The sequence below is a fragment of the Cebus imitator genome, unplaced genomic scaffold (genome assembly GCF_001604975.1).
Source record: "Cebus imitator isolate Cc_AM_T3 unplaced genomic scaffold, Cebus_imitator-1.0 Scaffold26, whole genome shotgun sequence".
Lineage (NCBI taxonomy): Eukaryota > Metazoa > Chordata > Mammalia > Primates > Cebidae > Cebus > Cebus imitator.
In genome coordinates this window covers 6,516,631-6,657,586 of record NW_016107341.1, presented here as the reverse complement: position 1 = coordinate 6,657,586, position 140,956 = coordinate 6,516,631, and the positions used below count along the sequence as shown (strand labels likewise).

General features: G+C 36.2%; 1 protein-coding gene across 1 annotated transcript; it reads right to left on the bottom strand.

The window, feature by feature from the left end:
• Positions 1-19,448: 19,448 nt before the first annotated feature.
• On the bottom strand, positions 19,449-77,530 carry GNAT3 (G protein subunit alpha transducin 3). The gene is made up of 8 exons (XM_017523124.2): positions 77,296-77,530; positions 57,232-57,274; positions 50,801-50,942; positions 40,747-40,904; positions 36,039-36,167; positions 23,579-23,708; positions 23,243-23,396; positions 19,449-20,056 (listed from the first exon to the last, which is right to left on the bottom strand). The coding sequence occupies exons 1-8, from the start codon at positions 77,411-77,413 to the stop codon at positions 19,866-19,868; spliced, it is 1,065 nt and encodes a 354-aa protein (XP_017378613.1). The 5' UTR covers positions 77,414-77,530; the 3' UTR covers positions 19,449-19,865.
• Positions 77,531-140,956: the final 63,426 nt, after the last annotated feature.

Genomic DNA, 140,956 nt, shown 5'->3' with positions numbered 1-140,956 from the left:
TCCTTAGGCACCCTGGTGGTCCCCCGCTCCCAGGAGGTCACCATATTGATGCTGAACTTAGTGTGGACACCCGATAGGCACAGTGCACTACAGCCCAGAACTCCTGGATTCAAGAGATCCTGTAGCCTCAGCCTCCTGAATAGCTGGGACTACAGGCACACACCACCGCGCCCGGGAACATTTTTTTTCTGGAATCATTGCTTCCATCTTAGAAAACTTACAAATTTATAGCAAAAAATGAATGAGCATATAAAGAGTTGCTTTTTTCATTCTATTTACTTTGACAGGTCACTTCCTTCTTATTTAGTTCTGTTTGAGATATCAAAGACATATCACTCACAACAATGCAAAAGGTACACACTGGGCTTTAAAATTCATTAATAAGTCTTCCCCCTCCTTTGGTATAATGGCTCTTTGGATATTCGTCTTCTGTCATTCATGTATTCCTCCAGCTATGTGCTTGCTTTTCTCTTTTAATTAGCAAACTCAAAGAAGTGAGTCACAATTTTATCTCCTTTCCTATGTGTAGAATATTTTTGTTCATCCTTAATATAAAAAGTAAAAGTGATAAAGGCAAATTATAAACATGGATTGTTTCGCATCTCTCCTTGAAAAATTATTTTTAAACCCTTCTTAAATGAAAAATGTTATAAACTAATTTAACACAGATGATTTTAAAGCCAGTACACTCAACCTTTCAGTAAATAATGATAGGAATGTTATTGCACGTTACTTGAACTAGCGTACCTTTACTTGGGTTAAAATAGCACACCATGTATCTTTTTATAGTAACCTTATGGGGATGATTATAAAGTTTAGAGTACCATATATTCATGATTTTGAGCTAATATGAATTTCAATTCAAATGTTAATTTTCTTTCCTGGATTTTATGTCATTCTTATTAATTTTTACATGTAGATATGGCATGGAAAGCCATTATGCTCAGATAAGTCACACTGAAATTTATTTGATAATCATTGATAATTATGATGTTCAGGAACTCTAATGAGCACTTTGGATTCACTATTTCTTTCAGCTTTCATGGAAATCCATGAAGGAAGGTATACTCTTCCATTTTAGTTGAGCAAATTTTGCTTTTTTTAAAAAAAGTTAAATTATTTATTGGAGGTTAAGTTTTTAACTAAATGGTTATAAACTTTGATTGTTTTGCACCTCCCCTTGAAAAATTATTTTTAAACCCTTCTGAAATGAAAAGTGTTATAAACTAATTTAACACAGAGATGATTTTAAAGCCAGTACACTCAACCTTTCAGGAAATAATGATAGGAATTCACCAGGGTGAATCACCTGGTGATATTAAGTCACATACTTATTGAACAGAGGGGAAAGGAGAGACAACTTTCAACATGCTGTGAGGATGGACAGGACTTCTGAAGTCTTGGGAGAGAGGTGTGTTAGAGCAGAGCCACTAGCTTCATTGACAGAGCTCAGCGTGCATTTAACTGAAAATAAATAAACATAAAAAAAAATGTAAAAGGAAAAGTAAGAAAATAGGAATGATCATTATTTTAAATTTGGGACATAGAATAGTTGAAATGTTGAATGTTGTTTGAAATCAACACTCCCTTTAGCTTTCTCATCTAAAAAATAAAAGGTGCCACTCACTGCCACCATTATCCTCATATTTCTTAACTTAATTAAATCTTGACTATTATTTTGCCATACTGTCAGCTGCATTGCTTTGTCAAAGCTTTGTCAGTGACATCTGCATTATTAATTCCAATGGATATTTTCCAGACCTTAACTGACCTTTTTCCACATTTACTACAATAAATCGCTCTTCTTTTGAAAAGTTCTCCAATGTTGTATCATTTCACATTCCCTAGCTCGAATCTTACTTTGTTATTGCTCTTTCCTTTTCAGTTTCCTTTGCAATATCCTCCTCTTTGCCAAATAACTATTACAGTTCTTCAAGGTTATGTCCCATGCTCTTTTTGCTTTCTATTCAATATCCTTAGACAATTTCATTTGCACCAGTTTCTATAACTGTCCTCCCTTGATGATTCACAAATGTCTGTCTCCAGTCCAGATTTCTCCTCTGAGCTCCAAACCAGAATTTCCAACGGCCTGCTCAACTCTACTAGGATATATTGAAGGCCTCTCAAATTAATCATGTTCGAAACTACTCTCATATGCCCTTCTCCCTTCCTCAAACCTCATCCTTTTCTACTGTTCCCAACCATCTCTGAAACACCCACCATCCCCTACCAGATTTTATGGTAATGAATTATCAACTAGACATGTTAACTTGGCCTCCAGAATACATCATACTTCTGTCTGCTTGTCTTATTCTCCTCCCTGAATGCCCTCATTCAAGTTGTTATGTCCTTTAGAAGCATTTGAATAGTTGCCCAGTCATGTGGACAACCACACTCTTTCCCCTTTTAGTCATTTTTCCACAGCACCAAATTATCTTCTCAAATTTCAAATTTTATTATGCTATCCACTGACCTCTTGTTTTTAAAATAAAGATGACATTTCTAATGTATCTAAAAGATCCCACATAGTCTAATCTTTCCAACTTCACCTCACTCTATTCTCGCCCTTCCTCTTCGAGCTCCAGCCACCTCTGATTTTTATATGCTCTGTGATTTTTCTCACATTAGGGCCTTTGCTCACGCATTTCTTATACCCTTAAAGTGTTCTCCTCTTTGATGCCATAACTGAATTCTCATTCTCAATTCAAATTTACTTAAAGAAAATTTCCTAACCCCTCTGACTAGATCCTCATTTATATGCTATGCACATGTAGGATAATATCTATTGCTTTCATAACTTGTTGTACATTTTATATGTATTATGTTATTAATTTATATAATGGCTTTCTCCCTCCTAGCCTAGAAGTTCCATGAAGGTAGAACTCATATGTGTTTTTGCTCATCATTGCAGCCCTGTGATTTGGCACGGTGACTATTTTATTATAGGTGTGTAATGTACATTGAGTCTCTGAATGAATAATTGAATGACTTAACCTAGTCAAAGTTGGGAACATAACTTTTATCCTACAATTCAGCTTGAGATACATAGTGTATACCCTTTAGTACAGTAACTATTTTAAAAACAGACACTAGTGTGATCCACTTACATTTCCTGCAGCTGTCTAAGTTTGAATATACTAAGTTCTTTGTTCACAGGTAAACTGAAAAAATATAAGTGGCAATAAAACAACACAAATCAGCATTTTGTTTAGATGTTTAATGTTTAAAGCAATGTCTCCCCTACTGCCTAATCATGAGAATCACAAGTTCTTGAGTGTTCTTCAGAGCAATAGAATCAGGGTAGAAACCCAGTGATTCTGAATCTGTAAATTTGAGAAACAGCAGTCTAATACTGCTAATGTATTTATATTAATACTAGACATATTGATCAGAAAAAATGAGATTGCTTACACATGTCTTAAGGAAGCTATGTTCTTTTCTTTCTTACTTTCCTTTATTTCTCTTATCCATTAGTTTATATTGATTCAGTCCAAAAATCAAGTTTATTTATGATAGACTTACAACTATTCTCTTCTTATTTCCTGGTTCATAAGTACATTTTGTATTTTATCTGACCAATTTTTTGCTAAGGGCAGAGATGTGTTTGTCCTCCTATGTGATAAGGGAATTGTTACTTATGTCTTGAGTTAGGAGAGACACTGGTGAAGGTTGAATGTTGATGGTGTGGATGTACCTAATAATATGTGATTTATCCTTATTGACAATGGTGCAATTATGTCTCATACACTTCATTGCATATTGTTTTGGGAAATCTTAATCTAAACGCTAACACCTTTCTAGGTTCAGCTATGTCGGCTAGATTGTCTGGAAAGTAGCTAGGCTGAGGAAGCCATGTTAAGATTACCACAACAGCATTTTAGTGAAAAATTAGAGTGTCAAGGAAGAAATTTGCTCAGATGAATAACCTCATATTGATTTTTTTACAAAGAGACAAGTGGTTTCCTAGAGAAAGGGAGAGAGAATCTTATATTTTGTTTGTCATGTTAAAATGATGATAAATCAGATTAAGAACATTCGAATGGCTCCAGTTTTTGAACAATCAAGATTTCTGACTCTGTAGAATTTGGGTTTAAACATTACAATTTTATATTTTAAACATAGCCATCTTTATCTTTTATAACTTAAAGATAGCTATCTTTATTTCATGCTCAATTCACCACGTAGAGTCAAGATAAAAGTCAAGTCCCTGAAGACCTCCAAGGGCTTCTTACCCAGTGCTTTTTTTATTTCCATAAAGAAAATGGCAGTACAAAATCTCTTCCTGTATTATCTAAGTTCTATTTAGGAAAGAAGAGGTTTAGCTGCTTGCCAGCAGCTAAGCCTATTATCCACAAGGTGGCCTTACCAGGTTCGGGACAATACTCTTTCTCTGTGAACTGGCCTTTGTCAGTCATCAAAGCTGCCCTTTACTGTGAGAAAGTCTGTTTCCCATGTATATGATCTATCTACAGGTATATAGGTGGTCCCCCTATTTCATTGAAATTTAGTTTGGGACCACTTTATGCTGAACGGAATTGAAAATGAGGAAGTAGAAAAGTTCTTTTCCAAAAAGCACTTACAAAGTCCATGCAATAATGTTATTGATATTAACATATGTAATATTTCCCAAATCAAATTTTCTAAAATAAGAGTTGCATAAATATGAGTTCAAAAAGGAAGGAGTTCTTATACTGTATACCTTTCTTGAAGATACATAGCAGTAAAGAAATATGTTGAACTTTATTTAACCTTGTACATCAAAAACTTGCTTGAGGAAATTAATCCCTTGCAAATTACCACAGAATGGGTGGTTTATAAGGAGCAGAAGTTGATTTCTTATAGCTTTGGAGTCTGGGAAGTCCAAGATCAAGGTAGTGGCAGATTTGGTGTCTGGTAAGAGCCCACTTCCTGGCTTATAATAGGCTTCCTGCTCTCCATGTCCTCATATGGTGGAAGAGGTGAGGAATCTCCCTGGGGCCTCTTTTATGGTAGCATTAATCCCATTCACGGAGTCTTCACCCTCATGACCTAATCACCTCCTAAAGACCTCACCTCCAAATACTATCTCAGTGGGGATTTGGCTTCAGCATATGAATATCTGGGGAACACAAGCCCTCAGTCTACAGCATGTTAGATTGAGTGTTTGTTGTCTCAGTGTGAGAGAACAGACACCTCATATTGAATCTTAATCATTACATAGTAACTTTTAAGGTGCCCATTCATATTTGTTGAAAACTTGAATGAATAAATGAATAGATTAGTGGATGGGTGGATGGGTAAAGGACAGATGAACAAACTAATTAATAAAAATAATCCATAGGCCTAACACAATGAATATAATTATTAAATATAATTATGGCAAAGATGTAATAAGAGTTGCTAAAGTCAGATGTTACTGGTAAAATGAATCAATATTTGCAATAGATCCAAAAATGTTCTGTCAGATCATACTTTTAATCAATATGTTAACTTTTAGAGGATGCTTCTTCTGAATCTCTTTCCATTTTACCTCTATTTTCTTCAAATCCTTTCGCCTTCCCCAACCAGGTCAACTGAATACTACCAAACCTCTTTATATTTTGGCTGGGAGGGTAGCCCATGCCTGTAATCCCAGAACTTTGGGAGGCCAAGATGGGCAGATAACCTGGGTTCAGGAGTTTGAGACCAGCCTGGACAACACGGAGGAACCCCATCTTTACTGAAAATACAAAACATTAGCAGGGTGTGGTGGTGTGCACCTGTAATGCCAGCCACTCAGGAGGCTAAGGCATAAGAATTGCTTGAACCTGGGAAGCAGAGTTTGCAGTGAGCTGAGATCACACCACAACGCTCCAGCTTGGGCAACAGAGCGAGACTCCATCTCAAAAAAAATTAAAATTAAAAAAAAAAACCTGCAAACCTCTTTACATTTTTATCATATAACATTATAATTACATGTTAACTGCCCCTTATATTAATAATTATTAATCTCTATCATGTATCAGGCACTCTTCTAAGCATTCCACACATATTATCTCATTTCTTCCTATATTCTGCGCTGTAGCTGTTATTATTTTCCTCATTTTATAGAAGCAGATACTGAAGAGTTAAGGGCCTCACTCCAGGCTGCACAGATAATAAGTGAGGCAGCCGAGGTATCATCCCAGATGTCTAGCTGAAGACTCCTTACCTGGTGCTACTCTTCTCTATTTAGATTCTCTCCATACTGGAAAGGATATTTCTCATATTTTTTTGTCTTTAAAGCCAAGGGCTTTTCTGCTCCTGTTAACTAACATTAGCTCCTCATATACATAAGTTCTATAACAATGAATAAAATGAAACTCACATGCCTAAATTGAAACTCAGACTCTCATTGCATTACATAGTAATTATTGTTCATCATAATGATTACAAGACACTAAGAAAGGAATAAACTGTGTTGAAAATATTCTGCCTCAGAAGACAGAATAGTCTATAATACAGTTGAACTATTTATTCATTATGCTTTAAGATACCAGGGTTTAAAAGGAACAAATCCCCTTATAGTCTGAAAACACCCTATTTAGCAAAAAATCCACATTCAGCCAGATGTTAAATAAGAAATAATGTTTGAGCTCTGGATACCAATTTCATTATAGGCTGCTTACACAGCTTGCATATCTACACAGAGTTTTTACTGTCAGGATTTATACTCAGTTGTACTTCCTCGCTTCATGACATCTCCTGTTGGAATCTTAATAAAATATGGCCCTACATGAGCTACTTGATGAAGTGATTTGAACTAAAACATGTTTCCCATGCAACCCTAACATCCTTCATCAGTTGATGGTTAGCGATTAATTTCACAATTAGCATGTGGGTATTTAATATTGCAACCTCCTGTATTTGGAACACTTGTAAAATGCTATGAGCTCAGCTGGGCGTTTTGTTACCATAGATCACAAAGTAATACAAACAGACATCTTCTGGGCGTCTGCCGAGACAGAGTTTGAAGATAGGCCTCTTATGGAGTAAGATTGTATTTAGGCTTAAAAAAAAGACTTTCAAAGTGGAAACATTATTTCAGCAGGTAAACATCACAATGCTTTTTGTAGACTATTAAATGATCATCAGAAATTCAAATTGTGTACATTCGACATTCATGTTCTGCCTGTGTTTAATAAATTGCAAGCTGGTTGCAATTTGGTCTGGTCATTATGTATGGGTAAAAATTTGCCTCTTCAAACCTCTTTTAAAATAGAAAGTGATACTGTCTATATTTTTGGAATTCAAATACAACTAAGAGATAGCACAGATGGAGTATAGAAACAGAAATTTATTGATTCTGTCAGTTTTAAATTCAATTTTTCAGTAATGAAACTCCATGAATTGTGTACAAAAAAGGCACAATCCTCAATCAATTGGACTTAAATTTGTGAGCCTGAGAAGGATTAAGTAAATGGTAAGTTTTGCTAGTTAAATTTTTAAAAAACACTTCTATGACTATATTTGGCAAAAGCGTTTTAGATTTTCTGGAAGCATCAGATGATGTAGTTGACTATATTCAGCAACTTGATACTTTACAGCTAGAAGACAAAACCCTTAAAGTTGCTAGGCTTGATGAATTTATAAGTTTAAGGAAGGATAATAGAAGAAACTTGAAAATTTTACAATGACTTACCTAAGTAAGTTACACACACATGCATGGTGTGCACTCATACATACATATATCTACTAATATATATCTGTTAATGTTTTTATTAACAAAAATAATCATACTCTTCAGATACATACATCTAAAAATAGGTGCACAAGAAATTCTTATTGAACTTGATTTTTTTTACTTCTCTTAGCATGAATCCATGAATATTCATTCATAATTTTAGTATTAAAATCACAGTTGTTAAACTTCCTCCAGAGTCTATTGAATCTCAACAGAAATCTCTCGTAAATGACTAAATACATTCTTGTACATTTCATTGAGGGAAACTCTTATATAAAAATCTTTTAGGCCAGGCACGGTGGCTCATGTCTGTCTGTAATCCCAGCACTTTGGGAGGCTGAGGTGGGTGGATCACTGGAGGTCAGCAGTTTGAGAACAGCCTGGCCAAAATGGTGAAACGTCTCTACTAAAATGAAAAAATACAAAAATTAGCCAGGCATGGTGGTGCACACCTATAGTCCCAGTTACTTGTGAGGCTGAGGCAGGAGATTTGCTTGAACCTGGTAGGCAGAGGTTGCACTGGGCCTAGATCGCACCACTGCACTCCAGCCTGGGTGACAGAGTGAGGCTCTGTCTAAAGAAAAATGTATAATATATTATATGTATAGTATATATTATATAAATGTGTATATTTGTTATGTATGTATATAAATGTATATTATGTAATATATATTATACATATGTTACATGTCATATATAATATAAATGTGAGAAATTCAAAGGAAAACAAAATACATTCATATTATTAAAAGCTACAAATAAGTGTTCCCCTATTATCTACTTAAAACTGTAGACATTAGAAATTCATTAACCTATTTATTAGTTATCCAAGTTATATTGCAAGATTTGAAGTGTAAGCACTTTACAAAGCTCTGTGATAAAACTTTAATCAGATATATGCCTTGTTATCTCTTGGAATGTTACAGACAGTTGTCATTTATAGTAGATGTTGTTACTAGCTCTGATTTGGTACTAATATTTTTGTGAAAATACGTTTTAGGTTTGTAAAGTGGTTGGGTAAGCAGTTCAGAATCTGTCCTATCTTTAAAGAGGCAAAGGCTGTCCTTGGAAGGCTCAGAGATAGTAAGGGAAAAAGACTATTAAAAATAAAGTAGTATATTTAAATAGGTTACACTGTACTTATTGTAAAAATAACATTTAAAAGTTATACAGCAAAAAATTTAAGGATTTTGAAGGTTGATTCCTTTACTATTGTGTTTTGTTGCTATAAGGACAGTGTTTCATGTGTACTAATTCTGCTTTTGCAAGCAGTTAGTCTGAAAGAATGCTCCCAAACATATTTCAGGATTCATGTTTATAACAGACAGATAAATAGTTACAGACCTTTCTAATGTGCTGTGCTTTGTTATCAAAAGCCTCAAAATCCCTTGGACTTGCAAGTCTGTTCTCAGTTCAGCAATCTTACCTCAACCCTTCTGAGATACTGAGATGGATCTCTGTTTACAGAAACATCTATCAGGTGGCAAAGGCAAAGGTTGTGTTGCTTTCTTTAACATGGCTTTAGGATTCTATCATTATTTCTTTGAATAGTGAAGGGTCTGGTTTCCTCTCTAGAAACATGTATAACTCTTACACTAATGAAATTGGTAAATGGTTTTGGGATAACAGATATTGCTAACATTTATATAGCTTTATTTGGAATATAAAATAAGTGTGTAAAGCTTACCAACTGGAAATTTTACTAAATGCACTCAACATTGTTTAAAAGTCTGAATTGGGTAGAAAAAAAATGATGGCCTTTTACTCATAATACATCATTTTCTTTAGATAGTTTTATTATTTCTCCCTTTCCCACCAGGAGCATTAATACAAAACTGGAAAACTTAACACCTACATACATACAAATGTCCTGTTACACACAGAGTAACAGAGCATATGCATAAGTGTGCTTATTTAAATGTGGATTGTCTGTTTTGTGTACTACTCACAGGGATTTACTTGACTCTGTTATAGTGATAAGGCTTCTGAAGAAGGAAGTATAAGTTGGTCAGAGATCACATAGGACAGCCAGGCAGCCAAGAACTGGCAGGTGAAGGGAGCACTTCTTAAAAATGTAAAAGTCTAAAGGTTGAGTGAGTTAGCCAACAGGGAGAAGAAGAATGTTCTAGGAGAGAAGACATTTGCCATTGTATTTATAAAGATAAAAGATTGGGCTAGCAAGGTAAAAAGATGCCAGGTCATTAAGAACATTTAAACATTATGGCAGCTGGACGTTGTTCTTATAGGTATTAGAGAACCATGGAAGCATTTGAAATTGTGTCGTGTAATTGTTCTGCATTTTAGAAAGGGCATCTGGCAGTTGGGTAAAAACATTGGTAATGGCAAGAGTAGAGGCCGCCAGTTTAAGAAGGTGTTTCAGGAATCTGCAAGAGAGACGAGCAAGACAAGGGGCAGTGATGACGGAGAAAAGCAGATGATTTTCAAAATATTTAGAATGAGAATGTAGAATGAATAAAACATGTTGCATAATTTGAGATGTGAAAGAAAAGAATAGGTGCCCATGACTGTAATCCCGGCACTTCGAGAGGCCAAGGTGGGTGAATCATTGGAGCCCAGGAATTCAAGGCCAGCCTGAAACACAGTCTCTACTAAAAATACAAAAAAAATAAAAAAAAAAAAAAAAAAATAGCCAGGCATGGTGGTGCGCACCCATAGTCCCAGCTATTTGGGAGACTGAGGTGAATCACTTGAACCTGAGAAGTCGAGGCTGTCGAGGCTGCAGTGAGCACTGACTGTGCACTTGAACTCCAGCCTGGGCAACAGGAGTGAAACCATCTCAATTTTTGATAAAAAAAGAAGAAGAAGGATAAAGGCTAATCGGCTTGAATAACTGAGAGAAGGGATAACCTTGGTGGAGCTAATAAATCATGTTTTGTTTTGTTTTGGAAATGTTGAGCTTTATTTGTCTGCCTAGGTTTGTAGGGATCAAGAGACAGATCTTACAGGAAAAAATAGGAAGCCGTGAAAGACTTAAGATTTCTCAGAATGTATAGAATGAGAAGAGATAATGGTCTAGTGAATATTTTTAGTGATACTGACATTTACATGATGATCAGGGAAGCTTGAGGAGAAGAAACATGAGAGACAGGAGAAAAAACAGGAAAACATGGCATTCTGGAAGTCAAGAGTAATAAGGAAACTCTCCAGGAGAACTTGGTAAATAATCTTTGGCTCATTGGTTTATTAATTCACATTCATTCACTACATTTCTACTTTGTGTAAAGAGCAGTTGGGAAAAACCCCTATCTCGTCTCTGCTCTCAGGGAGTGTGTAATAAAATGAAGAAATAAATATAAGTTGAAAAATTACACACATAATATTTCTTAAACTTTAGTAAGTAGTAAAGAGTAAAATTATGGGCCAGATGCAATTGCTCACGCCTATAATCCCCACATTTTGGGAGTCCTAGAGGGGCAGATCACTTGAGGCCAGGAGTTTGAGACCAGCCTGGCCAATATGGCGAAACCTCATCTCTACTAAAAACACTAAAATTGGCCAGGCATGGTGGTGCACGCCTGTGGTCCCAGCTACTTGGGAGATTGAAGCGCGAGAATCACTGACTCCAGGAGGTAGAGGTTGCAATGAGCCAAGATCAGAACACTGCACTCCAACCTGAGTGACAGAGAAAGACTGTCTTAAAAAACAAAAAGAAAAGAAAAAGTAAAATTATGAAGACCTGTAGAAGTACATACAGGTGAATGAACTTCTATTCCATGAAGTTCGAGAACCCTGTCTTAAGAAGTGAACTCTAACCTAAGATTTGAAGAATGAGTAGGCACCAGTGGGGCTTGTGGAGGAGAGGGCAGTCCTGGCAGATAATCCTGCAGGTGGACTTTGATCCTGCAAAGGTCTCAACATGTGAAATCAAGGCCGCTTTCCCTGAGTAACTGCACTCCTGAAACTTTATTTCAACCTAGGAGTGATCTCAGCTTCTACTAGTTTTAAAAAGTAAAACTTAGCTATTATTTTTAGGCAACCAGCTATGCAGGGAGTGTAGATCTATATTGACAGGGATATTGAAGTTTGGAACATTTCCATTTCAGGCTGAGAGGTCACTATGGGAAATATGGACTCATCATTTATTAATTTATCAAATACTTTTTAATTCTCTTACATAGGTAAGACATTATGAGTATGAATAAATGCCGTATTATTCCTTTAAAAATCACCTTTATTATTTTCATCATGATTTTTTGGAGCTAACATATATTGGCTCATTTTATGTATTCAGATTGGTGATGTTTGGTAACTTACCAAGTTTCCATATTTTTCTTTAATAAAATTTTTATGCATTAATTCATTGTCCCTCCCTTGGATGACAAGAGATGATCTTCCAGGCTTAACAATGAAATGTTGGCCTGTGAAATCTTTACCAGGAGCAATATTAGATATCTGGTTCTTTTCCTCAGGAATAAATAACACTTTTATGCCTTCAATTTAAACCAAAAATGGAAAGGGAATCACAATTTTTAAACATAAAAGTCATATTTTAAATGTTCATTGAAAATCTTTTGCATGCCGTTCCTCTTCTGTTTTTGTTTTCTTTTAGTAACTATTAAGACAAGCTTACTCTGGTATCCGTTTTCAAAAGAAACTGCTGACTCAGAAGCTGAGTTTATGTTGGTCTGTGGTGGTTGTTTAATCTACTCTGTTTATTCATGGGTAAGAAAATGATCACCTAAGATAAACAACTGTTCAATGTCTCACAGCAGGCTGGCGCTCAAACTGGGATTTAAAATTAAGTCATTAAACATAGCCCAGGCTTCCCTACAGTGACTGTGTCACCTTTCCCAGCAGGGAAAACACAGTTCAGGAGAACTCTTTGCCACAGATTTACAGTGAAATTCCAGATTAGTGATTGCTGTTGGAATCTAAGTTTATTGAAGCCTTCTGGGAGTCCGGAGTCCAAAATATAACGGTGTAGGTACGTCCACCACTATTTTAAGGTAAAAACATCCTGGAAAAACATAGCAAAGTAGCCGGGCTGTGGCTTTAGGTTATCAAGCAGTTGTAGGGGAGAGAAACAATATCTTTTCCTCATCTGTAGCTAGGTCCAAGGCTGAAACCCCCATAACAAAAGAAAAGCTAACAAGAGAAAGGCATGTAAGTTCAGTACAAGATGTATGTGACACAGAAGTCTTCAGAAATTAAAACCCAAAGAAGCAGAGAAAGCTGTGTGTTTTAATTCTTACATTGAATGAAGGCTGGACAGTTGATATGGTTTGGCTGTGTCCCCACCCAAATCCCGTCATGAATTGTAGCCCCCATAATCCCTACTGTGTCATGGGAGGGAGCCAGAGGGAAGTAATTGAATCATGGGAGTGGGTTTTTCCCGTGCTGTTCTCCTGATAGTAAACAAGCCTCATGAGATCTGACGGTTTTATAAAGGGCAGTTCCCTGCCCACGCTCTTTTGCCTGCTACTATGGAAGACATACGTTTGCTCCTCCTTCACCTTCTCCCATGATTGTGAGGGCACCCCAGCTATGTGGAACTGTGAGTCCGTTAAACTTCTTTCCCTTATAAATTACTTAGTCTTGGGTATTTCTTCATAGCAGTATGAAAAATGGACTAGTACAACAGCCATGTGCAAGTATGATTGAATGAAAGAGGGCATGATCTAATGGTAATAAGGTGGGGGGAAGTTAGCAAGGTCTGTTCAAATTACTCTTGGTGTCCCTATGTCTTTATTTTTTTCCTTTTGGTATAGGAAGTATCACTTTGGAATAAGGGCTTTCTGACCTACTTTAAAGGAAGGTCAGAGAATTCTTTTATGACCTGCTTCTGGGGAATGGTGAGAGAAAGTCAGAGAGACCTTCCTATTTAAGCTGTCTTCTCAAATGCCAAAGTGCTACATTTTGGGGTACATGTACTGAACCCTGTCACAGTGTTCCTTTTATGTTTAAAAAAGAACACAATTGTGAAAATGAAATAAGCATTTGTGTCTGTTTTTGATATACTTTTTTTTTTTTAAAGACAGGATCTCACTCTGTTGCCTAGTCTGCAGTGCAGTGGCGTGATCATAGCTTACTGCAACCTCAAACTCCTGGGCTCAAGCTATGCTCCTGCCTCAGCCTCCCAAGTAGCTAGAGACAACAGTCGCATTCCAACATGCTCTGCTAAGTTTTTGTATTTTTAATAGAGATAGTGTCTTGCTATGCTGCCTAGGCTGGTCTTGAACTCCTGGGCCTAGGCAATATTCCCACCTCAGCCTCACAAAGTTCTGGGATTACAAGTGTGTGCCATTGCACCTGGCCTTTGTATGTTTTTATTATAAAATTCTCTACCTTTTGTTTCCAAAAGTGTAGATGATTATGCTATTCTGCCACATGTATCATTGAAGTGGACACCATATGTGAGAATAAAAATGTAAGTGATTATTTCTTGAATAGAGGCAAAGCATTTGTGGCTTCAGGTGGAGTATCAAATTCACAGGCCTCTGATTTCCATGGAAATAAGATTGTTTCTTTTGCTGGTAAATTATCTCACCTACCTTGTGCTTTATATAGATTTATGTTTGTATACCAATATTTTAAGTGTAATAAAATATTCAGACTTTTAATGAATAAGGTAATTGTAGTCCAGATCATCTTTTTCTTTGGCATTTGGGATGGAGTGGTTTATATGATGAACTTTCTAATGCTAACTCTAAGTGAATCATCTACTTCTTTTCTCCCAGCTAAGGCTTTTAATGTATTAAATATAAATATTCTCCATCAATTTTGATATTATACTGTAATTAATACTTGATCATTTTTGTTTTTCAGAGGAGAAAACTCACAACAGTGTACTTTGAAAAAAAAAAGTTATTTTCAATCACATATGTGTGCTTGGTTTTGTTCCAATCTGACCACTTTAGAAAATATAAATGCCTTTCACATAAAATACTGGCTTTGCCTGTCTCTCAGATATTATTTCTTGTCTGAAAGGTGTAATAATTAGAAGGCCATTACTCTCCCTCATGAAGTAAATTAGGGTCTTTTTATTTCCTTTTTCTTTCATTTGGATCTATTTATTACTGAACTAGTTTGACAAATGTGGCTTAAAATAAAGATGGTGCTATTATTAATGAAAAATGTGTGGCTGCAGCAGTGGTGATAAAGAAAAATGTCACAGAGCACTTATTTTCTTCTTGATTTGGTGAAGTGATCGTTGGGAAAAAGTTGTAATAAACAGAATAATGGAATGGTTAATGTTTTAGCAGAATGGGATTTTACTATGATTTGCTAAAAAGATATACATGAATATGCAATCAATTGATTAGAACTCACAAAACACAGTAGTTGTCAGGCATCAAATTATATTTCTCTTACTAGTCACTGTGAGCAAATCAAGATTTTAAACACAATACAGATCAATTGAAAAACATACTTTACAAAATTAATAGTTACTTAGATTAAAACAGCAATTTGAAAATGACCAAAAAAGTAACAAGACCATGAAAAGAACTATGTGTCTGTGTAACACTCTGCAAATTTGGAGCAGTTTCAGTAGCTTCGTTAATTATAAACTTGACTAAAATGTTACATATTATGATTTTCAGAATGTTATACTACTGAGTTAAAAGCAAAAAATGTAGTATGATTCATAACAAGATTTTATTATTTGTTTCATTAAAGTTATTGGTCATCTAGATGTATTGTTTTTAATAGTCGTAGGGAAAAAGCTGTGATGTAAGTGTGCCCCCATGTGGCTATAGATTGGTTGTAAGAACGTCAGAAGGCATTAATGGAAATAGGGCTTCAATTGGTTATATTAATATTATCTTGTTAATATTTACTTCATCCCAAGCAGAGAGTTGTTTTCTTATTTTAAAGGTGTTCTAAGATAGAGGATTCTCAGTTTCTTCCATAATTCTTACAAACATTTTATTTTTAGTACTCATACAGTTTAACTAATGTGTCTACTTCTAATTCTGAGGTGTATAATATAGTAAAGACACATAAATCATCATAAAAGATGTATTTTTTCTCATGTCTAAAGTGTTTGGTTGAGTCAAGCCTAAGTCATTCTCTGCAAGTGTTTAAAAACACATTTTGTAATTGAATAGGATGTTGTATCTGGTAGGAAATTTGTATTAGGACAGGCTTATGGCCTGAGAAAATAGTTTGCCTATTTATGTGATATTTTAATAAGACTAATATTAAGTCTATTATTAAGAGTATTATTTGTTCATAATTTTTTTTAACCAATAGGATATTGGATATTCATAGTAAATGTTGGCGATTCCACAGAATTTGAAACCCCTTTTCCATACAGCATCTTTGTGGAGTTCTTTGCTTCCACACTGTCTGTGTGTGTGTGTGTGTGTGTGTGTGTGTGTGTGTGTGTGTATTATTATTTCTTCTTTTTAAGACAGAGTCTCACTCTGTTGCCCAGCCTGGAGTGCAGCGGCACAATCTCAGCTCACTGCAACCTCCGCCTCCTGGCTTTAAATGTTTCTCCTGCCTTAGCCTCCTGAGTAGCTGGAATTACAGGTGTGCGTCACTATGCCCAGCTAAATTTTGTATGTTTAGAGAAGATGGGATTTCACCATGTTGGCCAGGCTGGTCTGGAGCTCCTGACCTCAGGTGATCTACCCGCCTCCACCTCCCAGAGTGCTGGGATTACAGGCGTGAACCTCCGCTCCCAGCCACGGCCATAATATTTTGACACAGGAGTATATCTTTATTCAACTCTCTAGTCACTAGTCCCAGGATCTAAAGTGTAACCTATTGGCCAGTTGATGCTTCTAGAAAATTGCTGTGAGGATTGGTTGTTAATGACCCTATTGTATCTAAGACCACATCTTGTTTCTGAAGTAGTGCAGTGTGTTAGCATTATAATCATGTTTGACCGAGTTTGAGTGGCATTCTTTTTTTGCTGTTTGAGCATGTGACTGACCAGCAGTTGCCACTCAAGGTCGCTGACTACACAGGTAGAAGCCTGAGCTTCAGCTTGAAATGGATGTTTACATTTTAACCAAAATTACGGGTCTCAGAGTAAATGCAAATTTTTTCATATTTTATTTTGTTATTTTAAAAAATTAGTCCAAATGCTGTGCTTCTACTCTAACTTTTTATATTAAACTTTTAAAAGTGAAATCTGAAATAATTAAATTTCAAAGGTTACAATCACTAAAGAATTAATACAAACACATATTTAATTTTTTTCTTTACTAAAAATTCTCTTTCCTTAATTTGAAATCATGTTTAGCATGGCAATATTTGTGAGGATAAAAAAAACTTCTTTAAGTAAAAACATAATTTTGGGAGGAGTTTTCTTTTTTAAAATAATTCAAGATAACTTTCATTTTCATTTTTGTTATTTAACGTACTGTTTAATGTTCTCAGAGAACAATCTTTCGGAAATAAATATTGATGCCTGTCACTTTGCATAGGTCAAAATGAATTAGGCACTTTTGAAAGGCAAATTGGCTGGGCGCGGTGGCTCAAGCCTGTAATCCCAGCACTTTGGGAGGCCGAGGCGGGTGGATCACGAGGTCAAGAGATCGAGACCATCCTGGTCAACATGGTGAAACCCCGTCTCTACTAAAAATACAAAAAATTAGCTGGGCATGGTGGCGCGTGCCTGTAATCCCAGCTACTCAGGAGGCTGAGGCAGGAGAATTGCCTGAACCCAGGAGACGGAGGTTGCAGTGAGCCGAGATTGGGCCATTGCACTCCAGCCTGGGTAACAAGAGTGAAACTCCGTCTCAAAAAAAAAAAAAAAGAAAAAAAAAGAAAGGCAAATTGAACCATTTGTGACCCCACCCTTTCCACCTACATTGTCTAAAAAATGAATCTTAAACTTAAGTCAGTAACATTTCAAATGATACATTTTCCCTTATGGATGTCTCTCTTCACACTTATGGAAGAAAACAGGTTAAAGTAGAGTGGGAAGGGAGGAAAGACAAAGCAATGGATGTAATATAGGATTTGTAATATTTATTTAAAATCTTGAATGGAACGTTTCCTAGCAAAATGTTGAATGGTTGTCGTACAAATAGTTGTTCTCAGCCAGAAAACTTTATGGAATGCCTCAACTAAATGATTGCTCATGCTTTCTTTCCTGTGTGCTTGATATCTTGAAATTTCAAATTAATTTTTTAATATAATTTTTAAAATTTGACTATTTATTGATAATCACTTTGTGTTTGGGGGCAAAAAGCTGCAGGCACTTTAGTGAAGATTATTTATTGAGTTATGATTATCTTTATGTGTTTAGAAGTAAAACATGTCATAGATAAATTAAGTAACAACACTGAGAGATAGAGTTACCTAAATCCACCTAAATGAAGATTGGCAAATTGTTTATGTTCCCTACAACTCACCTAACTTATAAAACCTTAATTAAATATTTTTAAAAGAGTCATTATAAATCTAATATGCTGACCTAATATTGTGAGTGTGTACCACTTTCCAGAAGTATAGAAGGATAAATGATATTCAGACATGATTTTTTTTTTTTCCTTTTTCTTTTTTGAGACAGACTCTTGCTGTATCACCAGGCTGGAGTGCAGTGGTGCAATCTTGGCTCACTGCAACCTCTGCCTCCCTGGTTCAAGCAATTCTCCTGCCTCAGCCTTCCAAGTAGCTGGGACTGCAGTTGCCCACCACCATGCCCAGCTAATTTTTGTATTTTTAGTAGAGACGGTGTTTCACCATGTTGACCAACTTGGTCTCAATCTTCTGATCTCGTGATCTGCCTGCCTCGGTCTCTCAAAGTGTTGAGATTACAGGCGTGAGCCACCACACCTGGCCAAGACATGCTTTAAAAGTATGCTTGCAAATAGTAGACAATTTTAAAAAGGAAAAAAAATCACCTTTATTCTTCATAATTTACATGATTTCATTTATAAAGCACCAACTTGGTTTTTTAAAAAGTAGACGTTGACCATTCCAAGAAAATATGATGGAATGGACCATACACCAATGGAGGAGCTCAACATTTATCTTCTAAAAATCTGCTTGTTTTTCCTTCCCACTTCTTATTCACAAAACACAAAATGTACTAGTGCTAAAACATTAAATTATTTTTCTCTCTTGAAGTCTAGAGTTATCATTCCCAAAGCCCATGTGGTCATCAGTTGTCATAATGTTCCATGCCAATCTGGAATAAAATGTGGGGAATGGGCATTCCATTAAAAACGATTATTCACTTATAAAGCCTTACATTACGTATTTGACCATACAATTCCCCCTCTCTTCAACCAGAGTAGTATAAAAAAATAAATTACTGAAATTTTTAACTCCAAGAGAAATTCAACATTAATGATTTTTTTAAAGAAAACAATGTAGGAGACAAAATTGAATATATTTATTTTGCAAATGTAATTTCCCATTAACAAAGAAATATATAGAGAATGTTTCATTTGCAGCTGCCTAACAGAGGGGTAATTGACTAGTAAATGCCTCATGCTCTTTTAAAATTGTCTTTCTAGGCCAGTAGCAGTGGCTCATGCCTGTAATTCCAGGGCTTTGGGAGGCCCAGAAGAGAGGATCACTTGAGGCCAGGCGTTCTGGGCATGGTGGCATGCACCTGTAGACCTAGCTACTCAGGGGGTTGTGGCAACAGGATCACCTGAGTTGGGGAGTTCGAGGCCATAGTCAGCTACAACTGTGCCACTGTGCTCCAATCTGGGCAATGCAATGAGACCCTGTCTCTTAAAAAAAAAAAAAAAAAAATGAAGTCTCCAAGAGCCCATCCTCCACCATGAGATGAAGCCCAAATCCCCAAAAAAAAAAAAAAAAAAAGCCTCTGCAGTACTGGCATAGTTACATTATCAACAAAAATGAATGCTTCTCAAAATCTGGCCAATGGAAATAATATTGTTTCATATTTTTTCATTATCCTATGAATAAAGATAGTTCACAAGCAGAAGTTTATTTCCAAAAAAAAATTCAGTGTCATTGATATGTACTGGAACCGCTACCAAAATATATCAGTTTTTAGATATAAGGACATCAAAGTCACTCCCACTCCCCATGACCCAAAGAAATTTAAACTTATCCGGATACAGATGATAATACATAAATATTTTTGTGAGAAAAACTTTTTGCTTTACAATGCTACTTATATGTGTAGATAAGTTAATGTCTATTCAAACTAAACACATCACACAGCACCTTTTCTTTTATATCTTGAGAAGCATATATTAGCAAGAGTGGGAGAGAAAATGGTTGATTAGAAAAGCCCACAGTCTTTCAGATTCTCTTTGATGATTATATCTGTAACTGCATCAAACACAAACTTGACATTTTGGGTATCAGTAGCACAGGTCATGTGGGAATAAATTTCCTTATCTTCTTTTTTTAAATTCAGGTCTAGAAACTGGTTCTTGATGTAGTTTCCTGCATCTTCAAATGTATTTGGCCCTTGTTAAACAAAATATTTTAAGAGGTAAAGATTAATCGTATGTTAAAAAGAATAGGCTATAAATAATATCAGTAAGTTTTAGGATTTTACTTTGATATACTAAGTATTGCAAAATCATAAAGGCAAGGATCAGTTGTGAGGGTGGTGGGAACTATGCTTACCCGGTTGGGAGCTCCCAGTGGCTACAAGGTAAACTCTGCATCAGAAAGCTCACAGTACAGTAGAAATGCCAAAATATTAATAAAAAATGAGTGAGTGTTACAAGCCTACATAAACATCAAATACCATGTGTGTGTTTGTGGGTATGGGTGTGAATGTTTATACAAGCTAAAAGAGAAAAAGAATGGAAAAGCGAGATGACTGGGGTGCAGAGGAGGTGGTATTTGGGCTGGACGTTGAGAGGTAGCTGCAACAGAGAAAAGTAAGTGAAAGCAAATAGTGAAAGTGAGAATTATACCACTAGACTTGAGGGAAGGGAAGGGAAGGGAAACAGATTGAGCTTTGAAGAATCAAGTCAGATAGAAATGAAAGATTTTTGTAGAGGAATTGTAGGAAATCAAGTAGAATAGATGCTATGGGCTAGATTTTAGACTATGTTACTTACAAAACAAAGGCATTAGGATGAGACATAAAAGGCTATACAGAGGTAGTCTTGACTGATGTGTTGTAAGCACTCACACAATGAAGGCCCTGCTTGAGAAAGTTTAGTCCAATAGCAGGAAGCACAATGAATCAGTTGAGACAAGGCAGAAATATAATAAGTAGGCTAAAAAATACAGGACAACTGAAAATGATCTGTTGATGGCTTTATAACAGAATATGCTTTGTGGGTACTTGACACGGGATGGAGCAGTAGCATAAAGATTTTCTAAAGAAATAAGTCTTTGTTTCCTACTTTATTGTTACTAGAAGCAAAACTCCATAAGGGACAAGCTTTAAAGCCATATAACCTGGCTAAAATCCAAAACACTGGCAGTACCAAATGCTGGTAAGGGTATGGAATTACAGGAGTTAATTGCTTGTGCAAAATGGTACCGTCACTTTGCAAGGCAATTTGGCAGTTTCTTACAAAGCTAAAGATAGTCTTACCGTACAATCTAGCAATCACAATTTTAGGCATTTACCTAGAAACTTATGTCTACACAGAAGACTGCACATGGATGTTTACAGCATGTTTTTCCATAATTGTCAAAAATTGGGAGCAACCAAGATGTCCTTCTGTAGCTGAAAGGATAAACTGTGGTTCATTTAAGGAATAGAATATTAATTTAGAAATAAAAAAAATTAGCTATCAATCCATAAAAAGACATGGAGGAAATTTAAAAATACATATTGCTAAGTGAAAGAAGACAGTAAGAAAATGCTACATGTCATATAATTTCAGTTATATTGCATTCTGGGAAAGGCAAAAACATAGAAACAGTAAAAAGATCAGTGGTTGCCAGGGGTGTGGGGAGGGAGGAGGCATGAATGGGGGACACAGGGGATTTTTAGGGCAGTGAAGCTGTTCTGTATAATACCGTAATGGTGGATACATGACCTGCCTTTGTCAAAACACATAGAACTATGCGACATAAAGAGTGAACCCTAATTAAATGATGGACTTGGCAGGGTGCAGCAGTTCACACCTATAATTCCAGCTATGCCTGTAATCCTGAGGAGGGTGGATCACCTGAGGTCAGGAGTTCAAGATCAGCCTGACCAACATGGTGAAACCCCGTCTCTACTAAAAATACAAAAATCAGCTGGTTGTGGTGGCGCAGGCCTGTAATCCCAGCTATTCAGGAGGCTGAGACAGGAGAATAGCTTGAACTTAGTAGGTCAAGGCTGCAGTGAGCCGAGGTTGTGCCACTGTACTCCAGCCTAGGCGACAAAATNAAAGTACATGGGAACTCTTTGTACTTTCTGTTGAAACATTTCATTATAAACTAAAAACTGCTCTAAGATATAAATCCTATTATATATATAAAATATAAAACCTTTAATTATGAGTTTATATTTAATTAGTAATATTCAATATATGTGAATATTATTTGTTAAATGCAAAATATATTTAGTCACACGATAAATGTGTGAATATATTATAGATATTTATAATTACAGAAAAAAGATACAAGCCCTGATTGTAGATTGCCCAACATAAGTATCTGTTTTGACAGAATGCCTTGCTCCTAGTAACATCTGGGTAACCTTACATACCTAAGTGGTGAAACTGGATTTGTATTTTTGTTTAAATCATAAATATTGCTGGGTGAAATGGCTCACACTTGTAATCCCAGCACTTTGGGAGGCCAAGGTGGCCAGATCACTTGAGGTCAGGAGTTCGAAACCAGCCTGGCAAACACAGTGAAACCCCACTGCAACTGAAAATACAAAAATTAACTGGGTGTAGTGGTATGTGCCAGTGGTTGCAGCTACTTGGGAGGAGACAGTAGAATCGTTTGAACCTGGGAGGCAAAGGCTGCAGCCTGGGCGACAGAGGGAGGCTCCATCTCAAAAAAGTAAAATAAATATTTTTTTCTTATGTAATTTTATTACCAACAGAGCATCCAACTATTTATAAAAAAAAAAAAAAAAAAAAAAAAAAAAAAAAAAAAAAAAAAAAAAAAAAACAAAAAAAAAAAAAAAACCGAAAAATTTCTTTCTGAAAGAGAAACAGTCCTCCTGTGTGGAATGTCTCAATTACAATCTCTGACAGGATCAACACTAAAATCCAAGATCCAAGAAAATCAGAAAAAAATGAAGATGTCATTATTCATTCCCAAATTCATTCATGCTATGTCTCGAGAAAGAACTCAGACATTGAAGAGCCTTTGAGATCTACTATAGCATTAGAAGAGTTCAGTAGGAAATACATCAAAAATGCGCGTTTGGAATAAGATTTGCATTGCTGTTATAATTTTGAAGACAGTTCAGTTTGCAATGTCATTTGACACATTCTATGGAGTAGCAACCCCGGTCCATCTAACCCCTTTGGGTTTATTTCACACGGCTTGGCTTTAATGTGGATAATGTAGAGAGGGTTCTTCTTTATTTGTCAGATTATTTTTCAGTTTGGATCTTAAACATGACTCAAAAATGATCATAAGCCTCATCCTTGTAAGTATTAAATGCCATGATCCAGATAGGAAATATATGTTTATACAGAAATTTATTACTATGGAACTAAAAGAAAAGAATCTTACCAGTGTATTCTGGAAAGCAGATACTAAGATGCACCTTGGTTACTTTTTCTTGAAAGATATCTTTTTTGTTGAGGAACAGGACAATGGAGGTTGTTGAAAAATACTTGTGATTACAGATACTGTTGAACAGGTGAAGGCTTTCATGCATTCTATTCTGTTAGGTATCAGAAATGAGAATGGGTAGGATTATTATCTGCAAAATGTGAATATTGGGCATCATGAACAAGGATCTAGAACTAACATCAATCTTTGGAAAACCCTCATGAGTTGGGCAATGTGATAGTGTTTCTGAAAAGCACAAAGATTATTTTTAACCCTGGCTTTGTTTAGACTTACCACTTCTTCATCTTCCACGAGAACCATGTCATAGGCACTAAGCGCAGCACAGAATATGATGCACGTAACTCCTTCAAAGCAGTGAATCCACTTCTTTCTCTCAGATCTCTGTCCACCTACATCAAACATCCTTTAAGAAAACATCAAATGGATAATAAATCTTATCAGTATCTTCCAAAATGTGCCTTGAGGTTAACATTTAGAGTTATAAATGGGTGATCCCATATCTTCAAAAGGTATTTCTTTGACTTTTCTTGATTATAAAATAAAATTTGTTTGGTCAAATGCCTGTTCAAGGACTATAGAGAGAAAATATACTTTTAAAATTGTCCCCACGCAAACTAGAGTGAAATAATTTACACACTTTGAGAAACTAGGAAATGTAAGAGAGTTTAGAGTTTTAGTAAAACATTCATTAGCCATAGCAGATTTTGATTAAAATTTAGACCTATTCTTTTGAATGAAAAGAAACTGCAAGAAGATTGGAAGTTACTGTAGTTCTGATGCTATGGTTCTTGCCTATTTTTTTTTTAGATTTTCCTACATTCATTTGTTTACTCAAACAGTTATTGTTTGCATTCCATGTACTAGACACTGTGCTAGGTCTACTGGCACAGAGATGAAAAGATATGGTCCCTATCTTCAAAGGACCTTCTGTCTTATACAGAAAAAACAAGTAAGTTACAATAATATTATGTAAAAAATATAATATGCAGGGAAAATGTGAGCATACAGGAAGATTTACATCAGCCTGAGGGATCATGACACTTAGAAAAGGTGTTTGAAAACTCAGCCTTTCTTCTACTTTTGTATTTTGGTAAAAGAGATCATTGTGGACAGAGGACTCAATTTTAAGAACTAGGAGTTAGGCGGCAAAAATTTAGGTTTATATCAAAGAAACTGCTTAATGTTTGCCACCTCAGGGCTTTTGCACTGTCTCTTTCCTTTTCCTGTGATGAAGATTTCTTTCTTCCTTACATGACTGCTTTTTTTTTGAACTCTGAAGTCAGCATCAATAAAAAAAGTCTCCTGGAGCATCCATGTAAATTGCACCTCTCTCTATACTCCATTTATCTTCTATAATGTCATTTTCTTTCCTTTTCTTTCCTTTATGGTAATCATCACAATCAATAATTCCAGGTCTAGTTATTTAGTTTTTATATGTGTAATATCTATCATCTCCCTAATACCATAACAGCCTCATGAGGTCAGGAACATTTTCTGTATTAGTAACTGCTGTATTCCTAGTTCCTGGCACCATGGCCAACGTCTGACAGGCACACAAAAAGTATTTGTTAAATAGATGAATAGATTCCATGTTAAGTGAGTAGAGAGGCAGGAAACACAGCAAACATGCTATGTTGTCTCATACCTTGGCAACTTACCCATGTTTATAAAAAGCATGTAAGCAAGTAATTTATAGTTTTGGGAACATAAAGAGTAAGATAAAAACATTGAGCTATATGGCCTAACAAATATCCATTTATTCACTCATTCATCCTTTATTCCACAAATATTTACTAAGTACTTATTATATGCCAGGCACCAAGGATTCAGAAGAAGCTTTTAAACTGATGGTGGTGGTAGTGATTGGTGTGTGTGTTTAAAATAGACTTTAGATATCCATATAGAATATCTGTTATGTATTCAGATATCCTATATAGATACCTGAAAGAGACTTTAGATATCCATATAGGAATCTGATATGGATTCAGATATGCTATGTAGATACCTGGAAATAGACTTAATATGAAATATCTACATGAAAATAGACTTCAGATATCGATATAGGAAGTGTAGGGAGTGGGTTGTAATTTGAAATGAAGTGATCAGAAACTGTAGAAGATGACAGATTTGTAAAAACCTAAGGAGATGAGGGGTTGAGGCAACTGGATATCTGCAGCAAACAATATTGTAGGCACAGGTAACAGAGGAAACAGCAAGAGCAGAGGACTTCAGCTGTGAACTGCACATGATCAGCCAGCAGTGGATTTACTGGTCCATTCATGTTACATGAGAAATACAGATTTCATATTGCAGACAATAGAGGACTATGGATGATTTTTAGATAGGGAATTGACATTTTTTGTCTGTCTGTTGTTGTGACAGATCACTTTGATCTGAGTCCAAAAGATAGACTTAATGAGGACGAGATTAGAAGCAAAGAAATAAATTATGGGGCCATCATAATAGTTTAAACCCAAGGTATTAAGTACCAAAAAGCATCCAAGTTTTACAGACTTCAAGGGTAATAGTTTTACTTGGAGTAATAAATGTCAGCCGGTCTGCTTATTGAAAATAATCAAAAGTATAGTATATTATACCTCATATTTCACACATAAACCAAGTAAAGATATATAGAACTAATATTCCTCAAATAATGTACCAATGCAAAATCACTCCATTAAGTAGTAGATTAAAAGAGAAGATTCTCACAATATTGAAGATAATGGTTAAGAGTTCAGTAGTTAATGGTGTGAAAATTGAAATTTGGTGTTTATAAAGAATATTATATGTGATACTAATTACCAAATTATAGTTTCAGGCTTGCAAAATAAATGGAGGAAGGGGACCAAATTTTGGCTTTAAGGTTATATTATGTGAAAATTAACCAGTACATTTAATTTTTAAAAAATTAAACAACATTCTCATGGAAACAAGGATTATAAATATGCATTCATACATTTAAATTGTTCAGCAACTGTTTTGTTGATCCATAAAAACAACCTTAGTTTTTTTCAGACTTCGTGAACTGGAGTTTTATCTATTTCTTTGATGAAATTACTTTTAAAGTATAAATTACATTTAAACTATAAAATGTGATGGAAATGGATATAGTTGAGATCATGACTTTCATGTTCTCCTTAGTTTTCCACATCACCAGTTGTAATGGATTAATCTTAATTTAACACACCTAATAAGAGTTTACTATTTGCTGGGCATATAAACACCTTACAGTGATTAACTCATTTAAACCTCTTCAGGAACCGACAAGGTAGGTACATTTAGTATTCTTATTTTTTCAGATAAGCCCTTAAGCAAATTGGCTGAGACTTATTATTTCAACTAATATTTGTTGAGGCTGCTATGTACCTGGCCCCATGATAGGTTCCATAGGTTCCATGGGTATGATAGTTATGCCCTGAAAGTTGTTAACTTGCTAAGTATAAGTCTTTTACTTACAACCGGTGCACAACTAGCGCTGGTGCCTGCAGTTAGCTTTCAAACCCTCACTGGTGGACTGAAATTATCTTCCCTGTGGAGTTTATCCGTCTCCTCCGAGGCCAGGCAGTACTTTTGTGTTGTCAAACAGGTCACTGAGCAAAAGTTTTGATCTCCCTTCTTCTGGGAGGTTTTGTTCTTTTCTTTTGATGAAGATAATCCTCTATCACCTTTCAGATGTACATATATGCTCCATGCGGTCATATATGAATATATTGCGGATCATTTGTTGGCAAAGAAACGTGATGCTGTGATTGAACAATGATGTTAACTTGTGGATTTTGGCCACCTGAAGGTGGAGTGTACACTACCAGGTTTAAACTCCTGGTGGACTTTTCACACTGAAACCACCCTTCTTAACCCCACCCACTGGATTTTTCATTAGTCAGGATTTCTGTAGTCCTAATTTCTTTCACTCTTAATCCCCACCTCAGGGGAAAAATCCCCTTTCCGCTGCTTAACGGAAAACCAGTCATGGAGCCAGGAGAAAGGCTAATGGAATGTTTGTGCTAACGCAGCCCAATGTGCAATTGCCACGGCAGTGACGGCAGTGCTGTAGGAATCCAACTGTGGGATACCTCAGGTAAGCCTTCTCCACTCAGCAGAACTTGCGTTAGTCCTGTCAACCTTTGTAATTTCTTTTTCTCTGCTTTTATGCCAAATTACGCCATTTTCTTTCTGATTGATATTTTATTCTTTTAGCCACATTTTCAATTCCATTATATATTCAGTTAGATTCTATTCACATCTTAAAAGTCTGGGACACTCATCTTTTTAAGGTGACTTCGCAATTGCTCAGATTTCCTGCATAGTGACCAAGTATTTTACCTCAGAGAAAACCGTCTTATTTCTCTCATGTTAATAGTTTCATTTTTTGTTTTTGGTGTGTGTGTGGTTAATGATAAAAATAATAACAGGAATTGTTAAGATATGGGAATTCTAACTTGTGGGTTCTATGGGGGACATAAACTTCCCAGGACGAGGGGAAAAAAGGAACCTTGCATGCTTCCTACATATTTATTTTCTACAACATAATGTTCTCAAATGGGTTTTTCCCAAATCTGAAACATCTGAAGAATCTCTGAGATGAATATCAGAGTAACAGCAAACTCACTGGCTATGTCTTAACTTTCTCTGCTGATTCAGCTTCTTTGCAGCCTACTAACAATGTGTTAACAGGTGTAAGACATAGCTATTCTCCTCGTCTGATAAATACGTACAACTGTGATAAATGACAATTACGGGAGTAATACTTTACAGTTGAATAAAAGTCATGTTGGAATTGTGTGCTCTCCTTGAAAAATGAATTTAAATCCATGGTTCTATTTGTTCCTCATAACAATTCTTTGAAGGTAAAATAGTATTTACCCATTTCTTTACCAAAGTGAAGAAACTGGCCTTTGAGAAGCTAAGGTGGTTTGTTCCTAAACTTACAGCTAGTAAATGATAGAACTTATGTAATGTGATCCTTAGTCCTGTGCTCTTTCAGCATATCATGCAGCTTCTAATAAACATGTTTTAATTGGTTTAGCTTTCTCCCAAGGAAGAGAGGACAAAGATTGCTCAGTCTTAGCATTCTGTTTATATCAATAAAATAGATTCTGAAAGTCTATCTTAGGTTGAATGCTTATAATCTTCTCATTTTATGACTCATTTGATAAACAATATGTGTGTGTGTGTGAAGATTGACGTAGGAGCCATAGGTCCAGGGAGCATTGAACATTTCTCTAATGCCATCTGCTATTATTGAACTGAAATGCTCATTAGCAAATCAGACCAATGGTCAGAGTTTTGTTTCTGTATTGATTCTCTTGGAAACTATTTTAGCTCTAAGAATAAGTTACATCTGTTTTGCTAATATTGTAGTCATTTACTTTTCATGCATCTCTTTTCAGTTTTAGCTTTTCCCCTAAATTTTAATTTAGTCCTTATTTTATGGAGTTGTAAAGTATTACTACCCATGAAAACAATGTGGAGATCCCCAAAGTGAAGTAATTCCTTTTATTTGAGGCTGAAGAAATATTCTCCCTTATACATAAAAATCAAAACAAAACAAATAGCTTTATTGTGACCATTCTGTGAGAGACAAAATTAAATTCAGTGAAAACATGTATATTTGCTGCCTGGAGTTTTGAATTGGTCAAATATAATAGATTATTAATGAGGGAAATGGACATGCTTGAATACTCTTAATTCCCCAAAGAGTTAAAGTAACTGGAGCCTTACTGATGTTACAAGGAACTTACAGGCCTCATTTGGGATTTTGTGTGGGTTTCCTTGGTCTTGTTTAGTGTTTTTAAGGAGGGATAATATGTATTTTGTTGTTAAGTCTGACATTTGTTGGAATTCTTAGTTAAAAAAATTTAAATAACTAAAATTTATGATGTAACTAAAAATTGACAGGCCAGCCTTTTTTTTGAATGGAGTCATGCTCTGTCACCCAAGCTAGAGCAGTGGCACGATCTTGGCTTATTGCAACCTCTGCCTCCTGGGTTCAAGCTAGTCTCCTGCCTCAGCCTCCTGAGTAGCTGGGATTTCAGGCGCCCACACCACGCCCTGCTAATTTTTGTATTTTTAGTAGAGACAGGGTTTCAGTATCTTGGCCAAATAGTCTTGAACTCCTGACCTCGCAATCCACCCGCCTCAGAGTCCCAAAGTACAGGGATTACAGGCCTGAGCCTGGCACCCGGTCTTAGGCCAGGCTTTTAAGTGACAGCTGAACACTGATTATTAGTTAAATTGTCCAAGGCATTAATATAGGGCAAACCACCAGAGTTTTATGGCTTTATATTAAACAGTTGAGCAAAGTAAACCATTGTGTTTTATAGTTCTAGTAAGTAGTTGGCAAAGCTTTGAGCTTTATGGTTTATGTTAAACAGTTGGCTAATAGTGGATCACATGAGATTATTCATATTTCATATCAGAATAGATTATTATAAAATAATATTCCTCTTATAATTCTTGTAAAATTATTATATAATCTAGGGTAGCTAAAAATCAACAAGGCTGCTGCAGCTAATTTATTTGTTAGATGTCTTTGCTTGTTCTTTAAGCCTGTACTTATCTCTGAAAAATCAGTTTCTGACATTCTCTACTATGTATTTGATTACACAAAAATAAAATCCAATCTGAGTAGGAATTTAAAAATATTCTAGTGAATGGAATTTATTCAACATGTTAGTATCTATCACAGTTGTTAGAATTTCTCATGATGGCTACATAGGAGACCAGGTGGCTTTATGTCTTTACTACACAGCCATAGAAAATGGTGTCACCAATCGTTCCCTTGTGTCTGGTCCTAAAGATAGAGAAGGGTAGATACTTGCAGACAGGATGGATATGCACAGACGTCTTACTAAATCTCTTAAATCCTCAGGATTAAAAAGGAGAATCAAAAGGATTTATAGCTATAAGGAAGCCAGGGTCTCCAAATCATTGGAATCATAATACCACTATATACTTTCTATTGAATGTATGCATTTGAAACTCCAGATGCCCACTAGATAACTCTCTGATTATTTAATAATGTAATTCATAAAGCCATTAAAATAAATTCTGTCGCTAGAATCAATTAGACAATTGTATTTTATAACTTATTATTTTGGTAATACTAATCATAGACATGCTTGAAACAAATATATAGTATACTTGGGTTATTGCTCTATGAGATCTTATAGAGAGACTAGCAAAGCTAAATTGAGATGTAGCTGCTGGTTGGACAACCAGAGTCATTCCTAATCTGAGATGATGCATATACCACACAAATGACCACAATGTATATAATTCAACGTCATATCTCAGGAAAACTATAGTTTCTTTTATATCATAGATCTGCTCAAACATTCTATAAACAGTTATGGCCATTTATGAACTCTAAAGCTCTGTGTTGTAATAGTTGCTAACCTTTTTTCCTTAGCTCCCATATAGTTTTAAGTCCTTTGAATTCTGTTTGCCATCATGGAAAAATTAGGGAGGAAGTTTTTTTTTTTTTTCTCTATATTTGTTTGCTAAATCCCTGTAAATCTATTTGTAAGTTATTTGTTCTGAGGAATTATTCTGTTACAATAGAAGGGCTCACATTTGCACTGTATTTTTTTCACTTACATAGTACTTTAATGCCTATAAAGATAATTTATCAGTTTGACCGTTGCAGTTCTGGTTTGATAAGAACTCTACAGTAATTTCCATTGAATTACATGATACACAATAATGATACAGTACATTGGCAGAAATAATTTTTCATTTTGGTGTTTCTATTTAAAATTCTAGAGTTCTCTAATTTAAAATGTAAATTGAGCCCTTGGTTTTAAATAGTCATAGGATGACTTATGCAATGTGAATACAAATCAATGCTAATGTAATATATTTTAATACCTGGGCACCTGCTGAAATAAAGTTGGAAGGTACGTTATTTTTATACTTCCTATTTTGAAATACTACAGAATTGCGTACTTACTCCAAAACCCTGTGCACTTTTGGCCTATCCTATTTAGCACATGAAAGAAAAGCTATTTAACAGTGAGAAGTTATTAAAGGATTAATATATCTTAATTGATCACCCTCCTATAAGACTTAAGATAGTGCTTCACAAAATCAACCACGAAACTACAAAAGGATGGAGGAAAATTTAAAACTGCATTTAAATGATTTTAAATTGCTCTTCAAGAAAAATATATTTTAAACTATTTTTTAACAAAATTTAAATATTTTCCAAATTTTATTGTTTAAATAGACTTGTTTTTAGAAAAATTCCTTCTATTGGAGTAAGGAGGTACTGTGTCTTCCATTCTCTTCCTCATTGAAAATGCCTTTAATAACATTGTCTTGAGTCAGAGGAAAAGCAAAGGCTCTTAAGAAAACAAAAAAGCTTGAAACCTGTTTTGGTATACAGCAAGGACGTGGTAGTTACACAGTAAAGAGAATGTTCTTTTCTTTTTTCAAGACGGAGTCTTGCTCTGTCACCTAGGCTGGAGTGCAGTGGCGCAAACTTGGCTCACTACAACCTCTGCCTTTTGGGTTCGAGTGATTCTCCTGCCTCAGCCCCCTGTGTAACTGGGATTACTGGGGCATGCCACCATGCCTGGCTAATTTTTGTATTTTTAGTAGAGATGGGGTTTCACCATGCTGGCCAGGCTGGTCTGAACTCCTGACTTCAAGTGATCCACCCTCCTTAGCCTCTCAAAGTGCTGGGATTACAGGTGTGAGCTACAGTGCCAGGCCAAGAGAAAGTTATATCAAAATAATTTCTAGCTGGGCTTCACAATCCAATTCACAAACCCCTTACATTTTAGCACTGATACTGTAATAGAGAATTAGCAAAACTTTCCTCATTGCTTCATAAGGATCAACAATATGTGAAGGCAGGATAGATCACCTTCTTATATGACTTAAGTAGTGCTTCACAAAATCAACCACAAAACTACAAAGGGACAGAGGAAAATGCCTATGTACTGAAGGGGGTCTGGACGCTTAATCTGGAGTCCTATTGTAAGAAAAATGTATTTTAAAATAATATTTTATTTAAAAAATTAAGGCAAATGTTATATTCTACTCTGTGATGGTTAATACCGAGTGTCAACTAGATTGGACTGAAGGATACAAAGTATTGTTCCTGGGTGTGTCTGTGAGGGTGTCCCCAAAGGAGATTAACATTTGAGTCAGTGGACTGGGAAAGGCAGCCCCACCCTGAGTTAGGGTGGGCATGATCTAATCAGCTGCAAGTGCAGCTAGAATATAAGCAAGCAGAAAAATGTAAAATGAGAAACTGGCCTAGCCTCCCAGCCTACATCTTTCTATCTCTGGGTGGGCGGCTAAGGTGATGGCAGTGCCAGTTGAGGGGCGCTGAGGCAGGAGAAAGATGTAGGCTGGGAGCCTAGGCCAGTTTCTCTTTGCTGCTTGCTTATGTTCTAGCTGTGCTGGCAGCTGATTAGATCACACCACCCAGATTAAGGCTGGGTCTGCCTTTCTCAGCCCACTGACTCAAATGTTAATCTCCTTTGCTTACGTCCTCACAGACACACCCAGGATCAGTACTTTGTATCCTTCAGGCCAATAAGTTGATAGTATTAACCATTACATACTCATAATTTAAGTTTCAAAGCTTTACGATAGTTTATACTACTTGGTTCAGAGTGAAATAGATGTTCCATAAAATGACCATGATTTTCTGAGGGTTTGTGCATTTATTGGCAGTTGTCTTGTACCCTGGTTTTAAAAGCACTGACTTATAAGGGACCACAGGATCCTCCCACTTAAAGGTATTTCCCCAAAAGGCTGTCTTTAACCCTCCGGCCTTCTCTCTGAAAGGGATTATAAATGACCAACAACATAAAAAAAACACACACACTCTACAGAAAAAAAATGGTTTTCATCCCAATTTATCTAACAACCCTTAGTGCCATACAGTGTAAGGAGTGTGGTCTTTGAAGACAGAAAGATGTGCGCTTTAATTCCATCCCCAGCGTGTCTGTGAAAGACCGTGGGGGAAAGCTTTCATCTCAGTTTCTGAGGCTATCCAGTTAGCTTCAGGATAACCAAGATTGCTTATCCTGAGTATGGATAGCAATACTCAGCTCATGATGCTGCTGTGCAAGTGTAAAGACTGTGTATGCAGAGTGCCTGGCAGAGTGCATTTACTCATTCAGCCAAAATTACCTGCTTTCTTACTCTGCTAGCCACTGTGATAAGCACTGACGTGGGGCTATAAACAGACATGGCCCCTGGCCTCCAGGAGCTCAGGGGCATATGAGATAGAAACAGAAACAAAAAGAGCATACTAATAAAGAAGCAAGGCAATCTCATATATTAGTAATTAAGCAGTGTGATGCATCAATGTTGCAGTGGAGATGGATCACCCTGGCTTGGCTAATGAGGGCTATTTATTTGCATTTCTCCTCAACTCTGCATTTAGTGATGTCTCCTTTGTTGACTGAAATTGGCTGTAGTGGGGTTATCTGCACCAGAAAAATCATCCAGGGCTACAAGTCAGCCAGCCCTCCATTGCCTTACTGCCCTAGAAAGCCTGCTGTTAAACATTTACCAGCATGCTGCAGGGTGTATGTGACAGGGATAAGCCTGGATGGTACATAGATAAGACGGTTGCGCCTCCATGAGGAGACACATTTGGTATGAGAACTTAGTGATAAGAGGAGAAGTTTCTTGCAGATTCAGGGGCAGAGCACTTTAGGCAAATAAACTAGCAAATGCAAAGACTTGAAATGTTAAAGAACTGATATATAAACAATAATTTTTGAGAGTCATAATTTTTGAGACAATACCAAATTGGTTGGTGTTGTAGGGAGTGACTGGGATCTTGAGCTTTTAGGTATTCAACAGGTAACATTAATTGTCAAAACTGGCTTTTGGTCCAGACAATCTAGGACCCAGAGAGTTCTACTTGCTTATGTAAGGTAAGCTACATCAAATTATAACTCTCTGCTTAGGACTTTACTTCATCTAATCTTTACAACAAACTTATTAGGCAAGTAAAGAAAAGGTTACCTGTGTTTCTTAACTCCTACTGCTAATTATTAGACAGCCCAGAATTGGAACTTTGGTCTGGGCAGCCTCAAGGCCCACGTTCAGTTCTAGTCTGTTTCAGTGAGACATTTCGAGAAGAGAAAGGAGAGTCGGACAGAAAAGGGACAGTGTCAAAAATGCTTTCACTGGGGTGGGAGGGGCAGAGGAGGAGAAACAGCTGGACTCAGGGTCCCAAAGGAAAACCCAGAAACTGGATCAAAGATGAGGAGTCTGAAGAAAGAAGTTGCCAAAAAGAACTATACAATAGTGAAACCAGGACTGATGACAAACTTCTCCTACACTTGCCAAGAGAGGATGTTGATCCCAATCTGTACAGTCCCTTTACCCTGGTTTAATCTTTGGCTCATCTTTCAGAAAATTAACTATTTGTGGGCCTAAAATTTAGGTGTGAATTTTGAAGAGTTTTTTTTTTCATATTAGTTGAAAATATATTTTGACTTAGATATAACACATACTTTCAAAAGTTTGAGGCTTTTATCTCACCAAAATAAATTTATGATGTAAATTACCATTTTCTTTTCTTTTTTTTTTTTTTTTTTTTTTTTTTTTTTTTTTTGAGACAGAGTCTTGCTCTGTCGCCAGGCACCAGGCTGGAGTACAGTGGCTCTGTCTCGGCTCACTGCAACCTCCACCTTCTGGGTTAAAGCAATTCTCCTGCCTTAGCCTCTCTAATAGCTGGGACTACAGGTGCATGCCACCACACCCAGCTGATTTTTATATTTTTTAGTAGAGACGGGGTTTTACCATGTTGGCCAGGATGGTCTCAATCTCTTGACTTCGTGATCTGCCCGCCTCAGCCTCCCAAAGTGCTGGGATTATAGGCATGAGGCACCGAACCCAGCTGATTAATTACCATTTTCTTACCTTTTTCTCACAAGTGGATATGAATAATTCATGCCACTTTATCTCCAGTCTTTTATTCTTTAAGATTATCCTCATTATTGGATGAATAAATAATCTTCTTAGTTATATTTTTATTTTTTTATTACTAAACAACACAGCTAGAACCTGCTATTAATGTTTAATATTCCATATTGTCCACAATCCATACAAAAAGTATTTAAATATTAATGGATATTTTATAACATTATAGTATGGGTTTCCATTTTTTTGGTATAGTAAATGAGTGATTTTGCAGTAGAATTTCTAGGAAGCTCTTGATAATGTAACAGCAATGAAAATAATGATTTGCTTTCATACTCAAAACATGGCTATAAAATATGCTTTGTTGTTGCAGTAAATAGCATCATATTCAAATAATTCTCTTAGTAATTTGCATTTTTTAAAATTAGGAAAACAGATGTAACAGGAATATTTCAAGCAAATAGGAAAATAGAAAGTCAAAGGAAATAGGATTCCTGGCACCCATTTCTTGTATGTTATTTAAATATATTTTCTTCTTTTTTTTTTTTTCTGCAAAGTACAGTGACAGATTTAAAAATGAAGAAAGTAAAATCTAACCCCACCTGCTCAAGCCATAAGCATTTTAGCCTGGAAGGAGGGATGAGGCTCAAGATGAGAGGTGGGGTGAGAGGCTATAGGAGGGCAGTAAAGGACAGTGGTTCTGAAGGTAAACAAGAGCTAGCGAGTACATCCAAGGATTATTGAACCTGAACATGGGCTAGAGCTTTTCTCCACGAGGAAATAGTGAGGCTGATGCATACTTCTGTCCACAGTTAGAAAAGACATTTGATCATACCTGAAATGCAAGTCTTTAAAGGAGAATTGAGTTTCAATGATTCCAGTCGTTTTCACTCGAGAATGAAGAACATCTTGTTCATTTGGCACATACCCAGATGCTGTTATTCTATCCAAATCATTAAGGTAGCTAACAAAGACAAAACAAAATTATATATGTGTATATAATATGTGTGTGTGTGTGTGTGTGTGTGTGTGTGTGTGTGTGTGTGTAAACTTTGCATTTGAAGAGACCAGGATTCAGTACAAATGAATTTTTAGTGTAGGTTTACTAAAAATGATAAATTCTAGACTGGTGCTTTCCAAACTCTGCTCATCAGAATTAAAAGTTGGGTTGCCAGCCGTGGTGGCTCACGCCTGTCATCCAAGCACTTTGGAGGCCAAGGTGGCTGGATCACCTGAGGTCGGGAGTTCAGGACCAGCCTGACCAACATGGTGAAACCCTGTCTTAAAAACAAAACAAAACAAAACAAAAGTTGGGTAGCTGGAATGCTCCAGAACTGCAGAGGGCTGAATGCGACACACAGCTGAACCCCCAGTGTCCTCCCCTAAAGGCACCTAAATCAACACTGGCTTCAACTGTATTTTATAAGGTTTATGTGATACATTTGCCTGCATATGGATAGGAGTATGAAATAAAATTTCTTTGTAGGGCCTGGATCATTACAAAACTAAAAGCTGCTTTATAGTGCTAGTTGCTAGATTATCCTCAAAATTCTATAGTTTGAATTTAGGCATTTGGGTTTTATGAGAGTGATTGGTTTTAATGTCCTTATTTGAAGGTTGCTTGTTATTTTTGCATGCATTTGCCTCATCAGGACTCAGCCATTTCCATTAAATGCTGTTGCAACATCTAGTTAAAACAATAAGAGAAGTACAGTTTGTCTCTCTTCTTGGTCTATGCTGGAAGTGACTCATGAATTTGCAGACCCACCCTGACCTGGCTCTCGTGGAGAGAGAAGGCTGAACTCACCCCCTGTCCCCACTCCCACCTCCTCTTCCATCAGTGCATGGTTGTATCTTTACCCCTTCCAGAAAGCTATGTTAGAAATTCCTAGTATTATCAGGCTGAATGTTGTGTTTTTTCTTGTCACAGGATCTAGGTGTGGTGATGAACAGGAATAAGTCTAATTAAACTGTGTATGCTATAACTGTTCATTAGTCTGTTAAATTAGAGGAAAAAAACACCTGCTTTCAGCTTCCTAATCCTTGAAACCAGGTGTCCTTATACTAAAACAAAGTATTTTATTGCTGTAAAAATAATTTGAAAACCACTGGTCTAGACTTGTGATACTAAGGCTTTAGTGGTTTAGCAATATCACTATTTCTGTAAAAATTTTAAATACAAATAGTAAGAGCATGGAAATGCTTTTATGATGAATTTCACCATTACACTGAATCGCCTTATAGAAAGATAAGACTGGAGTGCTTCCATCGAGGCAGAATTTGTGAGGTAGAATCCAGCTAAATGTTTGTCAGTGTTAAAAATTGTTTGTTCAATGATTAAGTTGAGAAGCTGTTATGCCTTAGCACCTAGCACAAAGATTTTAAAAAACAAAAATTTATTAAAAAAAATTCATTGTTAATATAGGTAATTTATTTTTGGAGGGTCTTTTTCCTTTTAAGCTGAAACAAATTAAGAGTAGACAAGGGTCCCAAATGGATTTCAGCCAAAAGTAAAATCACACCTCAAGGAACACATAACATATATAATATGAAAATGTATCACTATTGTTTTAGTCTAAAAAAGTTTAAGTTTTCTTTTTAAAAAAAGAATGACACATCAAGATGTAAATGTATTGGAAAAAGTCCTGCCAGAATTTGCTAATGTATTTATTTTCTATTTTGGCAAGCAAATCCCTTTGCAAAATTTTTATTAACTAAGCCTACGTATGTGGTAGGTACATTGTTGGTTAGTTCATGCAAGAGTAAAAAGAAAACAACAAAAAAAAAACAAAAGCATACCTGCCAAAATAAAGATTAAATTCATTTCATGATAGCTAAGTGAAACCTTGGTAAGGACACATTTATTTGCATGTATAAATGATTTCAAGCAAAGCAGAAGTATTAGCAAACTGACAAATTTGCATTTGAAATGCTTGTTTAAATAAACAAAGAAGTAGGTGTTAAAGCTTATGATCTAAAGCTTAGACCAAATAGAGACCCTTAATATATACGACTCTAATCATTTAAAAGTACTCAGTTCTTTTCCAGTCATTTAAACTAGTATTTTTCCTGGTGAAGTCCATGGTAATTCTTAAAGCAGGTGGAATTTAAAAGCACACTAGATGGCTGCAATTAGTTAACAGTCAACTAAAATGTTTTCTCTGATTGTCCCTGCCATACCCCTCTTCTTTCACTTTGCTAGAACTGATGAGGTTGTTATGTTGCCAACTATGATATTCTTTCCCCTTATTCTGATTATATTCACTTTTTGTTAGTCTTAACTTGAAGGCTCTCTAGATTTGAGAAAGCAAGAAATATCTTACTGTCACCAAAAAAATAAAAAAATAAAAAAGTGTTAGAGACCTTGCTCTATATAAGGTATATGAAATAGACACATATTGTAGTACCAATCTCATTTTATGTATTGTTTTACAATGTAATTCAGTGTTTGAAAAAAAAAAATTCTGCTCTTAATTTCTGGAAGAAAGCAATGACCATTCAGCTACCTTTCTCAGCAAGCTTTCCTTTTAAAGACACCTAAGAGCAGAAAAAAAATTAACACTTTATTTAATTATTTATTTATTTAGGTTTATGTATGAAATTTCTCTGAGACACAGGGAAAATCAGCTTTTCTGTTATTATATTGCACCTGCAATGATCTGGGTAGTCAAAAACTATTACAATATGGGCAACATTTCCAAAATAAATGCAAATTGATAGTGTTTAATTGTTTTTAACTTGAAGAACAGATTTTAAAAATTTGCAATGGCTCTATGAGGGAGTAGCTACTCCTGGTATGAAACATACTTTAAGTATTTAAATTAAGGGAAAAGCTAAAATTAAAGACTAGAAAGTACAATAAACTGTCACTTATTTGCCCATTTTTACTATGTGGTTTGTACAAGACTAAATATATTAATGAGCGCCCACTTTAATCTATCTTTCTCTCTGGCTCTCTCCCCAGAGCTTTACTAAGCAAGATTTTATGGGAATATTCCACAATTCAGCTTATTACTCATTGTGACTTCACTTACCAATGAATAGTACAGAAAAGCAATGTTTTACTACACTTCAGAGACCCCTTTTACTATTAAAATGTGGTAGGTGCTGAGACACTTATGAAAAGTTATTCAACTTAATACAATCACAAAACAAGCCTCATTCTCTCCTTCATCAGAGAGCTAGGAGCAACTCTTTCCTCCAAAAGCAATGTGCCCTTTGAAATTGAGGTCTAAAATAAAGATGAATGAATAATTACAGAAGATTTTTCCCCTAGAATTTATATAGCTTATTTTCTCTCCATAATCATTTTGTCCATCAGTGATTAAAAATCTGAAGGGTCATGCAAGCTTCGTTGTTCTGTCCTTAACTGATCTTTTCCATTTGCTTCACTTTTATGTTACTGTTTTGTTTTTGTTTAATTAAATAATGCTAGCAGGTTCTGTTGGGGGGATGATTCATCAAAAGAACTATATTTACACTTTTTCACACATGTATGAACAGAAATAGAAAATAAGTAATTAGATTGTTTCATATATGCACACATCTTGCAGGCATATAGTGGCAGGCTATGTTAGGAACCACTTGCTAAAAGAATTGTTTTTGGTGGGTTTTTTGTTTTTTGTTTTTTTTTTTGGTGACAGGATCTTGCTCTGTTGGCGCAGCTGGAGTGCAGTGGTGCGATCTCTGCTCACTGCAGCCTTGACCTCCTGGGCTCAAGCAATTCTCCATCTCAGCTTCCCAAGTAGCTGGGACAACAGGCAAGTGCCACCATAGCTTGCTAATTTTTGTATTTTTTCGTGGCAACTTGGCTTTGCCCAGGCTGTTCTCAAATTCTTGAGCTCAAGCAATCTGCCTGCCCTGGCCTCCCAAAGTGCTGGGATTATGGGCATGAGCCTCTGTGCCTCACACTAAAAGAAAATTTTATATCACTTTGACAATGAAATTATAAATAGTGTCACAAGCTCCTAATTTCTTTATGGTTAATTAGAGCTAATGGGTGATATAAGCAGTGAAATTTATACAATTTTTTCAGACTCCAAATGAATCCCCTGGTATACAAGTGTTTTAGAAATTAATTCATTAATTTCTTCTAGAATTTTGTATCATGGTCATCAACCCAATGAGCCAAGGCATGTGTCATTAATAAAATTAATCTAGGAGATGATTTCACTAATATGAATAGAGATGAAGTGAATAGCCCGAAACCTCAGTGTACACGTCACCAGTCTGTGTTAATGTGGAATGCTATGCATAATGGTGAAGTCTTTTTAAATCAAGAGAAGATATTTGCAACATATGTATCTTCTCAGGCAGAGTTTCAAACTTAGTTATTTAAAATGTTCCCCTGGTTATATATTTTTACATCTCATTATGTCACCTTGTTCATTTTTATTTCTCTTCAATTCCTTTTTATTTTACTATAATAAAATGTAACACCATTTACTTTCCTCATTTGCATTTACAAATACAAAGCAAGTAGAATTATAATTCTTAATTTTAAATGTTTTGCCTCCAATTCCCCTTAAAGTGAATTCACTTACTAAGCTGCCGAGTCATTGAGCTGATACTCAGATGCCCTTTCAAAGCAGGCCTGAATCCCTGGATCTCTCCACAGTCGTTTTATTACCTCAGCCAGTTGAGGCGTCATGCCACCATCTTCCAGGGAACTTGCCATTGCATAAAGTTGTCGTTGGTCCTCCTAGAACAGTGTTTTAGTTAGAATAAGAATGGATTATTTGGAATCACATGTTCTGTTTTTCTAATAGAATATTTTAATGAGATGATTTTAATCTTATTCCTTTAGCTAATAATTCCACCAAACATCTTTTCAAACTATATTGAGATAAATAGAACTAAAGTTTCTCATGGCTGAGTGATGTCCAAAAGAGTTCTCCTTGCAAAAACTATAAAATATTATGTGAAGCCATTAGCATATTTTGGAATTTATCGCTGACTTCTGAATATGATATCAAGAATGATAATAATAGTTTGCCATACTCATATTGAGTTTATAGAAGGTCTACAGGTTATACTAAGGTAAAAGAAAAATTAACCTGATCTAATCTGGTATTTTCTTTTTTTAATCATTTGCCATGAATTTTTCTAGAAAAATAAAAATAAAAATTAGAGTAGGCTGGACATGGTGGCTCATGCCTATAATCCCAGCACTTTGGGAGGCTCAGGTGGGTGGGTCACTTAAATCCAGGAGTTTGAGACCAGCCTAGGCAACATGGCAAAATTCTTCTTTACAAAAAAATTAGGGATGATAGTGCTTGTCTGTAGTCTCAGCTACTTGGGAGGCTAAGGTGGGAGAATTGCTTGATTCTGGGAGGCAGAGGTTGCAGTGAGCAGAGATTGCACCACTGCACTCCAGCCTAGGTGACAGAACCAGACCCTGTCAAAAAAAAAAAAAAAAAAAAAGTAAACATGGGAAATAAATTCATTATTCTAAAATTGTATTTTTTCAAAAAATTAGTATATAGTATTTTTTTGTCATCGGTACCCCTTCATAATCATATAAAGAAAGAATGTCAAACATTTAGGTCCACATAATATTTTGGAACATCCCTGTAGGTACTGTTGATTGCATGCCTTTGGAATGAATCAGTAGGCCAGAGGTGAGAATTTTTTATGCAAAGCAAGGAATTATGGTCTTAGTCCTGTTGGGATGAGATTTGGAGGTTACCAGGGAAGGCGGAAATAGAAGTTTATTGAGTAAATACTAAAGTCTGCAATTTATTTAAACTAATAATCAAAACAGCTTTATGACAAATTTTTTTTAAAGAGTTTGAGTTTGAGAATAATTAAATTGATTGTGGTAATAGTCCAGGTAAATGGAGAAATCTGAGCTCAACCTTGTCAGCTTCCAAATCCAATATCCTTTTCAGCTCAGAATCCTTCTAGTGCATATTATTACAATTTACAAAACTGCACATATACTATCTCACATAATCCTCACCACTGTGAGATAGACACTTTATTCTCCCCATTTTACATGTGAGGAATCTGAAACTCTGAGTTTTAGAAACCAGTAAACCAGTAAAAACCATAAGCATCAGAAGAGGAGTAAAACGCAAGCACATTTTGTGCCGTGTCAGGCTGTTACTGTTAAAGGAAAGGGGTCCCGTTCCAGATCCCAAGAGATGATTCTTGGATCTCACACAAGAAAGAATTCAGGGCAAATCCAGAGAGTAAAGTGAACGCGAGCTTATTCAGGAAGCAAAGGAGTAAAAGAATGGCGACTCCATATACAGAGCAGCCCTGAGGGCTGCCGGTTGCTCATTTTTATGGCTATTTCTTGATGTTATGCCAAACAGGGGGTGGATTGTTCATGCCTCCCCTTGTTAGAGCATATAGGGTAATTTCCTGATGTTCATGGCCTTTGTAAACTGTCATGGTGCTGGTAGGAGTATAGCAGTGAGAATGAGCAGAGGTCACTCTCATGGCTCTCTTGGTTTTGACAGGTTTGAGCCAGCTTCTTTACTGCAACCTGTTTATCAGCAAAGTTGTTACAATTTGTATCTTGTACTGACCTCCCATCTCACCCTGTAACTTAGAATGTCTTAACTCTCTGGGAATGCAGCCCAGTGGGTCTCAGTCTCATTTTCCTCAGCTCCTATTTAAGATGAAGTTGCTCTAGTTCAAATGCCTCTGACACTACCAATGAAGTATGTTCAATAAGAACTTGCTGCTTTTCTGATACAATTCAGCTTATTATTGTTTTGAATTGGCTACAGTTTTTTCTACTATTTTATCAAAAATTTGCTCTTTGTACAAAAAATAAGGGCATGTCACTAGCTTAAAAGATAGACACTGTTAAGGCAAAAACAAAACAAAACAAAACAAAAAAAACTTAATCCGTCTTTCTTCACAATCAGATTTTATTGTTAAAAACTAAAATGATCAGATGATCACTGGTTCAAGTATTCAATGTGTAAATCAAAAACAAGTTTCTAAGTCCCTCAAGCAACAGAATTCTAAGCCCCCAACCAATAGAAATCCCTCTAGGCCAAGGGAATTCCAAAGTAAACCTGAAAAACTAGTTCAGGCCATGATAGGAAGGGTGGGGTCAGACATGCCTCATTATGCTCTCCTCCCTTTGGAATTCAGACACAACTCACCAGCATTAACATTAAAACAGAGATTTTAGCCAGTGGCTCACACTTGTAATCCCAGCACTTTGAGAAGCTGAGCTGGGCGGATCACCAGGTCAAGAGATCGAGACCATCCTGCCCAACATGGTGAAACCCCATCTCTACTAAAAATACAAAAACAAACAAACAAATAAAAAAAAAACACCAGAGATCTTAGGACTGATAAAAACAGACTAGAGCAATAAGATTCCAAATTCCAACCTGACTCTAGTATAGAGTAGGCACTGAAAGAAATTATTTTATCCCCAAATATGTATTTTTTGACATATATTGAAATGGCCCTGAAAACCTGTCTTTTGTGGGGGAAATTTACATTGTGTAAAGAATCCCCTTCCCTTTTCAAGTCCTTTTCTGATCATGCTGAGATTAGCTGAGAGTCTAGCACTTTTTAAAGGTGAAAATAGGAAATACTTGCCATCTATTGCCTCCAAGGGTGCAATATGAGACTTTATCTACATAATAAGAACCTTGGTCTCCACAGCCTCTTATCTTAACCCAGAGACTCCTTTCTATTCATTCTAGGCCTTTATACAATAACTTAACTCTTTCAACCAATTAGCAATCAGAAAATGTTTGAAAATGTTTGAATTTCAACAAAATGTTGAAAATGTATGACTGGAAGGTCCTGCTTCAAGTTGTCCTGCGTTGCGTTTCTGGACCTTGCATGTATTGACTGATATCTTCCTGTAACTTTTGTCCCCATAGAATGTATAAAATCAAGTAATAACTACTTTGGGCATATGTTCTCAGGTCCTTCTGAAGCTGTGCCATGGGCCATGGTACTCACATTTGGCTCAAAAATAAATCTCTTCCAGTATTTTGCGAAGTTTGGCTTTTTTTGTCAACAAATGGCCAAATCAACGCTCCACCTGATTTTCTAGCATCGACACAGGATAGATTTTTACAACCTCATTTCTCTATTAAATGGATGTGAAAGAACTGCAAGTCCAGCGAAATATGCTCTGGTCACTTTTGCTAGCATCATCCTATTTGTTCCTTCCACTATTAAAGTGCTATTTAGAATGAATGATGCAATGAAACAACCACTACACAGTTTTATCCCTAAGGAGAAAAAGTTATACATCTTGTCAGCATATCTCTATAAACCAAATAAATATACTGTTTCATTTCTTTAAAAATATTCCATTTATCATTTAAATAGACTTTATTTGTAGAGGTATCATGAATATAGTTTTACTTTAGACACTTAGATGTTACAAAGTCTTCCTTGACCACTTCAGTCCTATAACCTCCCACAAAGGCAAATTATCCTATCTGGTCGGTTTTTGTGTCTCTAGACCTTTTACTTTTTAAATTTGTGCATGCATAGGTGGAGCCCATAGTGATAATTTTCAATCCAGGCTGCACATTATAAGCATATGGGGTACCCTTAAATATACTGATAGCAAAACTGTCACCCAAACAAAATGAATCAGAATCTCTGCATGTCAGGCCCTGCAAAGATATTTTTTAAAAGCTTCAAGGTGGCGTAACTGTTCTTAAGAATCTCTGGCAATACACAGTTGTTATTTTTTTTTAACTATAAATAATACTTTATTGAACATAGTATATTTCAGTTATTGATGTTTTTCTGTGATTATTGAAAAGCTAATGTAATTTAAAGAATTAAAAACTTTAAATTTTTAGAAGTAAAAAAATTTTTTAAATTTAAAATTCTTTAATGTTTTTAAGAGATTGAGCCTACTCATCAAATGTGATTTTTTTAAAAATATATAACACCAAAATGTATAGATAATATGAAAAGTTACCTTCCTTATAGTAGCCTAACTGATTGAACAATTAACGTCTACTATTTTATTGCCATATTTTAAAAACTCTAGTAATTTCTCACCAAACTCAAAACTGAAAATAAAACCCAAATCCTTTATCCCTTACTGTGACTCACAAAGCTGTACGTGTTTTGACCCCCTATTTCCCTCCCTCTTTCTCCCTTTCTCTCCCTGCCCCTGAGATTCAAGATGCGCCTAACAACTTGCTGCTCCTTGAATTCACGAAGCCCCCATTTCAGCTCATAGGGGTTGTTCCCTCCATGTCCTTTCTGCGGTTTACTTCCTTTTTCACTCAAGTCTCTTCCCAGTACCACCTCCTCAATAAAGCCTTCTTTGATCACCCTTTCTGCCACACTTTTCAAATATCACCCTGTGAATTGGAGTGGCATCCCAAAGAAGTTTTATTTCCCATGAGGTATTTGGAAAAGCTTGGGAATTATGGTGGTCCTGGAATGGCTCATTCTCTCTCTCTGTCTCTCTCTTTTTAAAAGAATATTTTTTATTTATTCAATTTTTATTTTACTTTAAGTTCTGGGATACATGTGCAGAATGTGCCGGTTTGTTACATAGGTATATACGTGTATTCGTGGTTTGCTGCACCTGTCAGCCCGTTGTCATTCTCTTAAGATTGTGTAACTTTGGGAATACATTGTATAGAAAATAAAATATATATTTTCCCTACAGATTACTCAAACCTTCATCATTAATATGAGGGATCCCAGGTGGTCTTAGAACTTTGTGGAACTCATTCCGAACCCTAGCATCATATTTCCAAAGATCATGAAAATAAATCCAGAGGAAGGAAGGCTATATAGTGTAGCTAGAAATGCTGAGAAATGCTAAGTTAAAAATGCCACGTTTTGTTTCTACTGGGTTTTCAGAATCTTTGAGTATTAATATCGGTTGAAAATTTCCAACTTGTTATTGTATGCATATACACCAAACAGATTTGATCACAGAACTTTAATTGTAGAACATCTTGAGGAAGCAGGGCTTTTTGGTTCATATTGTAGAGTTTACTTTGTAGGGTTCTATGTCCAAAATGGTTACAACAGCACTCAAATCATGTAGTAAAAGTGTTACAATTTTCAGCATTCTTTTATGTCAGTTGAGTGGATTCTATATGCTCTAAAATAGGATATAATATTTAAAAGGATAAGTAGAAACTTACTAAATATCTTCATAATTTCTCCTTTCCTGTTTCTTAAGTTTAACCCTCTTTTCAAGTTCTATGCTTATGAAATTACAAGCCTATCAAATACTAAACCACAGCCTATAAGAACAAGCCCCATTTAGCTGCTTCTCCTCTAAATACAGATCCCATCTCGCTCCTACTCCTTGGCTATAGGTCCTGAAAATATTGTCTTTAACTGTCCTAATAGCCTGATCTCATTTCTCCACACACTCCGCTGGAGTGTGAGTCCACTGGTCTTCTGAAACCTCTCTCGCTATATTCCCAATGGCCCCATATTTCTAAATCCAATAGGTTCTATTTAATAGTCTCCTTTCTTTACCTGGCAAGATCTTTCAATGTGGATAGCTCCCTTTGGAACACTTCTCTTGAATTCTGTGATTTCATATGCTTCTGATTTTCCTTTTACTCTTCTATCCTCTCCCCTGAAGTTTCCTTTTCCTAACAAATGAGCAGAAAATATTGTTTGTTTTTTTTAACACTCTTCCCTAGACTCCGTTATCCCTGATACCCCTCTCTTCTTAATCTAAGGGCTTCACCTGTTCCATTCTACTTTCTTAGTATGAATTCTATGCCATAGTGTAATGGCATGCCACTAACACCTAGATTTAGATCTCTAGACAAAGTATCCATTTTGGGCTTCAAATGCACATTTGTAATTGCTTACATATGTATATATCCCATGGAACTTACAAACGCATTTCCAAAACCAGATTAATTAGTTCTTTCCATCCTCATTTAATGTTAGTGTTCCTCTTCTTAGTAATATTTTCTATAAGCAAGGATCCAGCTCCATATTTAGCGGCACTGCCCTTTTGAAATAGCACATTATTTGTAGTTATTTGTTAAACACCTAGCTCTCCTCTCCTGATGACAATATTATTCCATCTCAGTTACTGCTGAGCCCTCTCTACAATCCCAGTATCCAACTTAATGTCTACCACATAAATAATAGTTTAATAAAAAATAATTCTTTTCAAATGAAGTTGGATGTGTAGATTTTAATACATAAATTTTAATGATCCTATATTCAAAATAAGTATTGAAAAATAAAAATACCTAATGTTTACTGGAAACATATTCTATAATACCCTATATTATAGTGGATTTCTTTTCTTTCTTTCTTTCTTTCCTTCTTCTTTCCTTCTTTCCTTCTTTCTTTCCTTCTTTCTCTCTTTTTCTTTCCATCTTTCTTTCTTTCCTTCTTTCTCTCTTTTTCTTTCCATCTTTCTTTCTTTTCTTTTTCTCTTTCTTTTCTTTTCTTTTCTTTTCTTTTCTTTTCTTTTCTTTTCTTTTCTTTTCTTTCCTTCCTTCCTTCCTTCCTTCCTTCCTTCCTTCCTTCCTTCCTTCCTTCCTTTCTTTCTTTCTTTCTTTCTTTCCTTCTTTCTTTCTCTTTTCTTTTCTTTCTTTTCTTTTCTTTTTTCTTTTCTTTTCTTCTTTTCTTGGAGTCTCACTCTGTTGCCCAGGCTGGAGTGCAATGGTGCGATCTCAGTTTACCACAACCTCCGCCTTCCGGGTTCAAGCGATTCTCCAGCCACAGCCTCCTGAGTAGCTGGGATTATAGGCACGCATCACTATGCCTGGCAAATTTTTGTATTTTTAGTTGACATGGGGTTTCACCATGTTGATCAGTCTGGTCTCAAACTCCTGACCTCATGATTCATCTACCTCAGTCACCCAAAGTGCTGGGATTACAGGTGTGAGCCACTGCGCCCAGCCTATAGTGGATTTCTTATGTTTTTGCTTCCTCCTTTAAAGGTCATGGTAACTCAAGGAGGAAAGCCATAATATCCTGTGGAAGCAGACACTAAAGTTTAGAGAGGTTAACTTGTCTAAACTTACAGACCCAGTTACTAATAAAGCTCATGTAATTTTTCTATCAGAACTTTCTCCCTTTGGTAATCTGTGTGATCATGTGGAAATGGTTATGTAAAAGGTTATGCACTTGTATAAATAAACAGAGAGCTAATCAGAACTCTGAAAGTCACATGTTGGTAGTGGTCAGCAATCAATCTGTTAAATAAACAATTTTAAACAGGTAGAGAGTATATTAATCTCAAAATCAAATACTAGAATGCAGTTGAAACTGCTTGAGTTAATATCAGTTGAAATCAAAATAGGAACTATGTTGTCCCTGACAACTATGATGTTCTGAGAGCTGAGGACATAGTTACTCCTGAGAAGTTATGACAGTGGCTAAGTACTGCTTACATTGCTCTATTTACACCATTCAATGTACTATTTGAATAAACTGTACTTTTATTTTCTAATTAGCATGATGGCAGCAATGTGTACAGTACATTGTTTTCATTTCCCTATATGTCAAATCATTAAGACTTTTCTGATCTCATGTTTGTTTGTTTGTTTGTTTGTTTTCCCAATACAGGGTCTTGCTCTGTTGCACAGGCTGGAGTACAAGTGGCACCATCACAGTTCACTGCAACCTCGACCTCCCAGGCTCAAGGGAGCCTCACACCTCAGCCTCCCAAGCAGCTGGGAATACAGGTATATGCCACCATGCCTAGCTAATTTTCTTCTTCTTCTTCCTTTTTTTTTTTTTTTGGATAGACACAGGATTAGTTATATTGTTCAGACTGGCCTGAAACTCCTGGACTGAAGTGATCCTCTTGCCTCAGCCTCCCAAAGCATTGAGATTATAGGCATGAGCCACCACATCCAGTCACATCTCAGGTCTTTAGTGATTAGAGTATCACTATTTTACAAACTCTGGGCCATATGAAGGACACATAATATTTAAATATGTAGTAATAGGCAAGGTTGTCATTTCCAACTTGTCTGGTACAAATACACTGAATATCATATTGTATCTACAAATTTAAACATCATTAAATCATTCTCAAAGGAATTCAGAAGGTATATCTATTTTAGTAACTATTATTGCCTAAGAGAAAAAAGTAAAATAAGTATTTGTAATCATTAAATCCTTTAATAGCGAAAAGCCACCATCATGGAATCCAGAAGTGGATTTTTGCCATAAACTCTAGCTACTTAATGTAAACCAACTAATCTTCTTTGAGCCTTTTCTTTTTTCTTTTAAATTAAGGTGGTTATACTATGTTGTTTCTTAAGAGCCAATTTAAAATCCTACGTTCTTAGGAAAAGCCAAGGTCAGATCCATAATTGAACTACACTTAAATAAGAACATTATCACTAAGACACAGAGATAAAGAATAAAAGGATCTTGGAGTTCAGCTCCTCCAAGTTCCCCTTTTACACATGAGAGGGAAACTGTAGCCAGAGAAATAGATTGGAGCAAACTGGGGAGAAAGCTAGAAATGGGAATTAGTAAAATACCTGACTCCTTGCTTTATAAACTATCTGCCAGAAGGCCATACTTAGCATTTCCTTGTTCTTTGAAGAAAAGTGACAGGAGGAAAGGGGGATTTACCCCTTCCTTTAATGTTAAGCGCATGGAAAAGCCTTTGTTATTGTTGTTGTTTTCATTGTAATGATTTCCAGTGGTCATTTACCACGTCCAGTGGCCATTTACCAGGTCCACTAAACTGGGCGAGGGAGTTCAAATGACTCCTCTTCCTTCATCCTTACTATACTTTTGCTCTCTATTTTTATTGTTCCTATAGCAAGGTTTCCAGGAATTACATTGGTAGGAATTCAACTGGCATCCTCTGGAGGTAACCAGATGCCCAGCTGCTCCTGGAGGAGACATATGGAAATGGGTGAGTTCTTCTTGTGGATTCTACTCAGTTACTCTTTTTTTGGGTGGGGTCAACTATGGTTCTTTGGATAATACTGTAAGTTTCATTTGCCAAGTAATTTTATGTGTTTGGATATAAACTTTCAAAATAAATGGATTTCAAATATATTTTAATGTAAAATTATTATATAGCAAAATATAAAGTAGGGAGAAGATAAAATTATTTTGTTTCTACCTTACAAATAGAACTATGAGTACTTTGAATATACTTAATATACAAATATTTGCTTACTCCTACAATTTGAATTCATTTTTAAAAAAAACTTAGCATTATAAAATAAGCATTTCCCTGTTGTCACAGACTTTGTAATCATCATCAAACATTAATCATAATTGTTGTGTTATTATTAAGCAACAGCTAGTCTCTTTGAAATGACTCATAACTACAAAAATTAATCTAGAGATATTGCAAATTGTGTTTATGCCATAACCCTTTTGTATTTAGCAAGCATAAGCAATACTTTTATTTGTTATAGTGTATTATTTGATATTAAGCTTAATCCTCAGAAAAACAACTAATGTTGAATAATATATTATTCAGTAAAAAGTTTCACTTCAAGGAAAATAAGAAATCTTACACTAAATGGAATTAATGCTTCAAAATTCATATTTCATATTTTAAAATGTTGGATATAGATTAATACTATGAACTTATCAAGTCCTATTATTTTATGGCCCAACCTCTATTGCAGGACTTACAGCTGTCTTTATTTGCATACTTACTGCACTTCTGGGATTTACATAATCAATCCCAAGGGTAGTCATGGCTTTCACAATAGCTAGGATGGATTGCAATGTATTACTGTAAATTACTGCTTTGAACTCCAGGCATTCTTGCTCACTGTAACCATTCTTATGGATGATCCTATAATTTAAACATGAAAAGTTTTGTGAGTTGAATAATTGCTTGTAACACTAAAGGACATCAAAATAAATTTCTTGAATAAAATTATAGTATATATTCATTAAAAAGGAATTTTGACCATATGTATATGCTAAATCTGAACAGTTTCATGCCTTTGGACTTCTATTATCATTGTCATTTATACAATATTTTCTTTCTCGGCTACCCATGATAAATATAAAAGTACATAGGATTTGTTATTTAAAAATACTTTTTAAAAACGGGAAATCATAAACATTATACTTTGAAAGCTCTTTTTTTTTTTTTAAGAGAAAAATTTCTAGATTCCCAGGACAAAGATATATACAGAGTTCTGAAAGTTGACCTTGTGTTTACAACCTGATGTCTAGAGGAAGTGAAGTCATTTAGATCATTCATGTCTTTTCCTATCATTCTGGAAAAATAGGAGTGCCTGCTTTCTATTTACAGCATTAACAAAGGCATTTTTTTAGTACAGGTAATTGCCCTCTGTTAAATCTCTTGACAGTTCTCCATCTGTGTACGTGCCACTGAGTTATAAAAGTTGAAACGCTCGACATTTTATTTGGCTGAACTCTTCTCTACCTTCCACTCATTCAGTCAAAATCAAGATTTTACTAGTAGTTTTGGAATAATCACTTAAAATAGATTCGCCTATCAAAAGCTAAAATCATTACATGTGCCAGTTATGTATTTTTGCATTTTTATTGCAGAATATGTTTTTGTTCCTTTTTGTTTTTTCTTATTGTTTTGAAGTGCTTTGTATTAATTAGGCATCTTTTTGGATGTCATCCTACTAAAGATTTATATTGTGTCTACACGTATAAAGGCTTTAGCACGGGAGGAAGAACACAAACGCATCTTTAATGTCTTTGAAGTTATTAGAACCTTCATATTCAAGAAATCTGAACTGAAAGGAGTAAAGGCAGGGCCTATGCTTATTATATGTTTTTTTTTATATTTGATTACCAATCATTTCTGAATTTCTACTTTAAACATGATTATGTTTGTCCTGCTGCCTTAAACCATTAAGTCACTAAAATAAGTAAATAAATAAACAGACAAAGGCTGTAGAAAATGCAGTAAAATATCTTTATGGATAGATCAGGAATAAGCTTATTAAAGAAATCCCAGTTTTCTGTCAAATTGAACTTGGAAAATTATATTAATTATTAAATTAAAATGGCAACTGTGAGTAAACATGGACATTGGTTTTCTTCATGAAACAAGTTCTGACTGTTATCAGAAGATGAGGAGGGATTTATCACAAAGCAAAATAATAAAAACAGATGTAAAGATGTCCAGCTGAAGTGGGACTTTAAACAAACATCATTTTTTCCATGAGCTGCATATGTAAATTTCTGTGAGATAGAGCACTCCAACTCCAAAGATGCTTCCTAGGTCTTTGAAATTAATAGGCTTTTACTGGGTATTTTCTGTGACATACTATGTTATGTGTTAAAGAATATCCTTCTTTCCAAAACCATAGACTGGAGCTCCACTGTATAATATGTTAGTCACTGGCTGATTAATTAAAATTAAATAAAATTAAAATTTTAGTTTCTCTTTTTTTTTTTTTTTTTTTGAGACGGAGTTTCGCTCTTGTTACCCAGGCTGGAGTGCAATGGCGCGATCTCGGCTCACCACAACCTCCGCCTCCTGGGTTCAGGCAATTCTCCTGCCTCAGCCTCCCGAGTAGCTGGGATTACAGGCACGCGCCACCATGCCCAGCTGATTTTTTGCATTTTTAGTAGAGACGGGGTTTCACCATGTTGACCAGGATGGTCTCGATCTCTTGACCTTGTGATCCACCCTCCTCAGCCTCCCAAATTGCTGGGATTACAGGCGTGAGCCACCGCGCCCGGCAAAATTTTAGTTTCTCAATCACACTGTCAGCATTACAAGTGGCTATTAAAGCCACGTGTGGCTAGCAGTTGCCATATTTCAAGGCAAGCTAGAGAACTTTCCTATCACCACACAAAGTTCTGTTGAAGAGTAGTGGTTATAAGAAGGCAGAGCATATAAAGAGATTTGTGAACATTATGATAATGGTAGTAAGACGCTATAGAAAAGAAAACGTGATAAACTCTATTAGAAGTGGTTATAAAGATCAAAGAAGACATCCTGGAAGCAGTGATAATCAGCTGATTGTTCAAGGAGAGTTATTCCTAGATGGTCAAAAGGAGAGAGAATCATGCTAGGCAGAAAGATCAGTATGAGCCAATAGATGCTTACAATTATCAAACATTCAATATGTGCCAAGCACTGTTGTATGTGCCTCATCTGTCTTCTTAGTAATTACGATCTACATTTTATAAATAAGAAATGTCAGCAATACCCCCAACTTATTCAGTTGTTGTGTGTTACAGCTGGGCCACAAACACAATCTGATTTCAGCCCATGATCTTAGTCCCAAAGCTCAGCCTTCTATAATGTGCTAGTCTACAGACTTATAAAAGGTCAGCATTAGTGAAGCAGGAAGTAGGAGGGAAGAAATTGCAGGACAGTAGAATAAAAACATCAGCAAGAATTGGACTCCAGTGTCTTGTGTGCCAGGACAAGGAAATTGATCTTGATAACACGGGTGAAGAGTTGAATTCAAGGAGATACAATCAGCTTTAAATGAATCAGTTCATGGCAGTGTAGATAATGCGATGACGCGAAGGGAAGGGAGGTAGAAGCTCCTTAGGAAGATACTGAAATAAACTAGGTCAGAAATGATGAAGTTTTGAAGTAAAGCAGTGGAGATCATTGGCGTGTTGGAGACAAATTATGTAGATGTGGCATGACTTAGTGAAGGGGTGAAGGGTTAGCATAACTACACTGAGATTTATTGCATTGTAGGCTGGTGTTGTTGTAATTAATGCTAGGGCAATAGAGGCCAGATGAGAGATAAATTTGTTTATTCTGATTTGGACCTAGCCAGATAATATAGCAGTAGATGTATCTGCCTCCCTAGTTTAGACAAAATGTGTGAGTTTGAAAGAAATATTCTGAAACAGTCTGCTTGAAGATTCTAGTGAAAATCATAGAAATCCAGTAGTTTTCATTTCATGAAGGTACAGAGTAAGAGAAGTACTAGTGTCTCCTGGCACATCAGATACACGAACATTTTAAATGTAGTCAGAGATAGAGTTAGAAGAATAAAGGAGATAGAGTTAGACAAACTGGGAAAGAGTTCTAGAAGCTGAAGAAAAGTTTTCATAGGGAGATGTGATATCATGTGGAATTAATGTAAGGACTTAAGAAGACTTCATATAAAATGGCTATTCAGAGATGATATAAGAAATAATCTTTGTAAGGGCAACTTCCACAACTTACCAGAGGCAAATGTGTGATGCAAATAAGTAAAGAGAGCTAACTTTGATTATTCTTTGCAGAAATTCTACTGAGAAAAGGAAAGATAAGGCAGAATGAGAAGACTTGCTCTTTTTGCATTATAAAGGAAAGAAGTGCTCATTGTAGAAAATGTGAAAAGCCTAACAATATTAAAAGCAAAGGTGCTTTAAACTGTAAATTCCACTATTGAGAGAAAAATTGTATCTATTCGATCATACTTGAGATTAAGATGTTCATGCACCAGGTGCAGTGGCTCACAGCTATAATCCCAGCACTTTGGGAGGCTGAGGCAGGTGGATCACTTGAAGTCAGGAGTTTGAGACCACCCTGGCCAACATGGTGAAACCCCATCTCTACTAAAAATACAAAAATCAAACAAAAAAAAATTAGCTGGGCATAATGGCAGGCTCCTGTAATCCCAGCTACTTGGTAGGCTGAGGCAGGAGAATTGCTTGAATCTGAGAGGTGGAAGTTGCAGTGAGCCAAGATTGTGCCATTGTACTGCAGTCCGGGTGACACAGCAAGACCATTTCTCAAATAAATAAAATAAAAAATAAAATGTTCATGCAATTTTGTATCCTGGTTTTTTAGTTAACATAGCGTTTTCTCATATTAAAACCTTCTCATGTACTTGAGATTAATACATGATTTGTAATAGCTATATAATATGGCAATTGAAGAATGAATAGTCCTATAACTTTGCAACCTAATTGTTTATGTTTCATTTTAATTTGTGGTACTTTATTCTATCCCAAATTTCATTATCTTAAATAAGGATATAAGTCTTTATACAGGCTTTTATATTTTATATTTTTAAATTACTTTATTTTCACACTTTTGCATATTTTGATATTTTATTTTTGAGAATTATCAGAAGCATATTTAGAAGATCAATAATTGCAATTTTCCCAGCTTACTATGTATATTAAAATTATTTTTATAAATTTTCAGTAACATATAATTTTATAAGTAACAATTAAAAATACCCAGTTCTCAAAACCTCATTCTTAGTAGGTAATATTATTTTTAAATTATTGTTTGTCAATTTACTGCAATGAAAAATTACCTCATTGATTGATTTTTAACTTTATAATTAATGAGGTTATCCTAAAATACATTATCTATTGAATTTTGTCATTTGTGAACTCTCTGTTCATAGCCTATCCCCATTTATGTGTATTGGGATGCTTATTGTTTTACTTAGCAATCTATGGAACTTTGTATATTAGTCACCAATTATTTATCTATCATATTTATTATAATTTTTTTCAGTTTTCTAATTTTAGTTTAATTTTTTTATGGTTTACTATATTTAAAAGTTTTAATTTTTACATAGCCAAATAATGGGTCTTTTTTTTTTTTTTTTAACTTAAGCTGACAGAGAATGGAGAAATGAAAAAAGATAAGAGAGGTTCAAGCATGGTCATAGCCTGGGAGACAAGATCAGGCAGACACTGTGATAATGTTATAAATGAATGCCAGATGACTTAGTTGTAAGGATGGACCTGAAATCTCAAAAATAGTACAATCCCAGGGAAGAGGATAAAGGAGCTCTATTCTTCAGAGACAGTAGGAAAGATCAAACGTTTGGTTGCAGATAAGTGAAGCTTAAATATTGGTTGATATGAAACTTACATGATATTATTACATAAAAGAAAAACAGTGGCTTAGACTGAAACCAGTTCCATTATTGACTGGCAGATATAAAGTATGTCCCTCATAAAGTATGTCCCAAAGAACAAGATCCTTTAATACATAACTTAAAAATATACTCAAAAATGGTCCTCCTCTTCTTCATCCTGCTTTTTCCTCCTCCTCTTCTTCCCTCCTCCTCCTCTTCCCTCCTCTTCTTCCCTCCTCCTCCTCTTCCCTCCTCCTCCTCTTCCCTCCTCCTCCTCTTCCCTCCTCCTCTTCTTCCATCCTCCTCCTCTTCCCTCCTCCTCCTCTTCCATCCTCCTCTTCTTCCCTCCTCCTCCTCCCCTTCCATCCTCCTCTTCTTCCCTCCTCCTCCTCCTCTTCTTCCCTTCTCCTCCACCTCTTCCCTCCTCCTCTTCTTCCCTCCTCCTCCTCTTCCCTCCTCCTCCTCTTCCCTCCTCCTCCTCTTCCCTCCTCCTCCTCTTCCATCCTCCTCTTCTTCCCTTCTCCTCCACCTCTTCCCTCCTCCTCTTCTTCCCTCCTCCTCCTCTTCCATCCTCCTCCTCTTCCCTTCGCCTCCTCTTCCCTTCTCCTTCCCTTTCTTCCTTCTCCTTCTGCTGCTATTACTGATGCTTCTGTTTCTTCTTCTTTTACTTCTTTTTAGCAACAATTATCCTTTAAAATTCTCTAGCAGTAACAGAGCCAGGAGGTTTCACCTATTTACCTTTGCTTATCAGTTACCATTTTGTTCAGGTGGACATTGCATTCTTGAATTATGGCATTTTTGTTTTTATTATTTTCATATTAAGGAATTCAGGTCTAGTTATTTCATTTTAAAAAGGAAAAAGAGAAAGGAAATGCAAAAATACCTCAAAATTCATGATAGTGATTAAGCATTTCATTCTCAGCTAGGCAAGATGCCAATGAGATTAAAAATAATGTTTTCTCAAAGATTCAAATGGATCATTGATTGACATATTTTTAAATATTTACAGTTGATGCTCACATTATAAAGCCCTTGATATTCCCAGATTAATATAACTAAAATATAATGCTTTAAACATTTGTCTTGTTGAGAGGCACATTTTTTAAAAATGGAAATTATAATATTATTCATCTGCAACATTTTCTGCTAAAGAATACAAGGTATATTTGCACAGGAACTACGACCACTCTGCTGTGACTCATGATTTAGAAAAGACTGTCAATCAGCATTTACAAAAGCATGTATTTTAAGAATGGTCAAATACATGGACAGACATCAAATATTAAACATTTGAGACAGTTATGTACCTACTTCATTTGTTTAACAATAGTACTTTTCCCAGATTCTCCCGCTCCTGCAACATAAAAAGAGGAATATTATTAACTGATATACCAAATTTGTATAGATATTAAAAGCTAGCTATCACTTTTCATGGAGAATCTTTAAATTTTTTTTTTGTAGGCTTAGGGGGTACAAGTGGAGTTTTGTTACATGCATGTACTGTGTAGTGGTGAAGTCTGGTCTTTTAATGTACCTATCATCTGAATGTTGTACATTGTACCCAACAGGTAATTTTTCATTCCTCACCCCCTCCCAAGCTCCTACTTTTACAAGTCTCCGGTGTCTATTATTCTACTCTGTATGGCCATGTGTATGCATTGTTTAGTTCCCACTTATAAGTGAGAACATGTCGTATTTGACTTTCTGCTTCTGAACTATTTTAATTAAGATAGTGGTCTCCAGTTTCATCCATTTGCTGCCAAAGACATGATTTTGTTCTTTTTCATCGCTGAGTAGTATTCCATGGTGTGTGTGTGTGTGTGTGTGTGTGTGTGTGTGTGTGTGTGTGTGTATCACATTTTCATTGTCCAATTTTCTGTTGATGGACACTTAGGTTGATTCCATGACTTTCTATTATAAATATTGCTGCAATAAACATACAAGCTCAAGTGTCTTTTAATAATAATATGGGATGGGCATGGTGGATCATGCTTGTAATCTCAGCACTTTGGGAGGCCAAAGCATGTGGATCACCTGAGGTCAGGAGTTTGAGACCAGCCTGACCAACATGGAGAAACCCTGTCTCTACTGAAAATACAAAATTAGCTGGGTGTGGTGGTGCATGCCTGTAATCCCAGTGATTAGGGAGGCTGAGGCAGGAGAATCACTTGAACCAAGGAGGCGGAGGTTGGATGAGCTGAGATCATGCCATTGTACTCCAGCCTGGGCAACAAGAGTGAAACTCCATCTCAAAAAATAATAATAACAATACATTTTCCTTTGAGTAGATATCCAGTAGTGGGATTGCCGGATCAAATGGTTGTCCTATTTTTAACCCTGAGAAATATCCATACTGCTTTTCCATAGAGGTTGTACTAACTTACATGCCACCAACAGGGCATAAGCATTCCGTTTTCTCCACATCCCTGCTAGTACCTGTTGTTTTGTGACTTTTTAATAATGGCCATTTTGACTTTGTGTAATGTGATCTCTTACTGCAGTTTTAATTTACATTTCTCTGATGATTAGTCGTGGTGAACATATTCTTATGTGATTGTTAGCCATTGGTATGTCTTCTTTGAAAAATGTCTGTTCATGTTTTTTGCCCACTTTTTGAGGGGTTGTTTGCTTTTTTCTCATTGAGATTGAATTCCTTGTAGATTCTGGATATTAGTCCTTTGTTCGATGATGCATAGCTTGCAAGTGTTTTCTCATTCTGTAGGTTGTCTGTTTACTCTGTTGATTATTTATGTGCAGAGCTTTTTAGTTTATCCCATTTGCCTATTTTTGTTTGTTACATTTGCTTTTGAAGTCTTAGTCACAAATTATTTGCCTAGGCCAATATCCAGAAGAGTTTTTCTTCTAGGGTTTTTACCATTTCCGGACTTAAGTCTTTAATCCATCTTGAGCTAATTTTTGTACGTGGTGAGAGATATAGGTCCAGTTTCATTTTTCTGTATATGGCTAATATATTTTATGGAAAATCTTTAACAGATACCTCTCTTAGTGTATCTTCTAAAGCAAACATTATATACTGTCAAGGAAAAAATATATTACTGCATTTGAATATAATTTGGGAAGCTTTTATCTCCTGGCTTTGCAGCCCCCCAAAAAATCGTCCTCAACTCCATAGTCTCTAGATTACTCTCATTCTCCCAGAATGCCTTCTTATATACACTATTGATTGAATAGCAAGAAAAAATACCCAACAACTAGGTAATAACCTCTGATTTTTCGGAACAGTACAAAGCCTATTGTCTTTGGAGGATGGAAACTTGTCTCCAGCATCCCATTTACCTTGGTATATAGATAGTACAATTGCTTCTGTTTTAACAAAGGAATGTTGCTAATAACACTAACTAATTCTAAGGAGCCTGCAGGTAAGAATCAATATGGGAGTATTTAAAAATGGGTTATACATATCTGGGAAGGAGCAGGGCCTGGGCAAAGGAGGAGCTGGCAGTAATATTATAGAGAAACGTGTTGCATTTATCTGTAACAGCTATTTTAGTTGATGATATACAATATAACACTTTATTTTGGTATCTCGTCAACTTTGCAAACATCATGTGCAGGAATACAAAATGCACATTATAAAAGATAAAACACAAATCTCTGGTGAAAAATCAGCGGTTGCTTTGTGCTATGCCTCAAGTTGTTTTCAGGACATTGCTTGAGTCTACTTTGTTATTAAGGTATTTTTTTTTTAATTTTTAAAAATTTTTTGGAAATGAAAACTACAAAGTACTGAAGTAAAGTGTAATGATCTAGGCTTGAGTGTTTTTTCTGTCCCTGTATGTGTGCGTGAGTGCATTTGTGTGCGTGCGTGCGTGTGTGCGTAATATCTTCAGTAAGTCTTTTAACTCCTTAATTTCCTCACCTATCAACTAAGAACATCTACTTCACAAGATTATTAGAATACTTTAGACATCATAAGCATGAAATTGTTTGCAAACTACAGTGCAAAATCAAACAAAAAACAATGTTAATTGAGAATACAAGCATCCAAAACACTTTGCCCTTTTTCATGAAGAGAAATCTAATGTTATCGTAGATACACTACATGTATTCAGCAAATGATGCTTTTTTCTACGTGAAAAAAGAATACTGACCCACATCACAATATACTAAAAATTAATTTGAAATGGCTTATAAACTTATATATAAAAACTAAAACCATGAAAGTTCTACAGAAATAAATAGTTGAAATATCTTTGCAACCTTGAATTCACCAAAATTCTTTTAGATAATGTATAAAACACTGAACCAACAAAACGTAAAAATATAACAAATTGGACTTGATCAAAATAAAATGAAAAAGGACAAGCCACTGATGAGGAGAAAACATAAATAACATGTGTTTATCAGACACAGGCTAGGGACCCAGTGCATAAATGCAGTGGTGCTTGGGAGGATTAATATAGAGATATTTCAAATGATTAATAGTGCAGGAATATGGATGGGTGCAGTGGCTCACACCTGTAATCCCAGCACTTCGGGAGGCTGAGGCTGGTGGATCATGAGGTCAGAAGATCAGGACCACTCTTGTCAACATGGTGAAAGCTTGTCTCTATAAAAATACAAAAAATTAGCTGGGTGTGGTGGCATGTGCCTGTAATCTCAGCTATTGGGAGGCTGACTCAGGAGAATTGCTTGAATAAGAGAGTCAGAGGTTGCAGTGAGTCAAGATTGTGCCAGTGCAATCCAGCCTGGGTGACAGAGCAAAACTATGTCTATAAATAAATAAATAAATAAAATGTAAAAAAGAGTACAGAAATGCCATATGAAAACACTAAAAATAACTATGGCTCTTGAGAATTAAAAAGAGAATTTGATGAAAATTACTGCAATATGTAAGGTATGGAAAGAATTAAAACAAATATTAAAAATTTGACTTATCTATGAACCTTAGACATGTGGGGATGTGGGGGAGGAGTAAATTCAGGCAACTTGTTGAAGTTTGAAAGTTCTGGATTTACAGGCAGGAGAAAAGTGGATTCACCAAAAGTGGATAAGGTCTGATAATAAAAGTTAGTTCATAACAGTTTTCGATAAAATAAGTTATAAATATCTAAAGTGTTATTGTAGGAAAATGCAGCATGTTATAATTGATATGAAATCATATCTTTAGAATGTGTCCTCAGGCTACAACTAAAATTTACCAGCAGAAATATGATCTTGACCTACATGGACCAAGGAAGGGCCTAATCTAAAATAATGGTTTTTGAGAACTAATTTTTATGTCTCTAGAAGAAGCAAAGGTCTTCATGTATTACTGGCAGTTCCAAAAATTAGGTCACAGGACATCTTTGATGTCTCAATGTATCTGTTAATTTTGGACAGATTTCAAATTAACACAATTAAGGCAATTTTGAGATTTCCCAGGAAAATCCCAAATTCAGTAAACTGGTAGGTATAGACATATCCTTGACTACTCATTGTAGTCAACAGCCTCGTTTTACTAAAACTAGCAAAATTTTATGTCGGCCAAAGTTGTATCACTTTTGGTAACCCCAAGTCCCCACATTTCTTTGTTGTTTTGGTATTTGTTTTTTGAGATGGAGTCTCACTCTGTCACCCATGCTGGAGTGCAGTGGCAGAATCTCGGCTCATTGCAACCTCCACCTCCTGGGTTCAAGCAATTCTCCTGCCTCAGCCTCCTGAGCAGCTGGGATTGGCATGCACCACCACGCCCAGCTAATTTTTGTGTTTTTAGTAGAGATGGGGTTTCATCATGTTGCCCAGGCTGGTCTTAAACTTTTGGCCTCAAGTGATCTGCCCGCCTCAGGCTCCCAAAGTGCTGGGATTACAGGTGTGAGCCACCCCACATGACCCAAACTATTTAAATTTCTAACTCAACTCTTGCCCACTCGGTCTTCATTTCCCTATTCTACCATTACTTTTTCTAAACTCTTTTCTTCTTCTACATGCTTACAAATATCCTTTACAATGTTTTGTATATCATTTAGAACATCTTTCATCACTGCAAGATTAATTTCACATTGCGAAGAATCTTTATTTCATTCACTGATTTAGCCAAAGCACCTAGAACAGTGCCTAACTCAGTAGTAGAATCTTAAAAAAAAACAAATGAATTCTTTGACTCATGCTTCAGAAATGAGATTTTGTCCTTTGCACTACATATCATTTTTTTTCTCACTGAAACATTTCTTTTCTTAAGCCTTGATTAACAGATATAGCTACATCTAAATTTAATTCTATTCAGGACAATTTTTTTTTTTTGGCCATAGCATACATTTATATACATATGTAAATATATCTAGTTTCTGCAGTTGTCTGAAACAGCTGTCCACCTTATGTGATAGTGAGGAAATAGGAGTGGTAAAGCTATGGGAAATAATGTTTCATTGCCTGGTGAGGATATATAGATTCTTTCCCTTGGGTGAACCTTGAGAAGACGTGTCTCCATGATTTTATGCTAGTCGGCTCTCCACCATAGGTAGTGAAATATGACAATAAAGTTGATAGATGCAAAAATCAAAGTAACTTGCTAAAATGTCTTTACATAATCAAACACAAAGTGACAGATTGGTCATAACAATCTCATTTAATAGAAGGCTGCGATGCCCAAGAATGAAACAGTTGAGAATAAAATAAAACCACCTTGCCCATTTTCAGAAGACAAATGACTCTATCATTTTGCATGAATGAGAGTTATTTGTTTGTGAGAGGAGCAATAGTAAATCAATGAAGTTTGTGCAATAGTCTGGTTTACTGGCTTTAAATAATTCACTATTTTGCTGTAGGAAGTGCATCACTTTGAAAAAAAAAAAAAGTCATCTAATACTATGAAACTGTATTGGATAGGTTTTGTTTCACAATCTCTAACAACAGAACTGAATATTAGAAATTGTAGCATCCTGTATAGATGACAGAATATCTCATTTCTCACTGCCTTAAATTACAGAGCAATGGGGATGTCGAAGAAAAGTCAATGGGCTCAATAGGAACTCCAGTACTTGCTTATGCTGGTATATTTAATGTTGTATTTTGTTCAACCAGAGTCTTCAACTAGACATGAGAAAAAAGTCTCATTTCTGAATGCCAATTAAATTTACATAAATGATGATATAATATCTACAATTTCTACAATGAAGTGAAAATAATTTGGACCACTTTCATATAAATGAATTATCTACTTTGAGATATCGAGCCTAATGAGAAAAAGTGTGTCAGTGATTTTTCAGAATTGTACCAGCATAAGTATTATAGATAAATGTTTTATCAATTAAAAACCACCTTCAGACAGATTTAAAAATCATAACCAAATTTTATTTTATTCACTCTGTATTATTGACTAGTTGGAAATTTATCATAAATTTGTGGAAAAAGTGACTTTTAGACTATGTCAGAGTTAGTGTACATTCACAATGGTCTTCTGTACTTCATAAATATGGCCATTTGGTAATCATACTGATGACACTAAGTTGTCACATTTCCAAAAGTATTTCTAAGGCTCCAGGGTGTGTAACTGTATAACAATTCTTTGTAACTTAGCTGGTAATTCATGCTGTGTTTAAGGTAAACAGAGTAGTCAATCACTTTTTTTAAAATTGCATGTACTTCTAAATGAAACTACATATTGAAAGTTAATATTTTCCCTTGAAAGTCTTTAAAAAGGTATCTGTGCTATCCTTGCTCTATGTGGTGACTTCAGTCTTCCATGTAAATGTCCAGTATAGTCAACTACAGCATTAACAGGAGGATTCCTAAAGAAAAGCCTATCTACTTAAAACCTCATTTATTGCTTGGAACTCTATTGCAAAGTTATTTCAAAAATAAATTATTGACCCCTATTCTCACAATGATTCTAGGTCATAGTTCACAATAACTATTTCAGTCTTGTAAGATTAGATGATCTTACAGAGCCAAATTTAGACATTATAACAATGTGTTTACATATGCTGATGGCGTCCTGAAATAATCTCTTCCTTCCAAATTGTGGTCATCACTAATATTAGTTTCTGGGTCAAGGAGTACCAAGAGAATTTTAACAAGATATGCATTTTTTCTTTGAAATAGTTAATGTTTCAAATAATTAAATATTTACATATATACTTAATTCATACTTAGATATTCATAAATTAATTTTTAATAACAATAAGGAATCTTCTTCCACATTTTTAAATGTGAAAATATTAAAAACAATTTTAAACCTACCCAATATCTATACCTGTAACTGAACTTCGATTGAGGACACACAAGGCTTAATTGCTCATTTGGGATAACTTGTTCAAACAAGCCAAATGAGATTACAACATTCTGCCTTGAAATCACACATAAGATTTTTTTTTTTTTGTAGGTGTTCTTAAAAATCACATAATTGTACAGTAGAAAGAAACCTTAGAAATCAACCAGCTATGCACATCTCTTCAGTCTATCCTTGAGATAAATGAATCTAATAGAGATTATGATAATCATCCGAAGTTTCAGATCTGTCTTAAAGAAACTACATATTCTGACTCTTACTAAAGCTATGTCATATCACTTTCTTTTTAAGTAGGCACTGATAAATAGCAAAATGGTTTCAACACTTTAGAAATTATTTTAAATATATTTATTGTAAATTAATATGAGAGCAGTGTACTTTTTTTGTTTTGAGACAGAATCCAGCTCTGTTGCCCAGGCTGGAATGCAGTAGCATGTTCATGGCTCACTGCAGCCTTGGCCTCCTGGGATCAAGCAATCCTCCTGTCTCAGTCTCCCAAAGTGCTGGAATTACAAGCATGAGCCACTGCACTTGGCCTTGAAAGCAGTGTATTTCCATAGACATATTGGTATTGCTGTGTCAGCTTGTCATTCATAGGTAGACTGTTGGCTTAAAAGATTTTTAAGGTAGTCTCTTTTGAACCAACTTAATTTTGTTCTACTTAATATTTTCCTTTTCATGGAGGAACACCAAAATTCTCTGTCCTGTCCACATGACAGCTCCTCACACAGCTGGATTCATGGTAGGAAAAGGGGATGGGCATAGTCATGTTTTGGAGCTAAATATGAGCTTGAACTCATCTCTGACTGTGACTAAGTGTCTTGATCAAATTCAGTCTCTCTGAAAATCAGTTTCCTCCATTATAAAATTGGGTTAAGACATAGGAGGATTAGATTACAAATATAAATTACCTAGAACATAATCTAGGTATAGTGAATATAGTGAATTCTAAGTACTTTCTATTATTCGAAGAATGTGCTCATATCCATTGAAAGAAATACTCCAAGTATATGATCCACTCCTTTACTCCTTTCTTGTGGAACATGATTTTTAGAGTATTTATCTTCTGAACCACACCCCTTACAAGAGCCAATGTCTTTCTGAAATGTGGTACTGAAAATTATGCTGTAGATATCAGATTTACGAACAATAAGGACATTCTGCCAGCTAGACCTGCCTCACTTCTGGTGCTTGTTCATAAATAAGTAATTTTTTAAATAGAGATCACGATTAGTTTGCTTCCTTTCTTTCTTTCTTTTTTTTCTTTCTTTTTTTTTTTTTTTTTTTTTTTTTTTTTTTTTTTTTTTTAAAGTTTTTCTACTTTTTTCACATCTGCTCTTACCAAACAGACTCTCTCACAAACCACATGTATGTAATTGATTTTGAACCTCAATAAAGATATTTATTAAATTCCGTTTTCCTTATTTGCAGCAAGCATTTCTGCTAGTTAGGTCATTTAGAATTCTGACTTTGTTTTGTCACTGTATCCTTCCAAACTGAATCTCAAGTTTGAAATGCCTACTCTATCCACCTTCACCCAAATCCCTGATAGGATTATTGAAGAGAACGAGGTCAAGGGCAGGAAACTATGTCATTCTTTAGAGTCTGTTCTGTTAACAGGAAACCCGTTAATCAGCACAAGTCCTTGTTCACTATCTGTAGTCAACAATGCTAAATGTTTCCCGATAGGTATGATGATTATTGAAGGTTTTTGTACCTACAGTTTATCTGGCTAAGGAAATTCTCTTCTATTTCTACTTTAATTGGTGTTTTTAAAATCAGGAATTGAGAAAAGAATTTTATTTAATTATTTTTTGGCTTCTGACATTGTTATGATTTTTCTTTTAATTTGATCTTGTAGTAAGTAATGTTTTGATGTTCTAATAGTATTTCAAACATACATTCTTGGGATAATCCCTCTTCCCCCCAAACTCCCTCCAACCTTTTTCCTTTTTGCATTTTATATATTGCTGGCATCAGTTTGCTAATATTTTGCTTTTGGTTTTATATTTATGTCTGTGAGGATGATTGACCTGCCATTGTCTTTGTCAAATTTTGTTGTCAAGGTTGTTAAATAATAAATTGAAAACAATTTCCTAAAAATGTTTATGTAATTTTGAAATGTTCTGCCCATGGGCTGTTTGATAGAATTTCCTTATAAAGCACTATGAATACATTTGCAGATAAATTTGTATATTTTTGTTTGCGAAAAAATAACACATTTGTTTATTTTTCCCACTTTTTATTTTGATAATTAATTTAAAATCCTATAGTGGTTCAAGAATATAGTACTATAGAAGCCTACATTTTGTACCCTTCACCTTTATGAATTAATGCTTTGTCCTGTTTCCTTTCTCTCTAATATATATGTATAAATTTACATATGCATATGTAAACATATTTTTATGTTTTGCTGAATCTTTATGAGACATTTCACCCACAAATATTTCAAAATGCGTCTTCTAACAATAAGGCAATTTTTCTACAAGCTGAAATACTATTTCCATGCATAAGAAAATTTATATTAATTCAAAATATTATCTAATACTATATACTCCATATTCAAATTTATCTGATTGGTCCCAAAAATGTTTCCCCTACTTTTTTTTATTATATTCATGATCTAGTCAAGTTTCACACTCTGTTTTGTGATTATGCTATTTAAACTCTTTTAATTTATAACACTTCCCTTGTAATATTTTTGTTATTTTGTTTTGTTGACCTTGGCATTTTTCTAAAGTCTAAGATAATTTTCAAAATATAATATCCAATTATCTGTATTCTCTGATAACTAGATTCAATGTAAATATTTTATATGAATACTATATAAATAATATTGTGGATTTTCAGTGTGTCATATCAGTAAACATATGATGTCACATACACTTATATAAGTACCTATTTTCTGTGATATAGAAAAAATAAGCATTGTGAATCTGTAAAATTCCTCATCAGCCAAACACTAAGCGTATTTCATTTATGAGAAAAAATATTGTGGCTAGGTACTATCTTTTCTTTTTAATAATCTTTTATTTAGGTATTCTAACTTCCAATTTTATACCTATTTTTAAATTATTTGATAATATTTATAGTAGGCACTAATATAAATATACCAATACTGTACTGTATACTTAAAAATTTGCTAAGAGGGTAGATCTTATGTTAAGTGTTCTTATCATATGATAATAATAGTAAACAACTTTTATAGGTGACAGAGAAGTTTACTGTGTGGATTGTGATTATCTCTAATCTTATCAAGTTACCTTAAATATATATAGCTTATGCATTAAGCTATACATTAAATATGTATAGCTTTTGCATATCTTTTTTTTTTTGAGACAGAGTCTTGCTATGTGACCAGGCACCATGCTGGAATGCAGTGGCGCGATCTTGGCTCACTGCAGTCTCCTCCTCCTGGGTTCAAGCAATTCTCCTGCCTCAGCCTCCCGCATAAGCTGGGACTACAGGCGTGCGCCACCACGCCCAGCTAATTTCTGTATTTTTTAGGAGAGATGGGGTTTCAACATGGTCTCGATCTCTTGACCTTGTGATCTGCCCGCCTGGGCCTCTCAAAGTGCTGGGATTACAGGCGTGAGCCACTGCGTCCGGCCTCAGCTTTTGTGTATCAATCATACCTCAATAAAGTGGTTTAAAAATGTTATATGAGCTTTCTTGGATTTTGAGAAGCATTTTAAGAGATATTTCCTTTTTCCTCTCTTATTAATATACCTTTTAGCCTAAAAAATGATAACACTAAAATACAGAATTACATGATTTTTCCCACACAGGTCTGTTGTACATAGATATTTGTCTAAGTGTTAATTAATTGTGGAAATAGTCATGTATACTATTTTTAGTATGAATACAATTGCAACAGTGATTTTACAAAAGATATTAGGAAACCAAACTATATTCTTAAGGTATCATTTTCTTCTTATTTATATAATGAGAGTAATATCTATTTCATAGCATTTTCTTGTAGATTAAATCAATAATAGAAACAATGAATAAAGACAAAAATATGAGATTTATGCCAATAGAGATAGAATTAAAACTAAATCTTGTGACAGCATTGACCTTCGGACAATGGAGAGGGGCTAGTCATAAAGAAAAGGGCTAAGGAGGATTGAACTATCAAGTGGATATAATGGGAAAGAACATAACAAGGCACCTCATGGAAAACAAACAGGCCTTGGTTAATGACATGGTTTGCCAATACTCACTGGATATGTGGAAAAAGGAAAATATAAAATAAGAAAATGGAGGATTGAATTTATCAAGCATGTAGTTCTTATTAGAGTTATCCCTCCTAATTTTCAGACTCACATGTTGATCTCATAGATATCTCCATTTGGTACTGTTAAAAAAACACCAAAAATGTAGGTTTGAATTTCCCAAATTATGACCCCTTTCCTTTTTCTCCAGTCTCATATTTGTCCTGCATTTCACATACTTGTGAATAACATAATCAACCATACCAAATTCCACCCCTAATCACTCCTCTTATTTACCATCCATGTGCAGTCAGCCACCAAGTTCTGTCACTTTGTCTCCTGACATCCCTCAAATCTTATTTTCAAACTTGTAATTCCTGCATTAATTCAGAACTGCATCAACTATTTGCATATTAGTAACAATTTTCTAATTGTCTTACCTGATCTTTGAACCATAGTATTGCCAGGGTAGTCTTTGTTTTTTTTTAAAAAAACCAAGTATTATCATTTTGATTACTTACTTAAAAACCTATCAATATCTTCCTATTGACTGCAGATACAAAATAAACTTCCTATGTAATAACATATAAATGACTTTCTTCTAGCTTATGTCCACATGCAAAGGTATATGTATGTTCTAGCCACTATGAACAAATCACAAGAATATTTTAGATTCTGATTCTGTCATTCTTCCATTCATCATGCATGCATCCTTTCCTGTGTCATAATTAAAGAGCAAAAGCAAAAGCAGATATGTTCTCTGGTCTCATAGAAATTAGAATGCAGACACTAACTTAAAACTGACACGTAAAAATAAAAGACTTCGCTTGGCTGTAAATGAACATTTGATATTAGGAAACCAAACTGTATTCTTAAGGTGTCACTTTCTTCTTATCTATATCATGAAAGTAATATCTATTTCATAGGATTTTCTTATAGATTAAAGCAATAACAGAAGCAATGGATAAAGACAAAAATATGAGATTTATTCCAATAGAGACAGAACTAAAATTAAATCTTGTGACAACATTGACCTTTGGACAAGGGAGAGGGACTAGTCATAAAGAAAGGGGCTAAGGAGGATTGAAATATCAAGTGGATATAATGGGAAAGAATATAACAAGGCATCTCATGGAAAACATAAAGATAAACAGGCAGCAAGTAAACTTGGGAAATTATCCCAAAGCGAGATCAGGTCGCTGACAGATACAAAAAATTTTGTAAATATGGATCAACAAATTGGGCAAAAGAAAGAATTTTAGAGTCATATCAGTTAAGTCCTGGTATGAGGTCCTCAAAAGAGAGTATAGACTAAAACTCATAAAGTTTCAGGTACAAACTGTGGGAAATAAATTCACTTATGTCTGGAAAGAAAAAGCAAGCTTCAATGAAGACAGGAATACAGGGATATAAAAAATGAGGACTGTTTCATTCAGACTTAGTTTAAAAGATGAGAGATTTAAGTTACTGTTGAGGGGTAGAGGCTCAAGCCTGTAATTCCAGCACTTTGGGAGACCGAGACAGGCAGATCTCTTGAGCCCAGTAATTTGAGACCAGCCTGAGCAACATGGTGAAACTCTGCCTCTACATAAAATACAAAAATTAGCCAGGTGTGGTTGCGCGTGCCTATAGTACCAGTTACTGTGGACTCTGAGGTGGGAGGATCACCCGAGCCCAGGAGGTTGTGGCTGCAGTGAGATGTAATTGCAACACTGCACTCCAGCCTGAGTGACAAGACCCTGTCTTAAAAAAAAAAAAAAAAGGAAAAAGTTACTGAGATGTGAATTTTGTGAATTGGCCATTATCAGTGCTCTGTGACAGATAATTTTTTAGTAGAGAAGAGCACATATACAATTTACATTGCAATTAATGAAAGAGACTACAGAATATAAGAAAATAGAAGCAGTGAGCACAGCATCCTTTGAGAAGTATTTCAATATAAAAACATTTGAAAAGGTATCTTTATAAGGTGAATTCAAGGGTGCATTGAAGTAAAAAAAAGATTTTTAGGCTGAAAAAAAGAAACAACTGTATCTGCCATGAAGAAAGAGCCAGTAGAGAATTTTAAGATGACAAAGTGAAAAGTTATTGATGGAACAAAATTTTTGAGACATGAAAGGTGATAGAATTTATAGCACAAATGCTGAAACTAATCTGAAATGAAAATGGAATACTGCTTCTTTAACACTAGTGAAAATATGAGAATACATGAATGTTTAGTGAGATTTGCAGATGATGATTGAAATTGTTTTGTTGTATATTAGTGGTCATCAAGGGTGAGGTGGAGGGGAGATTGGGGATGAAAATGGTGTTGGAAATATGTGACCAGCTGCCTTTGGAGGATTTTAGAAGAAAATGAAGAATAAGTAAAATAATTATTGGCCCAGCTAAATTTAAAACATTGTATGTGTCAGCCAGATGACTGAAAATTATATATTGTTTTATTCTACAACATCTGGGAATGAAGGAAATTTAGAATTTACAGAGGGATCAGGGTTAGATCAGCACTAAGAGCTGAACAAGCTGTTCAACAGCACTACTTCAAGAAAATCAGTTGGTGGAAGTGTATTACAACAACGGTAAATGGAGAACTTTGAGGGATTATCCAGGGTTGAGGGTTTGAATATTAATTAAGGTAGAAGATTAAGGAGGTGAAATATTCCTGAATTTTAGGAGGAGCACAGCTGAAGTGGCTGTCCCTGGTAAAAAGGAAGTAGATTAAATCAGACAACTAATTCACTAAATATGGAAAAGTACGAGATAATAGAGTATAAAATTTCAGTTAGGGAGTGAAATTTCTAGATACCTTAAAAAAAATTCTAACTAGTTAATCTATTCTATTGGAGTGTAAAACACTGAGGCAGGAAGGAAACCCATGACTTCCGCTTTTTTATTAGCAGTGGATCTTGTAATAAATAGAATGGATGTTTAAATATCTTATTCAAGTTTCACCTTGAATCCTACTTCTTTAGGTTCAAATTCCATATTGATGTATTTGCACACCATTATTTGGAGGAAAATTATTAAAAGTTATGGCAAAAACCGCAATTACTTTTGCACCAACCTAATAAATTAGGGGTATGGATTCTGAACTTGAGTCTAATACCTTAAATGGAGGTATTTATTTTATTTTATATAAAACAGATCATGGAGTCCTTACACTATGAAATGTTTCACTACCTTTCCTTTCTAACAATGTGGAAAAGTAAATAAGTTTTGTTAACTGCTCATGTTACTTACATAAATATTTTTAAAGGTACAAAGTTTGTCTTGAGTCAATAATTCAGGCTTGAATGAAAATATGTGAATATAAATATGTTCTGTGATATTACTAGAGAGCTTGTTAAACTATAGTTAGCAAGAGTCATTGTCAGCAAGACAGAATTTTCAATCTCCTTACAAATACTATCATTTGGCTAAGGGTAGAATGTTTTGCTACATGGTTTTCTGCTTTTATGTGAGTGCCTTATGAGCCTGTTTTTAAGAAGTGCTAATCAATAGAGATGAATACATCTGAAACAATCAGTCAAATATACGCAAACTATTTGTTTGAGTGCTTTTGCTTGTTAGAAAAGAGGGACATTATCGAAAGCTATTTGATGCTACCATGGGCCATTCTTATAGCTAAGTGAAACATTGTAAATATTTGGCAACTATTTAATAAATTGTAAATATGCAGAACTTTCAAATTGTTGTAGTGGAAACAGTCCATTGCATTTTGGAGAAAAATTGAAACTCTCCAAGTAGGTCTTTTCTGCCTAAAGTTTTCTTTCCACTTCACTGAGAAGCAGTTTTAAACATTTGCATTAAGAATATTCATACATCCCAAAGACTGGATACCTCTGCAAACATAAAATAAATAAATAAATAATTTAAGTTGGCACAGAAAATAATATTATTTGTTGTGTATAACGTGGTGTTTTGAAATATATATACATTTTGAAATAGTTAAATCTAGCTAATTAACATATGCATTACCCTGCATAGCTATTTTTGCGGTGAGAACACTTATCCACTCTCAGCATTTTTCAAGAATGCAATATAATGTCATTAACTGTAACCATTATGCCATACAAAAATAAATTATTTTATAATGTTTATAAATACATTCAAAATAAAAATGTACTCTTGTTGGAGGAAGGAAAAACTGGTTTTAATTTAAATAAACAAAACAAAACAAAAAGTTGAAAATATCATTGGGAATACGTTTTACATGTTAAGAAGATTCTTCTTTTATTACCAGTGATCAGAAGGAGACTTACTGGTTAATTCTAATGTAATTATTCCAAAGAATGTGTTTATCTGCTCCTATCCATAGACAGGCATGGGCTATGTTAGTGTAATAAAATTAAGAGTTGATGAACTTGTAATCTAATCAGTAACTCAGAAACTACTCTAGTTTCCTGGAATCACTCATATCTAGGGATAATTAAAAAAAAAAAAAAGACCAATTAAAAAGCACACATAGAATAAAAATAGTCACTTAAATGTAACCCAAGTCTTGAGTCCTCACTTCTCTTAGTTACATGTAAAAGAAAGACAAACTAAGAATAATGACACACATTTATTGAGTTTTAATTTTTTTAGATTTGGGAATCTATTATGCCAAAGAATAAACCACATTTGTCTAGATCTTTACAAGTTACAAAACACTTGGCATCCATTATTTCTCTGAGTTTATGTGACTAGCCTATGGTCACTCTGGGAAGTATAAAAACATTATACTTGATGAATATATTAATAAATCAATTTCTAACTCAGATGGTTTAAAAATACATTCTGTTCTAGCAATAAATTGTATTTTCCTCATTCTGCTCTGTGGTTAAACCTATTTAGCTTATTCTGATGTTTAAGTTTTATTTTACCAATTATTTTGTACCAAGCCTTTAGATAGCGTCAAAATCATTATAATTCTCCTGCTACATACCTTCCAAAATATCTATTTGTTGAATAAGTGAAACCATTTGAAAAGTTTGAAAATGTTAACTATAATAACTATATTACATTTGAAAATAGATAGTTTTTGATCTCTAGACTCCATCCCTATTCATGTTTCTAAAAGCCAGATAGGTGGAATAATATTTTAAAACAGTAAAGCTCAGAGGACATCATTAAAATAACAATAGTGTGGTGCTTACAATGTAGCACAAAGAAAAATTAGAAATAAAAGATTTTAAAATGAAAGAAAAGAACATCTATGATAAATTTTCCACGGTATTGTTGGAAATCACTAGCTGAAAGTGAAAAATTGTAGAATAAATGTTAATTATTTATAGCAGAGGGTGTTTTGAATATGAAGAAAAAGGAAGGCTAGCTGTTTCCCTATACTTTCCATGGTGTTTTAAATCTAACCAGCCCATGTGATGAAAATTTGCAAAAACACAAAGGAACCTGATGCAGCAAAATAAACTCAGACTGAAATTTGATGCAATAAGCATGAAGAGAAGAGAAAAGAAAAATGGAAACATGATACATATTGAGTTTACAATTAAATAATAGGTATTATTTTGAATAAAATACCTTTGAATGAAACATTTATAAATTAAACTTTCAAAGTGAATTTAGATAAAAATGAGAATATTCATTAGAATTTGTTTTTCTTTTTAAAATGTGCTCTTTCTGGAATATCTTTGCAAGTGAATTTTTTTAAAAGCATATGACATTATTGTCTTGATTGCAGTTATCTAATGTGCTCAGCAAGGTATGAGTCATCACCAGTGTTTCCTAAAAGCCTACTTTTTGTTAAAATAAAACACAGATTTGGCATCTGTTCTGTAATTTTACTGAAGGTCTGAAAGGTGTAATAAAAAGGCATCTGTCTGCAAGATGATCCTTTAATTTGTAAAGTAGCACTTTGATAGCTCTTCAGATTCAGTGAAATCTTGTGTTCGATAATACCAAACGGTTACACTTGCTTTACAGTACATGTTAAATTTGGAAAGTTGTTGTTACGAGTTTAAGCTTCTAGAAATTCATGAGATGAAGATCAACATACAGAAAAAAAAATCTGTCAAAAGTGGTTTTAGATTTCTTATTTTTGTAAATGTAGTTACTGACTCAGGTCTGGTCACTACTAAGGTTAAACTGATTAGCCCCATGTGATATGAGCTCATTGTCAAACTTAAAACTGTTGTTCAGATCACACTGATGAATGGGAGCACCATTTCAGTGATGGGAAAATTAAATAGATTTCACTGGTGGGGAGATTTGAGGTGGGAGAGTGGAAAGCTTTGGTTTAGTTCAACTGAACACTTTTATAATGTCTTAATGAGGTCAACTTGAATATAAAAATTAAAGTTTTGAGAATTTGAATTCAATCCAAAAACATGAGAATGAAGTAGAGTTACATGACTGTTAGGAATTTGATAACTGTGTCATCATACATAGAATTCAGATGAAATCCAGAATGGAAACTTAGTCAATTGTTTGTAATATAATTGAAATATGAACAACTTAAGAGAGTTTAATTTATTTTGTATAAATAAAATGTGACAAAGGAGTTTAGGGCACATTCTGTTGGAACCCAATAAATCCAAGTATTTTACTTAGTAATTATGAAACTAAATGTATAAAATTGTGATCACCTTGGGAAAGTAAAACATGTAATAGTCCCACTAATTATTCTTTTATACTTCTGGTACAGATGTTGCTCTTTCTTCTTGATTTAACTGCCACTTAAGTCTGAAAATAATTGATATAATTTATTTTTCATTTGATAGCATTGCATACAATAAGTTGGGCCTCAGTCAATGGCTTTGTGGAGTTGTGAAATTTACTAATTCTGGAAGCCCATATTTATCAGTAGTCTGTTGATTTTCAGTTCCAAATTAAAAAAAAAAAAAATTCCTTTTGACCATTGTTACATCAAACCGTTTTGATTCGGTTTTCAATAATGTATTTTCAGTCATCTATACGTATTCTTTTTAAACATTTTTATTTTTTTAATTGACAACATTGTATGCCTCTATTGTGTACAACACGGTATGTTGAAGCACAAACACACTGTAGAATGGTTAAATCTTGCTAATTAACAAATGTATTACTTCACAGTTATCATTTTTGTGGTAAATGCACATAACACCCACTCTCTTTACATTTTTCAAGAATACAATATATCATAATTAACTATAGTCATCTTGTTGTACAATAGATCTCTTGAAATTTATTCCTCCTATGTAACTGTGATTTTTTTTTTGTCTTTAACCAACAACTCCATTTCCCCTTGTTTCCCCCAACCACCCTAGCCCCTAGAAACCACCACTCTACCTTGTTATTTTCCATTACAACTGAATCTCCAGTTGACTGGCTGCTCTGATATGCTTATCTCAAGAGTCATTGCTTTTGGCATGTTTAATAAGTTTTTATCTTAATCTCAATTGTGATATTAGCTCTTTCTTTTTTTTGGCTTTCCATTTGTAGTTTTACAAAATAGGAGAATATATAAAAAACAGATAATTGGTATATTGAAAACATGCATCTATTGAAATGTTATTTAAATATGGGGATTTTAAATACATTTTATCATTCTTATGCCATCGATCTTAGCACAAGAGGAATATAAAAATTCATTTGTAGGAATGCTTGTCTTTCTCTTTCACCTTGCATTTGCTTCTCCTATGTCAATATTACTTTCAGTCTGATCAGAAACTAACAGAATTTTCTGATGTGTTAGGAAGCTTATATTTCCCGGTGTCATAAGCACTTAACCCACATCTTTCTAAGTCACCAACAGCTGGATGGTTATTGACAATTGCCATGGGCCTGTGTGCAGACACAGAGCCTGTGTGTAAGGGGCAAGAACCTTTCCTTTCCTTTAAGGAGCAAGAGCTGGGAATCCCACAGTTGGCTTCTGAAACACTCTTGCTATTGGGAGCAAATTAGACACAATGAAGGAATGCTTAAATAAATTTAAGAATTTAATTCGTTTTACATTATTAAGTATTTAAATATTTAAATACTTAAAATATGAGGAAATTTGTAATGTGAAATATGCACAATTCTGAAATAAAATGAAGTCCTTTTATGTATAACCAAAATCAGGGAGAATGTACAACTTCCTATAATTCAATCAGAATTAAGCGCTTATTGTGTATTCTTCTTTATAGAGGTCATTATTTTATTTCATAACCATATTTCTGTTTCAGTGACAACTGCATGTGAAATGTTTATGCCTCATATAAAATGTTTTATGCTTTATAGAAAAAAATCTGCATACAGGTTATTTTTATTTTTTCAATTAATTGAACACTATTGAACTTAGAGTCAAGGTAAAACAGTGTGTTGAGTTTTGAGGAAAGGAAAAAAATAAAAGAGACATAAATCCTGACCTGAATGAATATGTAATTGCACTAAAAGGATTTAGATAGAGTATTTTTCAAGCATACAAGCAATGTCACAGGCAGTAATAAGGAGCCTAAGTAATAGTGTCAATATAATTTAAAGTACCTTATCATTACTCTCTAAATAACTTGACTAATTGATTTTAACAACGTAAGTAAATAAATAACATTAACTTCAACATCAAACAGCTCAACATATTTCTGTTTAAACAAAATAATATAACTCTTTATAACTTTTAATTAAAGATTGCTTTCAGCATTAAAAAGCTGACATTCAGAAAATAATTAGAATGTAATAAAATGATAAATATATCTGATTTTTCTTTTAATAATAGTAAATCATATTATTGACAGAGAAATTAGCTGATAAATATTTACCTCTTTGCTAACAAAAAAAAACCATGTAATAAAATACTAAATAGAAAAATTATTAAATATTGATAAAGTGCAAATAAAGTCTGCTGAAGTTTCCAAATACATTTTCATAATAAATTTCCCACATAATACACTCAAAATTAAAGTTTGAGAAAAGTAAATGTATGCCAATTGAAAAAAAGTCAGGTTTTTGAGAGCAAAAGGGAAAATAAATTACCTAATAGGAGCAGCTTTACAGTTCTTGCGTCTCGCTCAGCATCCTCCTGAAGCTTTTTCTCCAGTTCTTTTGATCTTTTGGCTGACTCCTTGCTCTCTGAACTAATTCCACTTCCCATCTTGTGGTAGTAGATACTTGTTGGTTTATTTGTTCAAACTTCAAATGTTGAGCACAGCTGTGGTTTGGACATAGGATGCAAGAGCAATGCTCTCCTGAAGTACCCAGCAGTCCATTCCCTAGGGCTCTAAGATTCTGCTTTGACTAAGAAGATGCTTTCTCATCTGTCAGCTGATCAAGTGGTAAAACCATACCACCCTCATGGAGGCTAAAGAGGAAGTTCATTATACTTTCAAATTAAATGACTGATTTGGGCACATCTTCGAAAACATGCTTATCTGCCTTAAAGAATAGTATAAAATAATGTAGAAAGTTATCAGAGCCTATACACTAGAGATGATCTACAATAAGCAATTCAAACAGAATCTTTCTCAGTACAGGGCAATTTTTATTACTGTGATTAAAAGTTATTACTAATCAGCGATGCTTACATCCCATCTTCAGATATTTGGCTCATTGATTTCTTTATAGTCAGTCCTATATCACAATCAGAATATATACATTAAGTTATCCAACTTTTATGGTCTCCTATGCTTAGATCATTGTTTAAAGCTACTGAGCATCTATTAGCATGTCAGTGAACAAAAAATATTGTTTTCAACAATGGATACAAATACATATAGTTTTTATATCTGTACATAATATATTGCTACAAATAAAGAATTCAACACAATTTTCTTAAGTTATTGATTTTAGTCTCATAGGATCCATCTCTATAAACTGAGCTTTTACCACCTCTGAGGAAGTCAATCCATCAACACTAATTGAGGGCCCACTTGGTGTAGACACCGAACTGTGTTCAATTTAGGCAGCGCATTAACTCTTTAGGGCCATTAAACAACAGCTGCTGTGCTGGAGGGACTTTTATTGATTTTGTGCCAAGGGAATAAAAACCAATGTTCTTTGAAACAGCAGGTAATTTGATTTTTTCGACAAACTAAAAACAGCAATCACACCCAAATATGTTCCATATCTTTCAACTATTCCAACAGATACCATGCACTTCTTGAAAATCTTCAGGATTGAGGGCAGAGATGATATGGCACAATTTTTTATTTATATGAAGCATAAAACGCTTTGTAGGTAGTCAATCAGTGTTTTCCTTATAAATCAAGTTGGTTGCCTGTGGCAGCAGATAAGTCTTTCAATGTGCGTTTTGGGATTTGTGAATGTGTTTAACCAGAAAATGCTCGAATACAGTCTATCCATCCACCTGTCGGTGCTGCTCTTCTTGTGGGATCATGTGCAAAGTTTGAACAGGTGGGTTTTTACATATTCATACAACAAGAAAATAGGCTGTCAGATTAAATACATATTCCTGCTTTGTTTACTTTTTCCACATTAAAAATATGAGGCTGAAGATACATAAACATAGTCAAAACTTCCTGAGTTCCATTCCTCCAAAGCCATATTATGATAGTATAAAGATGTAGGTAGGCAAGGATTTGTGCAAATGATGTGGTATTGCTTTTACAATGCAAAGGGCCTGTCTCAAAGGAAGGAGATTTGCACTGCCTACTGCTCACCTGTGAACACAAAGTCCAAGCTGAAAGCAGTGTTTAGCACATTTAATCTCCTTTTGCCTATTGCTTTTATATAGAAATTGAATATAATAATAAACAGAATTCTTGCATGTTCTGAAGCAGCAATGAACTGACAGGCTACATCATATAATTTGCATTCAAGTATAAATATACCTCATAGCTTTTTGGCAGAGATGTACCCTGGTTTTAAGAACATATGTGTTTTACTAAGGCTTCCTCATTGGATCACTAACTAAAACTGGCCAACTCTTTCAGGAGTAGAAGTATGTATTTTCTGCACTGTATAAAATTATGAACTTCTGCTTTTCTGTTATAACCAGTAATGTTCATCAACTTTCTGAAATTGTCATGTTATTTTTTTCATCAGTGATTAAAGTATTCTTGACATGAAATTCTAGGTATGTCTGTATAACAGAGAGGGAGAGCTAGAGAGAAAAGACTCCTTTCTCAGCCTTCTCGCCTGGGTACCTGGGACACAGCATCATTAATAAGTTGGGCTTAATACAGCTATTAGTTCATATTGCTTCACTTAGGCAGATAGCTTTCTGTACGTAAAGAAATGAGGAAAAATCAAAATAGAGAACTCCACTAGAGTGGTGATATCTTACTAGCTTGAATGGTCTACATGATATATGGCGCAGCCCTAATCCAAAATTATTTCTTGCCAACAAATTGACAGAGGCCTGGAGGCCTTTTCTTTCTAGTGCTTAGTGACACTATGGTCAGGATTTCTTTTCTAAAAGTTTAGAGTGACTAAAAAAAAAATCAGTAAAAAGCCCAATTTTAGTTTTAACTAGTGTCAGGATGTACAATTGTAGCTATTAGTCCAACAGTCACACATTTGTTTCCTCAGTCTTAAAAATAACAGCAGCATGCATCTTTTCAATCATTAAACCCTGTTCCATGGTGACAGAAAACTGATAGAAGAGGACAACAGAAAAAAAGAACTAAAGTCCATGCTGTGACCATAAATTTTGTTTGTTCTTGAAAACAAGAAACGTGAAGCTAGCCAAAACACCAACATCATGTTAGAGTTGTATGCACATATACGTGTGTGCACACACACACACGCGCACACACACACACACACACACACACACACACGTGAGGTTGGTACAAAAGTAACTGTGGTTTTTGCCATTTTAAAAGTAATTACAAAGACTGCAATTGCTTTTGCACTAACTTAATATATGTTCCAGCTAGAAGAAATGATTGTCCTGTATACACACACTTGCACACACAGACACACATGAAAATGTGCATGCACAAGCCCATGCACACACACAAAGAGCAAGAGATTGTGTTGGAGTGCTGTGGTCTTTTAGAAAAATGTTTGTATAATGTTTATAAACAATGTTTAAGGACATTGCTTCTTTATTGCATCACAGTAAAATTGATTTGAGAACAAATACGGAGAGTGAACCACAATTAAGCTCCAAAAGTCACTGAAATACCACAAGCATGGACGATGAGAATAAATTTTCTCTTGCTATTTTTGGTTAGGATCTCTGTGGCATCTTCAGAAAGGAATAGTAGCCTTTAAAAAGTTTAAGTAATCACCATTTTACATTGATGATTGAACATATAGCTTGAGGTGACATGCAATTATTTGCTACCTGCTTTTAATAACCAGATTTCAATCTATGTTTTTGGAGATGACTCTTTTGCCAATATTACCTGTGTTTCTACAGTCATCAAGCTGAATTTCTCGTGGAGATGTTACATGTGCCTCGCTTCAATGAGTCGGGGATGTTACAGCTTAGGGATTTCTCATTGGCTCAGCTCCTGCTGGAAATTGCCAAAACAGGCTGTGATCTGTGTTACTCTTTATTTTGTTTCCAATCTTATAGGAGGTGTTGATTTCAGGCATTGTATCCCTAGGTGGTTTGAGTCATGGCTGCCTTAGCAATGACTTTTATCCCTGTATATTCCCATGAAAGTTGAGGCAAACCATCTCTCCTTTGCTAATGGTACTCAAATGTGCACTTCAGGGAGCTCCAAGCATAGTATTTCATCCAGAGAGTTCATGCCTTTTGGGGTTTCCCAAGAGCAGCCTTTTGACCTTGAGGGAATAAAGCAAACCTTACTCTTTCAAGTTAGTACATTCAGATGGTGCAATAAGTTTACATTGCCAAATTCAACAGGTTTTATGTATTAATAGGTAACACAAATGCGTGCTTTTATTCATTGAAGTTGATTTCTACCTTTCCACATGTTTTTATGAATTAGGACAGAATTTTATATATGATTACTTGATGAGAGTCACAATTGTTTCTAGGGTGCTTTTTCCTGTGTCGAATTCTGTCTCTTTTAAGAGTTTTAAAATATTGTTCTTTAACACATTTCCGTTACTAACTCCCATAATCATATTTCTCAGCAATTTCAGCCCTGATGATTGCAATAGCCTCTCACTTAGGTTTCTTTATTCTGGGCTCCACTCTAGCCCAGTCCAATCTGTCTGATTGTGCCAGGCTAAATTCCCTCAAAGGCAAGTTTAATTATTACTCTTTTCTGGCTAGAAAAAATAAATTTTTCTGTATTTGCTATTTCCTCCTGTTTTGCTTCTGATGCCATGTACTCAATAATATAGTTAGCACTATCTAACTGTCCAAGTGTATTTCCCAAGCACAGGCTGACCTCAAGGATATTGCAGATTCTGTTTCAGATCACTGCTATAAAGTGAATATCACAGTAAAGTGAGTCACACAAATGTTTTAGTTTCCCAGGGCATACAGAAATTATGTTTATATTATATTGTAGTCTATTAAGTATGCAATAGCTCTGTGTCTAAAAAGCAATATGCATACCTTAACAAAAAAATACTTTATTGTTAAAAATGCTAATAATCATCTGAGCCTTTAGCAATTTATAATCTTTTATATATCACTGTATATATTAAAGAAATAAATGTTTACAGATAAACACAATATATTAAACATCAAGAGGTATAATTTAATTGGCCATTGAATATGGTTTCAATACTTTTTAAAATTAAAGTATAGGAATATTGATTACATGGAAAACAACACAACCCTGATTTTTATATAAAACCTAATGACTTCAAGAAAATAGTTACTACTTTTTGTTGTCCTTGTTCTGTAACTTCTTAGGAGTATTTATATAGTAGTATATAAATAGTAATCTCTTTGTACATCTTCATCAGAGCTCTGGGTGACCAGGTGCATTGTCAATTTCAGTATTTCAAAAAGAATCTTCTCTTTTGAGCAATAAATCTCTATACTAGTCTTAGAATATTCAATAAACCAGGCTATAAACAAATGTGCTGTCATCCAAACTTTGTTTTTCCATTTATAGAACACAGACAGAGCAGTTTCAGTTTTAAGGACCCTAGGATTTTTGGAATTAGCATTGGCTTCAACTTAAAGTCACCAGCTCCATTAGCCCCAAACAAGAGTGTCAGCCTGTCCTTTGAAGCTCTGAAGCCAGACACTAACTTCCCTCTCTAGCTCTGAAAGTCCTAGGTGGCATCTTGTTGTAATAGGACTACTTAATGACCTTGAAAATCTGTGTTTAGTGTAGCCACCTTCATCAATGATCTTAGCTAGATCTTCTGGAAATTTGCCACAGTTTCTATATCAGCACTTGTTTCACTTTGCACTTTAATCTTATGGAAATGGCTTCTTTTCTTCAATATCATGAACTAACCTCTGCTAGCTTCTAACTTTTCTTCTGCGGCTTCCTCACCTCTTTCAGCCTTCATAGAACTGAAGAGAGTTAGAGCCTTACTCTGGATTAGGCTTTGTCTTAAGGGAATGTTGTGGTCGGTTTGATCTTTTACCCATAGCCACTCAAGCTTTCTCCATATCAGCAATAAGCCTGTTTCACTTTCTTATCATTTGTGTGTTCACTGGAGCGGCACTTTTAATTTCTTTCAAGAACTTTTTCTTCATATTTACAACTTGACTAACTCTTCCAAGAGGCCTAGCTTTCAGATTATCATCTCATCTTTCGACGTGCCTTCTTCACTAAGCTTAATCATTTCCAGATTTTGATTTAAAGTGAGAAACACGTGAGTCTTCCTTTCACTTGAGCACCCACAGGCCATTGTAAATGACCTAATTTCAACATTGCTTTGTGTCATGCGGAAGGAGAGGGAGAGAGAGGGGAACAGCCAGTTGGTGGAGCAGTCAGAACACACACATTTATTACGTTTGTTGTCTTATATGGACACAGTTCGTGGTGCCCCAAACGACGACTAGAGTAATATCAAAGAGCACTGATCACAGAGCACCATAATAGATATAACAATAACTGTAGGTTTGAAATGTTGAGACAGTTACTAAAATGTGATACACAGACACAAAGTAAGTACATGCTGTTGAAAAAATGGTGCTGATAGACTTGCTCAAAGCAGGGCTGCCAGAATCCATTCATTGGTTAAAAAAAAAGTCATATTTGCAAAGCGCAATAAGCGAAGAATAATAAAATGAGTTACGCCTGTACTTCTCATAACATTCTCTATAATAGGTGGGCTTTTACTCGTTCCTAACTAGGAGTCCCATTTTAGTTTTCACTCATTCTTCTTTTCCTTACTAGGAATATCTTGCTCTTCCACAGATGACTTTTTTTTGCATAGTGCTCATTCATTAAGAATGAACCTACCATTACACTTCACATCTACTAACTTCCATTGGGTGATCTTTTATTTTTTCTTTGCATTTCCTTTTTAGACAGGGTCTTGCTCTGTCACCCAGGCTATAGTGCTGGTACAATCACAGCTCACTTATAGCCTTGACCTCCTAGGTTCACGTGAACGTCTTACCCCAGCCTCCCAAGTAGCTGGGACTACAGGCATATTCCACCATACTTGGCTAATTTTTAAATTTTTTATTATCATTTTGTGAGACAAGGTACTGCTCTGTCACCCAGGCTGGAGTACAGTGACACAATCACAGCTCACTGCAGCCTTGACTTCCCAGGCTCCAGTGATCCTCCCACCTCAGCCTCCCAAGTAGGTGGAACCACAGGTGTGTACCACAATGCCTGGCTACTTTTTGTGTATGTTTGGTAGAGATGGGTTTTTGCCATATTGCCCAGTCTGTTCTCAAACTCCTGAGCTCAAGCAACCCACCCACCTCAGCCTCCCAAAGTGCTGGGATTATAGGCATAAGCCACCACACTCTACTTAATTTTAAAATTTTTTTGTAGAGACATGGTCTCACTGTATTGCCCAGGCTGGTCTCAAACTCCTGGGATCCTACTGTCTTGGCCTCCCAAAATACTGGTATTATAGGTGTGAGCCACTGGGCCCAGCCTGGGTGATTCTTGACTTTTCAAATTTATAGAGGAATCTGCTGCAATTGGTTTGTCCTTCCTCATTAACCAGACAGTACACTTTCCAGTGACCATGCTCTCTAGTTTTTCCTCTTTGGTTTGTGGGCTCTAAGCTGGTAGTACATAAAATAAGATTTTGTTTATTGAAATCGTTGGTGAATGAGGGGAGATCAATAGATATATAATATTAAAGAACTCTAGTCTGTATTAAAATGGCATAATTCTCCTTCCTAAATGATTTCAAGTATGAAATTTTAGTCCTGGAATTTCAGGAATCTGTTTACCTAACAATAATCTCTTATTAGGTGTCAGGAATGAGAGTTTCATTAGTAAACAGTAAACAAAATAGACACATGCTTTCATAGAGCTTAGTTTCTAGTATTTGTGTACCTGTGTATGTACATGTCTGTGTGGTTAGAGTTTACACAGACAATAAGATGGTGACAATTGCCAAGAAAAAGCAAACCAACAGAGAATGGAGGAAAAGAGCATAGGGATGGAAGGGAAGATGAAAGATTAGAATATCATATAATGTGTTCAGAGAAAAGGCTCACTAAAAAATAATTGTATTAGAGTACATTCTCTGAAAATAGACTGTAAGATTAAAAATGCATACAGGAATTTTATTAGAACGTGTTCTTTGACACCACCCTTATAAGTGAGTGAGGGGAGCAATACTGGAAGAGGAAGAAGTTGGATACACAGCAGCTGCAACAGAAAACTCAGTCAATCTTGTGGGGAGCTCCGAAGCTGATAGTGGTACAGATTTATACTAAAAAGAGACAAGACTAGATTGTTGTATCTCTTTCAAGAAACAGAAATTGAATGTGTATTTGCCCTGGAGAGAGGGTAAGACTGATCCTTTTCTCTAAGGGTCATTTCTGAGCAAGGCCTAAACTGTGACCTGTTAGCCAGGAGAGTTATTTATGGGGTCTGTTAGGGGGGTGGCTAGGGGAAGGACAGTCGGGGGTGGGGAGGTTGGGGAGAGCTAACATGGGGAGAAATGCCAGACATAGGTGACCGGGGGATGGAGGCAGCAAACTACCTTGCCACGTATGTACCTATGCAACAATCCTACATGATCTGCACACATACCCCAGAACCTAAAGTACAACTTAAAAAAAAAAAAGAGAAGGAAAAAAAAGACTGCCATAATTTACAGTTTAATAGGGCCCTTATTGTGTACCTGATGGAAGGATTGCCCTTCTGGAAACCAAAACTAGACCCCACAAAGTCTAATTCTGTACACACAGGAAGCACAGATTCCCCACATGGGACACTCAGAAAGAGGGTAAGTGAGGTCACTTCTACTTTCATTCCATAATTCTCAGGTGTGTCCCTTGTGACCATAGGGACACAAGCACTGTATCATTTTTTTAAAATACATCTAGAATGTATATTGTATTCTGAGGATGACTGTCATTTCCAAGCTGACAGATTCTGGGTGGTGCCACACGAAGCAGGACAAGTAGATTCCATGGTTATAGGTTCACTGTTACGTCTCCTTTTCTATAAATGAGTCCATTGGTCCAATGCAATGTTATATGGCATTCTGGCTTAGTATATCAAATAGTCCGTAAACCCCAGGAGAGTGTTAAAACCAGTCAAAGTGGATGTCTGTCTCTTCCAGGGTCTGTCCAATGCAGGCAACTGGATGACACATGATTGGTCTTCTGAAGGGATTATGCTGCATACGGAAGTCAGTTAATTTTTGTTGCTGGGCAGTAATTATGTCAGCCTTGGTGAGTGGGAGGTCATGCTGTCAGGTTCATGCAGAGCCTCCACCCTGCCACCATGGGTACTCCATTCCTAAGCCCGTTAGCCTAGCACTAGGGATCTTTGTGTCTGCCTACTGGTTACTCTGAGCCTCTTTCATGCTGGATGCTCATTACTGGGTGTTAACATGACATACGAACCTTCAGTAGGTTCATTCACTGTCTTCCTCAGACCTCTTTGTCCCTTGCCTTCTAGTCATTTCATTTCTAGGACCCAGAACATCCAGCCAATTCATTCTCAGCTATCCATACGTACATTTTTATATTGTATTCTTTTTTTAATTCTTTTTTTTTTTTTTTCTTTTAAGACGGGGTCTCGCTGTGTCCCCTGGCCTGGAGTGCAGTGACACAATCACAGCTACTGCAGCCTCAAACTCCCGGGCTCAAGCTACCCGCCTGTCTTGGCCTCCCAAGTAGCTAGGACTAAAGGTGTGCATCATCACACTCGGCTAATTTGTAAATTTTTTGTTAGAGATGGTGTCTTGCTCTGTTCCTCAGGCTGGTCTTGAATTCTTGGCCACAGTGATCCTCCTGCCTTGGTTTCCCAAAGTGCTAGAATTACAGGCATGAGCCGGCACCCAGGCCCATTTTGTTTTAAGAGTAATTGATCTTTTCACACAAAGTGGATAACCAGATGTATTTACCACAGATCCACTCATTGAAAAGATTTCTTTTTCACAGGTGACTTTCAGTTACACCCAAAGAAGACAAATGACACAGCAGCTGTTTCTTTATGGTTTGTACTTGTCTATCCAGCTGAGCCACTTGTGAGCTTAGCTTGGCCTTTTTCCTCCTTCATTACCTGGCTATAAATGCCAGCTAAGGGAAAAGCATTGATGACTATGCCACTTGATTGTTCAGATTGCTTGTGCCATCTGGCCATGCTTGGGCCAAATCCCAGGTATAATACTAGCACTGAACAATGGATTTCTATTAAGCACAAGCAAGTTTATGATTTGGTGCATCTTATGAAACCCATCTCATGATGAGTAGCTCTGATCAGATGGTCACCTGATGTCCTATTTTTCAACAGTTCAATTCCACCAAAGCTCAGTAGCATGAAAATAGCCGCTTTCAAATGCTATATATTTCTGCTATAGATGGCATTACTTTGCTCCCTATGGGTCTGTTTTATGATTCTCCAGTAGAGTTTTCAATTAATTCTACAAGGTACCTTTTCGCACTGTAGATAACAATCATACAATGGTTTTCAACTGCAGGTGATTTTTTCTTCCAGAGCTCATTTATGAATGTCTGGAGACCATTTTGGTTGGCACAAATGGGAAAAGGGGTTGCTATCAGCATCTAGTGACATCTGCTCAATATCCTACAATGCACAGGACACCACTCCACCCCCTTGCCCCTGTGCCACATACAGCAAAGAATTATCTAACCCGAAATATCAATAGTACTGAGGTTAAGAAACCCAGCTCTACAACTGTAAGTCTATTGGGACATAGTCGCTCACATAGCAGAACTTCTCATATGACTTCCTAAACTTGCTGAAATCCCTTTGTTGTTCTGGAAGCCTTTTGCGTCACTATCAATAAGGCAGAGCTGGAATAGGCTGTCTTTATAACCCAAGGAAACTTACCAGTGTTATATAATTAGGTATAAGAGTTAATAATTTGTCATGTATGTCAGAGAACGTTCTTGGCGTGTTTCAGCCTACTGGACTCCTAGAAACTCTGCTGATCTGACAAGGCCTTGAATATCTGCAAGGCTTTTGATCATCTTCGAGAGTTCACGGGTCTTACCAAGGCTTCCAAATATACTTGCCACTTCTTGCTCATCTTGTCTAACATAATGTTGTCAATACAGTGGATCCATACGATGTGCTGAGGAATGTTAAGGCACTTCAGGACTCTTCGGAATATTTATGACAGAGTATGAGAACGTTAATACAAATCAGGACAAGTTCATAAATGCTTACAGTTGTTTATCTCACATGAATACAAACTATTTCTGTTTCTAGTTCCAGATAGAAATGGAAAAGAAAGCTTTTTCACTAAATCAGTGGCCACATACTATGTACTTGAAGTTTTGTTAATTTGGTCTAGCAAAGATACCACAATGGGCAAAGCAGTCACAATTAAGGTTACACTTAGCTCCACTTGTAGCAGAACTTTGTCGTCTGCCAGGATCCATTCTCCTAAATTAAATGAGATATGATGAGGTCTGCTATTCCTGAGTCCTTCATATATTTATGCTGACAACAATGTGTGCCATTTCCTCTAGGGTGCAACACAGGTTTCATTTATTTTACTGGATGGCACATCAGTCTGCTCAAGTTGCCATAACAAAATGCCACACACCGAGTGACTTAAAGAGCAGAAAGTTCGTTTTTTCTCACAGGTCTGGAAACTAAAAGCCAGAGACAAAGGTACTGGTGGGGTACCTCTCCTCCTGATGTGTAGATGGCTTCCATTTTATAGACTGGCCACCCTTAGCCTTCTAATGATTACTCTTCTGATGGTTTAAATGTAGCAATACACATAAAAGCTGCTCATTTATTTTGGCTCTGAGAACACCGATCAATTCTACTGATCATTTCCACAGGTCTCTACACGTCAGGATCTCCTGGCTGCTGCTCTGACCTTGACTCTCATTACCACATTATATTTACGTCAGTTCTCATAATTAAATGCCAGCGCCTGGCCTCTATTGTTTGGGGATCTTATTATCTCCGTGCTTTGAAAGGATGCTTAGGTGTTGAGAAACACTTTCACCAAGCAGTATAGCTTCAAGCACACTTTAAAAATTCTTTTTTCTCTTTCCTCCTTTCCCCCAGTCTTAAGATGTAACCTTGAAACAAACTATAAAAAATAGGCTTCCTTCGTCTTAAAATATAACCTTGAAATGTACCATGAAGCTGCACTCCCTTCCCTTTTCCACATACGCCCCTTTATCTCATGCACATTTACCTAACTGCATGTGTATTAAACTTACACAATGCACACATCTAACTATATATTTAAGAAATTCCCAGGACTAATTTAAAGCAAACCAGGCATGAAGGCCCGGCTGCAGAATTCTCCTCCATGTAAAGATTGCCTCAGGTTAGATAATCGACAGCTCGGCTGCTGTCGAGATGATGCCAGGCCACACTCCAGGTGGGCAATAACCCAAAATAGGCATTGGAACAAAATATACAGCACCTACACCCTACACAACTCCTGCACACCTCCCATATCAAGCTTCCCCTTTCATAATCCCTGTCCTCAGCCCAAACTTTGGGAATGGTTTATTTAAGATAGGAGCCTTCACCGTTTTCCCACTACTAGCTGGAGAATAAAATCACTTTCCTTCCACTGCACTTCCTTCTTGTTCCTTGGCTTTGCAAGTGGCAGGCAGTGGAAGATGCATTCAGTTACAAGACGAGATCTGTTACTGTTTTTTTTTCTATTATCAACTCTGGCTGAAATCCCTCTCACTAGTGGATTCCTTTTAAATTTTAGTACACGTAAAGCTTTCTGGCAACTTGCTGAAGTCTGATTGATTTTCCAGCCTTATGTATTAATATTATTCTTTCTAACATGTCAACTCCGAGGCTTTGCTGCCTTCTTCTGCCATTTATCATAGGACAACACTATATTCAGGCTTCCAAGAGTCATCCTAGGAAACATTGATGCTATCGCTCAGGGCGTTGAATCTGACACAAGAAAGGGCTTCCCTCTGATATGTCTTCTTTATGCAGCTTTATGTGCTACCTTCCTTTAATTCAGCACTCTTAGAATCCAGCCTCTCCCTCTCTTTCCAAAATTTCACATTGTCTACCTTCTGTAGCTCTTGTGGCATATGGTGGTACATGGTCTGTTTCTTCTGTTAGCAGGCCCAGAGCTTCCCTGGCTAGGTATGGTATAAGTAGCTTATTATTAACCTGTTCTCCAGAAGGAGGAGAAAACATAGATCCCCACTAAGGTTTAAGGTGCATGTTATCTCATTAGACAAGGGCCTCGGCATTGGCTTCATGCAAGAGAGATTGCTAGCCTTTATAAAGGAAGAATGCCACTTCTTACAGCCCAAAAGGACCAGGGAAATTTAAGAATTCAAGATCTTTTGATGACTCAACCCAGGCATCCTTATTCTAAATCTCAAAGTCCTACTCCTTCCCAGTGAAGACTTTGATCTGGTTGTAGTAGATATAACAAGCTTGAAAATTCAGTCTTCTCTGGAACTTGCTAATCTTTCTTGTTAAGTCTTGCACCTAATTATCATATTTTCAAGCCTCTTCTGCAGGGCAGGAGATAAACGTTTGTTTTTAATGCAGCCAAAAAGGCCCTCTGGCTTTTATACTTTGCATTAAATTAGTGACTAACCACCCTTGGCCTTCCATTGTCTTTCTCTAGTGAATTGATAGTTCTCCACAACAGCCATCCATGCTACAGTTCTTATAATTTCCACTTTCCCTACACCTCTCAAACTCTGAAATTTGCCCCATCATTGCCTCTTACTTAGATCCCGTTTTAGGTCACTATCAATGAAAGTTTTAAAAAATTGCTCTGCGGCTCCAAATCAGGAACTACAAGTAACACACCAGCTGTCTGAAGGGTGGGGTTGGGGCTGGGTAATCTGGTTTCATTATCTCCTTTTAGAGTCCCGCATCCTAGGATGGCACCTGGTACCAACTGTCTTATATTAGGTTTCCTGGAGACAGAGCCTGAGACAGATACTTGCATGAAGAGGGTGAGTGCTAAGATACACCATCAGCAGATATATCTGTATGGAATGAAAAAGGTGGGCAGCAGAAACAGTTGAACTACAGTGGAGGTGCAACAGAGGCCTCTGCTGATTCTAAAGAATGTCTGTAGCTGGAAAGACTCTTCAGAGATAAAACTGAAAGGAGCGTGAACCCTCATGCTGTCATTATCTGAGTCACTGGATGTGGCTGCGCTTAGGTTGGAGTTGTAGCCTTGGTCAGGGAAGTCATTTCGGTTAAGGACAATTTCTGGAGAGGAACTCAGCTGCCAGAACTTCCAGTAACTGTGAGAATAAGTGTCTTAGTCATGAAAGGAGTACTGGTGATAAAGCAGAATATTAACTCCAGTAATATTTGGGCAAATACATTAAACAAATTAGGAAATAACACAGACATCAGGAGAAAGACAAATCTGAGCCAAGAAAATAATAAGTGCAAAGCCTGTGAGGCAGGCACTTACCTAGTGTGTTTGGTGAACTGCAAGGGAATCTGGGTGGCTGGGGTGGAGTGGGTGTAGGAAGAGTAGCATATGAGGAGGGTAGAGGCCGGCTGCAGTGGCTCACACCTGGGATTCCATCACTTGGGGAGGCCGATGTGGGTGGATCACTTGGTCAGGAGTTTGAGATCAACCTGGCCAACATGGTGAAACCTCATTTCTACTAAAAATTAAAAAAAAAAAAACAATTAGCTGGGTGTGGTGGTAGGTGCCTATAATCCCAGATGTTTGGAAGGCTGAGGCAGGAGAATCTCTTGAACCGGGAGGTGAAGGTTGCAGTGAGCTGAGATCATGCCACTGCATTCCAGCCTGAGCAACAGAGCAAGACTCCATCTCAAAAGAAAAGAAAAGAAAAGAAATAAATAAATAAAGTGCGGAACGTGGAGCACTGAGCCCAGGGTGGGTTGTCCAGATTGCTGAGGGCCTCTTAGATTAGGTCAGGACTATGGCTTTTCTCTGTGAGAGACTGAAAAACATTGCAGAGTCTTGAGGAGGGGAGCAAACTGATATGAATGTGTTGAAGATATACTTAAGTGATTTGGGCAGAAGTAGAAAAATTAATTAGAAGAATTTTGCAATAATCCAGGTGAAGGCAACATGATATAGGCTAGATGATCACAATGTTAAGAAACAGTGAGATCTTTGACAAATTTGACAGGTAGAACTGGCAGGATTTGCTAAAAGATCTGATATGGGGTTTGAGCAAAAGGGAAGAACCTGAGTAACTGTAAGAAAGAATGGGCTATGTATTGGGGTGGAAGGAGGCTGGAAAGCAGCAAGATGATGGAGTGGGACTTCTAGTGCTCATCCCTCTGCAGAGTCATCAGTTTCAATAACTATCCATGGAGGAAAATGCCTCCACAAAAGCTAGAGAAAGCAGGAAGAAGATTACAGCACCTGGGTTTAACACAGAAACAAGAAAAAGCACATCAAAGAGAGTAGGAAGCAGTTTTATATCACCCATCACCACCCCTCCCCTAACCCCAGGCTGCACAGAGTAGAGAGAGATGACCTCCGCATGGGAGAAGAGGAAAGAAAGCAAAAAGGCTTTGCTTTGGACCCCCAAATCAGGCTCATCTCAGTAAAATTCAGCACTGGCCAGTTCCCCACCGCCATCCAGGCTGTTACCCACAGAGCAAGCCTCCAGGCCCATCTGATCACCAGGCTGATCCCGTTAGCCCCAGTACCAGGCCAGTACTGGCAGTCCTGGTCAGCCTGCTACACAGTTTCCAGGCCTCCCTACCATCAGGTCAGTCCCTGTAGCCTCAAGCTCCAGGCCCACCTCAGCCTCCATACCAACCCAGAATAAAGTCAGCTCACATAGTGCCAGGTTTCAGGCCCGCTTCAGGGCCAGGTTGGCACCTCTGGTCTCAGTCACCAGGCCAGCACTCACAGACATAGGCTCCAGGCCTGCCCAGTGCCAGACCAGCTTCTGTATCCCCGCTCTCCAGGCTAGCCCCTGTGGCCCCACATCCCAGCAAACCTAGAGTTTAGGCCTGTTCCTGTAGGTATTAGCACTGAGCTGGCTCCCAGGAAGTTGGACTCTAGGATTATCCCTGTGGACCCAGGTTTCAGGCCACCCTCACAACCCCAGACCCAGGCATGCTATCACAAACCTAGCCTCCAAGCCAGTGCCCACACAGCCACTTTCCAATCTGGCTCTCACAGATCTGGCTCCAGACAGGTCCCCAAGGCCCTGGACTCCAAGCTGGCACTCATGATCTCAGGCCCCAGACTGTCCCCTATGAACTCAGACTGTATACCTGCCTTAGCACCAGGCTGGCCTCATGTTCCATTGGATACAATGTCCAGGCCTGCTCCAGTAGACCAAGGATCTGGCCCACACCACTAGATTCTAGGGTCAGGCCAGCCCCCATGGACTGAGCCTCCATGACCACCCCTACAGAGCCAGGCTCCAAGCCCGCCCCTGTGGATTCAGGCTCGTATCTCATCCTGGTGCCAGGTCAGCCCCTGTAATCCAGGCTTCAGGCCAATCCGCATAGAACCTGGCAGGCCCACTCATCTGCTGAACCAGTCAATAGGCCAGTCTGCCTAAGCGTTCCAGCAGCAAGCCTGACCACAGACTATACTACACGACTTGCTCAGAATCTCTGGATGGGTTCACTGGTGAAGGATTTTCCCAGACAAAGCCAGTCTGCAAAGACTAAAAATGTCTCTACTTCTTCAAATGTGCAGACACCAATGCATAGCCACAAGGATCAAGAAAAATCAGGAAAACATGGCACAAAGGAACAAAAGAAATCACCAGTAACTAACGCTAAACACGTGGATATTTATGAACTGCCTTAAAGAAATTCAAAACAATTGAGATGGTAAAGACTGTGTAGCAAGCAGATTTGGAGGAAAAAATTTGCTGTGGCTTGAGTGTGTCCCCCAAAAGTTTATGTATTGGAAACTTAATCCTTCTGCCTTCAAATGAGTTCTCTCTGGCTCCCTTGCTCTTATTCTTTCACATGATGCCCTCTGCCACGTTATGATGCAGCAAGAAGGCTCTCACCAGATGTTGATGCCAAGCTCTTGGAATTTCCAGTTGGAGAATAATGAACTAAATAAACATATTTTCTTTATAAATTGCTTGGTTTGTGGTATTCAGTTATGGCAAGAGAAAATGGACTAAGAAAATCAAGACCTCAATTTTAAATATAATATGTTTGAAATAATTATTAGCCAAATTAAGTGTTCAAGCAGGCCATCTCACGTAGGAGACTAGAGTTCAGAATCATGGCTAGAATGTAATTTGGGAGCCATCAGCAATTGATGGCCTTTGAAGCTACGAAAATAGCTGAGATCCTCAAGAGATTATTTAACCTAGAAAATAAAAGAATTCCAAAGACTGTGTCCAAGATAACTTAAAGGAGCTTAAGAAGTTCTAGCTAATATGAAAATTAAAAATCCAGGAGAATATATGGGTCTCCTAGAAGCCAAGCAACAATAAGATTTTAAGAGAAGGGAGTGATTCGCTCTGTCAAATACTAGTGATTGATCAATTAAAAAGTATATTAAAAATTAATTATTGAATCCAGCCAGGCCTATAACTAACATTTTCAGCTAGAGTATCATTTGAGGAACATGTACTACATATCTAAATATTTATTAATCAAACAAACAAACTATTAATGAAATATTTTTTCCTCTAATTTAGAAAAAGTAACTTCATAATGCTGTGAAAAGCCATGTTGAAATTTAGCACGCTTTGGCTTTTAGAGTTCTATACTGAAGTGTGAAACTGCAAAGATCCTGGCCCATTCTTCCCTTATAGGAATTGCCAACAGCAGCTGTTTGCTAACTTGCTTGTGTAAGAGTTCCATCACGGCAAAACACAGAATTGTTAAGAGAAGGGGGATTTTGGCTTACTATTTGAGCTGGAATAGCAATCTTTTCCCACTCTCAGGAATCCTGGTTCTTAGACCTTCAGACTTGGTCTAGAATCTACACCATTGGCTTTTTGGCTCTGATGCCTACAAACTACATCACTGGCTTTTCTGGGTTTCTACCATGCAGGCAACAGATTGTAGGCCTTCTTAGTCTCCAGAATGGAGTGACTCAATACCCAACAATAAATCTGTGTAACAGTTTATTGCAATTTATTTAAATTTTGTATGTATCTATTTATCACCCATACTAATTGATAAACTGTAGAGTTTGGAACCAGAAAAATCTGAATTGTACTCGCGGTTACATCATTAGTTATAAGTGGCTAGTGAATACTTGCACCATGCTATAGTTCAAATGTGTTCCTGCCTGAATTCAGGTTTGGCCAATGGGATAGTATTAAGAGTCAGGCCCTTTATGAGGTTGATATGGTTTGGCTCAGTGTCCCCACCCAAATCTCATCCTGTAGCTCCCATAATTCCCACATGTTGTGGGAGGGACCTGGTGGGAGATAACTGAATCATGGGGGTGGTTCTTTCTCATGCTGTTCTTGTGATTGTTGATGGGTCTCACGAGGTCTGATGGTTTTAAAAATGGGAGTCTCCCTGAATAAGCTCTCTCTTTGCTTGTCGTCATCCACATAAGATGTGACTTGTTCTTCCCTGTCTTCCACCATGATTGTGAGGCCTTCCAAGCCATGTAGCGCTGTGAGTCCAGTCAAACTTCTTTCTTTTGTAAATTACCAAGTCTCAGGTATGTCTTTATCAGCAGTGTGAACATGGACTAATATAGCAAATTGGTATGAGTAGAATGAACATTGCTGAAAACATACCCAAAAATGTGGAAGCAACTTTGGAACTCGGTAACAGGCAGAGGTTGGAAGAGTTTGCAGGGCTCAGGAAAAGACAGGAAAATGTAGGAAAGTTTGGAATTTCCTAGAGACTTGTTGAATGGCTTACCCAAAATGCAGATGGAGGTGAGAAGTTTGTTGGGAACTGGAGCAAAGGTAACTCTTGTTTTGTCTTAGCAAAGAGGCTAGTGACATTTTGCCACTGCCCTAGAAACTTGTGGAACTTTGAACTTGAGAGGAATGATTTAGAGTATCTGATAGAAGAAGTTTCTAAGCAGCAATGCACTCAAGAGGTGGTTTGGGTGCTGCTAAAGGCATTCAGTTCTATAAGGGGAGCAGAGGATTAATGTTTGGAAAATCTGTAGCCTGACAATGCAGTAGAAAAGAAAATTTCATTTTCTGAGGAAAAATCCAAGCTGGCTGCAGAAATTTGCATAAGCAATGAAGAGCCAAATGTTAATCCCCAGGACAATAGGGAAAAGGTCTCCAGGGCATGTCAGAGGTCTTCTCATTAGCCCCTCCTATCATAGGTCTGGAGGCCTAGGAAAAAGCTGTGGTTTTGGGGGCTGCACTCAAGGTCTCCATGCTGGGGGCCGCCTAGGGACTTGGTGTCCTGTGTTCCAGCTGTAATCTTGTGAAAATTTTCATTTTCCTTCATTATAAAATGAGAGAGTTACAAGGCTCTTTTGAAAATTAGAATCTCCTAGTATGGTTCCTGGAAAACCAATATAGAGCAGCATTTATGATTTTTCTAGTTGAAGAAAACTGCATGTTCTGAGATCTGGAGGCAGGAATTTCCACAGACACAGGTGAGATTGAGAGACAGTATAGTGAATTACCATGAACAGATCAGTTTGGTTTGAGAATTGTGTGTGCAGAAGAGCAATGTAAGACAAATACGTATTTAAACAATGGATTCAAATAGGAGTTTTGTTGGCATCTAATTCCAAGGTAAGGGATTATGGCATAGGTTGGAAGGAGCTAATAGATATTTTTGAGTAAGGGAGTGGCCAAGTAGAAGCAGCATTTTAAGAATAGAAATATACCAGTGCCATACTACATAAGTTGACAGAAAAGAAAATAGAAGTAAAGAACTAAGCAAGGATCCTATTACAGGTCAGGTGTGGTGGCTCACACATGTAATCCCAGTACTTTGGGAGGCTGAGGTGGGCAGATCACGAGGTCAGGAAATCAAGACCAACCTGGCCAACATGGTGAAACCCCATCTCTATTAAAAGACAAAAATTAACCCGGCCTGGTGGCTCATGCCCATAGTCCCAGCTACTTGGGAGGCTGAGGCAGGGGAATTGCTTGAACCCAGGAGGCAGACGTTGCAGTGAGCTGAGATTGTGCCACTGCACTCCAGCCTGGGTGACAGAGTGAGACTCCATCTTAAAAAAAAAAATCCTATTACAATATTTAAAACATTAGAAAATAAAGATGAGAATTAGGGTACTGAACTGAACATGGGAAAGTAATTTAAAAATATATAAATAGCAGAAATATTATCAAGAAAAAGATAATAATAGATGCTTGATGGGAAAACAACATGGAATGAAAATTTGGTGCTGTGAAAGGAACACTATTTTTAAAGTCAGAGAATCTTGGGCTCAAATTCTGTCTTCCCTAGTTTCGTGGCTTTCATGATATACTCGGCTCACCTGTAAAACAAAAATAATCAGGCCAGTGAATTTGCTGTAGTAATGTAATATAATAAAATAGTAAGGCATATTTTTTTTTGTTCTAAATTGGGATAGTGTTAATATAAATGAACAAGATTGGGGGTAAAGGAAAACACATTTGAAATACAAAATAATAAGACTAATTTGTTTGTTTGATTTGATGTGATGGCAGGATCTCCATAAGAAAACATATAATAGGCATTTAAAAATTCATGACTAATACTCAAGGGAGAAACCTTTATTTTATTTTAAAAACAAAGGATGTTTTAGAAGTATGGGGAGAGAATTTGGGGCTGGAATGACACCAAATTGTGAGGTATATGAATATGTAATGCTTTGTCTTCAAGTTCAGACCATGATGAACTCTATTTAGATCGTGGTAATAGTTTTTCTAGCCAGCTGCTGTCACTTTTCCCATTCAGTCTCTATAATATGGCTAAGGAGATTTTCTTATGCCCCATTTAAAAACCTCCACGGTTTTGGAGGTTAACATTCTCATCTCTCTGCTATATGAACCTAATAGACCCTTCTCATCCTATGTCTTATCTCATTTCCATTATGTTCTTTTCTGTTCCAGGCAAAATCTCCCAGGACTTTTGAATTATTTATTAAAACATATTCTTTGTCCTAAAATGTGAAATGCCATCATAAATCTCATGCATTTTCAGAATTTCACAGTGTCTTTATTTTAAAATTGAAAATTTGTGCTGGGTAAAATAGAACATTCCTTCTAGGTGTACAGGGATCTAGCAGTCAGTTAAATTTATATTGTGTGATTTGATGACTCAAACAATTTGAGTCAATAGAACATTCCTTCTAGGTGTATACAGATCTAGCAGTCAATTAAATTTATACTGTGTTATTTGTTGATTCAAACAATTTGAATCAGATGCAAAATAGGTAACAATCAGACTGACCTTCCTTTGTTTTAGTTTCAAGAAGTAGTGCAAACCCAACCTTTTCCTATGATGGGCAATAATGAACCATTGGGTGAATGTAGAGAAAGTCTTTGTTATCCTCCATGGTGTTTGCTTAGGACATTGCTGCATAATAATTGACTTACTTTTATTTTACCTGAAGCTAATCCCTTTTAAGAGAGAGTTACTCTAATGTGAAGTGAGCAAAATCATTATTTGCACCATGCTTCCTTACAAGAGTTTATTTCTTCTCCTCTCTCGACACATTCTTTCTTAAAACTCAGCGGCCTCCAAGAACTTCCTTTTTTTTCTTCTTCTTCTTTTTTTTTTTTTTTCCTGAGACAGATTTTCACTCCTATCGCCCAGCCTGGAGTGCAATGGCACAATCTTGGCTCACTGCAACCTCCACCTCCTGGGTTCGAGCCATTTTCCTGCCTCAGCCTACGGAGTAGCTGGGATTACAGGTGGCTGCCACCACACCCACCTAATTTTTTTGTATTTTTAGTAGAGACAGGGTTTCATCATGTTGGCCAGGCTGGTCTTGAACTCCTGACCTCAGGTGATCCACCTGCCCCAGCCTCCAAAATTGCTGGGATTACAGATGTGAACCACTGCACCTGGCAGAACTTCCCATTTTCAAAATACATTTCATCCAAACTCTTCCACTAAATATGACACCATAACTCAGACCTATTCTACCCATAGAAGACGGAAGTTATCAAAGCTTTCTTAGTAAGCAACATGAGGTGATAGAAAGTCAAACAGAACTTGCTGGGCTTAGGTTTTCTTATCTTCACATGACGATTTCAAAATCTATTGTCACAAGTGAGTGAACTGGCACATGGCAGTTGATCAAAATTGTATTCTTCCTTGTCCTGTTTCAAAAAGACTTGTTCTGATAGCATCTGCCTAAATAATTAATGAAGATTACATCTCCAACACAGTTCTTTATTTTGAGTAGCCTAATGACAGGTTTATTAGACTTTCCCATCGGTATCCTGTTATGGATGCTGTGCCCAGCCATCCAAGACTGGACTTACTCCCCTAGTTGCTAGAATGCTAATAGCAGAGAGCTGTCATTTCTCTCCAGAAATTTCTCTCAGCTAAAAGTGTCTACCTTACCCATGGTCACACACTTCTATGAGAAATAGCCTACATCCAATGACTGGTGCCTCAAATTTGGATAAATCTGAAGGTCCAGGGATGGGCCTTCAGATTTATCCAAATTTCAGAGCTCCCTGTAGAGTTGGCTGAGATTTTGTTACTACTGCACTGTAGCCCATTTGTAGCTCCTCTGTGCATAATTCTGCTACTGTCATTTTCCCAATAGGTGTTGACCTGTTAGCCTATTTTAGAGTCAGCTTCCCAGAGAACCATATCAGAAACATACATTAAGCCAAGTATGTCCAAAGCAGACAACCACCACCGTCATCACTACCACCTCCAGCGAACCTGTTCACACGTCATTTATGGGTTAAATAGTACTATCTTTGACTCAATTGCCCGGTGTATCCTATTCACTCTCACTTCATTCCTACATTCAAGAAAACAGTCTTGCGATTTTGAACTCTACAATTTCTCTCTAACCTATGGCTCATTCCCGTTCATATTTCTACTGCTTTTGTTCAGACATAGTTCATCCCTGACTTACTATAATAACATATTAACTGGTTTCATATTTTTCTTATAGTTCCTGTTCAATATGTTTCAAATATATTACTACAGATTCACATAGATTATTTAGCACACAGTGATTTCACTGAGGCTCACATGAACACACTTGTGATTTGCAATCATTTTGAGGACAGATTATTAGATTGTCTGTTCAAAGGATCACCATTTCCTCCACACACACAAAAATTAAGGTATTGAGAAATATAAACTTTTAAATTACCTTAGAGAAGTTTCCCAATGAATGTTGTACTTCCAGAAACCAAAGTCATTTGTGTTGTTATTATTCTTTCCAGTGCAGTGATTAGGTTGAAGATCACTTTCTAAAAGCAGGTCTTGTTAAAAATTAGAGCAGAAGACCGTGAGGACTTAGTCGCATGTAAAGGATATAGAAAGGAGGACACCAAATTGGAGAAATTGGGAAGAAGAATAAACTGGTGTCACAACTGACAACAGTGAATGTCCAGTTTACTGAGAAGTGGCCTTCCTACCACTCATTTTCTTCTGAAACTAATTGATCTTATTTAGTGTTACATTCTTCTCATCATCTTCCTTCACTATGATACTCCTTGAGTGTCCTTGGAGAAAAATACATCTATGGTTTTGCTTGCGTTGAATGTTTTCCAAGTAACTCCCAAGTGAAGACTAACATAAGTTAACTGCACGTGTTCAGACACATGCCCTGGGGGAGACACACACAGACATACACATATACACAGTCATTCAGTCACGCTGCCAGATTGAAAGCTTGCTTGACTTGGCTATTCAATTCAACCAGCAGGGCAGTTATTGGCCTCATAGTATGTATTGCATTATCCTGTTCTTGCATAACTTCTAGTCTCTTTTCAGGGCGCTGTCCCAGAGCTTCTTGTAGGGCTGACTGAGAACTTGTTAGAATTCTCCGTAAGTATGCTGCTGTGACACTATTAGGAAATTCTAATACCATACTCCCTGTCTAGTCACACTAAGCACCTTCGCCTCACAGACAGACGTTTTCCTCTGCGCTACAGGATACTGCACAAACTGTTCCTATGCCTCGTACTTCCTTGCTGCCTTAAATTCCTCCAATTTGGACAGCTCTTTCTAATCTTTCAAGTGGCAACTTTGACATCTTATTCTCTTAAAGTAAAAATGTAAAACCCTCTCTACTACCCTAGACTATTTCAAATATTCTCTTAGGTTTTCCCCTAAAACTCTTGGCTTACCTTGCTAATAACATTCATTAATACATAAAACTGAGTAATTTAATTTTCAACTCTTCAAACTTAGGCTCCAAAAGGACTAGAATGTTAAATATTATTCACCATTGTAGTGGTGAGTCTTGACATAATCCCCGACATATCAGAGGAAATTCAAAATTTGTTAATGAGTGATTGTTTTCTGTGTTGGAATGAGTATTCTTTTTGCTCTCTTGAAAAAATAAAATTGTTGCTTTGAATGTGGTTAAACATAGTTCTAAGATATGAACATTATGTTTTTGGAATGTTTTTCTCTTGAAATTATGGATTTAATAGAATCGTATGGCTCTGCATCTGTCAAAATAAAACAAGCCATACTTGCATTAACAAACAATGCCAAAACTCAGTGACTTGAAATAATGATTTAGTTCTTGCTCACTGGTATAGTCTAAACACTTATTTACCCCAAAATTTATATGTTGAAACCTAATCCCCAAAGCCAAGAGTTGGAGTTGGAAACTTGGGACGTATTTAGGTCATGAGGGTGGAGTCTTCATGAATGGCCTAGTGCCCTTACAAAAGAGGCTCCAGGGTGATTCTTTGCCCTTATTACCAGGTGAAGATACAACAAGAAGGGATCTTTTAAGAGGAATTGGCCTTACCAGACACCAAATCTACCAGTGCCTTGATCTTGGGGTCCCCAGCTTTGAGAACTGTGAGGATTAAATGTTTGTTGTTTATGAATCTATCAGTTTTTGGTGTTTGCTATAGCAACTAGAATGGATTAAGACACATTATATGTGAATACAATTACATGGAGAGTATTCATAGAATGAGGAGCACAGAATGCTGATGATAGAGTTTTGGGGAATATTTAAAAAGGGAATTAAAAATTATCTGTATTTAATGTAATTACATGATAATATTTATGTCAGTTTCTGCTGCACAGAAATGCATTTATATACAGTTATGTGAACAAAAGTAAATAATAGGGTGTTTCAGAATTTTAGATTTCCAAGCTATTACCATTAATGCAATTTTTCTATAAAACTAAGTAATTTCTATTTTGCATTAGTTAACTCTTTTCTCGAAAGAAGTGATTATTTAAATTTTCAGTGATCATCTAGAATAAACTCGTATGAAAGGATATTGTCTTTTTATGTGTATGCATTAGTGAAAATGGAAGTCTTTCTCACAGGAGACTTTGATGACAGTTTGTAAATTGTTTGCAAGTTACTATATTTCTTTCAGGTTTTATTTTTTTAGATTAATCCCAGTCAAATTCTATGACCTCATTTTTAAAAAATATTTTGTTGTTACCAGTTATTCCAGGTACTTGTGGAATTGTTGTCTTCCTAACTGATATGCTAGTATTCTCTAGATTATTTTTCACAAGTGCAGAGAAAGTCTTACTTTCCATATTTTATTGCTAATGCTTTTTACTACTGAGAATGCAGCTTATGGCATGGTGTTAAATGACAATATAAATCACCTCCCACTATTGCTTAATTTTTTTTCAGTTCAGTTATTGACTTTCTTCTTCTGTAGGTGATATTCCCAAAATAGGACTGATTCTGCTAATGAGCAGAATAGGCAGATTGATACATGTCTGATACAATTTAAGTGATTTCAGATATTTCCACACATTCATCCCAGTGTCTCACATTCCCACGCTAGCTATACTTTTTAAAAATTAGCTACTTTGGCATTTTTATAAAGTTAACTCATTAAATAAATTTGTTTACTTGGTTTCTCTATGTTGTTGGCTTGTCTATGTTGTCCCCCGTTTTCACTTTTCATTTCTCAGAATTTTAAAGAACAGTGTCAAATTGTTGAGCAATTTTAAAACTGTAAATAGAAAGGAAAGGAAGAGAGAGGCTTCAGTCCCAGGCCAAAAACTATTAGCACAGCTGAATTCAATCACTGTTTTTCTTGTTCCATAGGAATTACTACTCAAGGGACAATCAGAAAGGGTCAAGGAAAGCTATTTTTTCTTCCCACGACTTGAAAATGCATCTTCTTTCCTATGAAGAAAAGGATGTGGTGTATGTATGTGTGTGTGTGTGTGTGTGTGTGTGTGTGTGTGTGTATGATAAAAGGTAAATGGTGGTAAAGTCACTCTATTCCATTAAAATTATTGTCACACTGCTTGGGCAAGATTATATGTCTCCTGCATTGACCTGAGGACTACCCAAGTAGAGTGATTCTATTTTTTAAAACCTGGCACACCACGGCCTTCAGTAAGTCTTATGACTAATGGATGGATATATGAATTGATGAGAATACTTGAAACATTATATAATTGTTAAAGAGATTTCTAAAAGCAAATCACAGAAAATCTGTTTCTTTGAGTGGTTTTAAAGATTTAAAATTGATTTCCCAATAAATGGGTGGTTCAAAATATTCAGATAAATTCACAAGATTGTTGTGAGTAATCAAGAAGGCAATAATTAATAAAATTAAACAATAAGCAACAAAAATAAATAATTTTAAAGTAATAAATTATTTAATGTAGGTTAACTAAGTATTTCTCTGGGAAGGACACAAGGTGCTCAATGAATGAACGACCCTTAAAAAAAGTGTTTTCCAAGATCCTCTCTACAAATAAGCCATGATATACCAATTATAAAGGACAGATAATCTGCTGACCAATTACATCAAGCGAATCACATACACATCAATCCAAGTAGGTCATGATGACGCCACCAAAAATCTTATGTGGGGAAATTAATCACACTTTATGGGAGACGTTTTTGTATAAAGGTTAATATTAGGTTTTCTTTTTTTGAAGGGACATCACAGTAGCTTTAAAATTATATGACTAACGAGTCTCCCACTGAATCCACATTGGATCTGCCATATTATTTAATTTGTTTTTATTCCTCTGTTCAACTACTTCATTAACATGACTGTAGCTAGTCTTAACTGTCCTCAATTCATCAACTCTGGAGCCCCTAAACATGGTTGAAATTATCTTTGTAAGCAAATGCAAAAAAAATTTATGAACATGCTCCTTAGCTTTTCTTCAAAAACATAAAAAATCCCTCACCCTCCAGACTAGTGTTAGATCTCTAAGAGAAAAATGCAAAGGAATCACATGAAAGATAATATTTAATTAAAATTTCAAGGTTTTGTTTAGGAATCCAAAGTATTCTAAAACAAGCTAATTCACTCTCAGTGATTTAGTCATTCTCATATAAATAGTTGTAGGCAGATGTGAATAAAAATGATTATATTTTTGTTAACATTTGCTTGAAATTTTTGCAGAGAAATCCCAAGTTGTTCATTTATATACTTTTGAATACTCCTTGCAGTAAATTTTCTTGCATTTTATTCACTTATTAGGCAATGGGCATGCAGAGCACAATAATTGGGCATTATTGGACTGATAGGAATCTGTAAAACATTTTCTTCCTTGATGAAATATGTAATTTGCCTATAGCCTGATTTCCTTAAGGCTTTTGCCTATTGACTCATCTTTGACAACCAGCCAAAAAGAACTTCAAGACAAATACAAAGAGTCACTGTCAGCTTTTTCCGCACTCTTGGGAAAGCCTTTCTAGGTAAAAAGTTATTCTTGATTTTGTTTAGCTAAAAATCCCAGCTAAAATCCATAGAAAAATGTATGGAATGGAAAATTTTGAGGTTTTGAGTTATAAGTTTTTTGAAACCCATTATATCTTTCTAAGGCTATAATTTCTGTTAGACCTGCCCTTTCTGTGCTTCCTTTTCCCTCCCACTGGATTCCAAGAGTCTTTTTTTTTTCTTTTCTTCTTCTCAAATAACAAACCATGGAAGCCAGGCCACTTACTTGGAAGATCCTTCTGAACAGAAAATATGTTTAATTTTAATTTAATTTTTTTTTGATGCAAAGGTCTTGCTTTGTCACCCAGGCTGGATTGCAGTGACACACTCACAGCTCACTGCAGCCTAGACCTCCTGGGCTCAAGTGATCCTTTGACCTCAACCTCCCTAGTACCTGAGACTACAGGGTTGCACCACCATGGCCGGCTAATTTTTGTATTTTTTGTAGAGACAGGGTTATGCCATGTTGCCCAGGATGATCACGAACTCATGGGCTCAAGCGATCCACCTGCCTCAGCCTCTCTAACTGCTGGGATTAAAACAGTGAGCCACCATGCCCATCCTGACATGGTCTTTAAAAATAGTTAAAATACTTTTAAAATCTTTATCACTTCTAGAGTCTCTAAGGCGATCCTTAAAACATATTTGTTGGCTATCTGACTGCATTCCTAACTAAAGGTCAATATCAGTGAGAAAATAAATGAATGAATGAGCATATTTATTGCTACAGATAATTTCCTATCTTGCCTCTCTTATATTCTTGCCACTTATTTTAAGAAAACAGTCACAGTAATTAGCCATTTGCTTATTCTTCACTGTATTTTACATTTTTTAAAATTATTCTTAACAGTGTTTTAATTTATAACTTAAGAATTCTTGATTTAAATGCCTTAAATTGAAGACTAGGTTAAAAAATAAATAAAACTGTTACCAAAATACTGGGGATTTGGTCTAGGTCCTGCTGCTCACCACACAGAAAGCCAATCACTGAGACAATGAGTATTGCCAGGGAAGAAGGCTTTAACTGGGTGCTGTGGCTGAGGAGATGGGAGGTCAGTCTCAAATCCATCTCCCTCACTGACTAAAATCAGAGGTTTATATAGCAGGGAAGACATGAAACCATATGGGGGGAAATGAAAATTAAAGATGGGCTAGGCAGAGAAGTTGGTCAACTGACAGCAGGTGGTGCAATCATGTTGGGTGAAAAGTTTGGCATCTCTTTGTCTAGAAGCATTGATCTGGTAAGTTTCAGCCCTGTGGTATAATGTGGGAGGCCTGATGGCCAGTTTCCTGAGACAGTAACTCAGGTAAGACAAATGTATCTCTCAAGTTTTAAGACTGGGAAGATTAATTTCTATGTTTATTCAAAAAAGCCATAAATATCAGTTCTATGGAACAGTTAGTCTCATTTCAAAACTAGTATGCTCCATAAATATTTGAAACCAACGTTGTTTTCTTTTTCTCTCTTTTTTTTCTTCTTTCCTTTGTGCTTTGGAACTATTAAGCTGAAAGAAAACACAATTTATTTAAGTCAAGGAAGTATTTTTCATAGAGAGTAGAGCACAGTTTCTTATGATTCTTCATTTGCTCCTATAAGGCTTTCACGAAGGAACATCCAGAAATTGTAAACCTTAAACAATTGAGCGATGCCTTAATTTGCTTTCTGTCTTATATAAGGTCTATAAATTCAGTTATAAGAAGAAAGAATTAAATACTAGGTAATTGATACAGTTTGGCTCTGTGTCCCCACTCAGATCTCATCTTGTAGCTCTCACAATTCCTACATGTTGTGGGAGGGACCTGTTGGGAGGTGATTGAATCGTGGGGGCCAGTCTTCCGCATGCTATTCGTGTGATAGTGAACGGGTCTCATGAGATCTGATGGTGGTTTTAAAAACAGGAGTTTCTCTGCACAAGCTCTCTCTTCACCTGCTGCCGTCCACTTAAGATGTGACTTGGTCCTCCTTGCTTTCCACCGCAATTGTGAGGCCTCCCCAGCCATGTGGAACTGTAAGTCCAATAAACCTCTTTCTTTTGTAAAGTGCTCAGTTTCATCACATGTATGTCTTTATCAGTACAATGAAAATGGACTAATACAGTAAATTGGTGCTAGTAGAATCAGGCATTGCTGAAAAGACACTCAAAAATATGGAAGCAACATTGGAACTGGGTAACAGGCAGAGGCTGAAACAGTTTGGAGGGCTCAGAAGAAGACAGAAAAGTGTGGGAAAATTTGGAACTTCCTAGAGACTTGGCAAATGGCTTTGACAAAAATGCTGTAGTGATATGAACAATAATGTACAAGCTGAGGTGCTCTCAGATGGCGATGAGGAACTTTTTGGGAACTGGAGCAAAGGCGACTCTTGTTATGTCTTAGCAAAGAGACTGGTGGCATTTTGCCGCTGCCCTAGAGATCTCTGGAACTTTTAACTTGAGAGAGATGATTTAGGGAATCTGGTGGAAAAAATTTCTAAGCAACAAAATATTCAAGGGGTGATTTGGCTTCTATTAAAGTCATTCAGTTTCAAAAGGGAAATACAGCATAAAAGTTTGGAGAATTTGCAGCCTGATAGTGCAACAGAAAAGAAAATCTCATCTTCTGAGGAGAAATTCAAGCCAGTTGCAAAAATTTGCATAAGTAATGAGAAGCCAAATATTAATCCCGAAGACAATGGGGAAAATGTCTGTGTGCTATGTGCAGCCTAGGAACTTGGTGCTCTGCATCCCAGCTGCTCCAGCTATGGCTGAAAGAGGCCAATGTAGAGCTTGGGCTGTGACTTCAAATGGTGCAAGCCTCAAGCCTTGGCAGCTTGTGCATGGTGTTGAACCTGTGAGTGTACAGAAGTCAAGAATTGAGGTTTGGCAAACTCTGCCTAAATTTCAGAAGATCCAGGGAAATGGGTAAATGCCCAGGCAGAAGTTTGATGTAGGGGCAGGGTCCTCATGGAGAACTTCTGCTAAGGCAGTGAAGAAGGGGAATGTGGAGTGGGAGGCCCCACACAGAGTCCTTACTGGGACACTGCCTAGTGGAGCTGTGAGAAGAGGGCCACCATCCTCCTGACTCTAGGATGGTAGATCCACTGACAGTTTGCCACATGGGCCTGCAAAATCCACAGACACTCCATGTCAGCTCATGAAGGCAGCTGGGAGGAAGGCTATACCATGCAAAGCAAAGGGTCAGAACTTCCCAAGACTATGGGATCCTATCTCTGACATCAGCGTGACCTGGATGTGAGACATGGAGTCAAAGAGATCATTTTGGAGCTTTAAGATTTGACTGCCCTGCTGGATTTCACACTTACATGAGGCCTGTAGTACCTTTGTTTTGTGCAATTTCTCTTTTTTGGAATTTACCCAATGCCTATGCCCCCATTATATCTATCTGGGAAGTAACTAAGTTGCTTTTGATTTTAAAGGCTCATAGGCTGAAGAGACTTGCCTTGTCTCATATGAAACTTTGGACTGCAGACTTTTGAATTAATGCTGAAATGAGTTGAGACTTTGGGGGACTGTTGGGAAGGCATGATTGATTTTGAAATGTGATGATACGAGATTTGGGAGAGGCCAGGGGTGGAATGGTATGGTTTAGCTCTGTGTCCACATCCAAATCTCATCTTGTAGCTCCCATAATTCCCAGGTGTTATGGGAGGGACCCAGTGAGAGATGATTAAATCATGGAGGTGGGTCTTTCTCCTGCTGTTCTTGTGATAGTGATTGGGTCTCATGAGATCTGACAGTTTTAAAAATGGTAGTTTCTCTACACAGACTCTCTCTTTGCCTCATCCACGTAGTATGTGACTTGGTCCTCCTTGCCTTCCGCAATGATTGTGTGGCCTCCTCAGCAGTGTAGAACTGTAAGTCCAGTAAACCTTTCCTTTGTAAATTGCCCAGTCTCAGATATGTCTTTATCAGCAGTGCGAAAATGGGCTTATATAGTAAGTACATTTGTCAGGATTATTTACTGTATGATTCCATTTTCTGGATTCATGCAGTGAATACTCATACATATTTACTGTATGAGTCCACAAATTTTAAGATATGAAATCTAGAGGATATAATGTTAAGTGAAATAAGCTAGGCACAAAAAGACAAATACTACATTATCTCACTCATATGTAGAATATGAAAAAGATTATATCATAGAAGCAGAGGGTAGAATGGTGTTACCAGGGGCTCGGGCAGTTGAGGGAAGGGTTCTGGGGAGATGTTGGTCAAAGGATATAAAAGTCAGCTATACAGGAGGAATAAGTTCAAGAGCTTTATTGTGATACTATTATGTATTACAATATGATGATTACTAATATATTGAATTCTTGAAAAATGCTGAGAGAGTAGATGTTGAGTTCTCACTACAAAAATTATAACTATGTGAATGAATGCATATGATAATTAACTAGATTTAGTCATTTCACAATGTACACCACTTTGAAACATGTTGTACATGATACTACATACAATTTTATCTGACAATCTGTAAAAATTGACAAAAATAATAAAAGAAGTAATAAAATAGAACTGTAAGAACTATACTATAAGGTGAATGAACAAAATGCAAATAAAGATATTGTGAAGTAAGGTGTTAAAAATAAATGGTATAAATGTCTGAGAAAAGCCTGGAGGTTTGATGAAATATGCAGAAAATTAGAAGCTTAAAATTTTATGTGTAGAGATATTTAGAGATTATGTAAAAGTACCTATAAACATTTTTATGTCATGGATCAAAAATCTGGATATTTTTCTCAAATAAATCAGCAAATTTAGGGCCCAGACAAACTAGAATCTAGGTTTTCCTACTTCAAGTATAGTGGACGATCACTTTAAAAAGATCTTTTAGGCCATTAATATAAGCTTTCTGACTACAAAGATTTTGCCACCTTCATTGTGGTATCTCTAGAGTCTATAGCTAAACCTGACCCCTCTATTGGGCACTCAACTAATGTTAGTGAGATACATGAATGGGCACTAAATACATTGATTCATTAAGACCTAATTTTTGAAGGGTCTGTGATAAAGCTCACATGTTAAATAATTAAGGTCCAGAGTATGAAAGCCCTAAAATATGTGATGTTATTTTCTTTAAATACTCATGAAATTTTAGTAGCTAGATTGAAACATATGTTAACTACTGATATTTGAATATGTGACCTATGAAAATGACAGTTTCTTGCTTCAATTTAGAAATTACTGATATAACTTTAATAACAAATAATTCTAAGAATAGAAGGCAATAATAATGCTATATCATATTAGGAAAATAATCTATAAACTATCCTATTGATCTCTGATAATGGCCAAAGGGTCCTTTTGTTTGATTAGGCTGGGTAGTTTAGCATATGAATCATCCCGAGACCTTGTTAAAATAGAGATTTCTGATTCCCTACCAATTGAGATTCTGGCCTAGAAAATCAAGTCTAACTCCTTGGCCTGGCATTCAGGCCCCTGATGTCAAGTGTTAGCTTTTCTGTCCAGCACCATCTTTTCACCAGCCCGTTCTGTCCCCTTCTCTCCCAATCATACATTTTTGCATTCTTAAGTCTCCTAATTCTATCTGAAATGTGGCACCAGTTTGTCAAATTAATAAACTATCAGCCCTTTCTTCGTAAATGTATTTATTTATTTATTATCCATCTCCCCGACTAGCTAGTAAAACCCTCTGTGTCGGTATCATTGCACTGGCATTAACCAAGACCCTGATACACTTTCCTGGTAAATAGAATGGGATCAATAATTATTTTTAATATGCATAATTGAATGTCATCTGTCCACTTATATAAACATGAAACAGAAATGCATATTCTGTGCAAAGGAACTGCAGAGAGTAGATTTGTTTGTTCTACAAGGATGAGGGGTAGTTTTAGGAAAGGTGTTATTGAATTGGTAATAAGTCAGGTTTGAGTTTATGACTGAAGGCTAGGGATTTTGTCCAGAAGCAAGAACTCACTGAGGTTCTTAGTTTTAGTTCTTTCTCTCATTCTTACTCTCAAAATGGTACATGTTGTAAACATTTTTTTCAGTAACGTCTCAACTATTATTGTTTGTTACTATCTGCCCCTTATCATTGTACAAATCTCATTTTTTTTTCCTTAAGTGGTAGTTCTGTCTGTTCACTTGTTCCTTTAACACAACTAGTTTACTGTGATGCGTGTTCTTCTCCTTCATAAATTCCTATTAGTTGTCCATAATTATCCTGGAATCTGTGCTCAGTATAAGAGGGAGTTGTCTTTTGGAAGCATCCCAGAACTTTTGACTTAACAATTTATAGCATTTACTTAGTGACACAAAAGAAAACAAACAAAAGCACATTTTTTAATACCCCCAGCAACTTTCCCCATTAACATCTAATTTTAGATTGTTTCAGTTCCTGCTATGGGAGGTCTTGAAGGCTACCAGTTCACACAGGGTTTTCACATTTACAGGACAAGGCAAGGAGAACATATGGGACCAAAGTTCTGTTTTTCATATTCTCCATTTTAACATTTCCCTTAAAATTTAATCAACATGAAAGGAAATAAACACTTTTTGTCTTCTTTGTTCAATGGGAGTGATACCCTCCTCCATTTCCCCCGTGATAGTCAGGTTCCAGATAGCTTCCTTTAACGGCAAAACTTAAATCGAGTTGGCTCCTACGAGCAACTTGGCAAGCAGTTTTTACCAAGCAGAGGGCAACCGTTTCTAAGATAGAGCCAAATGGCTAAACAATTCTTTAAGGCTAATCATAGGATTCACAACTGAACTTTGGAATAAAACAGCTGTGTCAAAGAACTATTTGACATTTCCTCTGCAATGTAACCCTGAAGAAAAAATTACACAGAGAAGACTGGAATTCACAGAGCATTTTATAGCTGTCAAAAACTGGGATTTGCACTTCAGAATATTTTCTGAATAATTATGAGCATATTAAATTGGAAAGAGAAGGGAACAGAGAATTGTAAGAAACTCACTGATTTTTCTGAGCTGTTTCTCCTGTTTCCAGGGAGAATAAGAAAGAACGACTTCTGAAAATCTATAAATCTCAGAAGTTTACTCATTTTCTTAATTTGTTAAAAAAAAACAAAAATTATTAAATATCTATTGCTCTATTTTGGTTATGTGTGAAATTGAATTGCCTAGATGTTTATTCCCTATAGTGTTTACCCTTAATGGTTCTACATTTTACTGACATCAAAATTAAACACAAAGGTTTATATCTTTTTAAGGCTTTCTTAAGCTACTGTGCAAATTTATATAGAAGAAATGAGACACTAAAGCATTTTTAGTGAATCTGGTGCTCAGAATCAAGCAACACATGATTACCGTTGAAGAGGATGGCCTCATCCCTCCACAGAACAGCTGACAGAAAAGTATTTCATTTCACTGCTGGATGCATCACATGAATTTTGTAAAAGTAAAACCAGGCAGAAGGTATAATTTGTAGGCAAAGTCCCACAAATCGGGGAGAGATTTTTTTTTAAAAAGCTCCTTTGAGTATTAATTTTCATCTTTGGTGGTATAGAAATATTTACTTATAGATGTAAAGAGACCATTCTGTATCTTTAATGAACAACTGAACAACTTGTAAACATGTAATTACTGGGATAAAAATCAAGAGGAAAAGTCACCCTGCTACGTCCTGCCTTTCAGTCAGGAATATAGACAGACCTTCTGTTTCTTTTCCTGTTCTCTTAAGAATTAGCCTTCATCCCACTGGCCCAGAGATAACTTTTCCAAATAATAAGTTTTTCCAGCAAGAATAATTAAGTAGCAATTTCTCCTATAAAGGCTGAGTTGCTATGGAAATAGGGGCTACTGGATTGATATTTCTGAAGACACTACTCTAAAATGCTTACTTTCAATAGTTTAATGCTTTAAATTTGCTAAGTCTATCAGTACATATAATTTATATTTATAATGTATAAGACATCCAGAAATCAGTATGGTTCTATAATATAGTGAGATGTCTGTTTTTCCTGCTTTTACAAACTCTGGGTAACAAATTCTTCAATGATTTCATCAGGTCAAGCTGACTAACTTGAGACTAATTGAAGGAGTCAATTATTTTTTCAGGGTGACCGAGCACTTTGTTTGAGATAAGCATTTTGTAGAACTTAGGAACCGTTTTCATGCATACCAAAGTACAAAAATAAAGTTCTAATTCGACTTCAAGTACTCCTTCCATCATAACTTTTGTGTATGAGACCAAATGTACCCTTAATATAACTTAGTAATTCATCTAAACCCTCCTTTCCTTATGCATCCTTGTCTCTTTGGTTCAGCCAGTTTCCACATCTCCAATAAAAACTTTTTGTTTTGCTCAATTTACCAAATGTTATGACCTTCAATTCTCTGCATATGACTCAGGGTCCTATGAGATGCACATGTTTAAACATGTGCTCTGTGTGGCTTTGGAATTTGAGGATGTATAAATGTTGATTCCACTTGGCTGAAAACTCAGATTCAAATCTCAATAGGTAGTTTTTTGGATAAAAATGTAATCTGCTAGGGAATAATGCTAACTGCCAAATTCAATAATTTGTGAAAATTTTTCATTTTTCTTTCCAATTTTTTCACTTGTTTCTCATGTTGAAAAATATTTTCTGATAGTGTCATATTTTTGCTTTTGCTGTTAATTACTAATGTTTTTATTTAGCTTCATTAATTATTTTTTTCTTTTTATTTATTTCTATGTCAATAGCTTTAGGGGTACAAGTGGTTTTGGTTACATGGGTTAAATGTATAGTGCTGCAGTTTGCAATTTTAGTGCATCCCTCACTTAAATAATGTACATTATACCCAATATATCTCATATATATATATATGTGTATATATATATATATATATATATATATATATATATATAATTGCACTTTAGGTTCTGGGGTACGTGTGCAGAACATGCAGGATTGTTGCACAGGTACCTACATGGCAATGTGGTTTGCTGCCTCCATCCCCCCGTCACCTATATCTGGCATTTCTCCCCATGTTATCCTCCCCAACCTCCCTACCCACCGCTGTCCCTCCCCTGTCCCCACTGCAACAGACCCCAGTGTGTAATGCTCCCCTCCCTGTGTCCATGTGTTCTTGTTATTCAACACCTGCCTATGAGTAAGAAAAAGTGGTGTTTCATTTTTTGTTCTTGTGTCAATTTGCTGAGAATGATGGTTTTCAGATTCATCCTTGTTCCTACAAAGGACACAAACTCATTGTTTTTTATGGCTGCATAGTATTCCATGGTGTACATGTGCCACATTTTCCTTGTCCAGTCTATCATCGATGGGCATTTGAGTTGGTTCCAGGTCTTTTCTATTGTAAACAGTGCCACAATGAACATACGTGTGCATGTCTATTTATAATAGAACAATTTATAATCCTTTGGCTATATACCAAGTAATGGGACTGCTGGGTCAAATGGAATTTCTATTTCTAGGTCCTTGAGGAATCACCACACTGTCTTCCACAATGGTTGAACTAATTTACACTCCCACCAACAGTGTAAAAGTGTTCCTATTTCTCCACATCCTCTCTAGCATCTGTTGTCTCCAGATTTTTTTTTTTTTTTTTTTTTTGAGAGTTTCACTCATGTTACCCAGGCTGGAGTGCAATGGCACAATCTCGGCTCACCGCAACCTCTGCCTCCTGGGTTCAGGCAATTCTCCTGCCTCAGCCTCCTGAGTAGCTGGGATTACAGGCATGCACCACCATGCCCAGCTAATTTTTTGTATTTTTAGTAGAGACGGGGCTTCACCATGTTGACCAGGATGGTCTCAATCTCTTGACCTCGTGATCCACCTGCCTCGGCCTCCCAAAGTGCTGGGATTACAGGCTTGAGCCACTGTGCCAGGCCCAGATTTTTTAATGATCGCCATTCTAACTGGTGTAAGATGGTATCTCAATGTAGTTTTGATTTGCATTTCTCTAATGACCAGTGATGATGATCATTTTTTCATATGGTTATTGGCCTCATAAATGTCTTCTTTTCAAAAGTGTCTGTTCATATACTTTGTCCACTTTTGAATGGGCTTGTTTTTTTCTTGTACATCTGTTTTAGTTCTTTGTAGATTCCGGATATAAGTCCTTTGTCAGATGGGTAGATTGAAATATTTTTTCCCATTCTGTTGGTTGCCAATTCACTCTAATGATTGTTTCTTTTGCTGTGCAGAAGCTCTGGAGTTTAATTAGAACCCACTTGTCTATTTTGGCTTCTGTTTTCAATGCTTTTGGTGTTTTAGTCATGAAATCCTTGCCTATGTCTATGTCCTGAATGGTTTTGCCTAGGTTTTCTTCTAGGGTTTTTATGGTGTTAGGTCTTATGTTTAAGTCTTTAATCCATCTGGAGTTAATTTAAGTGTAAGGTGTCAGGAAAGGGTCCAGTTTCTGCTTTCTGCACATGGCTAGCCAGTTTCCCAACATCATTCATTAAACAGGGAATCCTTTCCCCATTGCTTGTTTTCATCAGGTTTGTCAAAGATCACATTGTTGTAGATCCCCAGAACCAAAGACAAAAACCACATGATTATCTAAATAGATGAAGAAAGAGAAGGCCTTCAACAAAATTCAACAGCCCTTTATACCAAAAACTCTCAATAAATTAGGTATCAATGAAATGTATCTCAAAATAATAAAAGCTATTTATGACAAACCCACAGCCAATATCATACTGAATGGGCAAAAACTGGAAGCATTCCCTGTGAAATCTGGCACTAGACAAGGATGCCCTCTCTGACCACTCCTATTCAATATAGTATTGGAAGTTCTAGCCAGAGCAAACAGGCAATAAAAAAAAAATAAAGGGTATTCAAATAGGAAAGGAGAAAGTCAAATTGTCTCTATTTGCAGATGACATGATTGTATATTTAGAATACCCCATTGTCTCAGCCCAAAATCTCCTAAAACTAATAAGCAACTTCAGCAAAGTCTCAGGATACAAACTCAATGTGCAGAAATCACAAGCATTCCTATACACCAATAAAAGACTTAGAGCCAAATCAAGAACGAACTGCCATTCACAATTGTTACAAAGAGAATGAAATACCTAGGAATACAACTAACAAAGGATATAAAGAACCTCTTCAAGGAGAACTACAAACCACTGTTCAAGGAAATAAGAGAGGACACAAACAGACGAAAAAACATTCCATGCTCAAGGTTAGGAAGAATCAATATTGTGAAAATGGCCATAGTGCCCAAAGTAATTTATAGATTCAAAGCTATCCCCATCAAGCTACCTATGACCCTCTTCATGGAACTGGAAAAAACCACTTTAAACTTCACATGGAAGCAAAAGAGAGCCTGCATAGCCAAGTCAATTCTAAGCAAAAAGAACAAAGCTGGAGACATCACACTACCTGACTTCAAACTATGCTACATGGCTGCAGTAATCAAAGCAGCATGGTACTGGTACCATAATAGACCAATGGAACAGAACAGAGGCCTCAGAGACAACACCAATATATCATTTTTAATCTTCATCCTTCTCCCACCTTTCTACCTTTTGAGTCTGCAATGTCCACTACACTACTTTGTATGCCTTTGTGTACCCCTAGCTTAGCTCCCGCTTATAAGCGAAAAACTACAGTATTTGGTTTTCCATTCCTGAGTTATTTCACTTAGGATAATGACCTCCAGTTCCATTTACATTGCTGCAAAAGACATGATTTTATTTTTATTTTATGTCTAAATAATATTCCACTGTGTATATATACCACATTTTCTTTATTCATTCATCAGTTGATGGGCACTTAGATTACTTCTATATCTTTGCAATTGTGCATTGGCCTTTGATAATATTTGCATGCAGGTGTCTTTTTGATATAATGACTTCTTTTCCTTTGAGTAGATACCCAGTAGTAGGATTGCTGGACCAAATGGTAGACTATATGGTTTGGCTCTGTGTCCCCACCCAAATCTCATCTCAAATTGTAATCCCCACATGTCAAGGGAGGGACCTGGTGATGGTGATTGGATCATGGTGGGTGGTTTCCTCCATGCTGTTCTCCTGATAGAGTTCTCATGAGATCTGATGGTTTAAAAGTGTGGCACTTCCTTTCTCTCTCTCTCTCTTGCTGCCATGTAAGAGGTGCCTTGCTTCCCCTTTGCCTTCTGCCATGATTGTAAGTTTCCTGAGTCTTCCCCAGTTATGTAGAACTGTGAGTCAATTAAACCTCTCTCCTTTATAAATTACCCCATCTCAGGTATTTCTTTATAGCAGTGTGAAAACAGACTAATACGATGGATCTCCTTTTAGTTCTTTGAGAAATCACCATGCTGTTTTCCATGGAGATTATATTATTTTACATTCACAATAGCAGTGGATAACTGTTCCCTTTTGACCACACATATGCCAACATCTATTGTTTTTGACTTTTTAATAATGGCCATTCTGGCTGGGTTAAGGTGGTATCTCATATTGGTTTTAATGTGCATTCCCTGATGATTAGTGATGTTGAGTATTTTTTCACGTTTGTTCACCATTTGAAATTCTTCTTTTGAGAACTGTCTATTCATATATTTGGCCACTTTTTAATTAAACTTTTTGCTTTTTTCTTGCTAATTTCTTTGAGTTCCTTGCAGATACTGGATATTGGTCCTATGTCAGATGCATAGTTTAGAAATATTGTCTCCTGTCGTGTGGGTTGTCTGTTTACTCTGATGATTATTCATTTTGTTGTGCAGAGGCTTTTTAGTTTAATTAGGTCCCATTTATTTATTTATTTTTGGTTTTGTTGCATTTGCTTTTGAGGTCTCAGTCATAAATCATTTGCCTAGTCTAATGTCCAGAAGAGTTTTTTTCTAGGTTTTCTTCTAGAATTTTTATGGTTTCAGGTATTAGATTTAAGTTTTTCTCCATCGATTTGATTTCTGTATTTGGTGAGAAATAGGGATCCAGTTTCATTCTTCTACATGTGACTATCCAGTTTTCCCAATACCTTTATAGACTAAAATGTCCTTTCTCCAATTTATGTTTCCATATGACTTGTTGATGATTGGTTAGTTCTAAGTATTTGGCTTTATTTCTGTGTTTTCTATTCTGCTTCATTGGTCTATGTCTCTACTTTTACTCAAGTACTATAGTATTTTGGTAACTATAGCCTTGTAGTATAATTTGAAGTCAGGTTCTGTGATGCCTCCAGATTTCTTCTTTTTGCTTAGAATTGCTTTGGCTATTGCAGCTCTTTGTTGGTTCCATATTAATTTTAAGGCCGTTTTATCTAATTGTGTGAAAAATGATGTTGGTATTTTGTACTTTGATAGGAATTGCACTGAACATGTAGATTGCTTTAGGTGGTCTGATCATTTTTAATGATATTAAATGAATTTTAATGATATTAAATGATATTTAATATCATTTTAATGATATTAAATGATATTTAATATCATTTTAATGATATTAAATGATTTAATGAAATGTACCCCATGCTCATGAATTAGAAGAATTAATGATATCAATTCTTCTAATTCATGAGCATGGGGTACATTTCTATTTGTTTTTGCCATCTATGATTTCTTTCAGCTGTGTTTAGTAGTTCTCCTTATAGAGATTTATTACCTCCTTGGTTAAGTATATTCCTAGTTATCTTTTGTAGCTATTGTAAAAATGATTGAGTTCTTGATTTGATTCTCAGTTTGGTCGTTATTCGTGTATAGCAGTGCTACTGACTTGTGTCCTTTTATTTTGTTACAATAGACTACAGAATTCATTTATCAAATACAGGAGTCTTTTGGAGGAGTTTTCAGGGTTTTCTAGGTATATAATCATATCAGCAGTAAACAGTTTAAGACTTCCTCTTTTCCAATTTGAATGCCTTTTATTTCTTTCTCTTGCCTCATTTCTCTGCCTAGAACTTCCAGTACCATGTTGAATAGAAGTCGTTAAAGTGGGCATCCTTGTCTTATTTCAGTTCTTAGAAGGAACGCTTTCAACTTTTCCCCATTCAGTGTGATATTGGCTGTAGTTTTGGCATATATGGCTCTTATCATTTTGAGGTTTATAATTTGTATTCCTAGTTTTTGAGGATTTTTATCATAAAGGGATACTGGATTTCATTGAATGCTTTTTCTACATCTATGAAGCTTGTCATATAGATTCTCTTTTTAATTCTGTTTATGTGATGAATCACATTTATTGATTTGTTTATGTTGAACTATTCCTTGCATCTCTGGGATGATAGCCACTTGATTGTGATGATTCTTTTTAATGTGCTATTGGATTTAGTTTGCTAGTATTTTGTTGAGGACTTTTGTATCTATGTTCATGAGAGATATTCGTCTGTTGTTTTCTTTTTTTGTTATGTAATTTCCTGGCTTTGGTATCATGGTGATACTGGCTTCATAGAATGAGTTAGGGAGGACTTCCTTTTTCTCAATGGTTTCGAATAGTTTCAGTAGGATTGGTATCAACTCTTCTTTGAACGTCTGGTAGAAATCAACTGTGAATCTGGCTTTTTATTGGTTGCTAAGTGTTATATCACTGATGGAATCTCACTGTTTGTTATTGCTCTGTTCAGAATTTTTGTTTCTTCCTGCGTTAAACTAGGAGGGCCATATGTGTCCAGGAATTTATTTATTTTCTCTAGATTTTCTAGTTTCTGTGCACAGAGATGTTTATAGTATTTTCAAATGATCTTTTGTATTCCTGTGCTGTCTGTTGCAATGTGTCCATTTTCATTTCTAATTGAGCTTATTTGAATCTTCTCTCTTGGTTAATCTACTTAATGGTCTTTTGATTTTGTTTCTTTATTTTTTCGAAGAACCAACTCTTTGTTTCATTATCTTTGTATATTTTTTCTTTCAATTTCATTATGTTTTGCAATGATCTTTGTTATTTCGTTTCTTCTGCTCTTTTGGATTTGATTTCTTCTAGTTTCTCTAGTTGTTGAGATGTGATATTAGTTGTCAATTTGTGATCATTCAGACTTTTTGACATTAGGATTTAGCACTCTAAACTTTTCTCTTAGTGCTGCTTTTGCTGTATTCCAGAGGTTTTGATAATTTGTGTCACTGTTATCATTCTTTCAAATAAATTTTCAATTTCTATCTTTATTTCATTGTTAACCCAATAATCATTCAAGAGCAGATTGTTTAATTCCATGTATTTGTATAGTTTTGAGGATTCTTTTTGAAATTGATTTCTAGTTTTATTTCACTGTGGTCTGAGAAGATACTTGGTATGGTTTCAATTTTTAAAAATTTATTGAAACTTGTGTTGTGGTGTGTCCTATGGTGTATCTTGGAGAATGTTCCATGTGCTGATGAGACAAATGTATACTCTTCTGTTCTTGGGCAGAATGTTCTGTATATATCTGTTCTGTATATCTCTATTAGGTTTATTTGTTCTAGAGTGAAGTTTAAATCCAGTGTATCTTTGTTGACTTTCTATCTTGATGACCTGTCTAGTGATGTCACTGGAGTGTTTAAGACCTCACTATTTTGTTTTTAGTTTGACAAAGTCTTTTTACATTTTATTTGAAAGAATAAAAGACCAGGAATATTAAAAGTATTACTGAAGAAGATCAAGGTAGAGAGATATACCCACACAAATCAAGATCTGATTAAAAATGTTTCATGGAATAAACATATTTTATTTTTGCTTTAATTTTATTTATCTGGTTATAATTGCAATTGAGTATAACTATCAATTATTCAGAATTCCTCTTTAGTGAATTACCTTATTGCTACCTTTTGCCCTTTTTTCTGCCTTCCCTAAATGTATATCATTCCTGTCTCCCTGTTTTTTCTTCTTTTTTATTATAATATTCAGATGTATTTTCATTTTTTCGAACACAAGAAATCCATGATATTTTTTAAGTTTTATTTTAAGTGTAGGGGGTACAGGTTTGTTACATAGGTAAACTTGTGTCATGGAGGTTTGTTGAACAGATTATTTAATTACCCAGGTATTAAGCCTAGTACTCATGAGTTATTTTACCTGGTCCTCTCCCTCCCCCCAACCTTCACTCTTCGATAGGCCCCATGTGTGTTTTTCCCCTCTGTGTGTCAATGTTTTCTCATCATTTTATTCTTTTGTGTGTGTGTGTGGCAATTGTGAATGGGAATTTGTTCCTGATATGCCTTTCAACTTGACTGTTGTTGGTGTATAGAAATGTTAGTGATTTTTGCACATTGATTTTGTATCCTGAGATTTTTCTGAAGTTGCTTACCAGCTTAAGAAGCTTTTGGGCTGATACTATGGGTTTTTCTAGATATAGGATTATGTCATCGGCAAACAGGGATAATTTGACTTCCCTCTTCCTTTTTGGATCCCCTTTATTTTTTTCTTTTGCCTGATTGCCCTGGCCAGAGCTTCCAATACTATGTTGAATAGGAGTGGTGAGAGAGGACATCTTTGTCTTGTGACAGTTTTCAAGGGGAATGCTTCCAGTTTTTGACCATTCAGCATAATGCTGGCTGTGGCCTTGTCATATATTGTTCTTATTATTTGGAGGTATGTTTCTTTACTTCCAAGTTTATTGAGAGTTTTTAACATGAATAACTGTTGACTTTTTATAAAAAGTCCTTTCCACATGTATTGAGACAACCAGGTAGCTTTTGTCTTCAGTTCTGTTTCTGTGATGAATCACATTCATTGATTTGTATATGTTGAACCAACAACCTTGCATCCCAGGGATAAAGCCTACTTACTTGTGATAGATAGGCTTTTTGACGTGTGGCTGGATTCAGTTTGAAGCATTTTGTTGAGCACTTTTGCATTGATGTTCATCAAGGATATTGGCCTGAAGTTTTCCTTCTTTGTTGTATCTCTGCCATCTCTTGGCTTAAGGATGATGCTGGCCTCACAGAATGAGTTAGGGAAAACTCCCTCCTCCTCAATTTTTTGGAATAGTTTCAGTAGGAATGGTACCACCTCTTCTTTGTACATCTGAATTTATCAGCTGTGAATCTGTATGGTCCTCAGCTTTTTTTGGTTGGTAGGTTATTTATTCATAGCTCTTTATTTTTCTATTCAGGGATTCAGTTTCCTTCTGGTTCAGTCTTAGGAACGTGGATATGTCCAGGAATTTATCTGTTTCTTCTAAATTTTCTAGTTTATATGCATAGAAGTGTTCCTAATATTCTCTGATGGTTGTTTGTATTTCCATGGGATCAGTGCTAATAATATCCCTTTTGTTGTTTCTGATTGTGTTTATTTAAATCTTTATTTTTTTCATTTATTAGTCTAGTTAGCAGTCTATTTTATTAATTTTTGGAAAACAGAAAAAACAACTCCTGGATTCATTGATGTTTTGAATTTTTTTTGTTGTTTGTCTCTATCTCCTTCTGTTCAGCTCTGATTTTAGTTATTTCTTGTCATCTGCGAGCTTTGAGATTTGCTTGTTCTTGGATCTCTAGTTCTTTTAGTTGTGATGTTAGATTGTTAACCTGATATCTTTCTAACTTTTTGAAGTGGGCATTTAGTGCTATGAATTTCCCTCTTAACACTGCCTTAGCTGTGTCCCAGAGAATCTGGTATGTGGGATCTTTGCTCTCATTTGTTTCAAAGAACTTTTCGATTTCTGCCTTAATTTCATTATTTACCTAAAAGTCATTTAGAATTAATCTGGTGTGGTGGCACTTGCCTGTAATCCCAGCTACTCAGGAGACAGAGTCAGGAGAATTGCTTGAACCCAGGGGGAGGAGGTTACAGTGAGCCAAGATTGCACCATTGCACTCCAGCCTGGACAACAGAGCAAGACCCTGTCTCAAAACAACACAAACAAACAAAAACAAAAGTCATTCAGAAACAGGTCATTTAATTTTCATGTAATTATATGGTTTAGAGTGAATTTCTTATCTTGATTTCTAATTTGATTGTGCTGTCCAGGAGACTATTTGTCATGATTTCAGTTCTTTTGCATTTGCTGAGGAATGCTTTACTTCTGATGATGTGATTGATTTTAGAGTATGTGCCATTGGCAATGAGAAGTGTATCTATTCTGTTGTTTTGGGGTAGTGAATTCTGTGTAAATTCTTAGTTCCATTTGATCTAGAGCTGAGTTCAGGTCCTGAATATCTTTGTTAACTTTCTCTCTCAGTGATCTGTCTAATATTGTCAGTGGGGTATTAAAGTCTCCTACTATAATTATGTGGAAGTTGAAGTCTTTTTGATGGTCTCTAAGAACTTGCTTTGTGTATCTGGGTGTCCCTGTGTGGGTGCACACATACTTAGGATGGTTAGAGTTTCCTGTTTAATTGGGCCCTTTACCATTATGTAATGACCTTCGTTGTCTTTTTTTTTTTGTCTTTTTTGTTGTTGTTTTTTGTTTGTTTAAATTCTGTTTTGTTAGGAACTAGGATTGCAATCCTGCTTTTTTCTGTTTTTCATTTGCTTGGTAGATTTTTCTCCATCCCTTTATTTTGAACCTATGTGTATCATTGCAAGTGAGATGGGTCTCTTGAAGACATCATACCAATGGGTCTTGGTTCTTTATTCAGCTTGCCACTTTGTGTCTTTTAGTTGGGACATATGGTCCATTTACATTTAAGGTTATTATTGATATGTATGGATTTAGACCTGTCATCACGATGTTAGCTGGTTATTTTGCAGACTTGTTTATGTCATCGCTTTATATTGTCACTAGTCTTTGTACTTCACTGTGTTTTTATAGTGGTTGGTAAAGGTCTTTCTTTTCCATATTTAGTGCTTCCTTCAGGAGCTATTGCAAGGCAGGCCTGGTGGTGACGAATTCCGTCAGCATTTGCTTCTCTGAAAAGGATCTTATTTCTTTTTCACTTATGAAGCTTAGTTGGACCACATAAGAAATTCTGGATTGGAATTTCTTTTCTTTAAGAATGTTGAATATTAGCCCCCAATTTCTTCTGGCTTGTAGGGTTATGGCTGAGAGGTCTGCTGTTAGTCTGACAGGTGATCTGTTAGTCTGTAGGTGACCTGGCCTTTCTCTCTTGCTGTCTTTTAACATTTTTTCTTCATTTTGACCCTTAAGAATTTGATGATTACGTATATTGGGCATTATCTTCTTGTGGAGTGTCTTACTGGGGATCTCTGCATTTCCTGAATTTGAATGTTGACCTTTCTAGCTATGTTGGGGAAGTTCTCATGGGTGATATCCCAAAATATGTTTTTCAAGTTTGTTCTGTTCTCCCCATCTCTTTCAGGTACACCAATCAGTCATAGACTTAGCTTTGTTCATTCCTCAGTTTTGTTCATTCCTTTTCACTCTTTTTTCCCTGTTCTTGTTTGCCTATTGTATTTCAGGACAGTCTTCAAGCTCTGAGATTCTTTCCTCCTCTTGTTCTATTCTGCTATTAATACTTCTGATTGAATTATGAAATTCTTGTAGTGTGTTTTTCAGCTCTATCAGGCTGATTATTTTTTTTCTCTATACTGGCTATTTGTCTGTCAGCTCCTGCAGTGTTTAATCATATCTTCCACTTTCTTGTACTGGGTTATGGTATACTCCGGTAGCCCAGTAAACTTTGTTCCTATCCACATTCTGAATTCTACTGCTGTCATTTCAGCCATCTCAGCCTCAGCCTAGTTTTGAACCCTTGCTGGAGAGGTGATGGAGTCATTTGGATGAAAGAAGGCACTCTGGCTTTATTAGATTTTAGCATTCTTGTACTGATTCTTTCTCTTCTCTGTGGGCTTATGTAACTTCAAACTTTGAGATTGCTGACCTTTGGATGGTTTTTTATTTCTTTTATCATATCCGATGATCTTAAGGGCTTGATTGTGATATAAGGTAGATTCAGCTATATGGCTTCATTTCTGGGGATTTTAGGGAGTGCACTTTCAGCTCCCAACTTCTGGACTGCGTGCTGTAACTCTGGGGGAATTGTACTGAGCCCTGAATTTGTTCTCTGGCTCCTTGAGGTTTGAAGTCTACTACACCAGGGAAACCAAGGTGCAACAGCTACAATTAAGTGCCAGTGGGTGTAGGGGTGCCTGCCTCCCTGTGGGAATTCATCACATTGGCAGACACAAGGCAGTTGGAGGGGGAGTGGGTAGTGCCCCTGATGGAGACTGTGTATGCTGTTGCACAGGATGTGGTGTGGGTTTGGGATGGGGTGCTGGCCACCTATGTGGGAGGTGGCCAGCACCCCATCCCACATACTGGTGGGGCAATTAAAGCAACACCTGCCTGTGCAGACAAGTGCCGGCAAAGTGATATGGGGAAATGTCATGGGCACAGGGGACGCTGCAGTATGGGGAGAAAGTGTGAGGGCTGGTGCATGGCCTTAGTGCTTGCCTTGCTGGAACTCTTCACTGGTTGGGCATGGTCCACCAGCACAGAAGCTATGGTATGGGCCCCCAGGGCACCCAAGACTTCCCTGTAAGCAGGTGTGGCCAGGCTGGGACCCCAAAAGAGGCCAGCAGACTAAGGAGTTCTCAGGTTGGACCAGCCTTATCTGATGTACAAGACTGCCCTGCAGAGATCAGGTTTGATAATTCCCCAAGGATTAATGTCTTTTATGGAACAAGTTGAGCCTAGAAAAATGACCATCCTTGGCCATTTCTCCACTACAGACTCTCCTGCACCAAACCCTCTGTGCACAACTTGAGCTGGCCTGCTGGTCTGTCACTTTATTTGTCTCCTGGGGGCTCAACCCCAGAAAGATGCGAGTCAACAATCGCTCAGTATAATTAGTCCTGGTTTGTGCTGTGGGCCTAAGCCAGGGGTTCCCTGTCTGGTGACAAGAATTGGGGGGTGTGGGACCCTATTGTGGGAGATGGATTTGCCTTATCTCCTTGGGTCGACTGCAGCCTGTTGGAGGTGTGGATAAGGTACTTAGGGTCTTTGCTCCTTTGTTAGTCCAAGGGTAGCAAGGATCTCTCCACTGCAGAGGCAGTGGCAGATAGGCTTTCACTTGCCCATAAAGGCTCTGTCCAGGGAGTTGCTGAGCTGCTACTGGCTCAATCACTCTGGCAGGGAGTGACTGGAGGCCCAGACCTAGAGGATCTACCTAGTGAGGAGACAGGGGAATGAGTACCCATGTAACAGTCTGGTCACTTTTCCTCAGGGCTGCTGTGCTATGCTGGGGGTCCACTCTAGAGCCTAGTCACCTCAGATTTTCTAGTACCTGGAGATTCACCAGTGAAGACTGTAAAACAGGAAAGATAGCAGCCTGCCCCTTCCTCTGGGAGCTCTGTCCCAGGGAATTTTTTGGTGGGGGTGGATGGAGGCCCCGATTCGGAGATCCCACCTAGTAGGGAGGAATGGGATTGCAGACCCACTTAATGAAGCAGTATGGCCATGCTTTTATAGAGTAGCTGTGCTGTGCTGGGGGATCCCTTTTGCCTTCAGTTGATTTGGACTCTCCAAACCCCAAAGGCCATAATGGCTAAGGCACCCCAGCAGCAGAGATTTGTGGTCTGCCCCAGCCCCTGGGAGGTCAGTCCTAGAGAAGTGCAATGTTGTTACCAATGGCTGCCTGGAATTCCAAGCCACTGAGTCTTATCCTGTTACATGCTGTGGAAGCAGAGCCTGCAAACCATCACTGCTCAGCTCCTTGGATTCATCCTCTTTCCTAGGGGTATGTATGGGGTTCGAATCTCAGACTTTGACAAAGTTGCAGCTAATTTTACTGGGATGCCTGGAAAGCCAGAGTATCTAAAGCTCCTGGGTCTCCATGCATGCATGAGTGGCTGCTTTGCTGAGACAGGTAGCTCTGTGTGTCAAACCAAAGGCCCTGGTGGGGTGGGTTCATGAGGAGGTCCCCTGACCTGAGGGTTGCAAAGATCCATGGGAGAAGCATGGGTTTCCAGGATTGCACACTCATTTCCTGCTTCTCTGGGCAGAGGAGCTTCTCTTTGGCTCCCTGGGTGGGCCTTCACCCGGCCTTGTTTTTCTCCATTCTCCTTGGGCTGAAATGTTTCCTTGATAAGTTTCAATGTAAGTACCTAGATGTTTCAGTTGAAGGTGCTGTATTTACTCACCCCTTCCATTCTTCTCCATGAGAACCACACACAGTAACTACTTCTGGTCAGACTACCCTTCATGGCCACTCTCCCTCAACCCCACTATTATTATGTTGCTGTCTATCTCTTTTCTTAGGTCTAGTAGTAATTGTTTTATGAATCTGAGAACTCCACAGTTAGATGAATATATATTTAGGATTATTATTTCTTCTTGTTGGATTGATCCTTTTATCATTATATAATGACATTCTTTGTCTCTTTTTTACTGTTATTGTGTTGAAGTCTGTTTTATCTGACATAAAAATAGTGACTCCTGCTCACTTTTGGTTTTCATTTATATAGGATATCTTTTTCCATCCCCTTACCATGAGTCTATAAGAATCCTTACCTGCTGATGTGTCTTTTGAAGTCAGGAGATATTTGGTTTGTGATTTTTAAAATCCATTCTGCCAATCTGTATCTTTGAAGTGGAACATTTAAACCATTTAATATTGAGATGTGAAGTACTATTCTAGTCATCATGTTAATTGTTCCCTAGCAACTTTGTTTCCTTCATTATGTTATTGTTTTACAGGCCCTATGAATTTTATGTGTTCAAGAGGTTTTGATCCATATTGACCTTTTGTTTCAAGATTTAGAATTCCTTTTAACATTTCTTGTTGGGCTGGTCTGGTAGTGACAAATTCTTTCAGCATTTGCTTTTCTGAGAAGTGATTTATGCTTCTTTACAAAACTTTATTTTGCTGGATATGAAATTTTTGGCTTACAGTTATTCTCTATAAGGAGGGTAAAAATAGGACCCCAATCCCTTCTGGCTTGTAAGGCTTCTGCTGAGAAGTCTGCTGTTAATCTGATAGGTTGTCCTTTATAGGTTATAATTTTGTCACTGCTCTTAAAATTATTTATTTCACATTGACTTTAGATAGCCTGATGACTATATGCCTTGGTGATGACCTCTTTACAGCGTATCTCTTAGGAGTACTTTCAGCTTCTTGTATTTGGGTATCTAAATCTCCAGCAAGGGAAATTTTTGTCAATTATTTTCTCAAATAAAATTTTCAAACTTTTTGCTTTATCTTCTCCCTCAGGAATACCAATGATTCTTAGGTTTGGAAATTTTATATAATCACATATTTCTTGGAGACTTTGTTCATTTCTTCTGATTCTCTTTTCATTATTTTTATCTGATTGGGTTAATTCAAAAGCCTACTCTTTGACCTCTTAATTTTTTTTCTTCTATTTAATCTAATCTACCGTTAAAACTTTCCAGTGAATTTTGTCATTCCTTAAATGTGTCTCTCACTTCCAGAAGTTCTGATTGGTTTTTCCTTAAAACATCTATCTATCTGTTTAGAAAATGTTTTGTTTATATCTTGAATTTAAAAAAAAATTTCCTTATGTTGGTTTTTACTTTTCTTTTGTATCTCCTTGAATAACTTATTAATCAACCTTTTGAATTCTTTATCTGGTATTTCAAGATTTCATCTTGGTTTGGATCCATTGTTGGAGAGCTAGTGTTACCTTTTGGAGATGTTATAATACTGTTTTTTCATGTTGCCAGAATTATTTTTCTTGTTCCTTCTCATTTGGGTAAACCATTTCTTTCTAATTATTTTTGAATTTATTTTTCATTAGAGTGTGAGAGCTGGTGGTTTCTTCCTTTACATCATACTATCTGCACACATGCACAGAGCCCCACATTGAGGGAAGACCCAGGACTATGCTTTTCCATTTTAAATCAATTTCCACCGTCTTGGCAGCCTGCTTTCAGGGAGTCTGAAGTACTGTCATCTCTCTGCCTTTCCAAAAGTCTTCAGTGGCATTCAGAGACTTAACTATCCAACTGACAGGCCTGAGGCTATGATTATAAAGTTGTTGCTGTCAGTGCAAGCCACCACTATCTGCTCTTGTGGTTCTTTTAACTTCTATTCCTTCTGTAATGGGTCTCCCCTTATTAGTGGGAACCCAGGTCTTTGTCATCTTACCAGCCTCATGTCTCCTTCCTAGAAGCTGGAGATCATTCCCACAATTCTCACTGTTAAAAATAGTCCATTCTTTTTCAATTTTTCTCCAGGTCATTAGCATCATTTTTTCAATAATGTTAGCTTTTACAAAAGACAGCGAGAGTGGTTGGTCTCAAGCAGCTTTTGGTTTTGTCCCCTAAAAATGAATATTTTTGACAAGGAAATTCAAAGGCCTTAGTATCTACTTGGAAGAGGGATAAAAGGAGATACACAAGGGAGAGATACAAATGAATGTCTCAGAAAATTCTGTATCTAAAAAATTTGGAGTTTCATGTAGAAAAGGAAAAGAGAGAATATCCTGTTCTGTGACTTAGTGGGGGACCAGGCCAGGCATGTGACAGGATTTTAGGTCTGTGATGATAGCACAGAGAGTTCTGAGTTCTTACATCACTGTGCCTGATGCCAGAGGGAAAATGTTAGAAAATCAGCCAAAGTGATTTACAAGGTGAAAGTATTACAATGTGTCTGAGTCTAAGGATTAAAGCTAGTGCTCTTAAGAGAAAAATTTGAGTCTAAGAACCAAGTAAAACAATGTTAGTATATTAACAGAATGGTATAGTTGGTTGGAACAAAAAAGTTCCAAAGATATATGTTAGCGCTGATGAAGGCGGCAATCCCATTTTTCATTTTTATTATGAAAAAAATTTTTTAAAGCCCAAGGAGAAGGGAGCCTACTGTATATTTGTGTCTTGATTTCATAGGGTTCAGAAAAGCAATTGACCCCATTTCGTTGCAATGTAGGCCCCTGATACCAGGTATTGTAGTGGCCATTAAACATGTAGGTGTTAATGGACTTGTGAGTCCCTAGATGGGAAAGAGTAATGAAGATCTGACTGGTAGATACCCATCTCTAGGCTTGCTGTCTTGTGTGAGCCTAATACTGGACCCTACAATCAACTCCCAGAAGAAATACTCACAAGTGTTTAGTTTGAATGGTATTCATTGGATTAAATAAAATATTCTAAATGAGGTGCTCTATGTAAAGCCTTCATACCTGGTGCAAATAAGTAATCAATATTCTTATATTAAGCATAAGAATGCATTAGAGAATGTGCAAAGCAGCTGTCCAAGACCTTGTTCGGAGAAAATAAGTTCAGGAACTTTAGTTCATTGAAAGTGATTTTTCTGGTACAGAATCTAATACCTAGAAAGAATTATGGAGAAAAATTATAAAGCCTGGCACTAAAAACCGGAGTACCAAGGTAAAAGCAACATTGGCAGCAAGGCCTATTATAGAGACAGCATAATTGCTCCCTGATCCAGAACATGAGACACTCCTGTGACCTAGAGGTATGAGCCAGGCCAGTCCCGCATCTTGGAAATGTCTGCACCTCTGATGAAATAAGTGGTCCCACCTACAAATGCTAGGGGGACATGGTGTGTGAGAACCTAGAGAACCAGTCTAGTCACATACAGTTTTTTCAAAGAGGATAGAGAGTATCACTTGGATCCTAAGAGTGCTGATATGCCATTTTAAAAATAGGTTTGTCTTACACCAAAATATCCAAAAGGAATGTAATTTTACTTCTAATCAGAAAAACTTGACAGTAAAGAGAAACACACATGTACTCATATACACAATGGCAGCTATGCTTCTGATAATAAAGTCCTTAAAAACTTTTTTTAAATTGAATTTTTAATGTGGTTAACTGAAATAATTCTCAAATTCTCAAAAAAACGTTATTACAAATTATCTCCCCAGACAGTTACATTTATCTTGCACTAAAGTTGCTTGATCGAAATGTTGGGGTATATATAGAGGGCTACATTAAAATGAGGAAGGAACAACCCCATCTTCTAGAGTATTTTAACTTTGACATGACATAGCCACATTTGTTCATTTATACAGGTGTGGAATCATAGATTGTCGTCTAGCAAAATAGACAACATTTTCATTTGTCCATTGATTCTAGAAATACTTATGTAGCACATTTTTTATTCCGGGCATGGAGAGTACAAGAATTAAAATTTATATTTTTGGCCCTTAAGAAGTTAACAGTCTGGTGGAAAAAAACGGCCACAAAGAGAGAGCAGCATTAATACAAAATAGCATGACAACTGCAGGAAGAGAGATACGCACAGGAAGCACTCAGGATGGGAAGATCCCAGCTTTAGGGCTCCAGGAAGACACCTTTTAGGAGGTAACACTTGAGTCTAGAAGAGTGAGTAGGACCAAAGCTGGGAAACTAAAGACTACTTAGCACATCAAAGCATCGTTTATAGAAAACAGCAAAATAGCAAGCATATTTCTATTGTTTTTTCAATATTAATATTACTAAACTAAAATCTCTTCACACAAGAAATATTCATTGGTGGTTATTACATGCAATAAACCATGCTAAATGACATTTTAAGTATTCTAAATTAAAACTGAAACCATATAAATTATTGCTTGGAAAACAGAGAATCTCTAAGAGGTGAATGCAACAATAAAATTGATGCTCTCTCTCTCTCTCTCTATATATATATATATAATTATACAGTTACTAGAATTACAGAATATTTAACATTGAAAAGAACATAGCAGAAGAAGCAATGAAATGTATGTATTTTGCCATCGTGTTTACTTATCTCAGTTAACCACTTAAAAAATTCAGTTTTTATTTTGAGAATTTGCCATTGTGTTCACTTATCTCAGTTAACCACATTAAAAAATTTCATTTAAAAGCTAACAATTGAGATGATATACAACACAATCTAAAGAGTTTGAAAGAGCCTCATTGAATAATGAAGTTTATGATGGCTTTAGCCAAAAAAAATAAACCTACAGGCAACAATAAAATAATTTTCAAGTTCTTCCAAATAAATAGGAGAATACCTCAGCCACCTATGAAGAACATCTTAAAACCTCATGGTTCTGTTAAAATAGAAAACATTCCAATATGTGTGAGTCTTCAGATAATAAGGGTTAAAATAATTAAAATATAACTGATATGCAACTCTCAAAAGATAACTGAATGTCTTAGTTAATAGCAAGTAAGTAAGATCAAGTTTAAACTATACAAAATTAATTTACCCCTTCAAATCAAGGATATGTAATTTGTAATATACTATTGAGAACTATGAAGCAAATATACAATTTTTACTGAAAGTAGTTCTCCTACCCCTGTTCCTGCCTTGGCTCCATTCCCACTCATAGAGAACTTAAAAAAGTTTTCCTGGATTTGGGCCTGGGCTGCAACAGGCTTTACATATTAGACAACCCTAGGAAACCTGAATACAGAGTGTAGAGTGACATTGTGTCTTCTGTGTGACTGTTTTCCTTCTCTGCATTATAACTCCAGCTCTGTACTTTCCTGCTTTGAAATCTTAGGTTCCCAGCTTCTTCCCACACAGTTCTCTTTGATCACTTTTTTTTTTTTGCCATCAACACCTGATCCTAGACCCTTTTGTCATCCTTTGAATTGAGCAGCACAGTGCTATAATAATTTAAAACGTGGCTCTAGCTATGAAATAAAGAGAGCCCTTTCTTCAAATAAAACAGAGCCTTAACATACTAACATCCCTGTGACCCATGATTAAGTTTTGCCTACCATACAAATTAAATAAACAATGTAGGTGTATCTTTTCAAAAGAAAGACAAAAGGAAAAAACTCAAGAGCTCCTGGTTATGGGAGGGGGAAAGGCCAATAGTAAGATAGTGAAATTTCACAAGAACGGGAGGCAAGGAAGTCGAAATAGACTTCCATTCATTTCAGATTTTTGCTCAGGAAGAGCCCTGGGTGTTTGAGTCTTACAAGGCTTTCTTTCTGGGTGTTCACAGCTGTACTGAGCTCCTGCTTGGTCCCAAGCTTTGTTACAGGCACTAGGCCATGCCACAGTGAACAACAAGGCTGCAAGATCCGCAGGCCAAATATATTTATTTCTACTTTACACAAAAGAGAACCCAGGGAGCTTGTATAAGTGATGCTCCTGAGGTTCTTTGGGGATGGTTTTGACAGAACTGCATCAAGAATGAACTTGTCATTTCTGACAGCATAGATAAATCTGGAGAGAATTGTTAAGTAAAATAAGCCAGACATCGAACCAACACGGCACAATCTCACTTACATGTGGAATCTTAAAAAGTTAAACTCAGAAGTAGAGAGAGTAGAATGGTAGTTACTAGGGCATTGGCAAACCTCTTGGGTGGTTACCAAGGGGTTGGGGAGTTTTTGGTTAAAAAATCCTAAGTGTTGCCGGGCGCGGTGGCTCAAGCCTGTAATCCCAGCTCTTTGGGAGGCCAAGGCGGGTGGATCACAAGGTCAAGAGATAGAGGCCATCCTGGTCAACATGGTGAAACCCCGTCTCTACTAAAAATACAAAACATTATCTGGGCATGGTGGCGCATGCCTGTAATCCCAGCTACTCGGGAGGTTGAGGCAGGAGAATTGCCTGAACCCAGGAGGCGGAGGTTGCGGTAAGCCGAGATTGCATCATTGCACTCCAGCCTGGGTAACAAGAGTGAAACTCCGTCTCAAAAACAAACAAACAAACAAACAAACAACAAAAATCCTAAGTGTCAGTTAGACGGGGGAAATGTTTGGGAAATATGTAGCATGTGGACTATAATTAATAACGATGTATTGCATTTTTGAAAACTCTCAAGAGAGTAGATTTTGAGGGTTCTCATCACAAAAAATTGACAAGTATGTACAGTGATGGGTATGTTAGTAGGCCAGATTTAATCATTCTACAATGTATGAATATATCAAAACATCATATGATGCCTTATGAATATATAAAATTTAAAAAAATAAATACTTCACTATACACAACACAAAATATGATTCAGAATTTCTCATTGCTCTTTGTGAACTGTGACTTTAATTTAGACTTTAGACATATGATTTTTATGAGGCATTGTCATAGTTTCTTCCATCCTGAATCCATTTGTCTTCGCTTCTGTTACTGCAATATTGTTCTTCACCATTTTTATCTGTCCTTTCCTCTATTTTCAAGCACCTTTTGCACTTTGCACTGATATTGTATGCTCAATCATTTAAAATACGTAGACCCAGGCATAAATTCCCATGATAATCTCTACCCTAAGTATGCTGACCATGATGCCAGGAAGGCAGGAAGTGTGCCAGCACACTGCGTAAGTGCCTTGATCATGTGATCAGATACTGTGGCGGAGGACAAAGTGAAGAGAGGAAGCCCAGGGAACAAGGCAAAGTAAAGGGGAAAAGGAGAAATCACAGAACAGCTACTGCATTGCACTGTTACAGTTTGCTTGTAGAAAGACGTTTCAATAAGACTCTGAATCTAATCATGTCGAAGTTATTAGAGCACGTGATCCATGATCAAAAGCAAGAAATAGACACATATTTTGCAACACAGAGCATGCACTCTGAATTTAGGATCTCCATAGAGGAGCTAGGATATACAAAGCTGCAGCGTGTGTGTTTGCGTGTGTGTGCACACACATGCGTGCAGTGAGGGGGGGCGTCTGGTAAACTCATTGATGTTGTTTGTACTTCATTTTTATCCGAAATTCATTGCAGGTTTTGTTCCAAACAATTATAGGATGTTCTTTCATACAGTCTCTGAAATAACCCTTTTAAAAAATTGAAAGGAAAGGGACTCCCCATTCATATTGAACTTTTCCTATTTTACACACTATTGTCTTCTGATCACCTTCAAAATTACTTTCAACTATCTTCACATATTTGGCAAAAAATGAGCGCTCAGTGTACTACTTCTGTATACAACCAACATTAGAAAATGACTGTGGTAAGGGATACTTGAGAAAGGTACTAAGGTCTCCTATCTGTTTCTCCTCAAAGAGCCTGAAGATCACAATATTTTAAAAAATAATCTCTGTGGTCAGAAGCTTTAATGTTATCAGTTATCTGTACCCACAACTTTGTAAATAGTGTTAGTATTACAAAAAGAGACATTCTGGCAATGAGGTATTCAAACAATGTCAGAATTTAGGATATAAACAGATTTTGTTTATTTGCAGCTTGATTTCTCTAGGAAGGAAATGTGTTCTCTTTTCATTTACAGAATCTTCCAGATTAAAGACAATTGTTCATAAGCCATTCTGCTTGCTCTCTCCATCAAGTTCTTGGGCTTGAAAACTAGTTTTTTGTCAAGGCTGTATAAATCTTGTATTTTGTAGATGATCCGTGAGAGGAAGGTACGAGAAGGATAAAACTGATCCACACCTATGAAGGCAATGATTCGAGGTGCTATTTTGTATACGTCTATGAGGAATCTTCAATTACTTAACCAAGTCCCCCCAAATTGAATGAATACTAATTTTAAACTGAAGTAATACTCATAATATAGTTGTAAAAAACAATAGAATATGCTTGTGAGACAATGTCAGTTCTATTTCTTATACAGCTGGTGCTCGACTTAACAACCACGATTGGTTCTGACAGACCGGTCGTAACACGATTTGATCGTAAGTTGAGTAGGCTATATGTACAGTGCTGTGAAATGATGTTATAAAAATCTTTAAGTCATAGTTTATCATAATTTTCTTTCATTATTGCTATATATCATAATTTTCTTTGTTCATTTTATGCAATTTGTATCATCTCTACACCATTTTGTTTCTTATTTTTACATTCGTCAGGTTTAAGTAAAGCACTGCATACCAGTACAACTGGTTTAATATTTTCAAAACATACAAAATTAGAAAATACAGGTGCATACAAAAATACAAAATACAGGTGTAAAAAATACCATAGGAAACATTTTCCCAATTGCAAAACATATCAAAATATATAAACATGTATGAAACATTTTATTGGCCGTTTTTGAATTTGATCTTCCATCCAAATATATAGCAATTTCTCCATTTCGTGGATGGGCTTGCTTTGTTGCTTTGTTGTAACTGTTGATCGCATGGGTGCAGAACCTTTCACAGCTTCACAAATTCTTTATCTTTCAAAATCGTCGACACAGTCGAGTGTGATAACTTCGTATCACGTGTGATCACATTCACTTTCTTTCCTCCTTCATACTGCTTAATTACCTTCATTTTCGAGTCGAGATCGATGGCCTTTCTTTCCTTCTTGGCAGGCTGAGGTGTAGACAAAGACAATTTTCTCTTGGTAGACATCTTGGGAGGGGTTTGATGAAAAATATCCAAGACACAAAACACAAATTGCTGTACCGAGTCTGGGATAGCAGTTGAAATGGTGCACACGGAGATGGTAGTGCTGCCAGAAGCTGGTCCGCACTGTCGTACGCCCAGCTGGGCAACGTTTGCGCTGCCAGACGTGGAGCAGTCGTGGCTAGCAATTGCGGTCATAAAGTCAAATGGTTGTAAGTTGCATAGGTCGTAAGTCGATCAATACCTGTACTAGCATATGTAAATAAACATTTGTATTTTTATTGCTATACTCTTACATAAACTAAAAGTGTAAATATAACCTAAAGTGATAGTTCCTTGTAATAACATTCAAACCGTTATCTTTATATTGTGCTTCTAGTTGTGATTTTCCATTTTACATATTGATCGATTTTGTTATCTTCTCTATAAAGTTGAACACACTCTTTATAGATAATTAGGCAAATAATTCAATGGATTTAAATAATGTATTCCGCTATCTAAGGATGCTCACTTAATTACCTTTGTATCTTTCCTTCCAGTGAGATATTTATTATTATTCGAGAGTGGCACTTCACCAAGAGCAACTATTGCATAGCATCAAAATATTTTTTAAAAGTTATTACAATTTTGAAGGGATCATAGATTTAACAGTTGTACTTCCTAAATTCATCATGACAATCTGATCCTCTTCATTTAACCTTTGCTTCTGCTGGATTCACTTTTTTATTTGATTGGGGGAGAATTTTTTCTGATGTTCCAAATACCTTTTACTTTATTACGTTTTGTCTACTATTCCTAGATATTGATGATAGCAAAGATGATAGCAAATATCTGCAGAGCATAGTGAAAAATCTTTGATTAGAATTTCAGGCCTTTTGTGCATCTCAAGTTCAAATTTATATAGCAATGAGTTCAAGACCAAGTTTAAAATCCATATAGTTGCAATCTAACCTTTCAGGACCCAGGATTCTAACACCTTTCATTCATATATGAGAAAATGCGAATTGGGTGGTGTGGGTCACACCTGTAATCCCAGTGACATGGGAGGCTGAGGTAGGAAGGGCTTGAGCCTAGGAGTTGCAGACCAGCCTGGGCAACATAGTGAGACCCCATATTTACAAAAAAGTAAAAATAAAAAAACTTAGCTAAGCATGGTGGCGCATTATGTCTGTAATTTCAGTGACGGGAGTCTGAGGGGGGAGGATCACTTAAGCCTAAAAGATCAAGGCTACTGTGAGCTATGATTGCACCACAGCACTTTAGCCTGGGTGACAGAGTGAACCCCATCTCACAAAAGATGTGATCTTTGGTCTCAAATGTTGATTAAGGCAGCTGAGCATTGAGAAGTCATTTGAGTGACAGTGTTCAGAAAATATCTGACAGTGTATGACAGATTCATGGATAATCTGTTAGACAATTATTCCCCATTCAGAACTGAAGTTGTAAGAGTAAAAACAACTGACTACCAGAATAAGGAAGGATATTATAATCAAACTAAATTTTGGCACTTGGCATTAGTTGGTCTAGGAACAGGATAAAGAATGATGCCTGGATGATAAATAAGATAGCTTCCTCATCTAGCCAATAATCTGCACTGCAGTGCTCTTTACATGACAGAGTTAATGAGGCTTAAATGAAATGGTTAATGTGTTAGATCTTTGACTGCTAATCAAATATATTATTGGGCACCTACTCCCAAACACAGTGATGACTGCAAAGCCATAATCATTTCTCTCCAGGGGCTTCTAATTTAGTGGCTAATGATAACTATAAGGCATAATGGAGGCATAGAAGCAGTACTGGTACAAGAATAGACATAAACTGCACGTTGAGGGAACATAAGCCCTAAGTTATGCTTTGGACATAAAAACTCAATGTGCAAAAGACCAGGAGTCTGATGAAGTCAGCTTCTAATTTCTGTAGAATCCAGAGCAAAGCATTTAGCTTTATGTGTGACTTGAGGTGGCTGCATTAATTTGCATTTGTTTTGAATTAATTTATGCATGTGTCAGTCTCATTTTTATAATCACAACTCATCCAAAGGTTTTCTCAAAAGCTAGCCTTATCTAGAAAGTCTGCACCAAAAAAGTCACAAAGAATGGCTCAACATTGGAGAGAATGCTGTGATCCAAAGGAAAAGATACAACAGATCATAAGAAATTATGAACAACCATATGCTAGCAACCTAAAGGAAATGGATACATTACTGGACATGTGCAATCTACTAAGATTGAATTATTAAGAAATAGAAAATCTGAACACATCTTTCTCTCAGTTGCCTGTACTGGTACCTAAAAACACATTTCATTGCATTACATACTGAAGCAATTTATTCAGTCAATTTCATGGAAAGCCTTCAATGTGACATGCCTAAGATGACGAACAGTAAACTGGCTAACACTGAGTCATGACCTGCAAATAACTATGCCAAATCTGCAAGGGAATTTATATTATAATGTGGCAAACTTCTATTTAGCATTAAGGCGATGGAATAGAGTTCTTATTTGAGCTACCATCAAGAAAAGTAGAGGTGACCGTTTTGAACTCAGTGTTGATATGATCTCTTTGATCCTGCAGATATTTTAACAGTACAACTAGCACACAGTAGCTAAATAAATCCCATCAGTTTCTTCTGGGTTGTGAATTGGAGTGCATGTAATACAAACATAAAATTTATTGACTGTTTTTTCCTAGTGACTTCTGACCTTGGTCATTACAATTCTTATCTAATCTCTGATTTAGCCTCCAGCTTCCAATATTCAAATATGTGTTTATTTTGTGTCTGTCCTCTATGTTAAGGCTTTTAGGCTGAATATATAAAAGTCACTTACTGCCCAAATGGTAAAATGTGGATAAACACTGAAGCTGGGGTATGATCACCTGGGCTCATTATCTTTATTTTCTAAAATGTCTGCAATATAAAACCAAAAGACCAAAAAAACCAATAAAATATATTTTTAGGTATTGTCTTTATGAACAAAATAAGTATAAAGTTGACTTTTAACTGTATGGTATGAAAAGTTTACAGAAAGACCGAGCAGGACTAACTGCTTCTGCTGTCCCTTAAAAAACACAAATATTACAAGTATTTTCTGCTTTATGAATTTTGCTTTCATTTAATCCTTTATATGAAAGATAATCAGTCTCCTTTGTTTCTAAGTTTCCTGGAAGAAGTAATGTCATATAAATCTTAATCAAGACTTAGACCTTGAAATCTTAGCTTCTTAATTCACCCATTTCTATATTGTGGTCATTGTTATTAACTTAAAATTTAAAAGGTCCGTGTTTCATTTTTAGTACATCACTTCTGGTAGGTACCAGATGTTTCCTTTAGACTGGGTTATGGCTTCTTATTTGCTTTCCTTTTTTCTCTTAAAATATGTACCTACCAATAGCTTCCATGTAGTTGTTTGCAGGACATTACAGTATAGAGTCCTTGACCTGGCAGCTTGGAATAACGTCTCAAGGGCAAGGAAGGAAACTCTAAGGGAAAAGTGTGGAAAGGGAAAGAGGAGAAAACACAGTATATGGAGATACCAGATGAAGCTAGGAAAAAATTACACGGCACACACCGACTTGCTTTACTGTGATCTCCATGAAAAAAAAAAAAAAAAAAGTCTTATGGGGGAAACATTTCAATTTGCATTGTAAGTGTAGCTTAGTATTCAGGTAAACTTTTAATAATTGTCTTATATTAATATAGCTGATATTTCCATGGCTTAATATTCTCCTTGTACTATCAAATTTTTCTATTATGTATCATTTAAGGGGAAAAGCAAAAACACTGACAATGTTATTCACTGTACTTCTGTGTATGCTGATATAAACAAAACTAAATATATAACTTCTAGACAAAAAGCAAACTAAAAATTTTAGCGAAAGTCCCCAACCCTAATTTTAGGAGCTTCCAGAATTGCTTACAAGTGTGTTCTGAAATGCAAAAGATGTTCAAGTTTATGGATCAGTTAAGAAATTAGGATAACAAACCAGAATTATAACCAAGTATAGTGTATAATTTAAATACTAATTTTGGTTAGAAATACTCCATCAAAGATAAAAATTCTGTATCACATCTACAGACAGAAAGGCACTAACTGAGCTCACTTATTTCAGGAATCTATGACTATAGTCCTTAATTTTGATAATAAACAAACAAGTATGAAGAGAAAATGTGTAAGTTTTCTTTATCATCTAAGAGATACAGCAATGAGTTATTAAATGGCTACTTGAAATGTATCTCACACACAAATATAAAAATATCTTATTATATTATTAAGTCTTAGTCTTTATGCTAAATATGTTTCAATTTTGATAAAGATGAAATCTCTTTTCCTATACCCTCATATTCATGACTAATTTCTGGCTATATGTTGTTTCACCTCCTGAACCATGGACATATCTGCTGATTATAATCTGAATTCAGTAATAGCATACATGAACTTGACTTGGCCCCCTCCCCTTGTCTTCTTCTAATTGTGAATTGTTATAAAGAATATACAATATTTGCTAAAATAAAAGTATTTCTTAGAGGTACCTAAATCATACCCCCAAAATAGTATGGCAAAACATATTCAATTTATAACCTTAGAGTTCCAAGGTAAAGTATACAAATCTCGCAATTTAATGCCATTTTGTGAATAAGGAAATGGGAGATCATGGAAAATAAGGAATTGCAAATTTGAAATAATAATAATATAAACATCAAGGCAAAATAATAATAAATAAAATAAGGAGTTGCAAATTTAAAATAATAATAAACATCAAGCAAAAGGTAGCACAGGTACTTTGAACATCATTCTAAGGATGTTTTTTACAAATCTGAGACACTTAAATGTTCAAGGAGCGTTGAAAATAGCAAAGCAAAGAGCAATTATAAGCCAAGATATGCCAAATGTGAGGAGAACGAACCTTTGCACCAACCTTTCATACCTTTTCAGTAACTCCCCAATTCCTACTGATTGGCCAAGCATTTAACATTTTCTGTGATATTTCCTCAGCTTTCTATTTCATTTTTCCCAAATTTGATAATCATTTCCTACTTCTTGAGTTGGCAGAGCTTCAGGCAAATTGAATGCCTCTCTATTTCCTGTGCGTATCCCATATGTTTAAGGGCCTCTAAGTCTTTTTTAAAACTCTTTGCTCTGCCTAGAAGCTCATTTCTTTCCCTTTCCACATGTTCAAATACTATCAATTTTGCAAAGCTTTACATAATATCCTTGTTATCTCTGCATTTCCCAAGCTCCTTCTGAGATCTCAAAGCAAATTATTTATGTATATCTTATGGTTTAAAAGTTAGCTACTTTGTATTATAACTATCATCTATTATTGTAATACAGTTTTTCCCAACCACTGGTTTCAAATATCAGGGATGAACAATAACAAAAATGGTAAATGTATCTGTTTCCATTTCTATTTTAAAATCAATTTGGACTCTAACTGCTTAAAAAGGAAATCAGCAGTTTGAGATCCTCTTAGTGGTTGTCAAATGAGCATACATTCAACTTTTCAAACTGAACACTCCTAGTATAAGGAGAC

What these genes read in the sequence shown, in the direction of transcription:
- GNAT3 (XM_017523124.2), bottom strand. Translation starts at nt 77,413, where the DNA reads ATGGGAAGTGGAATTAGTTCAGAGAGCAAGGAGTCAGCCAAAAGATCA. An exon ending in ACTATTGTTAAACAAATGAA is followed by an intron (nt 50,943 to 57,231) that starts GTAGGTACATAA and finishes TTTAAATTATAG; the next exon opens with GATCATCCATAAGAATGGTT. An exon ending in CTGCTTTCCAGAATACACTG is followed by an intron (nt 20,057 to 23,242) that starts GTAAGATTCTTT and finishes TTGTTTAACAAG; the next exon opens with GGCCAAATACATTTGAAGAT.